Below are 109,462 nucleotides of genomic sequence, written 5' to 3'. Positions count from 1 at the left end.
GGTGAATTGCACCTTTGGAGGAATTTATCCATGCCATCGAAATCGTCAAGGTGGTGACATTTTAGTGGAGAGGTCAATGTGCAAGGTCAGGACCCTCAGCAGGCCAGAAAAGAGAACCCTAGACCAAGGTCTTTGCCTGGGCTCTTTCAGCACACTACGGAGAATACACAGATAAAGCTGGCCTGGTGATCATTGTGCCATCTGTGAAGGAAGAACAGGTGAAACATTCTTGGTAGTTTATTCACCACTGGAAAATTCTCATAAGGGAGCAATGATGTGCACGTAAGTTTGGCTTAACGTTGTAAGAGCTTGGACCCGTCCCCCCTCAAAAAATTTTTATCTTCTTAGATCAGTAGTTCTCGAAGTGTGTTTTGGGGACCCCTGGGCACCCCAACAACTTTTTCTGAGAATTTGGAGGTCAAAGCTATTTTTCTAATAATATTAAGATATTATTTGCCTTTTTCAATCTCATTCTCTCATGAGAATACAGTGGAGTAATTGAGAAGTTACACGACATGTGCTATCATAACAGATCGGAAACAGAAGAAAATAGAATCCAGCTCTCTTCTGTTAAGCTAGATATTAAAGATATTTCCAAAAATGTAAAGTGGCTCCACTATTCTTATGATTTGTTTTGCTTTGGAAAATACAGTTTTAAAAAATAAAAATGTTATTATATTAACATGTAATAGGTTTATACTGTTATTTTTGTACGACTTAATAAATATCCCATATATGTATCAGTTTCAATTGTCAATATGTTAAATATCATTATATGTATTTCCCCTGTAAACAAAAGATCTTTAGGCTCCTTGATGTTTTCAAGAGTTTAAAGGGGCCCCGAGCCTAAAAAATTTGAGAACTGCTGCTTCAGATAGTTTTTTTGGGGGGCGGTGGTGAGTACATCTTATTGAAATGTAACATATACACAGAAATATCCTAAAGTTATAAGCGTGCAGCTCAGTGAATGTTTACAAAACAAAACAAAATATTCACACACATGTAACTAGCACCCAGATCAAGCAACAGAGCATCCGCATCCCCCTTTGTCGCCACTCCTGACCCAAGAGCAAACAGTATCCCCATTTCCTACCCAGTGAGGAGCTTTGCCTATTTTTAAAAATTTCATCTGCAGGAATCTCACGGTGTGTACTGTTTCCTGTCCGGCATCCTTAACATCATGATTGTGAGGGTCGTCTTGGCTGAGGGTCCTGAGGGCTGGTTCGATCTCAAGTGCGTGGTGTTTTGCTGTGCCCCCCGGTGTGCGTATCCAGTCTGCGGTTCCTAGGCACTTGGGCTGTTTCCAGTTTGGGGCTCTTACGAACAGTGTTTCGTTCTTCCACGCGTCCTCAGCAAATGTGCCCCCCATTCCTGCTGGGCACCTGCTGGGGACTGGGTTTCCTTTTCAGTGTGTCCTTTTCACTTCACAGACGAGAAGGCGAGGCTTTCTCAGCAGCGAGCTTGTGTCTCACAAGCACCACCCTGACGAAGGTGTGGAAGACAGAGCTCTTTGTTTTCCACTCAGAACCTTCCACCAGTCCTTTCAATTAGCCTCTTGCTGCACACGTGGTCTTAGGCATGACCCTCAAAGCTGGATTCCTGCTGTGAAAATCTTCTGATGGCAAGTGTTTCTTTGGAGAGAGGTGGTATAGTGTCTGGACTGTGGCATACACCCCTTGGGACTGAATCTCCTTCCCCACCACCTCCCAACTCCAGGACCTCCTCCAATGAGCTTCTCACACTGTCCCAGTATTGGGACTGCTGGGAGCCGAGACTGGCCTGCAGTGGCCCCACTAAAAGGCTTTCCGCACAGCGTCACACCAGCCCAGCCGCTATGACGCAGGCCATCAGCAAGATCATGGAGAAGACATTCCCTTCAAGAGAGCAACTCCAGAGGTAACATTCCTGGGAATAAACTTTATGACCTGTGGAAAGAAAGGCACAATATTTTATGGAAGGCATAAAGCTTACGTAAAATGGAGAGACAAGCCATCTTCTTGGACAGGAAGATGACGAAATGTGGGTTCTCCAAATCAAGGCAAAGCCAATTAAAATCCTGATAGGTTTTCGCAGGCAAGCAGGAATGCGATCCTAAACTTTGTCACTGCAATTGCCAAGAACTTTAAAAGAAAAAAAGAATGATGAGTATGGTTTTCAGCATAACAAACACCATATTGAAATTTAGCCGACGAAGATACCAGGGACTATAGCGTGGAGACTTTCTTTTTTTTTTTCCTTTTTATTTATTTATTTATTTATTTATTTTTTTATTAATAATGATTTTTTATTATATTATGTTAGTCACCATACAGTACATCCCCGGTTTTCGATGTAAGGCTCGATGATTCATTAGTTGTGTATAACACCCAGTGCACCATGCAATATGTGCCCTCCTTACTACCCATCACCAGCCTATCCCATTCCCCCAACCCTCTCCCCTCTGAAGCCCTCAGTTTGTTTCTCATAGTCCATAGTCTCTCATGTTTCATTCCCCCTTCTGATTACCCCCCCTTTCTTTATCCCTTTCTTCCCCTACTGATCATTCTAGTTCTTATGTTCCATAGATGAGAGAAATCATATGCGTGGAGACTTTCTAAATGTACCAGGCAAGAAGTCATGATGGAAAATTTGAAACGTTTACATATCTGAAAAGACCATGTATGAAATAAAGAGGCAGCTGTCAACTAGGAAAAATCCTAGTTATTCCTGATAGAAGTAAGGCTGAGAAATGTAGTCCTTTTAACTCGGCAGCAATGAGCTCAGGAAATTTCTACCACTAAAGTAGTAGGAGCGAGAGAAGCAGGGAGTCAGTCATTCCTACAGAAAGAATTCATCACAAAACACTAAGAGTCCATAGTATTAAAAAAAAGAATTCAGGGGCGCCTGGCAGTCAGAGGAGCACGTGACTCTAGATCTCGGGGTTGTGAGTTTGAGCCCCACGTTGGGTGTAGACATGGCTAAAAAAATAAATAAAACTTAAAAAGAAAAGAACTCATAACATAAAAAATAAAAATAATGTAAATGACTTGAGGATTGACACCACGCACCTAGGGAGGGAACGACAAAACACACCTGAAGAAAAGAGAAGGAAGTAAATTAATGGAAAAATGGAAAAATGGGAGAACTGATAAGTATGTATATTTTGCTCTTTTTTCTAAAACATCTTTTTTCTCCTCCCCAGCTTTACTGAGGTACAATTGACTAACGAAAATTGTCTGTGCTGCAGGTGTACAAGGTGATGATTTGATATATGTGTGCATTGTGAAAGGCTCACCACAACCAGGCTGATGAACGCACCCACCGCTTTACGTTGTTGCCATTTTGTGTCTGTGTGATGAGAACATTTAAAACCTACTATATTAGCAAACTTACTGTATACCGCACAGTATTAGTAACTAGTCACCATGCAGCACGTTAGAGCCCTAGGACTTACTCATCTTAGAACTGAAAGCTTGTACCTTTGACCAGCATCTCACCACTTCCCCAGCCCCCAACCTGTGGTCACCATCATTCTACTCTTTGGTTCTATGAGTCTGACTGTTTCAGATTCCAGATGTAAATGAGATCATACAGTCTTTGTCTTTCTCTGTCTGCTTTATTTCGCTAAGCGTGATGTCCTCCAGGTTCATCGATGTCACAAATGTCAAGGTTTTCTTCATTTTATGGCTGAACAGTATTCCACGCTATACAGAGTTTTCTTTATCCATTAATCCACCGATGGACACCTAGCTTGTTTCCATGTCTTGGCTATTGTGAATGACGCTGTGCTGAACATGGCCTTGCAGATTATCTTTTTGAGACACCGATTTCATTTCCTTAGGATACTTACCCATAGTGGGATTGTTCAGTCATATGATAGTTCTATTTTTTATTTTCTGAGGAACCTCCATAAGGTTTTCCATAATTGCTATACCTGCAAAGTATATGAAAAGATAGTTCTTCTGAAAAAAATCGGTAGAAAGAGACAAATCTATAGAAAATCTAATTAATAAATAAGAGATAATAATATTAATTCAGTGAGAAAATATAATTATAGATAAAGTGGATATTATAAATTATTTTATATACAGTCATATCTAATAAATATAAATATTTTGAAGTGGATGAGTTTATAGGAAAGTGTAAATGGCCAACACGAACCAAAGAAGAAGTAGAATATCGTAATACCCTATCATCAGGGAAACTACTGAAGAAAGTTCTCAAAGCAATTGTCTCAAAAAATGGTCTGAACAGCCAGAACACTTAACTAGATCGTTCTCTCATAATGAAGAAACAGCTAATCCTATGGATGCTTCCATTAATTTTAGGCCTCGATGATATATTCTGACACCAAAGTCTGACAAATAAATGAGAAAAATATAATTTCAGTTACAAGTAGAGAGACAAATATTCGACAGGACACAAGAACAGTGAAGTGCCATCAGGTAGACTGGCTCCCAAGAATAGAGACAGACTTCCTGTCTGAAAATCCATTCGAGGAGAAATTGCTTTGTCAAATAATGCTTAGAAGCGATAGCTATTCACACTTCAAAAGCATAGAAATGAATAAGAAAATAAAACAACTATTATGACAAAACCCCAATAACAATGTCAATACTTTGTTATTTTTTATCCAGTGTTTTTTTGCTCTGTCTTGGTATGTGCGGGTGCTGTGTTTTCTACAGAACCAGGACCCCATTTGGTGTGTATTTGTGTGTGTAGAGTATGTGGGTGTTCTTTTATATTATATTTTATTTTATTTTTAAAAAGATTTTATTATTTTGTTTTAAGATTCATTTTATTTATTTGAGAGACAGAGAGTGCAAGCCAGGGGAGAGGGCGAGGGAGAGAAAAAATCCTCAAGTACCCTCAGCTCGGAGCCCAGCACGGGGCTGGATCTCACAACTCTGAGATCATGACCTGAGCTGAAATCAAGAGTCAGATGCTTAACTGACTCAGCTACCCAGGCACCCCAAAGTCTTATTTTTTAAGTAGTCTCTTCACCTAATACGGGGCTCAAACTTACAACCCTGAGATCAGGGACCTCATGCCCCACTGGCTCAGCCAGCCAGGCGTCCCCAGTATGGGAGTGTTCTTCACTGGGGGCAATTTTGACCTTCAGGGAACATCTGGCAACATTTGCAGACATTTTTGGTTGTCACAGCTTGTGTGGGGGAGGGGCTGTTGGCCTCTGGTGGGTAGAGGCTGGGGTTGCTGCTGAATCTATAAGGCACAGGACAGTCCCCGCAACAAAGAGTTATCCAGACTAAAATGTCAATAGCGCCAACGTTGAGGAACCCTGATGAATACGTCGCCTTTTTTTTCTTAAAATAAGTGCAGCGTTTTCTCACGAGGTAGGTAGAATCCACCCCTACCACCTTGCCCACCTTCCGCATGGGATGTTGTCACCTTACGTGCTGCAGGAAACTTTGCAGAGATAACTAAGGTACTGCACCCACCCTGGATTATCTGCAGGGTCCCAGTCTCACCGCATGAGCCCTTAGAAGCAGAGAACCTTCTCTGGCTGGAGTGAGACAGGTGTGGCAGAAGGAGAACTCAGATTCGAAGCATGGAAGGACAGGAGTGGTGTTGCTGGGCGAAGATGAGGCAAATGCATCGTGACAAGAAAGGAGGAGAGGCTCCCAGCTGAGGGCAAGAGGACAGAGACCTCGGTCCAACCACCACACACAGAACTGAATTCTGCCAACAACCTGAACGAGCCTGGAAGTGCCTTCCCCTGCCCTCACCCCCGCCCCCCCAGGTTTGTAGCTCGAGCTGGCCTGCACGTTGCTTTTGACCTTGTGGGCCCAGGAGCAGAGGAAAGAGCAGAGCCCACCTAGACTGTTGACTGACAGAGCTCTGAGATGATGAATTGTATTGCCACTAAATTTACGATAATGTTCCCGCAGCAATATAAAACAAATATACATGGTACGATTAACAGTTCTCTCATATTCACGAACGTCCGTGTGTGCAGATCTTTGTCCCCCTCTCATTTTTATACATGTCACCTGGTTCCTCTCTGGAAATGTTTTTCTCAATTTATCATCAGCCATACTTGAGAAAAGTAGCTACTCCTTGCTCTTACTAACATTTAGTGAAGTCATGGAAAATGTAACCTTAATTTGATAAGTAAAAACATATACCTTGATATTATAATATCTTGTCAATTTTTTCATTAAAATAATTAAAAGTGTGAGATAATTGCTAATTATGTATTTTTAAAAAGAACTACCTGTTGGGTTTATGAATTCTGCTTTTTTCCTGTTTGCTAATTACTTTATTCGGCCTTTATTTTTTATTTTTTTAAGGTTTTTTTTTTTTTTAGAGAGAGAGAGAAAGGGAGAGAGAGAGGCAGAGAGTGTGCAAGTGGAGGGAGGGTCGGAGGGAGAGAGAGTCTTAAGCAGACTCCCTGCTAAGCATGGAGCCTGGCACAGGACTCAACCTCACAACCCACAAACCATGACCTGAGCCGAAACCAAGAGTCAGACGCTTAACCGACTGAGCCACCCAGGTGCCCCTATTTCTGCCTTTAAAAATAAAATTAATTTCCTTCTCTTTTCTTCATGTGTATTCTGTTCTTCTTTTCCCAACTATTTTTTTTTTTTATTCCGACTGAAGATGAACTTTCTTTTTCTCGTGTTCAAATTAGGGAAGACAGGTCAAACTATTTCATAGGTAATGATGATTAAATCCTAATATTAAGGCTTCGACAAGATAACAAACAGCACAGAACCTGGAGGTACTTATTGGAACTCAAATACTTGCTGCTGCTGGCTGTTTGGGTGGCTTCCAGTTTTTCCCTAGTATAAACAACGCCGAACCGGACATCCTCGTTACTCTTCACAAGGGCGTCCTGCTTCCCACCCACCAGCGCTGCTACTACTGCTGCTTTCTTCCTACCTTCCTACAGCCTCGGCAGCAGGGGGACTCTTTTCTTTAATTTAAATCATTAAAAAAAAAAGAGTAACCTTATTTTATTTGAATTTTCCAGAATACAGCTCAGAAAATAAAAATATCAACAGGAATACAGATTTGAAATAGATTTAGGAGCAAGTTGTTTTTACCCATTATATCACACTATATCAGAGACTTAATTTTTAATACAAATTCATTTAAAATGGAAATACTTTGTTTTTCTGAGGATAAATTAAATAAGCGCATATTGCAGAAATTTCAGACAGTAAGAAAGTCAGCTGTGTTGGGGCACCCGGTGGCTCTCAGTTGGTTAAGTGATTAACTCTTTTTTTTTTTTCAAGATTTTATTTATTTATTCGACAGAGATAGAGACAGCCAGTGAGAGAGGGAACACAAGCAGGGGGAGTGGGAGAGGAAGAAGCAGGCTCATAGCGGAGGAGCCTGATGTGGGGCTCGATCCCAGAACGCCGGGATCACGCCCTGAGCCGAAGGCAGACGCTTATCGACTGAGCCACCCAGGCGCCCCATAAGTGATTAACTCTTGATTTTGGCTCAGGTCATGATCTCAGGATGGTGAGACTGAGTCCGCCTGGTGCTCCCCGCTGGGCAGGAGTCTGCTTGATTCTCTCCGGCCCCCCGCCCCTCCCCCACCACGCACGCACACGGAAGCGCGCCCTCTCTCTAAATAAATAAATAAATAAACAAACAAATAAATAAATAAATAATAATAATAGTAATAAAGGAAAGGAAAGAAAGGCAGCTGTATTGGTTAGCTAGGGCTGCCATAGCGGAGCCCCACACGCCGAGTAGCTCGAACAGCTGAAACGCACAGTCTCACAATTCTGGGGGTTAGAAGTTCAGATCTCGGTGTTGCCATAAATAGCTCCTTCTGAGGCTGCGAGGCGCAGTCTCTCCCAGGCCTGTCCCCTGGCTTCTGCCGGGTTTACGGGTCATCTTTGGTGCTCTTTGGTGTGTAGAAGCATCACCCTGATCCCGGCCTTCATCTTCACATGGTGGTCTCCGTGTGTGTCTGTGTCCGAATTTCCCCTTTCCCCTTTTTATAAGGACACCTATTATCCCGCCCTAATGACCTCATCTTAACTAAATACATCAGCAATGGCTGTATTTTCAAATAAGGTCAAAGTCTTAGGTACTGTAAGGCTTAGGACTTCAACATATGAATTGTGGGGGACACGATTTGACCCGCAACAGCAACCTTGTTCATAATTACACTTCAGCTGTGATATGCAATGGGTGTGTACTCCCCCAGGTTTGATCTACGTGCATATGTACACTCACAAAGTTTATTTTGTCACGAATGGAATTATACAGTTTTCTAATCTGCTATTTTTCCCTTAACTAAATGTCCTGCACCTTTCCACGTCACCAAATGCAGATGATATTTTTAAGGGTGTGTAGAATTCTGTTCTTCCATGTGCCATGTTTTATTGATTGACGAATATTTGTTTTCCCAAACGTTTGCTCTTACGAGCAGAGCAGCCAAGAGGATACTTGTCTGCAATACGCTCTCTTGATTCCTAGCTTGCTATTTTCCCAAGATACATTGCTGCAGTGGGTCTGCTGGCTTAAAATGGTCTGTGTCTTCCAAAATATTTTGACACACGTTGACAACCTTCCCTCCAGAAACGCTGTGACTCTTCACACTCCCGCCACCAAAGCACTTTCTCTTCCAAACCTGCTTCTCCCCAGCTTTCCGCACCTCAGCGAGGACAGCTCCCTTCTAGCAGCTGAGGTCAAAGCTTGAAGTCATCCTTCCTGCCTTGTGGCCTCCCACCTCGCACTGAATCTATCGGTACGATCCCTGGGCTCTGTCTCCAAAGTCTATCCAGTAAGACGGCTTCTCCCGCCTTGGTCCCCGCCGTCTTCTCACCTGGAGCATCTCCCTGGTTTCTCACCTGGACCTTGGCAGGGTTTCCCCCCGGGGCCCCGCGAGGGCTGTTCTCCCCACAGCCGCCAGAGGGCGCACTTTCAACCGTAAATCAGACCCCGCCCGGCCTCTGCTTGGAATTCCAGGTTCATTCGGAATAAACCGCACAGCCCTAGCCAGGGGGCCACAGACCCCACTCTGTGAGGCCCTGCCTGTGTCCTTTCCCCGTTTTTCCATTCCTGCGTTTATCTCATAAAAAACAGAGAAGACCCCTTTGTACATTCAGAATATCAGTTCTGTCCACCAGAAGTCGCTGGTATTTTTCCATTTGACATCTGCCTCTTTATTGGATTCATGGACTGTTTTGATATGTAAATCCATCACATTCCCCATTATGCTTTCTTCCCTGCCTGTGCACTTAGAAAGACTCCTCCTTAAACTTATATATTCACCAATATTTCCTTCTAGCACTGTTATATATAGAGAACATCAAAATCATTAGTCGGTACTTTTTTTTTGTTAAGTTCGTGACATTTGTAATGTATTGGCTTCTCAAGACAAATTTTAGAATGCATTTTCTAGTTGTCTGCCAAAACCTAAGGGGATTTTTGTTGCTGTTGCTTTAATTTGGGGGAGACTCCGTATTCCGATGCAAGAATACAGTTTCTCCCTCCATTTACTGGAAGCTTTATGGCCCCCAGTAAAATTTTGTGCCTTTCTTTACATAGGTCATAGAGGGAATTCCCAGGAATTGTGTGTTCGCGGGTGCTCTCGTGAAGGGAGTACCTTGGCCGCAAGCCCTTTTCCTGGGGGCACTGTCCCCCGGTAGGGAGCTGCCGCCTCCGCCGCCTGCTGCGCCGATTCGGTGGCGCCCCCTGGTGGTCGCTCCCAGAGTGGCGCTTCTGCCACCTTCCAATTCCATCCGAACGTCGCCTCGCGGGATTTACTTTCCTTGCCAGACTTTTGAGTCACCTCCCGCGAAGGCAGGCAAACGATTTTCAACATTTTGGATTCAGCAAAAATACACTTTGGAAGAGGAGCATGAAAAAGTCACTCTAAAGCCAAATCGACTCTTGAAAATGTGGCAGCTATTTATTTATTCACCCAAAACCTGCTGATGCAAGCTGTCTTAGGGGCCAGGCTGTGGAGTTCAAACGGAAACCGAGATAGAGACAGACAAACGCCCTACTGTTCCCTTGCATTGTGTGTTCTAGTGAAAGGAGACAAAAATAATCAAGTAAATAAATGTAATTATCTCCAAGGGAAATAAATAATTTGAAGAAAATAAAGCAGGAACAGAGAGGGGGGTGGGGGTGGCCAGCAGGGGCTAGGGTTCAGGGCGGGCTTCTCGGAGGAGGTGCCGGGGAGGGGCAGGCGAAGGAGGAGTCAGCGCGGAAGATGGGTATGCTAGTTATTACCCACTCTTGTCAAATCCTGTATTTTTTATACAGGAGAATATTGAATTAGGAGCAAAATGGAATATATGCGTCCTCGTTGCCTTGCGCGTCCCGTACCCGTGCTTCACAACGCGGTTGTTTGACCCCCAAGAACGAGTGAAGTCCTGTTTGTCATGTGAGGAAGTGGGGTCTGCAGGCCCAGAAACTGGTACTTGTTTGGGGAATGTGGATGTTGGAGCTTTGGCCCCCGTGTGGGCGGCATTTCTCTTTTGGCCTGGAGCTGTCTTTCCGGCGGGCTTCCTGACAACTTTTTTTTGGCTGTAATTATTGCTGTCGATATAAAAGAGCCAGTCTAGGAATTAATAACACATAGTGTTCTGGGCAACATGGTGCCCCCCTTCATAAGTTGAAGTCCGAATGCCCAGTACCTCAGGATGTGATGGTGTTCGGGAACAGGACCTTTGAAGAGGTAATTAAGTTGATGTGGTCATTGGGGTGGGTCCTAATCCCATAGGGCCGAAGTCCTCATAAGCAGAGGACCATAGGACCCAGGCACACAGAGGGAAGACCAGGCGAAGACACGGGGAGAAGAGGGCCCCCTACCAGCCAAGGTGAGAGGCCTCCATTGGAACCAACCCTGACAAGACTTGATCTTGGATTTCTGGCCTGCCGCATTGTGAGAAAGTAGTTTTCTGTGGTCTAAGGGACACAATCTTCGGTACTTGCTAGGGCAGCCCTAGCGGACTCCTGCATGTGGATTAATGTTATCTTTAGAATGAAATGTGAAAGAATCCAAGTATGGCGGTTGACACAAATGACTTACTGTAAGAAATGTTCGTAAAGACGGGCTTTCTATTCTGGGAGAGGGACAGAAGTGGGGGGATTCAAGCTGGGTTGGAAGTAGAGTCAGAAGAATGTGGAGAGAGACTGGACACGTGAGGAGGTGGGGAGGAAAGAGAATTCCCAAGGATGATTCCTGGGTGTGGGGCCTAAGGAAAGGGATGGATGGTGGGGGATGGGAGGAGTATCTATTTCTTAGCTATCTGGGTTTGAGATGCTCCTGGAGCATGCCGGAGTCATCCAGTAACAGCCGGATACGGAGCCCAGCAAGCGGGTTGGGCTGGAGATAAATATGTGGGACTCAACAGCTCACAGACAGAATTTAAAGTCATGGGACTAGATCAAGTTACTTGGATGAAGAGGTTGGGATGACGTCTGATATGTTTAGGTTTTTATTTTCATTTATATTAAAATACTTTCTTATTTCCCTTGTGATTTCTTTCTTCCTTCCTTTCTTTTTTTCTTTTTTTCTTTTTCTTTCTTTCTTTCTTTCTTTCTTTCTTTCTTTCTTTCTTTCTTTCTTTCTTTCTCTTTCGACATAGGATTATTGTGAAAAGTGTTCTTTAATTCCCACGTATTTGGGGATGTGAGGGCTTTCTTTATGTAACTGATTTCTAATTTATTTCCATTGTGTTCAGAGAACGTACTTTAAATAATTTAAATCCCTTTTCTTTCAGATGTGTTGAGCCTTACTCGGTGGTCCTGTCTATAGTTGATCTGGACAAAAAATGCGGTGTTTTGTGCATTTTGGGTTTTTACGTCCAACGAATGTCAATTACTGCAGGTTCGTTGGTAACGTTATTCGCATCTCCTGTACCCTCAGTAACTATAAAAAAGAATTAACTTCAGGGGCGCCTGGGTGGCGCAGTCGTTAAGCGTCTGCCTTCAGCTCAGGGCGTGATCCCGGCGTTCTGGGATTGAGTCCCGCATCGGGCTCCTCCGCTGGGAGCCTGCTTCTCCCTCTCCCACTCCCCCTGCTTGTGTTCCCTCTCTCGCTGGCTGTCTCTCTGTCAAATAAATAAATAAATAATCTTAAAAAAATTAACTTCATTGTTTTAGAACAATTTTAGATTTACAAAAAACTGCAAATATAGGACAGAGGGGTTCCCATATGCCCCACACCCAATTTCCCTCAAAATTAACATCTCATATGCGGATGATACTTTTATTACCATCACGAATCCGTATGGATATATTATTATTAGCTACGGCTCATGCTTTATTCAGATTTCCCTAGTTTTTACCTAACGTGCCTTTTCTGTTCCAGGATGTCACCCACGATCCCACATGACATTTAGTCATTCCATTTCCTTAGGCTCCCCTTGGCTGTGACAGTTTCTCAGACTTCCCTTGTTTTTGATGACCTTGACGGTTTTGAGACAGTCTGTAGAGCGTCCCGCTAAGGAATTTGTCTGATGTGCTTGTTATGATCAGATGGGGGTTAGGGGTTTGGGGGAGGAAGACCAGAGGTCAAGTGCCATTCTTTACCACATCATGTCAGAGACACGCGGTCAACATGACTCACCCCGTCGAGGCTCATGGTCAATCACCAGGCTGAGGAGATAGTCGGTTTAAGGGGCTTCCTGCATTTTATTGGGCAGCGCTCTCCAGCCGTCCTCCTGGCCCCTGCCAAATGTCCGCGTGCAACATCAGGGGTGTGAGGGTACTCCTTAAAGTGCGTACATCCTTCCCAATAATTTTTGTCTGGTGTATGAATGTTCTTTCCTTAAGCGTTCAAGGGATTTTTTTCCCAGCCACCAGAGCTCTCAGCCATCGACACGAGTCTTCGTTCATGGGAAGTACGCTGGCTTCAGTAACGGCCCAGGATCCTTGGGAATTTGCCTGATGGAATCTTGGCTTGTGCTCTGGAACAGTCCAGCGCGGCTGGTCCTGCCATCTGCTTTGGAGAGAGTCTCCTCTCACGTTAAAGGGCCAATTCCCTTAGCTTGGAGCTTCGGTGAGCCTTCATCTGTCTGGCTGTAAATCAGGAGGGACTTGAAATATCTGCTGGTGCTATTGTCTCTCCCTTTCTGTGTTTTCCTAACATCAGTGAAGCTTTCGAAGTTTGAAGACTTTACTAGGAGGATTATTTCATCTTCCTCAGCCGATGTTGCGTACATCTGATTTCCTTTAAAGTGTTTTGAAATAACGTTTTGACGGGAGGGGGGGCACTGATCAGTTTCCTTAGGAGTCCTTTCGATTCGTCTAGGAGTGTCCGTTTTTTGCTGTGTTCCTTGTACCTGGTCCCCAGGCCCACCCTCCAGGCTGTCTCCTCCGAGACCACCACCCCCTTACTCCTCCTTAGCAAGCGGTCGCCTGGAGGCGTGATCTGATTTCCTTCAGAGTTTTCTAACATTTCCCTTTGTTTAATCTGTTCACTTACTCCCCCATTCCCTTCTTTGGCTTCTCGCGAAAGCAACTTCGTGCCTCCCTGAAGATCATCATCTTCACCCAAAGCATCTGTAGTATCGTCCAAAGCTGTTCTTTTTTCTTTCTGATGTATTTTGAAGGTTGTCCTGGTTGCAGGTACGTGGCTGTGTTTTCATGCATCTTCTAAAGACTCAAAGGTTCTCATAAATGCTGGCCGGTGGCTCCACTTGATCTGAACGTTTAGATTTCCCTTTGATACGTCCTTTTCTGTTTTTAAGTCCTATTTTAAGTCCAAGAGTTGGTGGTTTCCAGCTCTTTATTAATGGTCCTCGGGTTTTTAAAAAGACTTTCTTTTCTTTTATGATTTATTTATTCATTTGAGAGACACAGAGAGAGAGACAGCATGTGCATGAGCGGGGGAGGGGTGCGGGGAGGGGCAGAGAGAGAAAACCTCAAGCAGGCTGTCTGCTGAGTGCAGAGCCTGACTAAGCCACCCAGGCACCCCAAGACTTTTTTTTTTTAAGCTCTTACGTACTTATTTGCCAGAGAGAAAGAGAGAGCACAAGCAGGGGGAGCAGCAGGCAGAGGCAGAAGCCAAATCCCAGCTGAGCAAGGAGCCCGACACAGGACTCGATCCCACAACCCTGGGATCATGACCTGAGCCAAAGGCAGACGCTTAACTGATTGAGCCACCCAGGTATTCTGACTTTCTTGTTTTTTTAGAGCCATCTTGGAGTCACAGTAAAATTGAGAGGAAAGTACAGAGATTTCCCATATACCATCTGCTCCCACTCATGCACAGCGTCCCCCACCATCAACACCCCCAACAGAGAGAGACATTTGTTACAGGTGACAAACTGACGGTGATGTGTCATCATCATCCAAAGCCCGTAGTTTACGCCAGGCTTCCCTCCTGGGGGTGTACCTTCTATGGGTTTGGGCAAATGTATAATGATAGGTAAACATCAGTTTTTTTCACTGCCCTAAAAATCTTGGCCGTTTTAATAGGTATGCAGTGGTATTGCATTGCTGTTTTAATGTGTATTTCTCTGATGATAGACGATGTGGGGCATCTTCTCATATGCGTCTTTGCCATTGGAATATCTTCTTTGGTGAAGAGTCTTAATAAAGTTTTGGCCCATTTTAAATTGGGCTGTTTTCCTATTGTTGAGTCTTAAGAGTTCTGTGTGAAGTTCAGATAATAGTACTTTGTCAGATGTGTCTTTTGCAAATACTTTCTCCTAGTCTGTGCCTTGCTTCTTTTTCTCTTGATAATGTCTTTGCAGAGCAGAAGTTTTTAGTTTTAATGAAGTTCTGGTTATCAGTCATGTCTTTCGTGGGTTGTGCCTTTGGTTGTATTGAAAAGGTCATCACCATATCCAAGGTCAATTCTCCTATGTTATCCTCTGGGAGTTTCATAATTTTGCTTTTTACAGTTGGGTCTATATCCAATTTGAGTAAATTTTTAGGAAGGGTGAAAGGTCTGTGTTTAGATTCTGGAAGAGTCCCAGAATCCGACCACCCCACGAGTGATTGGGATTATCCTCTTTCCTTCTACTTACCGTCCTCTACCCTATTTTCTTGGCCAAACTCAGGGAATTTCTGGGCCAAGTGAACTGTTCTTCTGTTTGGGGCTCTTCCGGACTCCAGTCTGTCCCACGAACCCTCTCCACTTTCCGGGATCTGCCTGATTTCCCCTTGTCCTTGCAAAGTCTCCCCATCCATGGCAGGACTGCTCTTACCCGGACCAGGCAGCACCCCTGGGCTCTGGAGGCTGCCTCAGCTCCCCACAGAAGCTCCCCTCAGCTCGCCCACCAGAACCTCAGTCATCTTAGCACCTAGTTCATCCAGGCTCCCAGGTCCCCCAGCCTGCACCTAGCATTGCCATGAGTTGGAGAGGAACTCCTGAAAGCTGCCAGATGTCCCCAGCCCTCTTGGGACGCCACCGTTAGCCAGCAGCCTGCTCTCCTAGAAACACCTCCAGGGCTTTCCCAGGCTCCCCGAGGGCCTCAGCTGTTGGCGTCCCCTCCGCACGGCCCCCAAACAGGCTGCTATGGGATGAGGATGAATAGACCTCCAGGATCACCACCAGGCCTGGAGGAACCCAGGCTCCTGCCTCACGCCTCGTCTGCCTGCATTTAGGACTAGGACCCAGAGATCACTGCCACCGTGTGAGCCCGTGAGGCCTCTGCCAGCCACACTCAGAGCACCCCAGTGGCAGCTTGGGAATGCCCCCCCCCCCCGCCTTGTTCCTGGGCAGTGACAGGCCTTCGGGGCAGAGGCCCTCTGGGAAGGTCCCATGGGAGGCCGAACGCCCAGCGGTCCTCAGAACTTGGCCATGTCTAAGGGCGTCAGGGCCTCAACAGCACAGGGGTTGTGGCTGCTCCGCTCCCAGCAAGCGGGGGGGGTGGGGGGGTGGGGGGGTGGGGGGTGGGGTTGGGGGTGGGGTGAGGAGTGCAGCACCTCCCTCTTCAGCACATCTGAGCACCTGTCCTGCCTCCGGGAAGGACCGAAGCGACCAGCCCATGCGGGTTCTGCTTTTTCATTGGATCGCTGAGCAGCAGCCCTGCTGGTGTTTTGTGGGCACCGGTCCCCAGGATGCTTCCCTGCCATCCGCTAGAAACGGGTCAGATTAAATACGCCAACCCGGATATGACGGGAATGATGGTGCCCCTAGAGGGGTGCGGCGGGCTCCCCTGTTGGGGTGCTGCTCTCAGCTGAGCTTGCTTGATGCCCAGCCTCTGATCTACCCGATCGGCAGAAGCTCAAGCTCAGGGGGGACAGGGACAGACCCAGAAACATAAGGTGTGCTCTACGGGAGAGGGACGAACAGCGAACTGGGAGCCCAGCTTAGACCCACACCCTCTCTGGGAGGCCTCTGGGTGCTGGGTCCAGGCCTGACCCCGTCCTCTGGTCTCCAGACTGGTCCACACTACGCCCCGCCCCCCAGGTCTCTCCGGTGGCCCTGGCCATCGTGGGTGTCCTCACAGAGCGCTCTGAGACCTGACATCACAGCCGCACCCTCCCGGGCCGGCAGCTGCTGTCATCCCGGAGGATAAGCTTGCCTGGGGCGGCTCCTTATTCACCTGCACGGAAGCCGGATGACACGGGGCTGAGTCCGGGCTACCTGCACCCGACGTCACCTGCCCTCTCTGGCTTCTCCAGGTGTGGCCCTTTGGCCGCAGCACCCTGGGAGCTGGTTAGAAAAGCAGAATCTCAGGCCCCATCCCACACCCTCTGGGTCAGGACCAGCTTTTTATCAACCCTCCTGGGTGAGCGGCAAGGACATCACCGTTTGATACCAGACAGCACCTGGGGGCTGGGAGCCCCTCGGGCCGCACAGGGCTCCAGCCTCTGAGGATGGTGGGTGCTAGACCAATAGCCGCCCCTCTCGCGCATTTCGTGTAAACAGCTGAACAGACAGAACGGGTGCGATTCAGAGACCCCCCCCCCCCCCTTTGCCGCTGTTCCCTGAGTGACCGAACCACCTTGAGTTTGCTCTTTGGTGAGTCACGGGTAGAAACTGACTTTAAAGAAACTTTATTCGCAGCGGATAAAGAGATCCAGGGGAATCATGCAGCAAGAGTGAATGGGTTTCTCTTGTTTAGGGTTAGGACGAGTATTTAGAAAGGGGGGCGGTATCTTCATGTACGCAGGAGGCTTCAGGTGGCCCGGGAGCCTTAAGCAAACACACCGGGTTCATACACTTGTGCTCCTCCCCCTGGGGCGGGGAGTTTAGTATTATAATGAGACAAAGGTAATGGGTCAGTCCGCGAGTCAGTCCGCCGTCCCTCTGATCAGGCGTCAGGCAGCGGTGGAGCTCGGACTGGCGGGCAGTCGGGGAGCCCCAGCTCTTCTGGGCTGTTACAGCTTGAAGGGTAGCTTCGGTTCCCATCGTGCGATGCTATGCCTGTCGGGTGTTTTGCCCGCGTGAAGAGAGAAGCTGGACAGAAGAGCTTAAGGAAAAATGTGGGAGAAAGAAGGATGGGTACGAACAAGCAGGTGAGCTTAGGTTAGGTTTTGGGATCTAGCTGGTGACAACTGGGCCTCCACTATCTGCTTGTTGATGAGTTTTGGAAGAAGACAGGCAGTTGGAAGAGGGTGTGGAGGGTCAGACTAAAGGAAAGAGATCCTGCCTGCGGAGTCCCCTTCCGGCTTTGCTGCCCTACGGCTCTGTGGCCGCGGCCAAGTGGCTGACTCTCCCTGGGCCTCTGTTTCCGCATCTGGAAAGTCGGGATCCTAGAGGACCTACCCACCTGAGTGTCATGAGGATTGAGTTCATCCTTGTAAAGCACTTGGTAATCACTCAGCCAATATTATGGGGATTGTTGGCAATTAACCAAGAAACTTGAAAGAATGGGGATCCGTTGACGTGGGTGCTTTAGGAGGACTTAGATGGAGAAGGTCAGCAAATATTTACCTGCCAGTTACCACAAAATACACATGAAATCAAGACTGATTCTCTATTGCATCATCACACAACTGAATTTCTAAGTCTGTTTCCTAAGAGGGGAAAAGAGCTCTCAGGATTTTAGAAGGCTTGTTATAATCGTTGCAAGGACGTCGCATTTGCAGCCTTGCGACCAACGCACTTCAAGGCAGAACACGCAGGATTTGCCCTGGACAGGATGGGAGGAGGGGGTGGGAGATGAGGCAGGAACTCGGAAACTGGGGGGCCCTGGCAGGTGAGTTCCGGCTTGGGCCCGCACATCGGGGATTGCTACCCCACATCCATGAGGCAGTGGGAGAGCGAACTCCGGAGAAGGTGCTCTGCGTGCTGTCTGGGCTCCTCAGAAACTCGGGGCCCTTCACCTGGGGCTCAGCAGTGTCTGCGGGCCTATGTCCCCCTCCCCCCTGCCATGTTTTGGATCATTTAATTTTGTTTCCACCATTTTCTAACGAAACATTTCAAGCAGACAGAAAATTCTGCAAGGGAAGTTGACAGGGGGAAAGGATATCATGGGGAGAAGAGACAGATCTCTCATGCAGAAAAATTCCAAATAATCCATGTAGATACTTGCTACTTGCTTCCAAGGAAGGGGAGCCTGACCCCCACTCCGGGAGGGTGGGCTGACATCGCAACTTCTTCCTGAGGACGGAATTGAAAGAGGGAAAACGAAAGAGCAGCTCTAGGGCAGAGAAGCCTGACAACACCGTTTCTGCCAGATGATCAAGGGCAACATCGAGGGATGATAAGTCGGGGGGCTGCGTGCACCTGGATAAGCTGTAATGAGGACGGCACTCTATCTGGGTGGTCTTCCTCCCCAAACCCAGAGTCTCATTCTCATCAGCTGAAAACATTCAGATTCCACCTGCGGGAGATTCTCCAAAATGCCCCTCGTGGCAAACAAGGGGAGTCTGAGGAGCTGAAGGAGACGCAATGACCAAGTCAATGTCACGTAGGGTCCTGGGAGATATCAGGCCCGGGGGAAGGACATCGAGGAAAAACGAAGGAAAGCTGAGTAAAATGTGGACTTGAAGTACTAATAATACTTTCGAGTATTAATAATAACACATCAGTATTGGTCCATGAATTATGACAAATATACCGTATTAATTTAGGATGTTAGTAATAGGAGAAACCAGGTGTGGGGAATATGGAAACTCTCTTTACTATCTTTGCATTTTTTTCTGTAAACCTAAAATTCTTCTAAATGGTAAAGCTGCTTCAAAACGAAGCAACCATATACCCACCCGCTAAATTCTACCCTTCATACTTCTCTCTGTCACACATGGCATCTGTATCGAGCATCTATCCCTCCCTCTGGCTCCTTGCTTTCCTCTCTTGACTGCCCTCTTCTTCTTTTGCTTCAAAGGGCACTCGGGAAGCTGGGGCAGGGGGACACTCAGCACCACGGGGTCTCCAGGTGCAGCTCTGCTCTGCTCCTGCAATGCCCGTTCACCCCCCCACCCCCCCACCCCCCAGGTCCCTGGCTGCTGGAAACGAGGAGCTCTGCTGCCACCCAGTGGATTTTTTAAAAATTAAAATTGAGTGCAGGGGCGGGGGAGGCTGCAGGAGGCCCTGCAGGCAGGAGGTCCTCTGGCTGGGAGGGTCTCTGAGCCCAGCTGCACACGACCCTGGCCCCGTCGTGAATTTCTAGCTAGACCCAGACATTGGCTAATTCTGGCCCGGGTTCCCAACTGTGCAGTCATTTCGTAGGGTTATACATACTACACTTTTCAAAAAAGTCTTTGGGAAGGAGATAGAGCATGAGGAAATCAGGAGCTTTCGAAAGTTTTGCTAGAACTTCTGACGACTGTGAAGAATCATTCTGGAGCATCGGCATGGCCTGTCTAGCTGTTTTTGAAAGACAAGTGTCTGGAGGCTTCAGCTGACTGGGGCCTGCGGGCCGGCAGGCCTGGGTCTGCGGCCTGTCCTGCGCCACAGGTACCCGGTGTCAGGCTTTGACACACACGCTGTGGCCGGAGCCTCTCCTAAATACCGAGGCAGAGGGACAGGAGGTGTGTGTCTGAAGGGCAGGCAGCAAGCGTGGCCGCCTCTTCTGCGAGAGGCCCCGTGTGTGACACGGCCGACCACAGGTGTGGCTGTTCAGGCCTCTCGATTAGGAGAAGGAACAGAACAAGCATGTCTTAGTTTGGGTCTCCCCAGAAGCAGAGCCTGGGACAAGGGTTCAAGCGCTAGTCATTTATTTGGGACTCGAGCCCAGGAAGCCCTGGTACAGAGTGGGACGGGAGCCAGGGGATGGAAAGAATCTGATAAAAGATATGTCAGGAAACCATTAGCTTCATGGTTTTGGAGCTCAGTTCTGCTGGGAAGCACCCATCCCAGCTGGGGTCAGGTGAGGGCTGCTTCTGGGGACATTTAACTGCCACCTTTCTGGTGCCCTGGGCTACAATAAACAGCTTCGAGAGGCAGAAGTGGGTGCTAAGAGATGGGCTGGGGCCCTGCCGGGTCCTCTTAATGTCTTCGTGTTGGGGGTGGTGGGCACCAATTCTACTCCACCCACCTCGTCCTCACTGGGGAGAGGTCGGAGCTGGGGCTGCCTGAAGGCTGGGCGAGAGCTCGGGACCACACGGAGAATTCAGTTGAGCACGAGAAGGTACTATCTGGGTTAGGAGTAGGGCTGGCAGGAGGGGGCCCTCGCTGCCTTCTCCACACAGGTGAGACTTTGTAAGGTGGGGAGACGCAAATGTCTCTCAAGTGTGGAGTATGTGGCTGCCCACCAGGGAGGAAGGAGAGGGAGCCAGCTGGCGGTGCGGCCTCATGTGGAAGCTTCCCGAGGGAAGGAGCCCTGAGGCTCCTCCCACAGCGTTGTCCACTGTCCCTGCTGAATCTCCACCAAACAGAAGACCCAGGTGCTGAAAAACACAACGGGACCATGTTATCTCCACAGAACACCAAGTACTTAGGTGGTAAAAATTTATTACCAAGGAGCTAAAGCTCATCTTGTAGAGAATGTTGAGAAATATAAATCTTCCCCCCAAATCTCTGGTGTCTATCCTTCCTGAAGTGCGACCTAGAAAATAGTATTCCACAAATTACAGAGGACACGACCTCCTGCCTAGAAACCTGGTGGTCGCTGTACTTGGGGACCTAGATCCCCAGGGACGCGCCAGGCACAAGGTCTCGGGGCAGGCGCTCCACCTTCTCGTCAGTTCCCACCCGGTCACACGGGCAACCAAACACCAGCGGGGCCTTAGAGGTCACCGAGGAACACACACAACACAAAGGCCTCACGCCAGCTGGGAAGCGATATGGCTTGGCGCAAAGGTCACCACGGCTTCGGTCAGCGTGCACTCGGGCAGGCAGAATCTCTGTGAGAGCGGGCTTGAAGGCTCCTGTCCCTGTTGACTATGTCGTGGGTCCTCAGGGCCTGCGAGGAATGCGGCTTGACCAGAAGCACTGACGGGCGGAAGCTGACGGTCCTGTCACGACAGAGATGTGCTCAGACGGCTCCTGAGGGAGGGGTTTCCGTGGGGTCGGCTTCTGCGAGCTCTGAGATTGTAGTGTGGGGCGTCTTACCTTGTCCTTCACACCTTCTAGAAACAGGATGGTCAGAGAGAGAGGGTATCAGGCTCTGAAAGTTGCCGTAAGGACACAAACAGCTGGGGGGAGAATACTCCTTGTAAACCAAGCAGTAGCTGAAGTGAAGTGTATCTGGGGGCATTTCTGGCAAATTCTCAGGAGGGGATTACTCATTCATTATCTCAGAGTGGCTCTAGTCTCCTGAACGAACAAGGTATTGAGCACTGAGTCCCCCAAAAGCTTTTATAGTCACGATTGTCTATAGTCCTTACAAATAAAATATATAAATAGAGGAGGCAGGTAAGAGCTACACATTAACTCTGAGCAGCCCGACACTCAGTCTTTCTTGCCATGGGGAGGGGACACCTGGGTGGTGACTGGTAGGAAGTGGAATGTGTGCTAACCCATGAGGCCAAACCCTCAGCGTGGCCACTTCTTCCGTCTCATCAGAGGACAAAGTCACGAGTTCTGACCTTATGGGACCCTGTCACCTTTGGAGATGACAGACTGAACTACCTGGAAGAAATAAATAGGATGTTGTTCACGTGAAGTGCCTGGGCAAGAACACGTCCCATGCCATCCCCACAGAGAACGGCGGTCCCATTCACCGACCAAGGTTAAAATGAGAAGCAAGCACAGGGACCGTGCGCCCCACAGCCCAGGTGGCCCGGGGGCAGACGGTCGCTCTGGCGCTTCTGCGGCTCCCTTGCCTTCACTGTAATCTCACCCTGTCCTTTATAACCCTCCTGCCCAGTGGTCGAGTTTTACCCTCGAACGTTCACAATAAAGGGTCACAGAGCCATGGCTGAAGGATCCGCTCCCAAATGCTGGGGTCTAAAAAAGCCATCAAACAACAGGTGACAATACTGAACTGTGAGAGGCAGGGCCAGGGAGCTGGGAGCCCCAGCACGTAAGGGAAAGTCGCATTTCACTCCAAAAATAAAACCTTGAATAGGAAAAAAGACTCGGAGAAGTGTGTGTGCTGTTTCCGGTTAGTCTGCGACAAGATTTGTGCTGGTGCGTCTCCTGAGAGCGCCGTTCACGGAGACACAGATGCAACAATCTGTAAGACACCATAAAAACAGACAATGCTGTTTCTCCAAAATTTTATTTTAATTTAAATTACAGGGCCAGCCAGATAGTCTGATAAGAAATTTACGTTTCCTCAGGAGAAAAGAAATGCTTTCATGGCATTGTTAACAATTGTATACATCTCCACCTTTTTTTTTAAGGGTTAAAAATCACATTGAGTAACTGTAACTGACTTAAGTAAAATTAAGCCTTTATAACACAAAAAGAAACCACTTCCAGTATAATAGTTTTGGTAATATGGATATATTAAATGATCATAACTTCAAATGCAACTTTTCAACTTTGAATGTTTTCACATTTTTGTTAAAAAACAAAAACAAAACAAGTCTTAACTGCCCAGATCCCAGTGCATCCGTGGCATAAGGGTTTTGACAGGCTGCACCCCCACTGCCTCCACACGAGGCGCTAGTGCTGCGAGGCCACCGCCCAAGTGGAAGCGCTTGGTTGTTCGAAGTTCGAAGAACCAGCTTGGCAAGGAAACCTTTCTTCCACTTGGTGTTAACTAATGTTTTCACGCTAAACCCAGATACCAAGCACGAGACCACAAGAACCAGAACGCTTCACACGGTCAAGTCTGCCGTTCCCTTCCTAAACATCGTGGGTATTTTCATTTTGAGGAGCTTGGATTGCTTTCCTTACTTCCGATAGAAAAAACATGAATTATTTTACACGGATTTTGGAAAAGACAGCCTCAGAAAAACCAATTATAACGTAGGCTGCCTTTTTAATGAGATGGAATAAAAACACATCTATGTTTCCTGGAGCTGTTTTTCCCACTGGTATTCCTAGGAGGTCTGAAAACCTCATGCTTAAAACATCCATTGGGAGTCTCATTTTGCTGGCTGATAAATAATTCAATTAGTGAGAGAGGCTAGCAAAGAGTAATTATATAAATTTCTTAATCAGCTACGGCCATGCTGAATTTGAACTGGCAAACTGATTTGTTGTTAGTTGTGATCTCTGTATCACTAAGATGAACAGATACCATTCTAGTAACTTTACACAGATATGTTCTAGGAGACGTTGTTCTGCCGTGGTCACAGTAACAAAAAGTGGTGCAAAATCAGTGACTTCATAAATACTGATCATCTGCAGCATTAAGGAACAGGACATTAAAAAAAATAAATTTCCCCATAGGACACCTAGACTAGGGACTCTTCTTTTCCTAAGAGAAGCCAAAGTTTTAATTATTCAGTTTCACAACTATGGTACTGGATTACTTACTCTAAGAAGGAAAAGGTGCTCTAAGAGGTTTCCCCCACAAGGAGAATCAGCAGTAATTTAGCATAATCGGGATCATCCGTATCTGGCAAACTCATGACTCATTTAAATGAATAAGGCCAACATCGCGCAGGAAAGCGAAGCCGACTGACGGCTCCCCAGTAGGTAACTGAATACAAAGGATTGGTTTCCATTTTTTCTTTTAATGCTGTGATACTTAAATGTTAAATCAGCATTTTCATGTGATCGGAAGTATTTCAATTACATATGAGCATTCATTTTTTTTTTTTTGCAAAAACTCAATATTAGGTAATAGTTACATACTAATACAGTAACATTCCTCTGCTGTACAAATTAAATCATTTAAAAGAAATGAGCATTCTAAGAATTATATACAAAAGAAACCTGTAAGCATTGTTGAAATCAAACGCAAGGTGTCACCGTTAGCTCTACTGGTTTAAAATACCTTCCAAAAAGTAAAATTAACAAATACCCTTCAACATATCCAGGTTTACAAGTCTCAAGAAAATCAAATGTCAAAAAATTCTAGAAAGCTGTGAAAAGCATATTTACATTTTCCTTATGACCTTATGAAGCTTCACACCTTTGAGAAGTCGCTATCAATTTATTCGCACGTCAACTTTATCCACCCAAAAAGCTCACATCTTGGATACAGTTGCCCTCTGATTTCAAATACAGCTCTGCTCCATCTTCCTTTAGTGAAGGCGTACGCCCTTACCACGAATCCACGCTCAGATCTTGCACAGAGATCAATGCAAACACGCAGGTTTAATCTGATAACTGCAATCCCCTTCTCCCCTAAACCACACCACCATCTACACATCTGCCTTCGGGAACTAGCCACGTTCAGAACTCCTACAGCAAACAGAGTCCTCGAACTCTGAAACGACACAAAGATCAAGAGAAAGTCCACGTGTGCTCTAGTGTGCAAGAAAGCAGCAGCTACGTTCTCCAACTTGGACTAAAAAAAACAAAAAAGGTAAAATGAAAAACCGTTCACTTAACAGCAGGTTAGCAGTAAAGTTCCTCATGAACCGATAAGAGCGCCTGATGCTGAATAGCTAACAGCAAATGCTGAATTTGGATTTACTATTTTAGATGTTGATTGGAAATTAGGCTTCTTGCTGAGCTGGTCTCTTCAAATCCCTGATCTGTTTAACTAAATAGGTCTTCTCATCGTTAAATTGTTCGTCCTCGGTCCTGTCATTCTGAAACTTGCTGAGGAACTCTATGAGTTTGGTCTGGTTCTTGAGGAGGATGTCTAGGATGGGCTGCGTCTTGTTGGGATTGGCTACAAACACCTGCAGGGAGAGAAACCGGCGTCAGTCACAGGGAAGAACGAGACCCCGGCGGCCGCGCTGCAGTCAGCAGAGCCGGGCGGCACATGGTCAAGTCACACTGCAGGGGCATCTGCTTTGGAAGATCTCATTTGACAACAGCTCTGTGTGTGTGTGTGTGTGTGTGTGTGTGTCCGTGTGTGCGTGTGTCTGCGCGTGCGCGCGCGCAAGAGAGGGGGGAGAATTATATGTTTCAGTCAAGAGGACTGACACATTCACTCATGCTCTGGAATTCAGTAGCCGGTATTAAATATAGACTGATTTTAGAATAATATGGGCAGAAATTATTTCTGGGCACAGAAAGCCAGAATGGATTTTAAGTACTAAACCCTCCAAGAAAAGCATCAAGAAATGGATTTACTTTGTGATTAATAATATTCTGTGCCAAAGATAAATGGCGCTCCTCTATAATACACACTTTTCTTGTCTCCAGTCCAGATGATATACCCTGTTTCTGGGTCCATTTTTATTTAAATGTTATACTACACAAAGATGAATACTGACTGTTGGGTCGCTTAGATCACCAAATGAGGTGCATAATATTTCAACCACCGGTAAACGAAATGAGGTAACAACTCTGGAGGGAAATACTGTCTATGGCTCTAATACTCTACCTTAAAGACGTGGAAGGCCTCAAACTGGATGTTACGACTCTTGTCCCGTAGGAGATTCATCATTAACTTGAGGTTCTCTGGTTTACTGATGTACTTTGTCATAATTGTGAAGTTGTGTCTGTCTAAGAGTAGTTCACCGAGAAGCTGAGAAGACATTTAAACAATTAACTCATCAAGATTTCAAGTAAAACCAAAGTTTAAAAAAATAATTCACTTTAAAATCATCATTGTTAAGCAAAGAATATTAGCAGGTACTCAAAAGACTGATGAGCTGAACTGAAATTCTAATTGAAACATTACTGAGTGTCCACTACTTGCCACTTAAACACTTAGGCCTTTCTTTTGGGGGAAGCCTATGGGCAGTCCAACACTGCTCTCGCTCTTGACATATTCCAAGGCACATGGGCCCCGAATCTGAAACTGTCAGAGCCTACTCTTTAAATATGCATTTACCAGATCTCATTAAAAAAAAAAAAAAAAAAAAAAAACTATCAAAGAAAATGGTCAGAAGGTAAGTTACTGATTATTCTTGTTTAACTACAAATCTTAGCTTAATTGAAAAATTATTTATCTGGACTTCCCAGGACAGAAGGTTCCAGGTCCAAAGCTTGCATACACTTACCCTTTAGCCTTCGAGTTATGCTTTCATCCTGATTCAGGAAGGTTTACAAGAATGAATATTTCTCTGTTCTTTCTTCTGCAAAGTATCCTGAAGACACTCCAATTTTTTCTTAATGACTCCTCATCAACACTAATGATATCAATTAAGCTAGAAAAAGCCTGTCTCCAGGGCTCACTGAGTTCTAAGGAGTCCGTCATACCACATCAGTCCTTGGTTTTCAAATGGTCACTGCCTGCTCTCATCTTTTTCCGAAACCAGCAGTCACCCCTTCGTGTTGTCTGACAGTGGGCCGATTCCTAGTGCGGGCCTAGCATGCCTGCTGTGGGCTAGGGGTCGAGCTGCAGTCCTTGTGGATAGAGGCAGAAGCAGTGTGGTAGAGAGCCCGGCCCTGGCACCAGCCTGCCTGGGTTCAAATGCTGCCCCCCCGCTCCCTGTGAGCTATGCAACCTTGAACACATTATTTAATTTGCCCTGTGCCCCAGTTCCAACATCTCACGAGAGTGCAGTGAGGAGTAAAAGCATGGATATGTATGTGCAAAGCACGTCAGACTTGAGTCTGAACAGAGACATGGGGTGAGGTCTGAGGGAAGCAAAATGCATGAATACAGTTATTCTGGATTAACTGCTTTCGTTAATTCCTTTCTGGATTCCTGGCTATGTTCTAGATACTTGGAACTTGCCAGACAACTGATCTCTAGATAAGCAACATGTCATCATATGAAATCAAAAATAACCTGATGTGCAGGAGAATAAATCTATTCTACTTAGGATTGATAAAGAAATTATAGGAAGAATTCAGAAGCTCAAGCTCGGCTTCACATCAATCTGCATCACAAAATATACAACTTTCAAGATAAGCAGCAGCAAGTCTTTACTCTTATGAAGACTCAAAGTTACTATTAAGTATGTGAAGGTTTATAGCTTTACTGGTGTTCATTTTCTCTCACAGAAACCAAAGAAATACTGAACATGGCTCATTTGGTTATCTGGAGGTTATCAGTCTAGTTATCTGCAGGAGGGTAACTGGTAATTCGTTAAATTTCTTTAGACATAAAAGTCTGAGGTCTTGCACAGGGAATATACATTTGCTGATAAAATGACTATAAGAATAATAAATGCCAATGTAGCTGCAAAAAAAAGGAGTACAAATTAAAACCCATTTTTAAAGTACTACCGGTCCTCAAGACTGCTCCATGCGTTCATGAGGTGTTATGAAACTGCAGGAGCCGAAGACTGGCCCAAGACGTGTCCATGACTAAGGGCTTGCAAATGGCAGTCTTAACCTTCCTTCTCATGTTGGCAATTTGTAAGTGGCAGAAAGGTCTTGAAAGCCCTTCTTATCTAAGCAGCCCCAAAATTCAGAATTTGGTCAAAGTCTACTGGTTTGCCAATAAACTACCCTGCTCTCTCTCCTATGAAGAGGTCTTGACCCTGGAAGCTACTACCCTAGGTAATCCTGCCTGGCATCTTTGGCCTTGGAAGACGCTGGCTCCATCCAGCTGCTCACGTCTGTGTGATGCTGGCAGGACAGGGTGTCCTTGGCCCTCGGGCAGAAAGGGGCTGCTGGTGTGGGGCCACTTTACAGTGTTGAGATCCACAGGGGAGCCTACACTACATCATGAATCTTACAAATACATATGACATCACACTGATGTGCAGGGAAGAAAATGCCCTTAAACAGCCGCCAGAGGTACCACCCGCTCCCCCCCACCCCCCACGCAAAGATGAAAAGACTGGTCTGATCAGTGGCCATCGCCAGCCAGCACCCCTGGAGAAGGGAGGAGGTTCAGGATCCCGGATGCTGGACTACGGGCCAGGCTGGGAGGCGAGGCCTGAACAGCAGCAATGAGTGGGAAGTGCCCCGGGCTGATCGGACCTTTCGGCAGCGACACATTTCCAAACTGTGGCTATGACTGGTCCCCCACTGCATGAGTTACAGTCTGCCAAACCCTGTTCCAGAGTTTTAAATCTTAAATGTAAATTTCAAATGGAACCATTCATATCCCAGGTTGAGACAAAGCAGCCAGAACTGCCTGTGGTTCGAGGTTTCACTGCGCACATCCCCTTCACACCCCCCCGCGCCAAAAAGCCTGCGCTGTGCTGGGGGGCACAACAGCTACTGGGCCTTCTTCTGGTTGAGATAATTCTAAGTTTCAAAAATAGGCTTCCAAATGTAAAATATAGCAATGCTAAGAGCATTGCTAATAGCATACAGACTTTTTCACAATTCTGTATATTCCATTTTGGTATCCCTACCTCCAGGCAGGTGGGCAGTGCCCTGTGTGGACCACTGCTGAACTCCTTCTTTTCCACAACAATCTGGACCATGGACAAATGTATTTTCCTCTCAAAGGTCTAAGACCCACACCAGCATATCTCCTTTTCCCCAAATACAAGTTTCAAACACAGGGTGAAGAGAAGTAAACCATATAAAATAATCAGTCATACCTTGAGTGACTGTCTTTTTGTCACATAATTTTCTGAATGAAGTAACTTCTCATATTCACTGAAGAACTAAAAGATAAGAAAACATGTTTCAGATATTATATTTTAAATATTGGTAGAGAACATTAAAAAGCTTGAACACAAACTTTTTTTTTTTTTTTTTTAAGATTTTACTTACTGGAGAGAGAGTGAGAGAGCATGAGCAGGGAGGGGGGCAGTGGGAGAGGGAGAGTGATAAGCAGACTCCCTGCTGAGCAGGAAGCCAGTCATGGGGCTCGATCCCAGGACACTGAGACCATGACCTGAGCCAAAGTCAGATGCTTACCGACTACCCACCCAGGCGCCCTTGAGCACGAACTTCTACCACCACAAAGACCACCTGCTGCCCTTCTGTCTCACACAGCCTTCCTCAGTGGTGCTCAGAGATCCTTAGGAGTGCCCGAGGATGACCTCCAGGAGGAGGGCTCCTGGGACCGACCCTCACCCAGGCTAGCCAGGCCCATTTGGCTTAAATCTGGTCCTCTTCTGTCATCCAAACTCCATATGCACAAAACACAGTGAGAAACACTGTTTCTCAAAGTGGAGTCAGCTCTCATTCTTGGTGTTAGAAAATTCTTATTTTTTACAATTCAGTGAGCCTAAGGAACAACCACAAACAGAAAAGTTACCTGTTCTTTCAATGCATCAAGCAAGGGAGAAAATCATTAAAATTAAAATAGGTGGGGAGAAATTCAGCACTGTCAAATAGGTAGGTGTCCTAGAGAAGTTGGGACCTGGGCTCAATCTTGAATAACGGCAGCAATTTCCTTTAGAAAAGGGGAGGAGCAAAATTCTTCAGAGATAAAGAGGGAAGAACACAGCATGGGTGAAGACTGGAGAATGCACAATGTGACACACTTAGGAAGTGACACGTGTCCACCGGATTTACACACCGGTGCTCACTACCGAGCGCCGCGTCACTGGCATGGGAAGAAGCCCATCAAAAGCAGGAGGTAGGAAATGGAAACGAGGGACGCACAGGGGCCGAGGCCACACCTGCTGAAACTGTTTGTGCCTGTGCTTCACCACGGTGCTTACCAGCCATTCATCTGTGATGCAGAGCAGGCGTTAGCCAAGTGCAGCCCGTGGGCCCAGTCGAGCCTGCCACCCGCTTTTAGAAATAAAGCTTTGCGGGAACACAGCCACGCTCATTTATGTACTGTAAGTAAGTCTGTTTATGTATTGTTTATGGCTGCTTTCTCAGCACAAGACAGGAGAGTCGAGAGAGACTGCATGGCCAGGAAGCCTCGAGTATTTACTACCTGGCCTGTTACAGAGAAGGTTTTCTGACTCTTGCTTTAGAGCTAACCCCGAACATACGCGTATCTCTAGCCAGAGGTGGGATGGCAGACTACTTCTTCTTCAGAGAAGGATGTTAACCCAACCTTCTCCTCAAAGGATCATCAAACCAACGATCCGAACAACTGGACCCGCCTTTAATCGGTAACACGAACAGGTACCCCCCCCAAGTTCTTGACAGAAGACGCAGGTTAAGATTTTCTGCTGCCTACTTCTTAGGCTGAGCTTAGGTGCAAGAGATTATCCTGACGGAGGACTGGCTGAAGAGCGCGCGTGCAGTCCATGTGCTCCCCCGCGGATGTCGGATCTCCTCCCTGGGTTAGGAATATCGCGTGAGGACAGGCACCGCCGGGGCTCCTCGAAGATCTGCTCTCGGGGAACTAACTACACTTCAGTTCGGCATTTCAGTCACCTCAAGGGCTGCGTCCACTACCTGCCACTCTGACTGAATTCCCCTGAGAACGCCAACGGGAGAAATGTGTTTTGTTTTACAGATGTTGTGATTTTTTAACAGATTCTGTTTCCCTCTATGCGTCTGGTTATTATTAGAAAGCTCAGGGCCCAAGTGGACAGGACTTCAGATGACATAGTTTTGTGTCATCGCATCCCTAAGCTCCTTGCTCGCCTTCTCGCTCGCTCAGATCTGACCACACGGCCTACACACTTCTGTTAGCTGCCTCACATAGATTTTCCTGAAATTCTGCTAACCAATGACACCCATTAATAACATGTAGGAAAATATTTTACTACAAAACTAAACTGATGTCACTGTTAGTTTGTATCTTCAGTGGGCTTTAAACTAAGATACTGGTATGTTCAGTTAGAGAATCTCGGAGACCAGGCAGTAGCACAAACAACGTGCCGATGTTTACTAGCTGCATACGGTGTTCTAGGCGCTGCTGTCATGCGAGCGACACACACCTTCTCAGTAATCCTCACAACAACCCATGACAACCGTTGACAGTGCTATTATGAGGCTTCTTTTAGGGCTGAGGATTCTGAAGGCAGAGGGTGAATGGAGGCAGCGGCCCAAGGTGGGGCCAGGACTTGAAGCCAGACTCCGGGCAGCCTGGTGTGGAAGCCCATGCTTCTAACTGCTATGGAAAGGCACCCCTGAGATGACCGTGCTCCCATTTTAAACCAACGCACACACAAAGAAACGTACCACATCCACACGGAAAATTTAAAACAAGCGATGCCCAGCAGTGTCATGAGGCTTTCTATGCGGGCCTTCCTATGTGAGCAACACTGCATGATAGAGGTTACCGAGTGGGAGGGAGAGAGGAGCACAAAAGAGTTCGAAAGCACAGATTTTGCCTCTGAGAATCTTACAATTTAGTTGAACAGCAAAGTGAATGACAAGTATTAACAGTGTGTGCCTAGGATTTCAAAAATTCAAATGACCAGTGAAGAATGAAAACCTACGCCAAATCTCATGGGTTAGACAGGAATTTTAAGTGGGCTGCTATTTTTTTTTTAAGATTTTATTTATTTATTTGACAGAGAGAGACAGCCAGAAAGAGAGGGAACACAAGCAGGGGGAGTGGGAGAGGAAGAAGCAGGCTCCCAGCGGAGGAGCCTGATGTGGGGCTCGATCCCATAACGCCAGGATCACGCCCTGAGCCGAAGGCAGACGCTTAATGACTGAGCCACCCAGGTACCCCTTAAGTGGGCTGTTATTATCCTAACTTCTCTAAGCACACCCATAGGGTGTGGACAGCAGGGTAGTTAAACTAGTCTGGCATAAGGAAGTGCTCAGGGGCACGGTGGGGAGCAGAGCCCCTGACACTGTGGCCTGAGGGCTGCTGTGCCGATCCAGGGCACTCAGAATTGTTTACGCACTTCTGGGAGTTTAGTACCAGGAAGTGTGACACGGGCTCAACCTGGAAGGGACCTTATTGCTGGGCTAGTCCACTGTCCTCACTTTATAAGGAGGACCGATGTCTGAGTCCCCCGGGGTAACAGCCTTGGTCATGGCCACCAGGAGGCAGGCACAGGGCAGGAGCAGAGCCCCCCTCCATCCCAGTCTAGTGCTCTTCTCACCCTCAAGGTCACTGCCCCACCTTCCCTCTCCTGGAAGCAGCAGGAATGTCAGCGACTGATGGAAAGGGAGGAAGAGTTAAGTCTGATGATAATTTTCTTTTTATCTTAACTGTATATTGTCATTCAGCAACAAAACACTTTTATTTCCTCCCCTAAAGCAAGAAAAAATGCAAAGGGTAGTGTGTCAGTCAAAAAGATAAAATTCTGCTGCTGACCACGTTAACACTCTATACCTCATATCAGTAAAGAAATGTTTAGAGCACCATTTAAAACCATTACGTATACAAAATAAGTATCTGGTATAAAAATCTAACTTAAATATTTCATTTCTGGTACAAAACTTATGATTTTATTATTTATGTATATATTTGAGAGAGAGAAAGAAGGCACATGCATGAACAGGGCAGAGGGAGAGAGGGAGAGGGAGAGAGGGAGAGAGGGAGAGGGAGACAGGGAGAGAGGGAGAGAGGGAGAGAGGGAGAGAGAGAATCTTAAGCAGGCTCCACACAGAGCACGGACAGAGCCTGACTCGGGGCTCGATCCCATGACCCTGAGATCGTGACCTGAGCTGAAATGAAGAGTCGGATGCTTAACTAACTGGGCCACCCAGGTGTCCCCAAACTTAAAATTTTAAGGTAGTATTTCATATACTTACTTTATCATAATGTTGTTCCAAAAATTCTGCACTGAGCAATTTATGTCTCGTAAGTAAATCCTAAAGAAAGAAAATACACTATTTTACAGTTGTTCTGCATTCAAGTTCTTTTAGAAAAGAGAATCCTAAAACATGCCACGCCATTTTACCTGATAAAGACTGTTAAAAATCACTATACTTAAAAACATCTGAACATGAATTATATTGAAAATGCTGATTCTAGGTAAGAGCGAATCAAATCATTAATAATTTGAAACTGTGATTGTAATGATTGTGATTAGTCACAGATCTACAGATCTTAGACGGAAAAATTTAAAAACCAACATATAAATTCAAAGAAATATAAAATCAAAGAAAGGGAATAAAGCAATAAAGTGAAATAAAAGTAAACCACTGTAGTAAAATGTCAAATAGAATACTGCTCCTGGTGGAGAAAGAGGGAATTTCTTTCATTAGAAAAAGTGCTGGAGGTTCCATTTTCTTCCTCCTAAATTCTGTTACATTCAGTTTCATATCTAATGCAATCTTTTTTTCAGGAACAGAATGTTTTTTAAAAAACCCACGTTATAAACATTAGCTCCTAAGTAAGCAGACTAATGCTGCAAAAATGTAGACTCCAACACAGAATGTCCTAGAGTCCAGTTCCGCATGATTACACACGAGAGCTTATGCTTCACCATATGGCTCTCCCAGGATACAACTCAAGGGTCATTCATTCAGAAAATATCTACTATGTGCCAGGTAAAGTTCTAGGTGCTGGGGCTACAAAGACAAAAGATGTGATCCCTGCCTTTAAGGACCTGGAAGTTAGCAACAAACTAGCCTTTGTCTCACCAGGTAGGAAAGAGAATGGGAACCCGTGACAACGAAACGGTCAGCTGCTACTTGGTGACTTAGTGAATACAATTCCTTTAGAGCCGCCCACTGGAGAGTGTCGTGCCAATAATCCCCATTCTCTGAACAACTCTCCTTGTTTTCTTAGCTGTTTATGTTTGAGTGGCCCAGGGCATGATGACCTAGTGTTTCCTGAAGTACGTCCAAGTGTAATGCTGGTCCTGAGAAATGCTCTAGGAAACGTTCCACGGTCAAACGCACATGGAAAGTGCTACAGCTCCAGTTTCCGCGTGGGGATCTCGCAGGTCTCGAGAGATCCTGCAGGGAGCTATTCTGTTGCCTCCTGTGTAACTGCCCTTCCCTGAGAGGCCTTCCTCACACAGGCTTTCTCCTCGGCCTAGCTAACTACCACCTTCAAACCTTGCTCCCACATCACTGCTATAGAGAAGCCTTCCAGACTGATCACTAGCACTGAAGCATGGACAAAGTCATCTTTATGTCTGTGGGATTATCTGATTACCGTCTCTCTCATGCTAGACTGTAAGTTCTATAAATATAATGGCCATGTCTGTTTTTACTAATCTTTGAATCCCCAGCACCCACGCAGTGCCCAGCACATAGTAAGAGCTTAATATTTAATAAATAAATGAATGAACCAACAAAATCAGGGAACAGGTTTGGGAAAACATCACATCAAGCAATCTTCAAAGTATGGTTTTAAGAAGGCTTCTAACCACCCCAAAGATTTACAGGTGTTCAAACTGCTGGATAGGGTATGCACTGTATGCCCAGGAAAGACCTACCTAATTTTTTCCCAAATACCACCCCCCTCCCCCGGGGATTAAATTGACAAAATGAGAAAACCTGAACTTTGAGCACCCTTAAGAAGCTGGAAAAGAAATGCTACGAAGCTTCCCCATATGGGGCAGGAGATGGCGGGGGAGGGAAAGGAGAATTTATATTATCTTAGCATACTGGCCACGGGGGTCAGCTATTAGGGAGAGAGGTACACAGACCTTGAAAGGAATATATGAAGGATGCTACCGTCATCTGTTTATGGCGGTGTCCCCCCTCCCTCCCCCCACAGGAGCCTCAAGGGTGGGGGTTTGTCTGGCTCACTGCTGAGCCTCAGCGCCTACAGAGCCGTGCCTGGCACAGGGCTGGCACTCAGGCTTGTGGAGTGAGCTGAATGGACAAATGAATAAGCGAATTAAGGGATTCGTGTCAGGATCCATGCAAAACTAAGTGTCATTTCTACTTTTTTTTTTTTTTTGTGGCTAAGTCATTCTGGAGACCAATGTAAGGAAGTACAGTGAAAGGAACCCAGTGTTCACTGCTCTGCCATAATCTGACAGAGAGAATGCCGATGGCGGGGGTCCTAAAGACAATGGCTCTCAACTGGGGTTGCTATTAGGGACGGGTAGGTAGAAAATGCTGCTCTAGAAAGCAAGTCCTAAATATGTGGTGCAACAGATTTTTACTGAAGTTTTGAGTGAGGAAAGCACTCTGAAGGACAGATCTCAAATAGGAGCAAGAGCCTCACAGCTGGGCCACACAGGAGAAGGGGGACCTCTAACATCTCCCCGTCTAGGAAAGATTCTATTACCATTTGGTTTTAAGAGACAAGGAAACTGAGGAAACCACTGTCAATGGTCTTGGGGTTGGAGAGACTGAAGGGGCGCTCTGAGACTGCTGGAGTAGGAGCTGGACCCCAGTGCACCGCAGGACGAAAGCTCCTTGTCAAGACGGGCCACACCAGGGCCTGGAGAGGAGTGACACGTTGGCAGGAAAGGAGCAACTGCTGAGCGCGCACTGAAAAAGGCATACTCTAAAGCAGGGAAAAGAGGAGGTGGGGACTTGGGCAGAGCCTCTTCCTACTGAGCGATGAGAAGGAACCTCAGCCTAGGGGCTAGAGCCAAGAGCTCCGGAGAGTTCAAGCCACGGTGGGGGACAGAAATCAACAGAGAAGACAAAGGGAAAAGGTCATGCAGTCAGTGGTCAGCAACCAGCAAAATTTCCAGGGTGCCACTGGTCCCAGAGCACAAGGTGCTGGGTCAGCTAGCAGTGGGGAGAAGGAGAGGGATCTCTGATTTCCTCCCTATCTAAATTCTAGTATATCCAAGGCCCTGGCAGGACTGGGAGAAAGGCAGGGGTCATCTCCCAAGCCCAGCAGATTGAGCAGCCAACTTTTAGGGTATGCTGAATTTAAAAAGATTCCTAAAAGTCAGTAAGGTGGGGCCTCAAACACCATGTGGCAAAGATGGCCCTGGGGTCCCTGAAGAAATGCCACAGACCCCAGGGCTCGATTTCACAGAGCCTTGGCAAGTTGTGTGGCTCATTTTCCTCCTTAATGCTTGACCGTGTCCCAGGACAAGACTCAATTCTTCCAAATGTGTGTTTGGAGCTCTTGAGGGTTAGAAAGTTCTCCCTGTGCTAGAGTCAAACCTATCCCCAGGTGATTTCCAGAAACTGTCAGAGCCAACAGAAATACGTTCAACCCACTTTCTACAGGACCCACTTCACATACATGTAGTGCTCTCACGGCAAGTCCCTACCGAGTCTTCTCTTCTCCAGGCTAAATACGTCCAAGTTCCTTTAACCACTCCTCGCATGACAGGTTCTGAGTCCCCCTCACCATCTACTGTCTTCTGAAAGTCATCTATTTGTCTATGTGCCTCTTAAAGTGTAGCGCCTGGAACGGAACACATTTATGTGTTGTTACCTTAATGGCTTATAGTGGGTGAGACCATCATCAGCTCCTTAGGTCACACACTGTGTGGTCACATGTGGCTCTGGGGCAGCAGCATCACACTGTTTAATGTTACAGGATGTATTCAGAATTTTGCTTCCTCAGAGTGGGCTCTGGAGGCAGACTGCCTGGGTTCAAATTCTGGCTTCCCCATTTATAGCCTCACTTCACCCAACATTTCTAGACTCCAGTTTCCTTTTCTGTAAAGGAGATGGTTGAGTCGGATGTGAAACTGCCTACATTTTAGTAACTATTACACTTAGTAATTGTTATATTTAGTATTAACTATATTGTTATGCCTTATTCCCACATCCCTTAATTACAGAGTTGGGTCCTCAAGTGGAAGACTTCAGTCATCGTCCTGTTCCATTCTGGCCTCTCCGGATCTCTACGAAGCCTTATATTAGGATCACCATTGTCTGCTATCTTTCCCTTCACAGCTATCACCCACACATTTGATAAGTAGGCCTTGTCACCCTTTATCTATCTAAGTCATTAACAATGTTCAGCTGGGCTGAGAAAAAGCCCAGTGGATATCCACTAGAAATTTCTCTCCAGGGTGATGGCAATCCATTCTCTAGCACCTTATGGATATGGCATTCAATTAGCTGTAGATCACTACACTGAGACTCGAGCTCCTATCTTTTCACTGATTCCGTGAAAACAGATCTGTATGATTATTCAACATCGAGTATATCCTCACGGTCATAAAGGAACAGCTATGTATGTCACCCTGACACACTAGTGTTATTACCTCCATCCTAACAGATGAAGAGCTTAAGATGAAATCCACAGCAGAGGTGGGAAATGAACCCAGGCAGCCACACACTCTTAGTCCCCTCATCTACTGGCATCTATGAGATTAATATGACTGAACTTACTCTTCGTGAATCCATGCTGGCTGTGGGTACACGGTTTCCTTTCCAAAATGCTCAGAAATCATCTCTTTAGAAATACTTTCTAGAACCTTACACAGGTATAACATCGAGCTCCAAGCTCCACCAGCCTCTCTGGGGAATCTACCTTCTTTTACTCTGGAAAAATTGGAAATATATTTGTTGGCCTTCTGATGCCCCTCCCCATCTCCTTAAGTCCTCAAAAATGAAAACACGAACAACACTGGGCTACTAATTTACTATCTTAGTACACGTTCATTCAAGCTACAAATCTTGCACACATTTAGAGCAGGTAGATTTTTAAAAAATATTTATTTATTTAAGTAATCTCTACACCCAACGTGGGCCCTGAACTCACGACCCCAAAATCAAGAGTCACACACTCTTCCGACTGAGCCAGTCAGGTGCCCCTGGAGCAGGTAGTTTTAATTTCCTTTTAAGACTCAGCACCCATTCCACAGACTTTAAATTCAGGTTTATGGATGAGCTGCATTTGTTTGAAAGTTTTTATGTGCAGAGTGCATTTTGTGGAGAGAAAACTCTTCTCTCACATTCTTCAAGGACAGCGCAAGCCACGGATCTATCCTCCTTTTTCTATGACACAAATAGTCTCTCAAAGAGGACACCAGCAAACCACGAGAGGAGAGGTCTCCGTCCCAGTCAGCACGTCTGGCGTGAAGCTATGAGACTGTCACCACTCTGACCCGGGTTCCTCCTGGGACAGGTGGGGAGGAAAGGTCTGCCTGATAGGTCTGTGTCTCTCTCTCTCCCCCACGCTGTCTTGGTTTTGGGCCCTACTTGGTTTTGTTTCTTGGAGAGCTCTCTGTTCAGGGGCCTCTTTAAAGAGCGCCTCCCTTTCCGTGTGATCGGGAGCGGCTGAGACACACAAGCCAGGGCAGCTTCTCAGCGCGGTCTCTTCCAGAGTCCACCCTTCACATTCTGCACGGTGCTGGAAAGTTTCCCTTCCTCAGGTAGACCTACCTGCCAGGCGCTGCCCAGTCTCTCCCTCTCCGGCTAACGTGACCTGACAGGGTTGCTTTACCCAGTGATTCCATCACTGCTGCTTTCTCCTTAGTGAGAATGTAACTCAAAGCAGCAGCCCTAACTGAGGGCTGATAATGGAATTATCAGCAGGGTCAATCCAGACTGTCAGATACTGCGAATCACATTTCTGGCACAGTGTTCACACATCTCTCTCGCCTACTGGCCAGCTGTGCCGCCTGTGCCAGAAGCATGGCAGCGAGCGCCCTCCTGGGTCGGGCTCCCCGTCTGCCGCCGCTCCCCTCCTCTTCCCCCACCTGCCTCTCCTGCCGTGGCTGCTCTCAGCTCATGGCCTGCTTTCCACACAGGCTCTCTCCCCAACGCGTGGAGCTACCGCACCTCCCTCCATCACAAGCCTGCTGCTTCTGAACGGGGCACCCCCTTCCACCAACAGATCCTAAGTATGAGTCCTACCCCAAAACTGCAGTGACACAAAAGACATCACGTTTGTTGCTCTGTTATAACCCCAAATTCGATTCATTTTGCTTGGTACGTTGACACAAAAATATGAGAGCTTACCTAAGGCTTCTGATAATCTCTTTAATGGTTTTAGGGAAATAAATCCTTGGGCACCTCTCACACTATTACCTTATTCTCGTTCTATGTGAAACCCTAATGGCCAGGTCCTCAGGTTTTCATCCTGTTTTAAGGGTGTTCCTTCACTGTGAGGGACATTAGTTTACCCAGAGACCAAGGCGTGTACTCATTATCTCAAGGGCTCTTTAACTTCATAAAACCGAACCCTCATGAGAAAAGTGGCTACTTCTCACTAAAACAGTGTTCATAGTTTCTGAGCAAAGTAGCCTGCAGGTTAGTATATTAAATTCCAATTACATTAAAGTAGCAATATATATATTCACTTATGAGGTCAGACATTTTATATAAGGGAATGTAACATCTAAAAGCTTACTTTCATTGTGAAGAACACTAAAAAATATTACTGCTTTATATACCATAAACAGCACAGAACCTTGCAATTCAAAACAAAAGTGCGCATGTGGTACAGTGGTACCATATCACATGTGTATTTAATTTACACAAATACACAACAGGGAGATACGGTATACAGGGAAGGGAGGCTACATAATAATTTGGATAGTGCAGGTGATTCTGCTCCCCTTCCACCAAGCATCTGATAAATAAGCTTTGGCATGAAAATGAGGTAGGAGAATTAAGTCCATTGCTCCCTTGGGCCTGCCCACAACGTGGAAATCTCTGTCCTGATTGTGGTTCTAGTATTTAAAGACATGCCTATTCCAAATCAGCATGGCCCTTTACAGAAGACAACTACTTTGTCTGGTGTTTAACCAAAGAAACTGCTATAGTATGTTCCAACACAGGAGAAAACCCTGTTTCTTAGTTGTACTGTATATCAATATACCACACCTGATGGGTAATTTAATAGAAAAGTGTACTTTTGACCATACTGACCAGACTTTTACATAGAGATTATAATCTAACTATTCCACACTTTTAAACCACGACTCTACTGCATCCACTAAGTCACACCGACACACGTAAAACATATCTTCTCTCTTCCCGCTAGAGGGCAGCCGTGTATAGACTTGGAGCTCAGAGATTCAGGAAGAAACAGCGAACCAGTTAATCAGACTTACAAATGTATTTAGAATTCTATAGTTTTATGTTACCTTGAATGTGGCAAATGCATCTGAAGCTATGTCAAATGTTGACATTTCGACATATCTGAAGAAATCGTAAAATTGTTCTGACCACAAAATGATTTTTGCAAGTGGCTCATGTCTGATGCATTCTCTCAACATTATTCCACAATTTAGAGCTATTTCTGGAGACTCATACCTACAAAAAGAAAAGACAAACAAACCATGATTGCTGTTTTAAAACTCCTCTAACACCAAACGGTTCAAATTTTTAGAATAGGAAGTTTCAGATGTGTCCTAATGACCAGAGCTGGTTACAAAAGGCATCTGTCTCAGAGGAGGGTATGGGCTCAGGTGAATTTACTCTAGAGGGCGCACACACATTAGCTCGTGACAACTGCTTCAAACCAAAGAAAAATAACAATAAATAAATAAATAACATTCGTTATTTAAGCTAAAAGATTTGAGGAGAGTATTCAGGGTCACACCTCCAAATAGGGGTTAGATTTACGTGTGGTGCTCTCAAGACTTCAGAAAAACCAAAAGCTGAATCAAAAGCCATTATGAAACAAAATGGTTTCCTAAACTTACAGTATCTAAACAGGTCTATCAAATACACAGCATTTAACGTCATTGTTCAATTCAATACTCAAAACAGAACCTTCAAGACTCTTGGCAATGTGTACCCTACAAAGTTGAAAGCCTGATCCTGAGAGTGCTTGTCAGGAGAGCCTGGAGGACTCGCAGTGGGTGCTGGGGAAGCCCTGGCATTAGTCACGCACACATGCTGTGTCCCATCTCAGTCAGAAAGGAGCCCCATTTTCCTCTCAGCCCTGCTGCCCGCTCCCTTCTGACGGGTGCCTCGCCTCGGAGACTGGCCTCGGCCCCTCCACCGCCTTCCGGGCCGCATGCACCGGCCTCGTGTCTTTCCCACGTACCGGCTCGTCGGCCCTCCTGCATTCGTCGCATTTCCCAACATTCTACTTGCAAAAGGCCTCTTCCTGGCTAAAAGAAACTTCTCTCACAACATAAATTCCACTCCTTAGTGTCCCAACAGTGCCGACCTTTGCATCTTTGTCTTTGAAAAAGGAAAGAAAAAGCTCTCTCAGTTCTCTTTTCTACCCCTCGGACTGTTCCTATTTCTTGCCTGGCCGAGGGCGTTCCTCCGTGGCTGCCGGCCTGCTAGTGATCGCCCGTACAATTCATGGCTCCCACCATGACTTCACAATTCCCCTACTCAGGTCTGCTCCTGAACTCTAGTTAGGCATTTTCTGTTGCCTCTGGACAACTTCAGTTAAAGGTCTACCATAAGCACTACATATCTAAATTCAGATCTCATCTCCTTCTGCAAAATAGGCACCCTCCCCTGCTTCCTCATTTCTGTAATTTGGCGCCACGATTTTGTTTCAGATACCCGGGTCTAAAACAGGTCTTCCAGAACTTTCTCATCTGATAACTTAAGTGTTCTATACCTGTGCTGTCCACTGTGGTAGTTACTACTAGCCACACGTGGCTACTGAGCACTTGAAATTTGGCTAGCATGACTGAGGGATTGAATTCTAAATGTTATTTAATTTAAATTGATTTAAAACAAAATGCTGGACTGTGGTTAGTAGGTACTGCATTGGACAGAACAGTTTATATCTCCCCCCCCCCTTCAGCACATCCCAACCGTCCCATCTTTGGTGTCACCACCCATTCTTTTTAAGACTTCTCTGAAATATTTTAGTTTCATTTCCTTTCAGCCATCCCCACTGTTGCACTAACTCACACCTAGAAAAGGGCAAGCGCTCCCTAACCAGCATCTTTGTTTAAGCTATGTCTTAACCAACTGACCCAACAGAAAAGGGTATCAATAGAATTTCCAGCTTTGGAGTTAAAATTATTTCTAGTTGCCAATCAAATAAACACAAACTTCTGGGCTTAATGTCCAGGCTTCCCCTCATGAGATCTTTTCCTACGGTACGTCATCTCTCACTCTGCCATTAAGCACTCACTCTATCTCCTTATTGGTGCCCATTGTTATGTTCATTCCTGTCCCTGGACCCACTCTCCTTTTTTCTAACTATGCAAATTCCAAACCCTCTGGAACACCAATCATTAGTCTCACCTCTTCTACTAACGCTTGCCTCATTGACTAAACCCACATTTTATCCCCTGAAATCCTACAGTAGTAATTGTTCTCTAGCAGTGGTATCCCTCTGTTGTACACGGGTGCATCACAGAGCCTCAAGAAAATCCAAATGACTCCTCTGTATCACGTGTGGCCCAGCAACTAGAATGCTGACTGGTGCTTCGGTGATGACAATGTCTGCTCACAAAATGGCTGATCGTACAATTCACCTTCACTCTATTTAATAAGTAGGAGACTAGAAAGACAAGAGTAAGACACAGTTTGGTACAACAAGTTGGGCAGGTTTTGATGGTGGTTTGTCAAGCTTGTCTTAAATGATTAAGCCGTAAACCATTGAGTACAGGGCAAACAGTTATGCTGTACAACCTGCTAGCACTAGAGTGGAAAACACATTAACATTCAAGTCACCAGAGAAAGAACTACTGCCTCCAGATGCAGTTGAACACTAGCAATGAGATTATGTTCCAATGCACACTGACACCAGCAGCGTAAGTCCCCCTGGTGTCTAACACCAAAGTACTTCCAGCCTATGCAGGTGGTCACGTTGTAGGAGAGTTGTCTAAACTCATGAACTAAGGTACAGAAATCTTAAAAGGTAGCTCACAAGGCTCCTTGCAGAAATGACTGTTTCCAGGTCTGGGGCAGGAACCCGTACGAAATGAGTGAGGGACATCTTGTGCCAGAAAGCAAGGAAGCTATCAAAGACTAATGGGGTCTTGCCAAAAGGACATGGGCACCAACTTGAAGGAGTTTCCCAATGGCCCAATGATGACACAATGTGGATATAAAAATCTGGACATAATGACTGCAATGGACTGAAACACATCAAATGTATTTTAAAAAACCCCCAGACTTGAGTTCATAATGACTTACTCACCAATTTAAAAGAACAGAGGACAAAGGAACACACTAAATGAAATCACAGGGATGCAAAATTCATAATACGTAACTTTCTATAGAACAAATGCCAGTTGCTTCAACAAGTAAATGGTATTAAAAAAAAAAAAAAAAAGAAGGCATAAGAATCATATTGACCAAATTCAGTTTGTGGACCCTGCTTGGAACTGGATTTAAACAAAGTAACTGAAAAATGGCATTTTGTGTGTGAAAGGTCAAAGTCCAGGGCATCTGAAGACTGAGTATAAGATAATGTTGGGTTTGTAAATGATATCATGACTATGGTAAAAACAAATCCTTGGATGTATTATGTAAAAGATCCCAGGGATGCATACTGAAACAGCGCTGTGTGTAACGAGGGAAAGGAGGTGGCAAGGGCTATGAAGTATGAGTGACAGAAGGTTAGTGACGGTTAGAGCTGGGGGAGGGGTAGGAAAAGGCTGGTTATTTTCTTCCTTCCAGCTTTCTGCACATTTTCTACTCTAAGGGCTAAAAAGGATGGGGAGATGGGCACTGGTGGAGACTAATACCAGCTGCATTCTCCAGGCTTCTGTTCTTCTCCTCCCTGAGTTTTCTGCTCTGGCCCGCTCACGTGCGAGCTTTCAATTTTTCCTTGAACTCTACCTTAAATTTCTGACTTTCAAATTTAGACATGATGTCTAACAATGTTTATATCATACCTCTGGCTACTTTCAAGCAAAAAAGCAGGCAAACTAATTTATGGATTGTAATAACCACTGCTTTCTATGGAAAAGGAAATACTCCGTTTAAAAATACACAAAGGCATCTGGAAAGTGCTCTAAGAACACCAAAATTTCAGACTACTCACTCATGTTTACACACGCAACTCTGGGTTGGTAACAACAAAAAATTAGATGCCAAAAGTTCTGTATGGCAACATCTGAAGCAGCAACATAGATATTTAGAAATAGAAAGAAGGAAACAGAATGCTGGCATCAAACACATGCACTGACTCATGCTTTGTCTAAACAAGTTTGAACTTGGGGGAAGTGTTAAACCACAGAGATATGAATCAGAGGGAGGGAGGCTATAAAGCGAGGGGTAGGAGAGCAAGCTGATTCACGCCAACAGGCATGCCAGTAAAACGCCTGTCCGCCAATTTAACAGAACAGCACCAATGCTGGGACAAACAGATGCACCCCAGACCCAGGGCTGGCAAACACCTCTTGTGTGAAATGACAGGAGGTGATCTTGCCGATCAGGGAGGCTCACTACTGAGGGAGACGAAGATTTTTCTTTTGTTTTGAAGTTTTTAGGCTTTTTTGGTTTTTGTTTGTTTTTTGATACTAACAAACTACCATAAATGCCTTATTAGTCCAGTCGTTAATCCCAGGAAGATGCGCAGTGAATTACCAACTAAATGGGTTAGTGAGCGGACACACACAGGTGAAAAGCAAAGGGCAGACTTCATAACCATGTTCTTTGTTGACGGATCCAGCTCCGCTTCCTCGGCAGCTTCTACTGCCTCATGGTGTGCATGTCTGTCCAAAGAAGACGTCTCTAAACACATCTTTTAAGTAAGAGTTCATTTAAACTTTTAAAATTTCTAGAGACTAGAAGTAAGACCACAGATGACTTTTTTCCTTCAGTAGTGCAGGATTTGAGAATTTAAGGGCTCATGATTCACCCACCTTTAAACTCCCATGGGTATTTTCAAATTCAGTTTAGCTCACTGGCTGAATTTTAAGGAGGGAAATGTGTTTAAGATGTATGGAAAAACGAGCTGACTGAACTACAGAGAAAATACTTTCCCACATTTACCATCCTGTCTTTGCCCAAGACCATCTTTCCTTTTTATTTTTCAACTGAGAATATAAATTTTGTTACATTGTACATACCCTTTCAATAACATGAACAAAATATTCTGTTGAGTGCAGATGTATTCAACAGTAGGAGTTCTTGTACCAATTTGTCTTCTGAGAATATTGTTGAAAATTTGAGCCACGTCTTTTTTGCCCTATTAGGAATACAATCATTAAAATGTTTACCCGACTAACCACCAAAAAGCCCATCCACCCTCCCGAGTAAACTCAAATTAAGGCATTGTATATCTGTAATTATGACTGATTATCTGACTTTGAAATGTTCACAGATATTAAATTTTCTTATTTATAATCCCAAATTCTAAGTTTCAATAGTATACTATTTTTAACATGAGCAATATGTCTACAAAGTGAAATCTTACTACATATAATTTCAACCATTTCTAACCCTTAGTATCATGTGGACTCAGACATGAGAACTAAAACCTTGCTATATGCTTACAAGGTTCAGGGATCTGATTCCCAGCCATATGGAACGAAACAAATAAAATGCTCGTGTTGTAAACAATACATATAATTTCCTTTTATACTGACGGAAGGAAGAGAAGCTGCATTCTGCTAGTATAATAAAACTGAAAGAGTCCTGTAAACGGCTGAGCTTTCATTGCAAGTAGACATTTCCCCCTATTAAGCTAGGTCTACTTCAGAGAGATTTTTATATAGATTAATAATGAAGGCTCTAAGTACCACATGATGTAGCAGTTCAGAGACCAGAATTCTACACCTGTACTTTACTAAACAAAACAGAAGGACATGACTGCTGTACAGCGAACCTTATAACTGGAAAACTGCACGAGAAATTAGCACATGGAAAACAGGCCCACGAGATTTTTCAGAATGGCCACCCGGTATGAGGCTGACAAGCCTGAAGGGAAGTAAGTGAAATGCTAGCCTTCCAGCGCCAGAGATCGTCCCGGGGCCTGCAGTAGGCCAGGAGGAGCACTGGCAATCTCTAAGAACACATCTCAAAGGCACACACTGCTCTTAAATTTAAGTTTCAAATGAATATTAAATTCAGTGTCCAGGTCGGGGAATGAGATGGGTGGACAAAGCAGAAGGAACTGGACATTCCAGTGCATTCCCAACTTCGCAGAGGAAACAGAAATTGCTGTTGGTGGAATTGGATATGTTATTAAAAATACATGAAATCATCTCTATAAATGGAAATATCATTTTTATCTGTTCTACAGGAGAGAAGTAAATTTTTATTGTCCATTATTATCAATATTATATTCAAGTAACCTATGAACCACACCCTCCCATCATTCTCCAAAATTGAATGTGATTATCCGTCTGCCATTCTCTCCCCTGATTTTTCAAGCACCTGCGAAGGCATCTAATTGATCACTCAGGGTGATGAACACTGGGCTTAAAACAAAGCAAACCCATGACAAAGACTCAGAGAAACCTACTCATAACTCCTCTAGAGCCCTTCATTACCATATATGCTTTCCAGACTACCTTTCCGACTGGTATCAAGGACCATTATGCTCACTGTTAAATTCACCAAATATCTAACATGGCACGATTCAGCTGTATAAGCTTGGGCAATAATATCAAATGCTTACCAGGGCCAGGCAGGAGACACAGTTGGGTAAGGGAGGCCCTGAGACAGAAAAGCAAGCTGATGTCTGCAGCGTGCCATGGCATGGCGGCTGCTCTGTGCCAGCTGAGGGGCCATGTAGGCCTACAGGCTCAATGTTACCAGAGTCAAAGTTTTCACGGGAAGCCAGAAATTCAAAACTGCATATAAAGTCTCCTGCTATTTAACTGTTTTCCTAATTTCAGCATTTAAAAGTAGTGCCAAGCAAACAGAACTTATGATCTCTGCTGCAATGAGTTCTCGGCAGGTTAAAAAAATAAAAACAAAAAAACCCAAAACCAAAACACAACTGGATATCCCCTAAGATCTCCCTACCTCTAACATTCTATGGTCTTCTTTAGATTGTTGACTCCTTGAGAACCCAAGGCCAGTGAATTATGTAAAATAGCAGCTATTTATTAAATATAATGTAAACAAAAGGGCACAACGGATACCTAAGACACTTCATATACAGTGTGGTGAAACAGGAGGAGACCTGGCCTAAGCCTGGGGCAGCCCTGAGCTCCTGCCCGGCTCCGCTAATGAGGCAGGCAGCCCGGGCACGCTTACATGTCAGGAACCCCTGAGCCAAGAGCCTGATGGGACTCTTAGGATCTTTCAAAGGAGAGAACACATGGAAAAGGACCATGAAGGAGGTACTGTTTTTGAAAAATACGAAATTGCTTTCTTACCTCAAAGTCAATGAGCTGTAAGTCAGCCACCAGGGTGCTGAGGAGCCCGCTGTTGTACAGCTCCTGGGCGAGCTGCGCCACTGCCTCTGTCTGTGGCTCTTTTTCATTCGTGCCATACAGGATTTCTTTCATGGCAACCAGGTTTTTGGAAACTTCTTCTGTGGCCTGATTTTGGGGGAGAGTAGAAAAACAACTTCTTTAAAAAAACCTGTGACATATGTCCATGGTTACATACCTTCTCTCTATATTATATATCCATAAAGCTACGTAAAAGACACGCAGGTGGGTGAGCCCCGTCCCTGCCCTCGGGAGCCGAGCACTGGGAGTGTATGCACACGTGTGAGGACTGACACACGCGTTCCAGAGGGAAGGCCAGCAGATTCGCGACATGTACGCTTGAATGCTTAAAACAATGTTATTAGGTAGAAACAGAACAGGGAGAGAAGGTTCAATTCTGCCTTCCACAGGAGGGAAACGACATGGAAGAGGCCCCCTTGAGCCGACCCCGAGAACGGAGAGCCACTGACAAGCAAGAACGAGGGAAAAGGAGACTGAGGGAAAGGAATGGCATGAGGTGGGGATGAGAGGGGGGAGAAGCACAGAGTCTGTATGAGGAAAGGTGTGGAGGGAACAAGGGAATGACAGCAGAAGGCAGCTTTGAATGTCGAGCTAAAATGTTAGCAATAAATAATCACCAAAGAGCTTCCACTTCCGGCTAAGACAGAGGAACAAGAGCCAGATCTACCCTCCCCATGAAAAAGATGAAAAAATAGGAGAAATTATATGAAACAATAAGTTTTAAACACTGAACTTCAGACAGCACAGGACGGTGACCCTTGCGAGAAGGGGAACAAATGAAGCGAAACTCACAACTGCCCCAGCTGATGGCCTGGAGTTTCCAGGCCACAGCGCAGGGAGGGGGGAAAGGCAGGCACAACAAGCAGTCTCCAGGAGTTGAGGAGAGAGAGCTGGGAATCCGCAGGGCACCAGAGAGGAGAGGTGTGTGCAAAGACACACTGCTTCTCAGCGGAGTACTGCTAAGCCCATGCACGTGAGGAACACACCCCAAGTCAGGGAGCAGCCGTGGGGCTCTTTCCACGTAGGCTGCCCATCTCTTGTCTTCTCCAGAGAACCTCCTGTCAGCTTCTTTATTCTTTTAAGAAAGGTAGAGCTAATGTTCCAATCCCATCTAGGATGGAATGATGCAGAAGACACGAGACCATGACTTCCCTATAAATGTCACAAATGTTAACGAAGCCGGAGGCTATACCATTAAGAATTCCTGCAATTAAATCACATAATTCATTTGAAGCCAGGTCTTTGAGTGACACTGCAATGAAGGGTTTAACTCTTCTCACTATTCAATTTAACCTCATTAACAGCCCATCATTGGACACTGTGGAGGTATTTCTGAATTCTGAAGGACATCCAAAAGACCAGCTATCACGCTCACATCTGCATCATCTGCAAATCTGATAGGTATACCTCCCACGGCCTCAGTCATTAACCAAAACACCGAAAAGGAAAGAACTCTGAACAGAACCATTATGCCTTTGAATCATCATTCTCTTTTCATTAATGATCTACTAATAATCTTTGGGCATGGTAGCTCAGCCTCGGACATATAAACTTATTTCCAAATCATATTCAAAGGGCTTTATCGTTAAATACTTGGATAAAATAAGATAACATTTGACCCTTGAACAACAAGGGTCTGAACTGTGCTAGTTCACTTATACACGTGTTTTTTTATAGGACAGTACTATAAACGTATTTGCTCTTCCTTATGATTTTCTTAATAACATTTTCTTTCCTCTAGCTGACTTTATTGTAAGAATACGGTATACAATATATATAACATACAAAATGTGTTAACTGTTTATGTTATCAGCAAGGCTACGGTCAGCAGTAGGCTACTAGTAGTTAAGTTCTGGGGGAGTCAAAAGTTTTATGGGGATTTTTGACTGTGTGGGGGGTCGGCGCCCCTTACCCCTGTGTTGTTCAAGGGTCAGCTGTATACTATTTCTTTCACATTTCCTGAATATAAGACAATGAAATTAATTTGGTATAACTTTTTCCTAAGCCTATGCTGATTTCTACTGACTATGACTTTCTTTTCCATTAAATGTTTAAAATCATCCTAATAATCCTATGAAGAACTTCTTCAGTATCAGCAGTCGGCAGAATCTTTACCTTCTCCAGTCAGCTTTACTGCCCTATTCTGTGAATGCCTTAGATTTCTGACATGAGCTCATCATCCCACATACCATGTTTAAGTACCCCAAAATGTACTTTTTGGGGGCCAGTACATAAAATCATTTATCAACAGAAAATGTTCTCTTACAAACTAATTATATGTGTTATTTCTGTAATTTTATTTTATGAATCTTTATTCTTAAGATGATTTTCTCTGACAGGGAAGAGCCTGGCACTGTGTGCATTTCCTGAGTGTATTATCTGTTGATTTTACACCAGTGACCCTAAGTAGCAGGCTCAGCCCCCTGTGTGACTCTGGCCACATCATAGTGCTGAGGCTCTTGGCAACCTTTATATGCCTCAGCTTTACATATGCTCTTCTTTGAAATCATGGTATCATTCTAGATTTGAATTCAGACCATATTCTATGCTTTCTCTGACAGCAAAAGATGAATAAGAAGGGAGGGGGGTGATAGCTAAAAGGTATGAGGTTTCTTTGGAAGTGATGACATGTTCTAAAACGGACTGTGGTTACAGTTGCACATTATCTGTGAATCAACTAAAAACCACCGAAATGTACACTTTAAATGGGTGAACAGTATGTGTGAGTTATCTCAATAAAGCTATTAAAAAAAAAAACAGGGAGGAGAGAAGGAAATAGAAAGCAATTAATGGTATTTCTTAGATGAAAGGCAACCTGGACCCACATGTAAAGCCCTCTTCTTCCCTCTCAGAAGACGACACTGTCACCTTTATTATGGGTTGGAGGGGGAGGACACCAGTGGCATCCCATAACTGCTAACCACTGTACTGGTCTGCTTATGCGGATCCTCCTGGTTTCCACTCACCCTCTGGCTTTCTGAGGAACTCACTCGTCTGTTTTCTCACCTCCTTCTCATACAGCCAACCCCCTCTCCCTTGATTTGTTCCCCCAATCGGTTTTAAATATGATCAAGACTCCCATTAACAAAATCAAATAAGCTCTCCCTTGGCCAACCCCACAGCCCCTCCCAGCTACTGCCCACCAGTAAGCAAGCGTCTAAAAAGCGTCCACCTGTGTGCGCTACAGTCCACATCTCCTTCCTGGTCCCTCCCAGCCCAATCCCATGGGGCTTCTCCACCTAGTACTTTACAGCTTTTAGCCAGTCACCAAAGACCTGCCTGCCAGGAAATACAATTCTCTGTCTTTAGTACATGTTAGCTCTTGGCAGCATCTGAAGGTGTTGATTACACCCTTCTTTTAAAACTGCTCCTCCCTTGTCCTCTGTGACTCATCACCACCCTAATTTTTCCTGCCTGTCTCTCTGGTTGCTCCTTTGCCTCCTTCTTGGCTCATTCCTCTTGCCGAGGCCATTTAAATATTGGGAATTCCTCAAGACAGGCTACAAGGCCTATTCTTCTCATTCTATCATCTCTCCCAAAGTGATGTCATCCACACCCACAGCTTTAATTAACACCTCAATGCAGATACCTCACAGATTCCTATCTCTAATCCAGTTCTCTTACTAGTACAGTCAGCAGCCTATTTGAAATGTCTCCACTTGAATGTCTCAAGGTACCTCAAACCTAACACAACTGAAAACAGAATTCATGATCTTGCCTGATATTCTTCGCCTTGTTCTCTATTTCAGGGACTGATACCACTACTGATGCTCTTATACATGTTGGAAACTCGGAAGCCATCCTCAACCCTTCCCTCTTTCTCACCCTGCCCCAATATCTAATTCATCACCCTGTCTCCCAAATCCATCCATTTATCCCCACACCCCCACCCCCGCCCAAGTCAGAGTCCCCACAATTCTTGCCTGGACTACTATAAGTAGCCCACTGACTGATTTCCTTGAATTCCCTACAATCCATTCTCCATATCACAACTAGAATGATCCTTTCTTAACACAAATACAATTGTCATGACTTCTGCTTCAAAAATGCTCCCATTACCTATTGCTCTTGGGATGGAGAAAATTTCTTAACATGGCCCGTAAGACCCTGCACGGTCTGACCGTCCCTGTCTGACCTTACTCTACAGTTCCTCCCTCAGCATCTATACGCCCCTCCTCTGGTCACACTGGTATCCTTTCGGGATCCCTGCACATGTGGTTTCCTAGGCCCAGGCCCTGCCCCCACCTCTTGGCCAACTCACATTCTCTCCTCGTCTCTCAGCTCAATGATCACTTCCTCAGGAGTCTTTCTTGCTAAGCTCTACCATACATTTACCACCAGCAGCAGCTTCTTTTCTCACAGTTGTATGGAATTCTGCTTTTCCTTGTGATTTCTTTCCTTTTTTTTAAAGATTTTATTTATTTATTTGACAGAGAGAGAGACAGCCAGCGAGAGAGGGAGCACAAGCAGGGGGAATGGGAGAGGAAGAAGCAGGCTCCCAGCAGAGCAGGGAGCCCGATGCGGGGCTTGATCCCAGGACCCCGGGATCAGGCCCTGAGCCGGAGGCAGATGCTTAACGACTGAGCCACCCAGGCGCCCCTTCCTTGTGATTTCCAATTAATGTGTTCCCTTCTGCTCCACCAGGAACCCAGCACTGGCAGGTGTGCCATACATGCTTGATGAATGGCTAAAAATTGGTACTCTTGATCACCAGGATACCGGAAAAAAAAATCCCAATGAAAACTGGATGTAGGGAAATACGATGTTATCACACCAGGAAGGCAAGGAATTCCTAAAAAGTGTAGTGCATCCAAGAAAGGCAATCTACCTGACAGAGCTACAGCAGTGAGCAATGAACACAAATCCCTGTGTTCTCACAGACAACAGTCTGGAAGAAGACACCCCAAGCCAAGCGTAGTCTGCCTAGGAGGACAGGGAAGAGGAATACTTTTGTTTTTCACTCGCTCTACTTCAGATGTGTATGTTTTACAATTTACATTTTACTTTTACATCCATGGTTAGTTTCCATCTACAGAGGATAACCAGCAGCAGGATATAAAAAAAACAAAACTCATCAACCTTCTTATTTGTTAGCAGTCCTGATACATGAGAGAGATTAAGTTCATATTTCAATTGATGACTTTTAATTTTATGCATATTTCAACTATTTCTGTGATTTCTGTTCCCCATTACATGGATTAATTGCAAGCTGATTAAACAAACCTTAAAAAAAAAAAAAGAAAGATGTCCAAATTTTACTAAAAGATGATCAGAAAACCTTGGGCACCCGGGTTGCTCAGTTGGTTAAGCGTTCGCCTTTGGCTCAGGTCATGATCCCAGGGTCCTGGGATGGAGTCCTACACTGGGCTCCCTGCTCAGCGGGGAGTCTTGCTTCTCCCTCTCCTTCTCCCTCTGCCCCTTCCCCTGCTCGTGATCTCTCTCTCTCTCTCTCAAAATCTTAAAAAAAAAAATGATCAGAAAACCTTAAGAAGTATTTCACCAGAAAAGGTGATGCGGCACACGCTTACTGAATGAAGATAGTAGACAGAATAAACTTGTCCGTTCTTGTGTCGGTTTGGCTTGGCGTCCTTCATCAGCGTTCACATCAGGGAGCCCGCCTAGTCCCCCATCTTTGGCCTGCTGGCATTAAGTCAACATGTTCTCTGCCTCTCTGACCACATCCTCCTTACTGCACCTCCCTGTCTGTCCCTTCACACCTACCGAGTAAGCGAGTCACACTTAACCACCTCTCCAAGCACTATATACCCTTTCAAGCTGCGGAGACCATCGTGTCACCTAACCCACTGGGCTCCTTAATGACCATGTTACCTGTCCCGCTAAGACTGCATGTTTCAGCGCTGCGCGTGCCCACAGCAACAAGTCTCTTGTTCCCCTAAACAATGTTGGATGTCCTTCACTGAAACTTTCTCTACTTCCGCTCCCAGGGTTCTGAGCACTCTGTGCAGAGAAAGTGCTGGAAACCTATGTACACTTAGTTTGCTAAAATTCATGCTGTTCGACGGCCTTCAATCCGGTCAGAAACATTTCTTCAAACTGGATTATTTCTAACCAGTCACTCTCAGTAGCAGATGGTTCAAAATTGCTCCACTTTCCTCAAGAGACTTCAGTGTCTCTCTCTCTCTGCTCCCTATCTGAACATCTAGCTTCACTCCTTCCATGCTGAGATAAGACTTCATAATGAAAACATCCTCAACTTCTCCATCCACCTTGACGCACTTTCGCCATCCTCCAACTCAACCCTGGACACACATGAGAAGCACTTGGGGGACTTTTTAAAAAGGTGCCAATCCCCGCAAGAGACTTATTAATGACAAAAGGAAAAATAGTACTTTCACATGCAGACACCATCATAACCATGTGACAGAAGTAAGTGAATAGTAACGGGACCATTGACCTCACATGCCTCCTGGCACCGCCAACGGTACAGTGTTACTTCTGTGATTTTCTTGCCAAAAAGGCATCACCTGCATTGAATCATGAGGAAACATCAGCCAAACCCAAACTAAGGAACAGTCTACAAAATAACTGGCCAGTACTTTTCAAAAAGTGTCAAGGTCATGGGAGTCAATGGAAGACTGGGACACTGTTCCAGATTAAAGGAGAGTAAGGAGATGTGACAATTTAATGCAATGTGTCATCCTGAACTGGATCCTGGGCCAGAAAAAGGACATGAGTAGGACAACTGATGAAATCTGAAAAAGACCCATGGATTAGTTAATATTATCATATAAATGTCAGTTTCCTGATTCTGATCATTAGACTGGTTATGAAAAATGTTAACGTTAGGGGAAGCTGGGGGAAAGGTACTCTTTTTGCAACCATCTTATAAGTCTAAAAAGTTCACCCACTCTCTTATTTTGCTTTTTCTTCACAGGTGAGAGGCATCCCTCCCGAGCTCCAAGGCTGATGGCTCTATGTATGTGTGCTGGAGAAAGGGTCCCTTGCCTCCAGTCCCCCATGTGCAATTTTGCCAGTTGTGTGGCCTCGTGGAAGGTGCACATTCCATACCTTAAGATCTCAAATTCCAAATACAGGCTCTCCCAATTATCTACTGCCCCATCCTCTCTCTTCACTCTCTTGCCCTGACATCTTTGTCTCTCCTCAAGCGACCCTGAGTGCTCACATTACCCCTCTCCACTCTTGGAGCCCCCACACCCACAAAGCCCTCCCTCACTTCCCCCGCTGTCTTCCCTCTGATGCCACAGCAGTTGCTACCCTGTTTCAGCCCCCAGCCTTGTAGGGTCAGATCTTCTCATCTCTACCTCTCATTTCCCTAACTTATTACAGGGCTTTGGAAAAGGCTTGCTTATACTTTTTTAGTCCCTCCCCGCTCCAATGTCTATGATGGTGACTTACACATCGTCTGACTTCATGATTTTGCTAATTGACTCAATTGTCTAAGACATTTCATCAGTTGAACACAGTGTTCTGGGACACAGATGCTACCCTTGGGTGGCCAGTGAGTGTCATATTAAGTTTCATGGGCACGGACTACTAAGAGCAGCCGATTGTTTTACAAATACATGGTCATGAAGAGAAGCACGTGCAAGAATGAGCCCCCTCATGAGCAGCCACTCCCTTGACTGGAAAACGATGTGGCTCATGCCTCACTCGTCATGCTGCCGTGGATCGTGCTGGTGCTCTGTCTAGGTAAGAAGCACACAACTCTAAGTTCTTAGTTGTTTTCTTGAGGCTTTCTGAGCCACACACGATGGGAATCTGGGGATACTCAGCGGAGCAGAGTCACAGAGGGAAGAATTTGGGGCCTGACAGAGCTTCTCAGGGTGAGGGCTCCAAGGTGAGAAGCACTCTTGCTAACTGCTGGGGGCCAGGCATATTAATCCTATGCCAGAAGCCTCACTGACTTCCACGTACAACTGACTGGTAACAAACTTTATTTTTAATTAATATCTCCAAGAGATATTTTTAAATTACATGATTTAAGTTACAGGATCAACTTAAGTAGTAACCAATATTCCAAAGTTCCTATCTCACACTCACTTCACTAGTCACACTATCAGAACTATATCTCTTTCCCTTCCAGCGTGAGGACATAGGAGTGACTTCAAATTTTTAAGTGTATATCCATATAATAACTTCTTCAATTAGAACTATGGCTGGGAGCCTTTCCACTGCTAGTTTTCTCATTAAAAAATACAGCAAAGTGGGAAAATAAGAAATTAGTAAGCCAAACACTAGTAAAAATCGCTTATATCAAGATCTCCAAAAACTCAGAAGGTTCTGAGTTAAATCTCTTGCCTTAAGCCCAATGCTCCCTCAGTATCCATCACTGTACTATTTTACCATCCTTAGTGGCAACCACTCAGACACAAAGTAGAGATTCGAAAATACAATTTTAGAAGACGAAAGGAGATACTCACTTACCCATTAGTGCTTCTAGACCATGTTCCTGACGTACTCATAGTCCTTTCCACCCACTCCTCCTCTGGACCCAACAAGGCCTATCTACTCGGCAGATCTCAAAGTGGCCTCATAGTAGGAGTGAAAGGTGATAAGGTGGTTCCTCACAGATGCAGGCACAGGGTTGTGGGGTAGAAGACTGGGTCTGCCCACTCTCTCACCTTCAGTTTTTAGTACAGTTACTAGCTAAGCCTAACTTTAAATATAAAGTACACTTAAAGATAAACACAGCAAAAGTAATACGTTTAAAGTAATACTGATTTAGAAATTAAAGGGCAAAAAAACCCTTTAAAAAAGATATTCTACTTCATAATAATAATTAAGTCAAAGTAGTACAATATTTTTTCCCTCCCACCAGAGGTAAAGACTTCTTCTTTTTTTTTTTTATTTTTTTTTTAAAGGTTTTTTTTTTTTTATTTATTTATTCGACAGAGATAGAGACAGCCAGCGAGAGAGGGAACACAAGTAGGGGGAGTGGGAGAGGAAGAAGCAGGCTCATCGCGGAGCAGCCTGATGTGGGGCTCGATCCCATAACACCAGGATCACGCCCTGAGCCGAAGGCAGACGCTTAACCGCTGTGCCACCCAGGCGCCCCAGAGGTAAAGACTTCTAAAAGAAGTCTGGTGGGTGAAAAAGAAATTGGTACAACAAACTGGATGGCAATTTGACAAAATGTATCAAAAAGCTTTAAAAGATGCACTCTCTGTAAATCACACATTATACTTCTAGGAATTTACCCTAGGGAAATAGATAATTACACAAAGATTTAAGTATAAGCAGTGTGATTTATAATAGCAAAGAATTAGATGAGAAGTTATCCCACTGAACTGATTAAATTACAATGTGCCCATAAAATGGAAGACCACGGCAAGCTTTAAAGATAACGAAGTAGATCTATACTGACATGGCAAGATGTTAACATTAAAAGGAAAGATAAACCAGGTTACAGAATAGTATGATCCCACATTCATTTACTTACTTGCCCAGGAGAGAGAGGGAGGGGGAACATATGAATGAGACTCTGTAAGGATATCCTACCATGTCAACAGGAGTCACTTCATATGGTAGTGGAATGAGGAGGAGCTTTAAATATAAAGATATATATATAGAAATCAATCACAACTATTAGGCATAATGAAAGGAGCACAGCTCTCTCACATACCTCCCCCAGATGCCTTGCATCCCCTTGTTACCTACAGAGTGTTTAGGAAAAGAGAGAGGAGTTGCAGATGTCAGCCTCCTCTTCCCCCACCAAATGACTTCAAATGAACAGGGCTTTGGCCAATAGATGCTGAAGTAAGGAGGAAGAATCTGATGACGAAGGTTGTGAGCCAGGAACATGAAGGAAACATTTCTTTCTTTTTAAAGAAGATTTTATTTTTAATTAATCTCTACATCCAACATTGGGCTCAAACTTACAACCCCAAGATCAAGAGTCCCACGCTCAGGGCGCCTGGGTGGCTAAGTCTGTTAAGCCTCTGCCTTAGGCTCAGGTCATGATCTCAGGGTCCTGGGATCAAGCCCCGCGTTGGGCTCCCTGCTCTAGGGGAGTCTACTTCTCCCTCTCCCTTTGCCCCTCCCCCTGCTCATGCTCCTTGTCTCTCTCCCACATAAATAAAATATTAAAAAAACAAAAAACAAAAAACAAAACAGTCGCATGCTCTCCTGACTTGAGCCAGCCAGGTGCCCCAAGGCAACATTTCTTAAATCAGTCAGGAGGAGAGAGACCAACCCATTTTCTCAGAGAAAATGAATTATGAATTGAAATGTTAGATGTGAAGCGACACTGCAAGTATGGAATCAGAGCATCTTAAATGTTGAAAGGAACATCAGAGATCATCCAAATAAGTGTGTGTGTTTTTAAAGATTTATTTATTTATTTGAGAGAGAGAGAGAGCACGTGTGAGTGTGGTCGGTTGGGGGAGGCGGAGCAGACTCTTTGTGGAGCCCAACACAGGGCTCGATCTCACAACTCTGAGATGTAGACCTGAGCCGAAACCAAGAGTCAGGTGCTTAACCAACTGTACCACCCAGATGCCCCAAGTGGTTTTTAAATCCTTTTGGGGCCACTGATATCCTGCTCCCTACTTCCATCCATCACCGTTTTTCAAAATAAAAATCTTATATAGAATCCCAACATACAAATGAGGATAAAGTAAAACTAAAAAAACGGACAAATGAAGAAGGAGCACCTGAAACCATGGTTGGCTTTGCTATCTAGAGCACGCCTTTGGAACATTAAGTTTAAAAGCAAAAAACCACATATACCAACATACGCTTTCCCTGGCCCCCATTTCTAACCAAAATAAGAATCCCTGCTTTAATCTATCCCATCGGAAATATCAAAGTTTCTCTAAATAAGTAGGCAGCAAACTTTTTGTGGGTCATATAGTCTCTGTCACAACTAGTCAACTCTGCCACTGTAGCAGGAAAGCAGCCACAGACCATATGTCAACGAATGGACATGGCTGTGTTCCAATAAAACTTTATTTATTAAAGCAGATAATGGGTGGTCCTGGGCTGTAGTTTACTGACTTGTGCACTGGAAAATATGTGGTGGGCAGAAAATAGGCCAAAGGGTATGTGACCCTAGAGTTAGCTGTATACAACTATCAAATCCTCTCAATTCTCCTTCAGAAATCTAGTCACATGTCTTGCTTCTCCTCATCCTTCAGCTTTCTTTGGCACCAGCATTCTCTCACGAAGTTCATCTTCTACCATTACGTCCATCTTCACCAACACATTTCCAATCTCACCCCATCTCTGACTTGAAACATTGCTAGTGGGAATGAAAAGTGGCACGGCAACTCTGGAAGACTCTGGTGGTTTCTTGCAAACTAAACATGCGGTTATCTTATGACCCAAGAATTGTACTCTTGGGCATTTATCCCAGAGGAATGAAAGCCTACGCTCAGACAAAACCTGTACAAAAATGTCCACAGTAGCTTTATTTGTAATAGCCAAAAACCGGAAACAGCCTAGATGTCCTTCAACAGGTGACTGATTAAACACACTGGGGTACGTCCACAGAATGGACTAGTAAAACTCAGCAATCAAAAGGAATTATCACTACTCACAACTACTTGCATTGATCTTATGGGAATTAAGCTGAGTGAAAAAAAGCCAGTCTCAAAAGGTTATACACTGTTTGATTCTATTTATAAGATATTCTTTAAATAACAAAATTATAGATTTGGAGAACAGATATGTGGTTGCCAGCAAGGGTTAGGGAAAGGGGGAGAGGAGATGGGTGTGGCTATAAAGAGATAGCAAGGGGGGCCTTGTGGTGATGGAACAGTTCTGTCTTAATTGTGGTGGTGGTTACAAAGAAACCACACAGCGACACACGCGCATGAGCACACATATAAAACTGATGAAATGTGAACAAGGGCTGTGGACCATATCAATGTCAATTTCCTAGTCTTGATACTGGATACAGTTATATGCCATTTTACCACTGTATACCCTGTATACTTTTTTGCGACTTCCTAGGAATGAATAATTATTTAAAAATAGATTTAAAACAAAGCAAAACTACCACCACAAAGATTTCTGCAGCTCCCTCAGTCCATCTTTAGAGTGTACGTAAGGCCTTTTTCAATCTACCACAATCTCCCCCTGTGGCCTCACTTCCCACCATTCCCCTCTATCCAGTCACCCCTACAATGTCACCCTGAACTTGTCACCATGTTCTGGACATACCATAAACAGTTTCACATTCCATTCCCTCTCATTCTTTGCCTGGAAACACCTTAAAATCCAGTTCAAATGTCACTTCAAACTTACTGCTGTATCTGTACCTGTCTCTGACACAGGTAGTACTGTTTTATTCTGCTGGCTCCCATAGAATTTCATTCATATCTCCAAGTCTCTCTATATCACATTATATTATTTATATATCTTTCTTTTAGTAGATTATAAACTCCTTAAGAACAGACAAAATTTGATCCATGTGCCCGTCTGTCTGCCCACAGAGATGAGGGCACTAAAATGTCTGTGGATTCAATCAAGTTGGGAATCTTTTGCAAAAGATGACAACGGAGGTAACAAAGTCATCTTTTGCAAGAGCCTGTCCTTCCAACCACCATGCACATGAAACTTGGCATAAGGAAACAATTCACATGGGAATCATTGTTTATAAAGCCATCTTTTTCAGGAACAATTTTGAAATGATCTATTAAGCAGAATTTTCCATGCTTCTGTTCACCATTAGTTTATATAATCAAATTTATTATAATTTACATGTGACTAGTTATTATTATTGAGAAATACCTCAAAGAGCTCAGATTTTTTGGTGGGGGGAGGAGGGAGGCTTAAATCATTTATTATTTTGTTTTATATTTTTCTTTAAAGATTTATTTATTTTAGAGCTAGAGAGTGCACACATGCACAAATACGAGCAAGGGGAGGGGCAGAGAGAGAGAGAGAGAGAGAGGGAGGAAGCAGACTCCCCACTGAGCACAGAGCCCAATGTGGGGCTCAATCTCAGGACCCTGAGATCATGACCCGAACCAAAACCAAGAGTCAGACACTTAACTGACTGAGCCACTCAGGCACCCACTGTCTTATATTTTTCTTTTTTTAATTTCCTTATACCCCCCTCTGGTTTACAAAAGAATCATTGTAAACACTTGTCCTCTACATATGGACCAATCTATATTTAATGCCTTAAATATCAATTCATTCTCAAAAAGGTATCTATTACATGACCTCATTGAAAAAATAAAGTTTTTTTTTATTTTTTTTATTTTTTTAAAGATTTTATTTATTTATTTGACAGAGATAGAGACAGCCAGCGAGAGAGGGAACACGAGCAGGGGGAGTGGGAGAGGAAGAAGCAGGCTCATAGCAGAGGAGCCTGATGTGGGGCTCGATCCCATAACGCCGGGATCACGCCCTGAGCCGAAGGCAGACGCTTAACCACTGTGCCACCCAGGCGCCCCGAAAAAATAAAGTTTTTAAATCAAAGTAAATTAAGATATAAGATGTGAGATGCAATCTAAAAGTAAACAGAAAAATATTGTTGGTGCCAAATATCTGACAAAAGCAATTCTATTTTCACATAATTTTTGTGTTAATTAAAAAAACAAAACTCCTATACACACACACGCACGCACCTCTCTACTAAAGAAAATGTCTGAGTAGTCTAAGCTGAAAGATCATGGACTAAGAACAACCTATTAATAACCTTCTGGTGTCAAAGACTACTCTAAACAAGTTGAGTAACCATGAGTCACTGTTAAATGGCCATGCTAGGAAAGGCTACTCCCTTCGCCCCTCTTAAATATGCCAACATAGAGCAAACTTATTCCTCTCATGAAACGAGTGAATATAGCCATTCAACACTGGAAAACAAGCATTCACAGCAATGAAGGGACCCAAGTATAAGCTGAACAAGGCAGTCGAACCTTCTTTATACAGCATGCAGTGGGCAAAGAGTGTGTAAATAGTCATTACATATACAGATTCATGTGGCTGTTAGCAATGAAAGAACAAATTCCATCCCATCCCACTCCACCCCCATGCCCCAGTTACCTAAAAATAAGGATGGTGAGATAAACCATTTTTCCCCCTAAAAGTATAGGGAAAGTAGTTTTTAAATTCTTTTAAAAAGGTGTGGCATGGTTCCTAAGGGACTAATCTATTTGTATTATATACAATTCTTAATATGGCAGCTGTGTACCATGTAAAACAAGTAAAAATACCAATATTACAAACAAGGGAATAAACATTCAAATGTTTTATTTATCATTTCGTCTACAAGATCACAAGAAATGAACGAGAAAATGCCCGTGGATATAATGAGTAAAGCAGAAACAGGCACAGATTCACCATGAGTTTGGCAGAGCTGGGAGTGAATTCCACCTCTGACTCCAATACATGGGTTAATGGGTTATATTAGAAACAATAGCTTTCTTTATATGGATCATGAGAATAATAACAGGCAACTATTATACCTCAAAATAAGATAGATGCCTATTTTCTATGAAGGCACCTTGCAAAATACGGTGTTGTTTCAACATAAGGATGTGTCAACCATGCAAAGTTTGTATTCCTTCTACAAGACCTAAGTGGGCTCTCAGCGGTGCCAAATATATATCCAGAGACAGAAATCTCCTCTCTCTCAGAGAAGCCAATTTCCACCTATTATTTTTCCTAATAGCAAGATGAAATTGGACTCCTGTTTTACTTCCACTTACAGGTTTTAATTCTATCTTCCGCCACCATCTGGAACCTTCCCTTTCCTCATATAAGATGATCCCCTAAAAACATTTTACTAGGAGCCTAGGGCTCACATTTTATTCTTTCTCTACTTCAGATCTCCAGTTCATTCAATTATTCCTCATGGCAGAGTTCTCCATTTCTGTGACAGCTGGTCACTCCTCTCTCAACGCATTCAAGTATGGACTGGTCTATATACAGCAAAAGACGATCACTTTGAATTTAAATACTGTATTTCTATTATTGCCACCTAGGCTTTCAGTAGTCCTTTTGGGTGCTTCTATTGGGTGCTACGATCTATTCTCAGGGCAAATGTATGTGGCTTGTAAGCCACCTCTATCCCAGCTGACCCATGGATAGTCTTTTCTTACTCTCTTTATTGAATTATAATTGACATACAAGAAACCACAGATTTTAAAGTGTACAATTTGGTAAGTCTGGACTTATGTATACACCCATGAACCCATCAAGACATTAAACATATCCATCACCACTAAGAGTCCTCCGAAGTCCCCTACTTTGCCAACCCCACTCTAACCCTCCACATTCCTGCCAATCCCAAAGCAACCACCGACCTGCTTTCTGTCATTATGGGTATCCATAGAGTTTTGCAGAAATAGAACCATACATTATGTACTCTTTATAGGCTGGTTTCTTTCACTCAACATAATTATTTTGAGATTCAATCATGTTGTTGTGTACAGCAACAATTCCTTCTTTTTTATTGCTGAGTAGTATTCCTTTCTATCGATGTACTGAAACTGGTTTATTCACACACTTGGACTATTTCCTATTTTACACTATTACAGATAATGTTGCTATGAATAGTTATGTACAAGTCTTGGTGTGGACATATACTTCTTGTTCTCTTGGGTAAATACCCAGGAATGGGATGCTAGATACAAAATTAGTTTTTAAGAAATGGTTAAACTGTTTTTGGTAGTGGTTTCTCATCTTACAGTCCCACCAGCAGTTCCAGATGTTTTGCATAATCGTCAACATTTGGTCTAGCCTGAGTTTTCAATTTTTGCCATTCTAATGGTGTTCAATCTCCTCATAGTTTTACTTTGCAATTCCCTAATGATTAATATCTTTTCAAGTGCTTATCTGACTGTGTATTTTCTTTGGTGAGTATATTCGGACTTCTTGCCCATGTTTTACTGGATTGTTTGTTTTCATATTGTTAGGTTTTCAGAGTTCTTTGTATATTCTGGATGCAATCTTTTATCAGATATACGCTTTGCAAAGATTTTCCCTCATTCTGTGGCTTTTTCATTCTTTTAAGTGTCTTTTGATGAGCAGAAAGTTTTAGTGTTGATGAATTCCAATTTATTAATTTTTTCTTTTAATACAGTATGCTTTTGGTATCATATCTAAGAATTCTTTGCCTAGCCCAAGGTCACAAAGATTTTCTATTTTCTTTTAGAAGCTTTATAATTTTAGGTTTTACATTTAGTTGTATGATCCATTTTGAGATAAATTTTGTACCCGGCATGAGTTGTGGGCTCAACATTTTTTCTTTTGCATATGCGGCTATCAAATTGTTTCAGCACCAATTGTTGAAACAACTACCCTTTCGAATTGCATTTGCTTCTTTGTTAGAAATTTTCCATAGACATGTAGGTTTATTTCTAATTCTGTTCTATTCCACTGGCCTATGTGTACTTCTTTATGCCGATGCCACACTGTTTTGATTATTGTAACTTTAGAATTCTTGAAATCAGGTGGTGTGAACCCTCCAACTTTGTTTTTGTTCCAATTTGTTTTGATTGTAGGTCCTTTGCATTTCCATATAAATTTCAGAGCCAGTTTGTTAATTTCTACAAAAAAGTCTGCTAGAATTGCAATGAATCTACAAATCAGAATTTCAGGAACCGACATTTTAATAATGTTGCATCTTCCAACCCATGAACAGGTATATCTCTCACTTATTTAGGTCTTTCAACTTAGCAAGATTTCGTAGTTTTCAGAAAGATTATCCCTAAATATCTCATATTTTTTTGATACTATCCCAAATAATTTTTTTTCAATTTCAATTTTGGGCTTTTCATTGCTACTATACAGAAATACAACTGTTCTTTGTATACTGATGTTGTAACCTGTGACCTTGCTGAACTTATGTAATATTCTAATAGGTTTTTTGTAAATTCCTTCAGCTTTTGTACGTAGATGATCATGTCATCCACAAACAAAGACAGTTTTACTTCTTCCTTTTCATGCCTTTTATTTTTTTCTTGCCTGCCTGCGCAGGCTAGAAACTCCAAGAACAAGGTTGAATAGAAGTGGTAAAAAGTGAACATCCCCTTTTCTTTTGTTTTTCCCCCTTTCTTATTCTTGATCTTGGAGATATATGATTCAGCCTTTCATCATTATGTATATAGTGCTAGCTGTAGGGTTCTTGTAGATGCCCCTTGTTAGGTTGTTCTATTTCTAATTTGCTTAGAGTTTTATCAGGATCGGTTTTTTTTCTTCTTTCTTTTCATCTACTGACGTGTAGTTTGTGAATACAACGAATTACATTGATTGATTTTTGAATGTTAAACTAGCCATGGGTTCTAGAAATAATACATGACTTGGTCATGACGTATGGCCCTATTAGTTTATAACCTGTGCATCTATGTTCATAAGGGATATTAGTCTATAGTTTTCTTGTAATGTCTTTGGTTTGGTATCAGGATAATCCTGGCCTCACAGGATGCGTTAAGAACTATTTTTTTTCTTAAATTTTCTGGAAAAGTTTATGTAGAAATTGTGTTATTTCTTCCTTAAATGTTTGGTAGAAATCTTTAGTGAAACCATCTATGCCTACATTTTTCTGTGGGAGAAAATTACTAACTAAATTTCAAATTACTTTAATGGATATAGGACCATTAAAGTTATCCATTTTTTTTCTTGAGTGAGACTGGGCAAATTATGTCTTTCAAAGAATCTGCCCATTTCATCTAAGTTGTCAAATTCATTGGCATGAAGTTGTTCACAATATTCCCCCCCCCAACTTATTACTTTTTTAATATCTGTAGAATCTGTAGTGATGTCAACTCCTTCAATGATGATACTGGTGATTTGTGTTTTCTCCTCATCAGTCCTAGCTAGAGTTTATCAATTTTATTCAACTTCTCAAAGAACAAGTTTTTGATTTTTTTCCTGATTTTTATTTAACAGATTTCTGCTTTGATCTTTGTTTCTTCTTACTCCGTTTGATTTGCTCTTCTTTTTCTGGTTTCTTAAGGTGGGCACTAAGACCTTTCTTCTAATATTTGCATTTAGTGCCATAAAATTTCCCCAACTAATGTTTTAGCAACATCACACTAATTCCAATGTTGTGTTTTTGTTTTTATTCCACTCAAATAACTTTCTAATTTATTTGATCCATGAATTATTCAGAAGTATGTTTAGTTTCCAAATATTTTGGAATTTTTCCAATGCTATTACTGATGTCTAATTTAATTCTACTGTAGCCACAGAACATATGTTATATAAATTTATCCATTTAAAGGTACTGGAACTTCTTTTAAGGCCCAAAATATGGTCCACATTTACTAAAAATGTGCCGTATGTCAAAAGGAGGTAGGAGTGTTCTGCTCTGCTGTGGTTGGATAGAGGGTTCTATAAATATCAGTAAGGTCAAGTTGGTTGATCGTATCTTTCTGGTCTACTAGAAAATCCTTGGTGATTTTCTACTTAATTGTTCTATCAAGTATTGAGATTGGGGTACTGAAATCTCCAACTATAACTGTGTATTTGACTGACTCACCTTGCAATTTTATGTTTTTGCTTTACTTTGCTTTAAGGCTCTGTTACTAGATGCATAAATATTTAGGATTGTTATGTTCCTTGGATTAACTGACCTATATTTTATCATGAAATGATTTATCCCTGGTAATATTCTTTGCTCTGAAATCTACTTTTGCCTGATATTAATAAAGGTACTCCAGCTTTTTTTTTTTTTGACAAGTATTACTATGGTATATCTTTTTCCATCCCTGTAACCTAATTGTGCCATTATCTTTATTTATTTATTTTTGAAATATTTATTTATTTAGAGAGCAGGAGCATGGGGGGGGGCAGAGGGAAAGAGAGAGAGAGAGCGTGCATCCCAAGCAGACTCCACACTGAGCATGGAGCCTGATGTGGGGCTCGATCCCATGACCCTAAGATCATGACCTGAGCCGAAATCAAGAGTCGGAGGCTCAAGTGACTGAGCCACCCAGGCACCCCTCTGTCATTATCTTTAAAGTTCATTTCTTATAGGCACATAAAGTTAGGACTTTTTCATTCAATCTACGGATCTCTGCCTTTTAATTGAGGTATTCAGACCATTTATATTTAATGTGATTACTGATATGGTATATTTGAGTCTATCATCTTGCTGTTTGTTTTCCATTTATCCCATCTGTTCTTTAATATCCCCCCTTTTCCTCTTTTTCTGCCTTCTTTTGGTTTAATCAAGTATTTTTAGTGATTCTGTTTTATTTTTTCCTTTGGCATCTAGCTCTGGTTTTTTAAAAAAATTTTTTTAAAGATTCTAATACAAAGCTATATTTTTTTCTGTATTACATTTTATCAGTTAAGAACATGCCCTTCCTTCAACCTCTGCTCCACCACCCCTGGCTAATAAACCCTCCTCTGGTGCCTGATTTAGTTACATACAGAGTGTACTACCCTTCTACAATATTTGTCATTCACAAACTCTGCTAATAAGCCCTTTAATTCTCTTCATATAAATCAATAACAACAAATCAACAGCTTAGAGTTGAGGGCAGTATCTTACAACAGATCACTACAACCCTGCCTAGAAGCTCTGAGTGATCCACTAATCATGTCCACTGGGTATAATTATTCATCCAATCATTAAAAATGTCCTCTGAGCATCCTGAACTACAGGGGAAGATAATTAATAAACATAAAACTATATGGAAGACACTAAAGACCAATAGGGTAGATCTCTTGAGAAAGGTCATTTATCTCACTGCTTCTATGTGTGGTAGCACAGAAAGGCAATGTGATACTTGGCCAACATCATAAAAATCTAGAAGATATCTGGCTATTACACACCCTTATTAGTCACAAATTCAAAATACAAATTGTTATATATTCTCAGTAACACCTGTTTTATCCTATTCAGTAGGAATTAAGAGTTCAGAAGAGCCACAAGGTAACAGCATTTCAAGTTAACTGTGCTTTCAATAAATGCAAATAGTTATTGAGCTCTGTCTTTGGAAGGTTTATAGTCTAACAGGGGGAAGAAAGAATAAACAAACATCATTAGTATATTAAAAATGTTAAGTGCTACAAAGGAAAATAGAGCAAGATCAAAAGGAAGAGGAATGCCAGACAGAAGAGTTGTATTTTGAATAGGGGGTTGGGTGAAAAGTGACATTTGAGCAAAGACGTGAAGGTGATAAGGGAGTAAGCCAAGCAGAGAGCTGAGGTAGAACATTCTAGGCAAAAGAAACAGCCAAATGCAAAGGCTTAAAGGCAAAAGCATGACTGGAGTGTATGAAGAAAGGAAGCCAAGGAAGCCAATGTGTGTGTGGGGGGGAGCACCTGGAAAAGGGACCACTGAAACCACAGGCCTGACTGTCCAGGGCAAGGGTCATCATATATTTTTCTGCTAAAGGGTAGACAGTAAGTATTTTAAGCTTCGCAGGCCACATTAAGATCTCTGTTGCATATTCTTCTTTGCTTTTTAAACCACTCCTTTGAAAATGTAAAAACCATTCTTAGTTCACGAGCCTTACAAAAACAGGCCTAAGGCAAGGATTTGGCCTGTAGAACTTAGTTCAGACCCTTGTAAGGACTGTGACTTTAAGGGAAATATTATTTGACTCCTGTTTGGAAGAACCACTATAGAGGAAGGAAAGAGAGAGAGAGTTAAAAGGATACTGTAGTAATCCACAGCAGAGATAACGGTAGCTCAGACCGGAGGGGTAACTAGCAAAATGGGAGACATGGTTAGATTCTGGCTTTTAAATATTTCCCCCCCCAGATAAAGTGAATGGATTTGCTCATGAAATGAATTTAGGAAATGTGAAAGGACTCATTGATGACGCAAGACTTTTGGCCTGAAAAGCCGGAAGGACCGAGTTTCATTAACTATGGTTGGAAAGACTGTGAGTGGATGTGTGAAGTGTGTGTTCTGCTTCAAAATAAAGTAGAATTTATATTCTTTCAAACCCGCCACAACTCTGTAGCTATTTTATTTTTCTAGAACTTCAGAATAATTTTTTAGGTTACAAAAAGATCCTACTGTGATCTGAATTGCTGTAAGTTTAAAAATTAATTTGATAAGAAATGGCATCTTAACTATTTGCCAGCTGAAAACATGGACCAGGCAGGTATTCTTTGGTGCCTCTGAACAAGGTTTTATGGTTTTCTTCAAACAGGTTCTTTATACTGCCTGATGAAAGTATTCCCAGACATCTTATATTTTTTTTTGTTGCTATTGTAAATGAAATACTTTCTTTAAAAATTACAATTTCTAGATAGTTCTGATTCGTATTTAGGGATGCTAAAATTTTCTACTGATTTAGCTGCCCTTGTGAACTCCCATTTTCACATTGGTTTACTTGTGTTTTATACAGATATATGAATATCCCAACAATGTAATTTTCCTTATTTATTTGCAGTAGCTGTATTTTTTATTTCTAAATCATTTCTTTATGCACTGGCTAAATTTCCAGAACAATGCTAAGTAAGTCATAGCAAGCACTCTGGTTTTAATGGGACTACCCTCAAGTTTTCAGTCTTAAGTATGAGGTCAAAGTTGTTTTTCATGGTTTTTAATTGAGTGATCAGATTTTCATCTTTCCATTGTTTTTTAGGTCTCAGTTCCCTCTTTACCATCTGCATCAGTTGCTACTTCCTTTTGCATCTTGATAACAAGGTGAGTCAGAAATTTCAGGGTCCTCCTCCCTCTTCTTAATTTATTTTAGAACAAGTAATTTGCATGGATTGCCTTTTGGAGTTGTCCCTTTCCTTTGGGAAATTTATTTTTCATAAATTCAACTATTTTTCTTTGCTTTGTTTATTCTAATAACAGGAAGTCTATTCTTGCTAAGGTTTAAAGCATGAGTTCTCATGCTTACTGACATTTTGGGCCAGGTAATTCCTTGCTGTGGGGGGCTGTCCCATGTTTAGCAGCATCTCTGGCCTTTACTAACTAGATGCCAGTTGCAGCCCTCCCTCCAGCGTTAAAACCAATGATGTCTCTAGACACTGCCAAATGTCCCATAAATGGGAAATTGCCCCTGGTTGAAAACCACTGATTTAGTAAAATAGATGATATGGATTCCAACAGAGACTAAACTTGCTTTCTAAAGATTTATATATTTATTTATTTGGGGGAGAGAGAGAGAGAGAGCATGAGAGAGTGGGGCTTGATCCCACAACCCTGAGATCATGACCTGAGCCGAAACCAAGAGTCTAACGTTTAACCAACTGAGCCACACGGGCAACCTTAAACTTGGCTTTCTGTAATTATAAAACTCATCTCCAATGCCACCTCCTCAATGAGGCTTCCTCATATAACCCATCTAAATTAGGATACTCTCCTTACCCAACGCAACCCACCTATACACACATACACCTTCTGTTAACTACCATAGATTTCAAAGCGTGGACCTCTGGGGACCTTTAAGACCCTTTCAAGGGAATCATGAGGTCAAAACTATTTTCAATCAATACCAACACATTATTTGCCTTTTTCTGCTATACTGCCATTTGCACTGATGGCACTGACCCCCTAGACTGAGTCAAGACACGGACAGGAAACTGTACTAGCCATCATTGTCATCTTCATTATCATGCACTCAGTTAAGAACAACAAAAAAGTCAGTTTCACTTAAGAATGTCATGAGGAAGCAGGAACAAAATATTCATTTTATTATAAATTTTGATCTTTGAGTACACATACGTCTTTTTAACATTTGGTGTGATAAATGGGGAGTGTGCATAAAACACTTTCTGCCCCTTACTGAAATATAACTGGCTGTCTTAAGGAAAGTACTTGTATGATTGTTTGAGCTATGAGCTGAACAAGCCACTTTTTTAATGGCAAATCATTTTTACTTGAAAGAAAACTGACAAATCATTCAGGCTTGGATATCTGGCAGACATATTCTTGAAAATGAATGAAGTAAATCCGTCAGTTTTAGGGAAAACACCCAACAGTATTTGTTACCAAATTTCAATTTTGAATGTAACATGCATAAGTCCGACCACTTTCCAATACTTAGACTTTTCTGATGGGATTAGCGGTAATACTTAAAAATGTGAATTTTTTATATCGTATAAAGTGTCAGCATTTGGAAGATGTGTATATGCCAGGGATCCAATACTGTGTAAATGATCAATGAATGTTACAAAATCATGCATGGATAAAAGATCTTTTAAAAATGCAGAGTATGAAAAGCTTATTCACATACTTTCAGATTCTGTTACAACCAAGGAACTATCAATTGTTGAATTTTGGTTTGGTATAAAAAAATATGCAAAATTATCTGAAAGGCTTTTCTTAAAATACACTTCCCTTTCCCACCTATACATCTGTATGAGGCCAGATTTTCTTTATATACTTCAACCAAAATAACATATGACAGCAGACTGAATGCAAACACAAAGATGGGAATCTAGTTATTATCTGTTACATCAGACTTTTTAAAAAAAAGTTTTATCATATCATTGACATTTACCTATATCTTACTATGGGACTTCGAGAAACTATCTAGAATTTCCATGCAAGATCTACTAACTGAATAGCCTTTCACAAAGCTTAATCCCATGAATATGAATTTCTTTTCTTCACAGGAACACAGGTAAACCACAGAGTCTTAGACTTAAAAAGATGTTAAGCAGTCTAATATTCAATAACCCAAGACAGGAAACAACCTTCTAAAATAAACCAGGGTGGAAAATGTCATTCCAATGAGTGCTCATTCAAACAATAGTAGGTATCCAGCCCATGGGAGTCAGGTACTGTGGAGGACACAAGTGGACCAGAAATAATACATGGGTCAAAGAGCTCATGTTCTAAGGGAGACAAAAACCTGACACAAATAAAATCATGTTCAAGATGGTGGCAGTGCTGGCATTTCCAAAGGAGGTGGCCAAAAGGTAGAGATTTGTTTTAGGGGGCAAGGGTGAAGTAGGAAAGGGAGTACTCTGGGAAGCGATCTAGGAAAAAGAAAGGTATAAAGTGGTTCTGAAAGATGAATGGGGCTGAGGTAGAAACGGAGGGGGTGAATAAGACAAAGGCATTAAAAACAGTATAGGTGATTATTTGCTTTAGCTGCTCTAACAGAGGCCAGCTGAGATTGTTAGAGCACACAGAACTAAGGGGAAGAAGGGCTGAAAATCACCTAGAGAAGCAGAGACCAGGTCATGAAGGGTCTTGTGTGCCATGGCAGGAGTCTGCACGGAAGGTTTAAAGAAGGGGAGGTATTTTAGAAAGAGTATTAAGGACCAAGCTACTGCTAAGGTCCTTAAGAAAGGTCATGGGGGTCTTCATCAAGTGGGAACGGAAGTCAGGATCAATTCATAAATCCCTTAGGAAGTAGGGGTTGATACTATTTCATGAAAGATCACAACTTAAAGAAGGAGACAGATTGGGATGAAAGCCAAGTTTTAGACTATGGTGACTGCGTAGAGGGAGATACTCGTCATGGATAAAGGGAACACGGAAAGGAGGAAAGGAAACCGGGAGAGATGCCTCTCCAAGAAGACCACCAGTGGCAACAGTGATTTCAGGAATCAGATAAACCACATCAACGATGAAAACAAAACAAAAACAAAAACAAAAACAAAAACAAACCCCAAATTTAAATAAACTTGAAAACCTAAAATGAAAAACCGAGGAAAAAGTTGGAAATCGATTTGCTAGATGGCAGTACAGAAGAAAGCATGTGGCGTTTAAGCAGCAGCAAATACCACTTTAGGATTCTATTTTAAAAATCCCAAATTGGGATTTATTGATCTTTTAAAATCACCTCATACTCTGCCTTACATTTGCTCCTAATCAAAAGATTGAAAATATAAAATAAAGCCAAATGCATACCTTTTCTGCTTTTTTGTCAGAAATGTCTTGCTTTTCCAGAACGGCCATGCTCTCCTTCAGGTTCTTCACAATGTCTGCTGGCGATTTGTGAGACTTCCCGAACGGGAACGGCATGGCGGCAGCGACAGACGCCTCGCTGCGCTCTGCCTACTTTACCTGCGGACACAGCACAACACAGAAGTGAGAAAAGTGGGGTCAACAGAAGACATACTTTTTAAATCCTAATGTGGGAAGAAAATCAGTGTTTGAGAAAGTCATTTTATGACAAGACTTTCAAAATGAGCATGAACTGGGAAACCCACAAATATACAAGGGAAATGATAATGCAGAGATATCTTAGAATGACAGAACACTTTGTACTTTTCAAGATACCTTTTTTATCACCTGCTCTCCTAACCACCCATTTAAGGAGGAACATGCTGGTGCTGATGAGCAGGGCAACTAGTACTGCCAGGCCCACACTAAGCACTTTAATTCCTCATCTTATGGGATCTTTTTAAACAATTCTCTGAGGGACATTATTACTCCCATTTACAAGCAAACTTTAATGAGGTCAAGAAACTGACTCAAGGTACTAAGCAATAAAACCAGCTCAGGTCTGTCTTGATCCAAAGTGTCCTTAATCACCACACTATAACCTCTAATTAAGAGATACCTGTATTTTACAGTTGAGGAAACTGAGGCAAAAAGCGAGGTAAGGAGCTCAGCCAAACAGCACTAGCAACAGGCTCACTCTCTAGGTCTCTCCAGATGCACCTTGGCCAGTGTTTACACTGTTTCCTCCCAAGCGCCCATTGGGCACACACCCCCTTCTCTTCAGTCTGTTAGGGTCTCAGAGTTGGAGGGAATCTTGGACCGAGCCTTGGGCAAATCTCCCAGCAGATCCTCAAGTTCCTTAAGTGACAGTTTCAATGTGTACTCTTTCTGCCTGGGTAAGACTATCTCCTACGAAGGAACTCATTGAATAAGACCCTGGGGATAATGAGCTTCTGGAAGTTCTTAATTTTTTGTGGGTAGCAGAAAACAATATTTCAACCATATAAACCACAATATTACATCATGTAAAAGGAGGACATCAACTATTCCAAGAAGTCACCATGAAAAAACAAAGTTACAAACAAGACAAACAATGGAAGTAACTTGGGAACGTGTCAGAACTTATAATTACTTTTACTAAATAAACTGAAAGAAGTTATGTTCACAGACATTAAACAACCTCATGTAAGATACCAAAAGATAACATTTTTGAGAAGAATCTTACAGATCACTTAGGTCAGTGGTTTTCAAACCGTGACTTCCAAACTCCTATATTTAACTGTCCCTGGGGCCCACTGCCCACCTCCGCCAAAGTTTTTTCCCCATGTCAACATAAAATATCTCCACTGCACAGCATCATTAACAGTTCTTTTGAACTTTGCCTAAGACTTCACTTGAATGAAGTATTTGAAAGTTTTTTCTCTTAAGTTTGAGATACAGTGACCTGCATATCTGTTTATAAACACACAGGGGGAAATAGCATGCAAATTAACACTAATGTTAAGCCTACAATTAAATCATGAACAAGTGTGTTATTTCTTGACATGTTTTGATATGATATGTTCTGACCAATCTTTACACCCAAAGATCATCTTTCTATCAGCTTGTAAATCTGCTTGATCACAGGACCAAGGAAAAATGTCCTCAAACACAGGTTCTCAAAATCCAAAGATGCATAAAATTATATCTAAATATGTTTTCTATGACGAGAAGTTCAGATCAATTATAGCTGAGTTATCCCAAGGCTATTACATTATCTGATTACCTGGCTAGGTACACAAGCTATGTTCACAGACATAGACATCCACAAATTCTGGATCATTCTTTCCCATTACTTTTTATTTTTGAGGGGGTAACGCAGGTTGCTTTTCCATAAACACAGTGAATTCACAATCACGATAAATCCTCTGAAAATACAATCTTTCCTATTTGTACTCTGCAAATAATTGCAACGATGCTACAAATCAATGCTGGGTGGAGGGTGGGAATGTTTAATGGTATTTTGCAGGAAGTGTTATGGTGCTATGCAACAGAGATATTTTCAGCTCTGGCTCAATGGTGGAAGAAGTGACTTTCCAGGGCAAAGGGGGTTTTAAAAGGTTCTACCATAAACCAAATACTCGTCATAGCAGAAAGTACAGCTGTCAAAGAGAACCCATATAAAGTGCTTCTGTGAGGGAAAGAGGAAGCATGACACAATCATTCCTTTTAATTAGTATACTATGGAGCCAAAATTTTGCAGAACATATAAACTAGTAAGACTGTATTTTGAGGAAACACAATTAGTAACAAGTACTCAAAACAAGAAGTGCACACTCCTCAGCAAGATCCTTGAAGGATGTGAAACATACTCAGGCATATGTCTGAGTTTTGGAACTGACAATCCCAAGGGTATGGAGATACCCAGGCTGAAGTAGCAATGGTAAACAAGGATTAAGATGTTAAAAGACACCTTTCACCGTAATGACCTGCCTGCCTTTCCCGGTTCCCCCTTTCCTTCTTTACCATCAGCAGTATTTCATTACAAGTATTCGACGGAGTTTTAGGGATTAGTAACAAAAGCCCACTAATGAAGGCCCTTCAATAATTCTGCACTGCCCTTATAATAAAATTCAAATTCCTACCATGGCCATCCTAAGGCTTTACCCATTTCCAAGTCATGGCCCAGTGCCCCGGCCTTTATCACAGAGATCCAGCCACACTGATGTCCTTTCTGTTCCCAGAATATGCCAACTCTTTCTAAGCCAGAGTACCATGTTTGCAGATATGGTAAAAGCCTTAATTTTTAAATCTAGATGGTGGGTATGTGGGTTTTCATTGTTACTCAACTTTTCCGTATATTCAAACTATTTCTTAATACTGTTTTAAAACTGCCTAAACTCTGTTTTGGACGTAACTGGAGTTCATGAAAGAAAGGACAAAAATATATATTATAATAAAAAAAATCCGTTTAGCTTTCAAATACAACCAATTTCCTCCATTCCATCAAAAAAAGTTTTTTTGGTTCATAATATACCTCAGCAGGATTCTTTGGGCTGAGCCAAAATTATTAATGCAATTGGGAGAAAACCAACCACTAGTTAGAATCCTAGTTAGGATTCTAGAGGGCTATGGAAACCCATACCTACAATTCTCAAACTAGAGGTACGCTTGCTACTGATGGTGAACCATGCTGTATGCTTGAACCCCAAAGATAAAGAAGCCTTGGACGGGAAATTTAACTTGAAAATTTGAGGGACTGGGTGGACGGTGGGGGTGACGAATAATTAAATATACTAGTTTCATATTAAAACCAACATTTATGGAAGTGCATGCTAAAGCTGCATGAAAGGAATCTGCGTGAATACTGAGCACTGCACACCCCTTAGCTGCCATGCACTGCTCTCCCTTAGCTGTTTTCCTTTCTCTCCAAATGCCCTTTCTTTCTGCATTCAATTCAATGACTCATCTTTGCTCCAACATTGATGTCCTTTCGGGTTCCACCCTTGGCTGTGTTCTTACTCTATATTCTAATTGACCTCATCTACCCATGGTTTCTTTCTTTTCTTTTTTTTTTAAAAGAATTTATATATCAGAGAGAGAGAGAGAGAGTGCGCGCACGTGTGCATAAGTGGGAGGCAGACTGAGAGAATATGTAAGAGACTCTGTGCTGAGCGCCGAGCCCAATGTGGGGCTCAATCCCACGACCGTGAGATCATGACCTAAGCCAAAACCAAGAGCCAGATGCTTGACTGACTCGGGTGAGCCACCCAGGCGCCCCTACCCATGGTTTCAATAATCTGAAATCCGTCTCCTGCCCCAACCAATTGGCCTACATCTCCAACTACTGCTCTCTATCAATGTCCTCCAGGCAACTCAAACCTCATCCCCAAGTCCTACTTCTTTTTTTAAGTTCTACTTCACAGAGAATGAATCCGTTGTTCATCCAGTCACAAAACCTGGTCATCATACCAGACTCTTTCCACTTCCACATATAATCAGTTCACAATTTCAGTCAATTCTATTTTCTCAATCTCTCTATGCTACAGACACCAAATGTAGACCTTCGCTACCCTCCACATAGGGCAGTGGTTGTAAAGGGGACCCGTATCACCCTTAAGGGATGTTTTGGGGAAATTTGGGTCACATGATCGGGACCACTGAAATCACCAAGAAACCCAAAAAAGCAAAAACACTTTTGTGCTATTGTTCACATAAGCAAGGCCTTCAGCAAGCTTCTATATCCTTGGGGGTGAGAGGGGGAAATTGGGCTGGGGGTCAGAATAATGAAAGTCCTTCTATCTACTTCTGCACCTGTATCTATCACTGAGAGTTAAACTTCTAGTTTTTAAGAAATGGTGTCATTATTCATTATGCAAAATTCGAACATTAAAGGATGACACAAGGTAGACAGTGAAAGTCACCGGCAAAGCCTACAGAGACAACAGGTATTAACAGTTTGGTATATATTCTCCTTTTCACTACTTGCTCTGTAACTGTGGTCTTTTGTACTGGGAGTCTACTCTCTTCTTCAAAACAGAAGGAGACCAGATGATACTAGAAATGGTCACTTAATATCTTACAAAAACAAAAACTGCAAATTACTGCTCTGTTATGTGAATACTCCTAAGAGCACAAGGCTCCACCCCAAAAGTCCTGGAGAACATACAGAACACCCATGGGGAAAATAAAAGTCTAACATCATTAGAGTGAGCACTGCTGGGCACTGCCCTTCCTAGGCAATCTGGCTGCTTCTGGCTTGTGCAACCCCCTCCTAACTGTAACTAATTCTACTCACCTATGTACTGATAAATACTGAAAAGTAGTCAAATGGTCCATAAGCCACTCATTAGGACATTCAACCATTCACATACTAACTACACACTCACTATATGCCAAAAACTAAAGGCCTTAAGGGTGCCTGCTCTAAGGAAGGCAACACTCTGGTGTGTATGGATGTGGGTGTAAGTATGTAGAGACAATAAGGAAAAGTGCTGAATGACAACACATTCCTAGACAGTTGAGTTCATAGGACTCTACACTAACATATCTGTTAGATCTGACTCATAAACTTCATGGTCAAAGCAAAAACTACAAACAACAAAACCCCTCACATACAATAATAAGACTGTTACACACAAAGACTATTAAAGTACTTAATTAAGCAGTCATGGAAAGTGTGAAATGTAGTACACACCTGAACCCATTTTTAGATAGCTGGCTCTGAGGCCTCATGTCCTGCTTCTAGGGCTGATGTTCTTGAATCCAAACAAATACCGAATATACACAATATGCCAGATATTGTGTGAGGTGCTAGACTATCCAAACAGCTGTGCAGGGCAATTACATAAAGCATAGTGGTTAATTACATGGCTTTAAAGATAACCTGAGTTCAAATCCTGATCTCACCATGTCTTAGCTTACTTAGACTTTTTTTTTTTTTTTTTTTAAGATTTATTTTATTTCTTTGACACAGAGAGAGGCGGTGAGAGAGGGAACACAAGCAGGGGGAGTGGGAAAGGGAGAAGCAGGCTTCCCGCTGAGCAGGGAGCCCAATGCAGGGCTCGATCCCAGAATGCTGGGATCGTGACCTGAGCCGAAGGCAGATACTTAACGACTGAGCCACCCAGGCGCCCCTACTTAGAATTTTCTAAGCCCCTTTTCCTCAACTCTAAAATGAGAACAACGACAGCTACCTCACAACTTAGCAGGAGAATTAAATTACACGTGCTGAAATGCGTTTAGTGCAGCATCTGCATAAGGTCAAATCTGAAAAAATAGTAATACAGGAGAGTTATGCGGGGTTTTTTCCTTCTCAAATCTGATTTGTGACTATTTCCAAAATGAAAAATGGGTAAAAAAAAAAAGAAAAAAGGCATTTACACAGACTGAATGGCAATATAAAATGAGTGATCTTGTTTTTCTTTTTAAACCTGCATCTTAAAAGTTTTGATTCGCCTTTTGGATGGAAAGGATACACGCCCTTCTTAGCTGTAAATAAGATGCAGTGACTTAGCTCCATTAAAATAAAGCATGAATAGCTTGAAGAAGCAACTGAACCTTTGGTTAATTACCAAAGCCACCAAATACATAGCGCATCATTAACTATGTCAAAACCAAAATTAAGTGCCCAAGAGATACAAGACTTTGGAGTGACTTTTGCAATTAATATACCTTGACTAGACTTCCGGGGCCAAGGATGTTCAACGCTGGATACTATGCAGGAGCCAAACTGACACTCTTGTACAGCCTAGATGGTAAACCAGAAGGCTGTAGTAGTGGTTAACAGTGGCAGTAATTAAAATAAGATCGCTCATATGACACTTCACAGATTACAAAGCACTGTTCACTTCTCTGTTCGATACCTCTCCTGATGACTTCCCATTTCATTCAGAATAAAATCCAAACTCCTGACCAAGGCACTTAAGGCTCCTCGGGATCCGCTCCTCTCTGTTTTCATCTCTTACATGCTAGACTTTAGGCACACTCTCTGGCTTGAATTCCTGGGCCAGGCCTAAGTAAATTCCCCATACTGTTTATGGAGAGCTCTTAGCTCAAACCACCATGGCTCTCTCCCTCATTTTACTCACACTTCCATTCACATGACACCCTATCAATAGGGCCTTTCCCGACCACTGTGTCCAAAATAGCACCTCTCCCCCACTCTCATCTCCTTATCTTGCTTCAAGGCTCTCCCAGCACTTATCACCATAAACTGACATATGTCTATCTGCTCCTTTCGGTTAAAAAAGTCCTATGAAAACAAGGACTCACTGGTTTCACTCATTCATTATTGCAGACCCAAAAACTGGAAGAGTACCTGGTACATACTTGTAGAATATCTGTAGAATGAATGAACTATTTCTTTTGATCCTCAAGGAAAGAGTGGAACTCTCTTGATCCTTCATTCCTAAGAGAAGTTTTATTTTTTTTCTGTTCTATAGACGAGTAAACTAAGACTCAAAAATACTGGATAATTTGTTCAAATATCATGAAGCTAGTTAGTAAAGTGGAAGAGCTGGGACTTCAAACAACTCCTATGCACTATTAGGTTATCCAGTATCTTTCGTATTATAATGAATATGTTCATTACATATCAGTAGGCTTAAAAATGTTTCTCTCTGGTTCTTTGACCTGCTTCCTTAATTCTTTAAGATTTATGTGCCATGATGGCAACTAAATTATTATTTTCAAAAGTGGAAAATGGAGAAAACAACAAAAATCTTCAGCAAATATAAATGAACACTGTAAGGTCATCTAAAATAAATGCTTCTGAAGATTTCCACTGACATGAAAAAATGCCCACAATTCCTCTTAACTGAAGACACTTTAGACACAAAAGTGCAAATATACATACATACTGTGTGTGTGTGTATAAAGTAATCCCATGTGTGATCTACATGTGCAGATACATATGCTAAGAGAAAGAAATACCAAAGATTAGTAACAGGTAGTGAGAATATGAGTTGTATACTAAATTTTTAAGGTTAAGTATTTACAATGCGCTTGTAATACTGTTTTTTCTTGATAAAAGAGTTATTTTAAAAAATTAATACATGATCGTTTCTCATAAAAGGAACCAGGTCTCCAGGCAGGAGCACAAAATATACAAACAAGATGAGCCTGGGACATGTTAATTACTGGGACATGTTAATTACTTCAGGAAGCAAAGATGAACGGGTTCATGACAAAAAAGACACAGGAGTCATTCTGAAAGGCTCCCACAGGCCTAAGAGACACGATTTGGGCATAAAAAAGAAAAATAACCACACTGAATTGACACACAAATTAAATATTTGCATATACATAATATATAAATTAGTACATATTTAATAATAAGTATATTTAATATAGTTAATAAGTAAAACATTAAAATGCATGAAGTTTGGAGTTTATGAGAGCAACAACTCAATATTCCACAAATTGGTAAATAAAGGAAGGGAACAGCACATTTACCCTGTCTTTTCTATACAGCCTGTGTTTGAGGGTAACCAAATAGGTGACAAGGAAAAATTCTCTATAGTAAAGATTCACACAGCTAATAAACATAGGAAGAAAAGCAGAAAATTACCATTTTGTAATCCCTGATGAATCTAGGATCTAGGCAACAATCATCAATGGCCATTAAAATCCTAGGTAAAAGGGTGATGGAGAACTTCACAGTGGATACACTGGAACTGACAACTTGGAAGACACTGATCTATTGCTAAAAATAGGACAACCAGACATCAATCTGTTTCATGATATAATGCAATAGGAAATACAAAACTCCATCTATAAATATTTTGATCTCCTTTCCCCCACTATAAAACAAAAATTCTGAATCTAATCAAGTTTCTAGAGCCCCCAGTCTATAGGAAACCAGGGATAAAGAACAATTTAAACAACATCACTAGGAAGCAGTAAGTCAAGCCCAGAACAAGGGACAAGTCAAATAACTGGGTTTCTCCAACATATTAAATAGCACAAGGCAGGGTGGGGTGAGGAGCAGAGAATATTAAGTAAGAGACCCACAAGACATAGTCAAATGTATGGATCTTCTCTGGACCCTGATTCAAATAAACCAACTGTCTGGGGTGCCTGGGTGGCTCAGTCGTCAAGCGTCTGCCTTCGGCTCAGGGCATGATCCCTGCGTTCTGGGATCGAGCCCCGTGTCAGGCTCCTCCGCTGGGAGCCTGCTTCTTCCTCTCCCATGCCCCCTGCTTGTGTTCCCTCTCTCGCTGGCTGTCTCTCTGTCGAATGAATAAATAAAATCTTAAAAAACAAAACAAAACAAATAAACCAACTGTCAAAAAGATATCCCAGAAATCAGAAAAATTATACACTGGACAGATAATCAAGGAATCACTCTTAATTCTGTCAGGTATTACAATGGACTATAGTAGGAAAGAAAAAAATGCCCTTAGACATACAAGTAATTTGGGATTTGCTTTGAAATATCCTAATGCCCCTCAGAGTAAGGTGGGGAGGGGGGAATAGACAAAACAAGGCTAGCAAATTATTAACAACTGTTGAAGCTGGAAATTCATTATATTAGAGTCTCTTTGTATATGCTTGAACATTTTCATAATTAAAAAAATTAGTAATAAGGAAAAGTTCCTATTCTGAAGAATTGGTATGTTTCTTTTAACTGGTATGTCTTCTGCATTTGGCTTTGTCCCCTTATTTGCCAAAATGTCCAAAGTTAAATTTATGGGTAACTACAAAAGACTACCTTAATCCATGTTCCTGACATAAAAACAACCCATTCTCCTCTACCGAGCCTCACAGTGCTCTCTCTTCACTGTTCCAATCTACATGTGTTCATTTTGTCCACTGTAGGTATTCATAAACAAATTTTTCTGTTTACAGCAGATAGGAAGAGGAAGCACATCTACATAGGAATAAGTACATGGGCAAGTCCTTCAATAGCTGACTTCCAGTGCCCCTCCTGGAAATAATTCTTGGAAAACTACAGCAATACCACCATGGGTGGCCCCTCCTTGGGAGCACCCTTCTCTACTTGTCCAAAACCCAGCCCATCTCCACCCCATGTCTAAATGCCAGGCCCTCCAGGAAGACCCTACAGTGCAAGTCACCTCCCTCCTCACACTCCTAAGCTTTTAAAACCTTGATGATGCTGTGCTATTGTTATTTACATATGTATCACCCCCCACGACTCAGGGAGTCCTGTGGGGGGAAAACTGAGTATTAGCCATCATGTTATACGCTTTGTACAAGACTCCAGATACATTTATTGATGGGCACTGAAAAACACTTCTCAAAACAAAAACAAAGAAGGCCACAGAAATGACTGATACATAAACAAACAGGAGTTAACTAGAAAGTTTTAATTTGAAACCCAGCCAGAAAGGGGCTAAGGGCCACCACCTAAATGGTTTTGTAGGTGAACGGAGCAGGAAACCTGAGGAAAGCACCTATAATTTACCTGCTGCTATGCACAAAGCTGGACCCCTACTTGCTGAGTAGCTCCAATTTGTCCAAGAATATAAACATGGCAAAATTCTGATTAAAGTGCAATGGATTCAGGAAGTTAACCAACATGGAATTCTGCTGGGTTCCCAAGACCGAGGCACAATTTGTAGAACTATCCTCTATTGGATCTTCACAACTTCTTTCACATGGACTGCTTTTATTAATGTTAAACGAGAATGAACTTAACAGTACTGATCCCTTGTGCATTACACTATGATGTATATTCTCTAATCCAATGTCTACAGGCTTTTTTTTTTTTTTTTAGTTTAGTTAACACGCAGTGTTATGGTAGTTTCAGGTGTACAATACAGCGATTCAACAGTTTTGTGTATTTTTCAAAATAAGTGTCCCCTTAATCCCCTTCACCTATTTCACCCATTTCCCCACCCACCTCCCCTCTGGTAACCATCTGTTGGTTCTCTACAGTTAAGAGTCTATTTTTTGGTTTGTCTCTCTCTGTTTTTCTTTGTTCATTTGTTTTGTTTCTTAAATTCCACATATGAGTGAAATCATATGGTATTTGTCTTTCTCTGACTGGCTTATTTCACTTAGCATTATACTCTCTAGCTCCACCCATGTTGTTGCAAATGGAAGGATTTCATTCTTTTTTTACGGCCGAGTAATATTCCATTGTATATAGACGCCACATCTTCTTTATCCATTCATCTATTGAGGGACACTTGGGCTGCTTCCGTAATTTGGTTATTGTAAATAATGTTGCAATAAACATAGGGGGTGCTTATATTCCTTTAAACTAGTGTTTTTGTATTTTTACTATAAACACTTTCTATCCACGAAACTATCCCTTCCCACCTTCTCGAACTCCTGTGGTAAATACTTCCTATACATCTTTAGATTCACAGAAAAGGCTGGCCCTGAGGTCCCATAATGAGTGTGGATCAGGATTCAAGGCAAGTCTCTTACCTCCAAACTCTCTTTGTATTTATCTGTCTTTTCATCTTACATACAGATAAAGTATTACAAAAATATACAACATAACAGTATTAAATTATCAGAGTATCGAGAAATATTCACTAAGTGACTTTTGAAAAAATATCGATTTTTAAAATTTTGATCAATTTCTAAAATTACTGAGTTAAATAAATATGAAAAGAATACCCCTACCCGCCAAAAACACACAAAACAAAAAGTGGCCCATACCTCTGTTTCATACACTTTGGAAAGGATTTTTACTGCTCATTACTGACAATTGAAACTCCTTTTCTATTAAACATCAGAAATGCACTAAATAGAGAGCTAGACTATGAAAACTGTATACACCTTTCTAGTTTCCAGTAAGACTCCCAAACACACGTAGAGGTCTGAGCGACCCTGAGCCTCTCCACCCTTTTGTTTTAAGTGAATTACAGAATGAGTACTTACTGAAATGGGCTTAGTAAAAGTGATGCTTAGAAATAATTTCACTTTTGTGTTCTTCTAAAATTGGCTTTCTGTTAATCCTTGAGTTTCTTTTATTCACACTAAACAGGAGAATGTCAAATTATGAATGCTTATGAAATATCTCCAATGATAAAGTTTATTCCATATTTGAGTAACAAAGCAAGAGATGCATGCTTACAGGAGAGGCCTTTGCTTTAGTAAATGATTTATAGACAAGAGTAATTTTACAAGAACTTGTTTTAAAGTACCAGCTCGTATTAAAAAAAAAAAAAAGCTATGTGTTAATTTTACAAACAGGAACCTCATGTTAAATTTCAAACACTTACCGAGAGAATCGTATTACTAGTGTCAAGTTTTACTGTGGTAATTTAAGTGTGCCATGCAGTCATTATGGACTTTCAAGACTAAAGTTATGATAATTTGGTACAAGAGAATATTTCAAGCTACCTTAAATCCATTCTGGAGCAAGGTGCAACATATATAAACACCCACTCAAACAGTTCTACAATTTACTTTAAAGACAGAGTTGGAAGTACTTTAACTAAATTGAACACACAGCTAAGTAACTCTTAGGAGTTAAAAATGTATCATGGATCAGAGCTCCATTACTTCAATACACACACACACACAGGTACTAACTTCACTTCTGCAGAAAAAAGTGTGCTCTTTATATATATATTTGCTCTTTACCCCAGTTGAAGATTGGTCCCAGGAGCAGTTTTCAAATGTCATTTAAAAGGTGGCTTGCTCAGGACTAAAGCAAGAAGCCATGAACAGGAGTACTCTTAAAAATGTTTTTCTTCTAGTTGTGACTAAATGAATATCAAATTCTAAATCAGCTTAAAGTTGAATTTAAAAAATTAAGGTACATGTTTTCATGTTTCAACTTCTGTATGAACACAGTTTGGCAAAACTTAGTATTTTATATCAATAATTCCATGCAAAATACACCTTTGACAATGTCTTTTAAATACACGCTACATAGCTGAGATTGTTGGATCAACACAGTTCTTTTCTGAGTCAGCAGGGGGTCACTGCAGCATTTCTCTAAAGGACGGGCTGTTTTACAACTTCTTCAGCAGAAATAATCAGGTCACAGCTTTGGGTCTTATCTCTAATGGGTGACCGGATGTCCCTTCCCTTCTGTGCAGGATCTGCCCAGCTTTACTTTGTGTTAAGGTACCAGGCCAGTTGTCCCTGGAAGTCATAAAAATGAGTGAAGATAAACTCCTTGTCTTCTCTCTACCAGCCAGATGTATCTGACTCAGGACCGTCACTGAACGTGTCAGTTCTTCATCTTTAAAAACACCAAAGAAATGATCCCTGACCTGCCCACCTTACAGAGCAATTTCTCATGAAGAATGACCAATCAACGGGCTGCTCTGGCCACAAAAAGACCACAGATGTTCTGTGCAGTTCTGGATGCCAGACACCACAGTAAAAGAAGCCAAGGAGATTCTGAGTGACTCAGGTAAGGCAGCAGTCCGAGAGTCAAAACATGAAGATTCTTAACTTGTACCAAAAGTGTAAGCCAATTTACACTGCCATCAACAGTGCACCAGCTAACCAACAGTAGGCTCTAGAAATCCTTTTGATTTCTGCCTGTCAGATAAAAAAATGCTATTTTCTTGATCTCCTCCTCTCCCTACCCTTCTCATCCTTGCAATTCTTTTTTTTTATTTGAATTGCTGATCACTGGTAACAATGAACATATTTTCATGCCTATTTTCCACCTGCATTTCCTTAGTAAAATTGTACGTCTCTACTGCCCATTAGTCTACGGGGTTTGGAGTATGTCTTCTTACTGATTTGTAAGATACTGTATAATTATGAATATTATCTCTTTGGCTGTTGTTTTTTTGCAAATATGTTGTCCTACTTTGCCATTTGCATTTCAACTTCTTAAACTTAATGTACAGATCACTTTCTTATAGCTTTATCTGTAACCTTTTTCTTTATGAATTCCAGATTTTCTTTTTTTTTTTTTTAAAGATTTTATTTATTTATTCGACAGAGATAGAGACAGCCAGCGAGAGAGGGAACACAAGGAGGGGGAGTGGGAAAGGAAGAAGCAGGCTCATAGCGGAGGAGCCTGATGTGGGGCTCGATCCCATAACTCCGGGATCATGCCCTGAGCCGAAGGCAGACGCTTAACCACTGTGCCACCCAGGTGCCCCTGAATTCCAGATTTTTTACTGGGCTTGTAACTACATGCTGAATATGAATGCAAGATTTCATATTTATCGGTATCAGACATTATTTACAATTAAACAATGAATATCCTTTTCTGAAATAATGTTCTAGGAGAATCGAATTTAATAAACCTCACTATATTATCCAGTTTAACGCTGCTTAGTTGTGGGAAAGTCAATCAAGAAATCCACTATAACATGAATCCATGACCTTTCTCCAGTTAATCACTAACTAATTAAGTTATTTGGAAGGGGGGCAGCACAGAATACATTCTTCATATAGAGCTACTAAAATTTAACATGTTAAATAAGTACAATGTTAAATACTAAATTTGATACATTTTTCAAAATTATAGGTGTATGATTTGAGAATATTTTTAAGATGAATCTATAGACATGCCTTTTAGACATGGATTCCAACATGATATGACCAATTTCTTGTTCCTAGACTTTATCCCAATCTAAGCAAGCCAGAGGCAAACACTAGGATTAGAAGTAAACTGACAACATGCCATCAAACCGCGGTAGCAATTTCAGCGAGCATCAGGTAGGAATATTTTGCAGTAGACATGTCTCCTCATGTCCTAAGCACTGACGCATCCAGGACTAGGGTAAGAGGAAAGTGAGAGATTCGTGTAGAAGAAACTCAAAGCTTATGAGGAGCCTACTCAGTCATGTTGTTATGTAAATTACCATCACCACACAAGCCTGTGAGCTGTGAGTGTGCAAAAGCCATGGATCCCCCTTCAATCTGCACTACACTGAGCATAGTTGGTAACCAAATTCCTATACAATTTATTCAATTTGGGTTCTGTTCAGATAAAGTTGAACTGTGGGGGAGCTGACTCAGAGGACTCCCCGTTATTCTCCAGGCATTCCAGCTTGTCACTGTCCTTAAGAGTGTAGTGTTTCAAATTGAATCCTGTATTCCATATGTGATCTGACCAGCCAAGACTACTCATTTGTATATTTCATAAATGTAGTCTTAGACTCCATCAAGAACTTTGATAGTCACAAACATGGCTGCTTTTTACTGAGCAGTTTAATTGACGAAAGTCTTCTCCACGTGTGCTACAGGGAGCCACATCTTCACCTGTTGTTTACTTCTGCATTTTGGGACATAACTGCAGGACTGAACAACTATTCCTATTAAATTGTTTCTATTTTAGATTCAGTATACAGTAGGGCATTTCAAATTTTTTCTTGGATCTTTTGTCTATTATCCAGTGTCTTATTAGCTTTCCCTACCAGGTTCCTGTCAACTATGAATCTGATCAGCGAGTCACACAGGTCTTCCTTTACTCCCTGTTAACAGTACAATACTGAAGCTTTCCAATTAAAGCATGCCATCAATCTGTATTGTGTGTACAGCCATTTAAACGACTACAAAGCCACCAGGCCACCTAACTGCATTACCACTAGCAGTGACAGCTTACAGATTTCTGATCTTATGACACACATATATTCATACATAAAAATTAAGTATCTCACACACACACACACACACACACAACCACCAATCAGTACTTATCCTTCCCAACTAAAATTACAGTGATCTTTTCTATTCTATTTTATCCTAGGCCCCTATTCCCTTCCTCCCTCTTAAAATGCTAAGCTGATTTCACAAACAACTGATAGGATGGAACCTGCAGTTTGTAAAACAGACTTAGAATCAATCTGAGTAGCTCTTTTACTAATGACAGCTAACTTATTCACAATGTTGAACTTTTCCAATTATCATAAGGCAAAAAGATTTTATGACTTAGTTTAAGACTTGAAATTACAGTTACATACTATAAAGCCTTATTGAAAAACATCTGTAATACATGAATAATTAACTGATTTCATCAATATGTTAAAGGCCTTTTATCAATATGATGTGCCATCTTTAATTTTATCTACATGGATTCATTTACAGATGGCCTTAAGGAATTAAGAGCGACACTGTTATAGTTTAAGATTTAGTTCCAGAAAATGTGAACTTTACAACTACTTCTTTACAAATCAATACTGTATTTTAATAATACAAAAGGTTAATCAATGTCCACGTTTTAAAATGTGAAACCATCAGGCTTCAAGCATGAAATCATATATCCATTTTCCTTCTAGTTAAATTTACTGCTCACTTTGTGGCAGGGTTGTGTAAACACAGTCCATATGATCATGGGCAAACATCATGGTTTCACCCATGTTTTATAGTAAATAACAAAAGCAAATAGCCAATCCTTCTCTTTTAAAAAGATGGTAATTCCCTAAAAAGAATGTGTAATTCAAAACTGGAGCTGTAAGCAAGTGAGAAAATTGGAAACAAAGTTCAAATATGAAAAAAAAACCCTTTTAGAAAATTATTTTTGTGTCAAGATAGATTGAAAAAGTAAAAGAAATGCTGTGGTTCTAAAAGGGTACACCTGAGAGTGGTGAAATGATTTTTATTTTTTCTTTTTAGTTATTCTGATGAAGAACCATATATTTTTTTTTTTTAAGATTTTATTTATTTATTTGACAGAGATAGACACAGCCAGCGAGAGAGGGAACACAAGCAGGGGGAGTGGGAGAGGAAGAAGCAGGCTCATAGCGGAGGAGCCTGATGTGGGGCTCGATCCCATAACGCCAGGATCATGCCCTGAGCCGAAGGCAGACGCTTAACCGCTGTGCCACCCAGGCGCCCCAAGAACCATATTTTGAAAAAACAATTTCCTTTTGAAAATTTACAACCTTCAGGGGTGCCTGTGTGGCTCAGTTGTTTGACTGTCTGACTTTTGATTTTGGCTCAGGTCATGATCTCAGGGTCGTGGGATCGAGCTCCATGTTAGGCTCCATGCTCAGCGAGAAGTCTGCTTGGGATTGTCTCTCTCCCTCTCCTTCTGCCCCTCTCCCCCCAGGCATATGTGTGCACGCGGTCTCTCTCTCAATAAATAAAATCTTTAAAAAAAAAAAAAAAGAAAATTTACAACCTTCAAACTTATATCTAGAGGATCAGATATAAACCTGGAAAATCACTTTCTTTCAAGGTCCAGCACTGCTATTTCTGTTCTGGCTAAATGCCCATGAAAGCACAAACATGCCACAAAACCAGCCTGTGCTGAAGCACCATAGTTGGAGATTTGAAGGTCTGTTTCCTTTTTAAACTGCTCAGAGGCCACCGTATAGTGGTATTTAGTGTAAATAGGCTTTTCCAGCAGAAGTATTTAGAATCACAGCATACAAAGTTCCAGGGCCTTTTAGAGGATTGTGTAAAACATTTTACTCAAAGAGGATTTCTCCTAGCCAGTCAACACATCCTTTCCACCCCTCACCCTGTGGTACACATTCACTAGTTGTTATTCCAGGCCTTCGAATACAACTGGGGAGACAAGGCACACGCACAGAAAGACTGAAATCTATGGAGACTAATGCATGCCACAAGACCCTGTATGAAAAAACCCAAATAAGTGATATTAGGAGCAAGTTCAGAGGACAGACACAGCACAGTGTGCTGAGGACCTCGGACTTCAACTGAGGAGATGTTTCTTGAGCTGTGTTTTGTAGACAGGATAAATTTGGATTAACAGTCAGAAAATGTATTACAATTGACTGGAGAGCTTTATGCAACAACCTGAATTATGGTGAGAAAACAAAAATTATTTTGTAATTTTATCAAGCTCTGGTGGGTAATAAAGTATCAGGTGAAGAGGAAGGCAGAAGGTAAAAAAACTCACTGTAAACTCAAGGGCTGTTTACAGAATAATCACATGCCTTCTTTTATTGCCCAAAGAACATTCCACACTTGATGGAGTGGTGCTTTCCAGGTGAGTATTGACATCACAATATAGTCACAATGGAAAACTTGCTTTTTAATCTGAAAGCTGTATCTAAAATACACAACAAAAACATCTTATATCCAAAGAAGTCCAAAAAGTTAAGGTTTAGGTAGAGGCTCCAAAATAGTCAGAAAGAGCTACAACCGATGCAATTACTTAACACTGAAAACATATTTTCTTCTACAAAAGTTCTGAATATGGGATTCCATGTTTCCTTTACTATTTCAGCAAAAGAATCTACTAACTCAAGTGAATGTGGTGACTGTAGTATTTGTGAAAGTGCTCTATAATCTGCAAAAAAAAAAATACGAAGATTATTTCTACACAGGCCTCAAAAAGCTACCTTTTTGGATTTTTTGTTTGTTTGTTTGTTAAGATTTTATTTATTTATTCGACAGAGATAGAGACAGCCAGCGAGAGAGGGAACACAAGCAGGGGGAGTGGGAGAGGAAGAAGCAGGCTCATAGCGGAGGAGCCTGATGTGGGGCTCGATCCCATAACGCCGGGATCACGCCCTGAGCCGAAGGCAGACGCTTAACTGCTGTGCCACCCAGGCGCCCCTACCTTTTTGTTTTTTAACTTTGTTTCCTAAATGCCTGGATTACTGCTAACCATACTGCCAACCTGTCAGAATCTTAGTGGTTCAAATAGGAAGTTAATGTTAATGAAAACTAGGCTTCCCACAGGTGCTCCTGTGGGCCGGGGGGTGCAGAGGGCGAGCTTGTTCCAGTGGGAGATTGACGACGCAGGCTTTGAAATTTTTCCAGACTAAAGTGACATTAGCCATGAATCTGACAGCAGCTTTGAAACCTTGCTCTGAGGTCCAAGGAAAGCAGGGGAGGGTCCATCTCTTGAGCCCAAATACCTCATTCCTATCAGCTTTTTATACTGCACTTCGGTGTCGGAAATTCAACAAAAAATTTTAAACTACTACTTCATGACATTAAACATGTCTGCCATGTTAAACACAGAACTATTTTTTGAGGAAAATACTGACCTGGACTCCAAGTCAATTTATACAACTAGATTTGAAATCAAGTCCTGGCTAAGCTCTTTAATTTCCAAAGGCCGATACAGGTGCTGCTGGCCAGCTCAGCTAGCTGTTAAAGCAGAATGGTTACTAGAAAATTCTAACTTTGGACTTCTCTGGTACCCAATTTTAATAAAAAGTTCAGTGGTAGGAACAATTTACAGAGGGCCACTTCCAAAGCTCCAGAATATCAGAAAAGTAATGATTTAACTGAACTGCACTCAGGCCTAATATTATTCTCTATGTTTTTATACTAAGATAGCTTAAACTTGAACTCGGGTACTTAACTTTCACAGGTACTGTAGAGAATTGACAGAAATGTACTGAGGACTCAGAGCCTATATTAATAAAGGATCCACAGGATATCCAACAGAAAGATTACATTTCTCCTAAGTGGCTGAATTGTTTTTTATCTCATGAACAGTCTTGCGATTGTTCCTGTTTTCTTCTTCGTTCTGGCCACTACAACTCAGAGCCACAGGTATGGTCCCCAACTAGCTAGTGTCAAAGCAATGCACTTATTTGTGTCCTTACCCTGCCCTGGGAATCATTCTTTTTGCCTTTCCTTATTTTTCCTTTGCTCCTTATGTAATTCTTTGGGGTGAGGTGGGGAGAGGGGGAGGGGACATAAGGGGGAAGAAAAGAGAAGGAAACATAACCCTAACTTTTTCCATTTCCCTCAACCGGAAAGCAACGAACATGAAAGAATAGCTAATTTTAGCACGAGGGTATGGCTTTTAACCTTACCACCATGATATATTTGTTAAATACTGCATGATCAATTCTCCTGTTAGGTGAAAACAGGTGACCCTACTAAGGGGACATCTGTCTCGGAGAGATTACTAAATTAAGTCAAACAGGGAAAGTGGATCAAGGCAATCAACATGTATGGGGTACAGTAAAATAAGGCACTTCTATCATTTTTCTTCAGTCAAATAATTCCAAACTGTGGTAACAATGGCTCTGGCCTCCTCTGTAACGTGAGAGGTGGTCAGCACGACTCCGTCTCAAGCAGCTCCTACTCCAGTGCCCAAGGCCTAGTTAGTCCCTGAGCCGAAGGCAGATGCTTAACGACTGAGCCACCCAGGCGCCCCTAGAGAAAAATGCTTTTTAATCAGTTACATGAAATGTATTCCATTCAACTAGTGTAAAAAATACCATTCATAAATTAAAGTGGCTGAATTGTGCTTGAAAAATTCTATTCTATATTCTATTCCAATCTCTTCTCAGAAATTTGAAAAAACAGTAAGAATATGAGTTGGGGAAAGGGTGGGGTGGGAGGGTGACAGGCAAAGAGCACAAGGCAAATGTTAACAAACTACAAATGATGAGAAACCAAAGTGCCACCCAATCAAATACTGGTACTTTAGACTAAAAGCAGATTAACAAAGCAGAACACTCCACCCCTGGGTAGCAAACATTCCAATCCCTCCTTGCGAATCTCTGGGATTGCTGAGTGACTATCAGCCCAATAGCTTTTAGTCAGGGTGGAATTCCTTTGAGATTTCTGTGATCCAGTCCTTCAGAGTCCTCTGGGCCTTGAGGGATCTATGGGCAGAGGAGCTAAAAAGTAGCCTGCTTTTCAGGCCAAAGTGAGAGATAAAGGACAAAATGAAAATAGGAAGGAATATGTGGCCTCAGGGCAAATAACCCAGAGGTTCATCTGAACTTATTTTTGGACACCTAAACAAATCAGACAGGAGGAGAACCCCAACAATCCTCACAGTTGGGAAGGTTGTAGGGTTATTCTACGCTGCCCCCAGAACTGGCTCCTTCTGGCAACTGTTCCCACCCCCCCAACCATTAACATAGCTACAGTGGGAGGCGCCACAGTCCTGTAAGAACCACACTCCTGCTGGCCCTAGCAAAGTAACCTAGAGGGGAAGGTAGATCTCTCCTTAAAGTCACTATTGTAGGACTGAAGCTCCAGGAAAGCACATTTACGGGATGCAGGTGGCCAGGCTTTCTATCAGGTGGAAAAGGCTGGTGTGCACGGAGAGTGTGAGTAAGCAGAGAAATGCAGTAGCACATGGATAATTATAATGGAGTCTGTGGTTCTGGTTCCGACTGTTGGGGAAGACCCAGGCGCACTGCTGCCCTTTCCCACACTTTCAGTGTTTGACTCCTCCAGAGATAAGCTTTCACTAAATCCCCACCTTGTTGGAAAAAACAAGAGTTCCAAGTAACACGGGGGCTACCTGCAAGCTATCCCTGCTCCAGTCCCGTGTCCCAGAAAGGCAGCTCTAACAATGGCAGAACTCAGACATTTTTCCGCTTAACCTTTTAAAGGGTCAAACCTGCCTCGTGGACGCTGACACTGGCACTGTCTTTTATTCTTGTATGTACCCTGCATACCTGCATTTGGAGCTGAAGATCTGAAATGTGTCATTAAATCAGAGGAAGAAACAGGAAAAAAATAACAATGTGAAAATAGGCGTGTCTGTTTACTTTTACAAATTGAGAATAAAGTTAGAGATTATTCAAGCAAACGCAAATTAAATGCCATTTTCTCCCTAGCCATCCTACACTGAACTCTCAAGATGATCTTGTGAAACTCCTGACTTTTCCCTTTGGATACCATTGCTCTAAAACTTGGAAGAAATATGGAAAAGAAAGTATAAAGATTAAAAAATTACATAAATACAAGTGTACGAATAGTGGTGTATCACCTCCCTGAAGTTTTATGGCACCCAAGAACAACCACTTAACAACTGGCACGCCATACCTTCTCTTCTTCTTTAGTAGTTCCTGAGAAGTGGAGGGAGGGTGGAAGAGGGAATCTGGGCAAAAACAAGGTGTTTACATTTAGAGAGTCTCGGCGTCCGACTTGAAGCAAAGCAGAACATTTCAGAGTTAGAACATCACAGCTCTCATTCAGAGAGAAAAGTCAAGGCAATCCAGTGAAAAATCCTCTTGGTTCCAGAGGGACCAGGCAGCTGCTAGGGCTCTAGAACTAGTGCCTCAAAACCAAGCTACTTGAGGATCTGACAGACAGCCTTGTGCCTGAAAAGATCAATAACTGAGGGGAGAGGGTCAAGAAACAGCTAGTTTCACAATGGCTAATGTTAGATGACATAATTTATCATCCTAACCAGGACAATTTGGGGAATGGCCGGGGGATGCAATGAATTATTATGCAGGGACAAGAGGCATAAACTGGGACTTTCCCTGGCAAACAGGGCTTTAGGTCACTCATACTAAACTGTGGCTATCCCCCCCCCCCACCATGACAAGCCAACTTTGCTATTTCATTTCCTCTGATTAAGGACAAAGCACCCTCCACTTAGAGCAGAGCCTAGCAGAGTCACCTGTACATAAATATTTATTAGTGGTGATGAAAATAAGTCTCTCCTGGCAATATTTGATATTTCAAATCATTTAACATCTACAATTCACTGGGTTTATAGAGGAATATGCCTGTGTCACAGAGTAACTGTAACTCTTCACTTCATACCAAATACTCTTTGCTCCAGGCCAGGTTGTCAACAAGTTGCCAATACCCCTACAAGGCGAAATACTATTCTGATTCATCCCACCGCGCTCTCACGGCTGAAGGGATCAGAACAGGCTGATAAAACTTCCGCAAGAGCCCAGTATATCTCAGCGTGAGCTCCCCCCACCTCACCGTACTCCCGCCCCTCTGTTTCCCTGCCTCAACCTCTGAGCTGTTTAACCCTAACTTACGTATCCTTGTATTTGAAAATTACAAAAAGCACATTTCGTGTATGCCCCTAGAAAACAAGAGTGATCTTCATATAGTTGCCACAAGGTAGGATACTAAAGGAAAATCAACAGTGAGAGAGTGTGTTTGTGTGCACACAAGAGTTTTATTTTTTAATTTTTATTTTTTAAAGATTTTATTTATTTATTTGACAGAGAGAGACAGCGAGAGAGGGAACACAAGTGATGGAGTGTGAAAGGGAGAAGCAAGCCTCCCGCCGAGCAGGGAGCCCAATGCGGAGCTTGATCCCAGGACCCTGGGATCACGACCTGAGCCGAAGGCAGACACTTAATGGCTGAGCCACCCAGGCACCCCTACACAAGAGTTTTAAATAAAGATGAGGTGTAAGGTGTCTCCTAAAATCCAAGCACATGATCTTAAGAATGACTTTGATAAACCTGAAGCTCTGAAACTTCTGAGTTCCCTGCTAAGAGACGACTTCACTGGGCTACCAGCTCTCTCTGCTCTGACGACTAGGATACCCTGAGCACTACTTTCACCTTCAGGTTCACGATGCAGCATCAAACAGCACTGCAACAGTCAGTGGAGCACCAACTGGAAGAATCGAATTTGTCTGAACATCTTTCACAGTTCAATGATTCAGAGAAGCAAACTCCCATTTTCTTCTTCCACTCAATAGCTAAAACAGCTAATTTAAAAATCACAGCTTTATTGACATATAATTTACATACCATACCATTCCCTTACTTAACGTATACAATTCAGTAGTTTCAATAGTTCACAGAATTGTGCAGCCATCACCACAACCAATAAAATAGCTGGATTTTTTTTTTTTTTAAGACATTGGAGATCACTTGTAGTAAGGATGAAAAATAAATACATGTCATTTTATTTTCCCCTGGCTTACATGAAACGAACATCTTAAGAACCTGGATATATACTGAGCCAAAATATTTTCCAGAAAGGCCAAATGGGCAGTAAATGGAATTGCCTTATCCCCCTCTCAATGCATCCCTACTAACATAAGCATTACCACCTAAAAAAAAAAAACACACACCCAAAAAACCTCTATTTAACATCCCCATTGTTATTTGTATTTTATTTAGCAACTACCTGAATTCACTGTTCATTTATCCAGTGTTTTCGCCTTTGACATGTTTGAAAAACAGCATGCTTCAAGGGCTAAGAGGATAAGCTCTTATCAGACCCAGGTTTGAACTCCAGTTTTGCCATTTAGAAGAGGTATATACCAAAACCCTTCGGCAAAACATTTACCTTCTTTATTATAAAATTACAGTGTGACTTAAAAATCTAACGTAATAAACATCCAGGTTAGCATTTACTAATAAATAGTAGTTGCCAGTTTGTATGAGCTTTGGCTATACTGAACTAAATATTAACCCTCTGTTTATCATCATGCACAATTTTTTCCATCTATTTATCTCAGGTTTTTTTTTTTCCTTTTGATCACTTGATAGCAATGGAAATAAGCCTGCTTCCTCATCCAAAGGTCTGACAAATATTCATATAAACGTTCTTCTAATTTATGTTTTAAAACTCATTCTTTCATCAAATTAATTTTTATAAAGAGTAACTTACTTATCAAAACTGATTTTCCCAAAGAATAGATAACCAATTATCTAAAAATCTGCTAAATAATCCTTCCTCTTTTCCCAGTGATGTGTGATCTCACTCATGTAGTAGGCACATACATACTTTTTACTGAGCTTCCTAAGTTAACTTTTAAAAAATCTGCCTTTACTCTCTGGCCAACAGTACGCTAACTTAGGAAATTTTCTTGCTTCCTAACATTCACTCAGTCTTCACATTCAAGAGCACAGTAACTCTACGGGGCGCCTGGGTGGCTTAGTCGTTAAGCTTCCGCCTTTGGCTCAGTGTGTGATCCCAGGGTCCTGGGACCGAGCCCCGCATCAGGCTCCCTGTTCTGCTGGGAGCCTGCTTCTTCCTCTCCCACACCCCTGCTTGTGTTCCCTCTCTCGCTGGCTGTCTCTCTGTCAAATAAATAAATAAAATCTTAAAAAAAAAAAAAAAGTACATGGTAACTCTCCATTCTTACTAGGTCTTTTTTCCACTAAGTTTCTAGTTTTCTTCATAGAGATCCCAAACCATTTCATATAGATCCCCCCCCACCTGAGGTTTCATTTTTTGTATAATGAGATTTTTCTTCTAATATTTTTATAACTGAATATTGCTAGAAAGAAAAAAATGCTACCAATTTTTAAATATCTATATGTGGTATATGGCTATCTTAGTGAACTCTTACTTTCAGTTTTTTAGCTGACTCCTGGTTTTCCTAGGTTTAAGATTGTAACATCTGCACATATTGCTATTTTCCCCCATTTCCCCCCTAACAATTACACATTTTATTTGATGTTTTCTTGTACCGGCCAGGATGGTATCGAATATCAGAAGTGTTACCGGGCATGCCTATGTCACTTTCTTATTTCAAGGGGGAATTCTACCAGAGTTTTCCCATTGGTAGGCTGTTGCTGTTGGTTTAAGGCACATACTCTTATCTCCTACCAGCTTTTAAAGAGCTCATTAATCAAGAACTGGTAAATCAGCATTGTCATCTTGGCACATACTGAGATGGTACAGCACAAGGGGACCATATGCACTGCTGCCAGACCCCAAGGGTCTGAAACCCCAGGCTCTGTGACTTACCACCAATTTATCCTGGGGTAGATTATTTTACCTCTTGATCTAAATTCTATCAGCTGTAAAATGAGGGTAATAATAATTCTAATAACACCTTTTTGTTGGGAGGATTGAGATAATTAGAACAACGCCAGGCACACAGTAAATACCAAGTGTTACGTGTTATTTGCCCTCTTTAATTAAGAGAATTTCCTATTTAATTATTTGCTGATGTTTTACTTAGAATTTTCATGACTGCCTCCATAAATGAAGCTGAAACATAGTATTCTTCCTCTGTAATGTCTTATCAGGTTGCTGTTCTTATATTCTATCAGGTTTCTAAGGGTGTTCGCTAGTTTTGAAACATGACTTTGTTATCTTTTGGTATTCTAGGATCTAGAATAAATGAAGTCATTTACTGAAAAAGTCTCTTTAAATTTTTAAAGAGAACTTGTAATTTCTATATCATCCAGGTCCAGAGCTCCACTCACTTTTTTGGTTGGTAGGCCATGGCCTATAATCTGTATCCAATACATTCCATGATTAATAATCTATTCAAGTGCCCCACTTCTTTTTTTAAAAATTTATTAGAGAGAGAGAGAGAGAAGCAGACGCTATGCTGAGCTTGGAGCCCCACACGGGGTTCAATCTCACAACCCTGAGATCACAACCTGAGCTGAAACCAAGAGCCAGATGCTTAATCCACTGAGCCACCCAGGTGCCCCACAAGTGCTCCACTTCTTAAGACAGTTCTGAAAAGCAACCAGTTTTTTATCATTAGATCTTTCAAAGTTGTACATAACACGCTCATTTAGATTCAGTTTTCTCTGGTCAATTCTTTCTGGATGTACTCCTCTGTCTTGCTCCTTCTATTTCTTTTTTTTTTTTAAAGATTTTATTTATTTATATGACAGAGAGACAGCCAGCGAAAGAGGGAACACAGCAGGGGGAGAGGGAGAGGAAGAAGCAGGCTCCCAGCTGAGGAGCCTGATGTGGGACTCGATCCCAGAACGCCGGGATCACACCCTGAGCCGAAGGCAGACGCTTAATGACTGCGCTACCCAGGTGCCCCGCTCCTTCTATTTCTTATTCCTTCCTCCTTTCAACAACAACAAAGCCTCTGTAGAAGACAGTTTGGCCCTTTCCATATACCTATGGGGTGTTTGTATACAGTATATACTATGCTAAGCAGACTCCTCTGTCTTCCTTGCCTCACCCTCACCCCCCCCCCCCCCGTGAGGTTTTACCTTGTGTGCAGAACGAATGCACTCTATTGTCCAGCCCTCTTCCCATCAACATAGCTTTCAATCACACACTATGTAGTGTTGAGGAATAAGAGCAAGACTAGCTGTTGAGTAAACAAATGGGTTATGACCAATTGTAAAGAACAGGGATGAATAATTTTAACAATACAAAGCTAGAAAGTATTTACTGTGCTGTGTGCACATACCAGGAAGAGGTTACCAGTTCTACTTCCTTCTTGCCTACTTGAGAAGGCAAGGCACAGGGATGTGGGCCATTGAATCTGTGACTAATTTGCTATATAGCACTTAGGAAAAGCATATAATACAGCTTATATTCTAGTGCAATGAACATAAGTAAAATAATCTTGTAAAAACATCAAAATGACTTCAAGTCCTAGAAAATATTCCGACTTACACACTTGAACATTTTTCAGATAATCTCAAGTATGAATGAAATTATGAATCTTTACAGATACTTGTATCCTGCCTACATCCTTATCTAAGACATGTAGAATTCTATTACAAAAGGAAATAGTTAATAAACTATATTTAGGAGCTTCTAGAAATCAACACTTTGCTAAGGACTCACTCCCTTCTGGAATATGTCTCAGCAATCCACATCAATTTCAGTCTCTATGATTTGTGGATTCCACCTTTCCCTTCTTTGGAAAAACAGTCCATTAGCACCTCTAATCTTCCTGCACAGCTCCCTCTCTTCACAGCTGCTCAAAGGTCACTGACAGCAAATCAGTAATGTGAACATTCTCTCAGTGTCCTAGGATCTCACACATCCTACCAGAAAACTTGACCTCATGTTTCTGTAATAGAAATCTCCTATGTTCCAGGATGATTCTACATTCCAGTACCTTATGGTGGAGTGGAAGCAACAGAGTTTGGTGGGTTACACTCCGGGACCAGGGTTTCAAATCTAGGTGTCTGACTTCAGGCCAATTACCTAGCTGCTTTTTTCTCCATCTACTCACCTGAAAATATGGGAATGAAGATAGGGTTATTACAAGATTAAATGAAATTAAGATAGAGAGGGGTCTTCAACTTTATACCAGCAAATAACATATATATGCTATGTTAGCGATTTTTTATTCTTTTTACTTCATGTTTCTTGCTTACACAAGTAGAGAATCTTTATGCTCCCTTCACACTGAACTGGTATACCTCCACAATGACGATCGGAACCTTTCATTTCAGCAACCCCAGGCCCCACTGAGGAAAATGGGCAATAAAAGAGACAAACAGAGAAACATTTAATCAGGGATAGACAATGCCAATGCCTCAGTAGGTGACATAAACGTAGGACGTGGCTAGCTACGCTCAGGACAACAGTGAACAGTCTACAAACTAGATCTGGCCCCCACCGTGGTTAATCCCCTCTAAATGTCCCTTTTCTTAGATCAGGATATAAAATTAAACTCCCAATAGCAAAATAAAACACTGAGGATGGGGTAATTTAAAAACTGCTGAAATGAGCATAAAACAATAGCAACTTTTGCCTTGCCTTGTTCTTCTTTTAGTGAATTAAAACTATCAGAATGCTAAATTAATCACTGATGAAGGTATGTAAATACTTGCATTTGATGACGTTATTAAAGCAAGATTATTCTAAATTTAAGATATTGTTAAAAGAGAATGGTTTAAAAATATACAATAATATGGCATAAAGCTCAGCAATTGTGAGTCCATTTGCAACCATGAGGCAAAACAATGTTAAGTGGGTCCTTTTGACTATTTTAAAACTATTCCAGAAGGCTGATATCACAACAAGTGATACATCTAGCTACAGATCAAAAGAGTCCAGGTTCACTGAAGGCCGCTTCAACACTTTCAAAGGCTTAAAATATTTTTGAAAACGTGTATGGTACAGCAGAGAGTCTTAGAGCTCCAGTTATCACAAAAGCTAAAATGGACTGGGCACTTAGAGCGTATCAGTTGTGTTACGTAAAACAGTTCTCACCGAATTCTCTCCACCACTTTATGTGCCGGTTCTACCCTAGTTATTTGACAGATGAGAAAGCTGAGGCAGAATGGGCATTAAACAACCGCCCAACAAAACACCACCAGAATCTAAATGCAGGAATTCCAACGCTAGGGCCCCTCTTCTTATCTCTATGCTGAGCTTTAGTTTTCTAACAATCTCTCCAGGGCTTCTCCCAATAGCATCTTAGGCATTTATAAATTCATGTACTCTCTCAATGTTTCTCAAATTACAAGGTACATTGTTTTAGTCGCTCATAACATACATTAAAAAATAAAGCAGGACGAAAAGTATTCAAATGCATCGTATACAGGAAGGCCTAAGTATTGTTTCGTGAAACTTCTTTCTCAGTTTTGAGTGTGTTTATGTATGGTGCTGGGTCACTGATCAAAAATGTAACTTCTCACCGTGGGTTGAATTTAAAAAAAGAAAAAAAAAAAGGCCTGAAAAGTCACTTATCTAAAGTGTGCATTCTTTTCCTTAACAAAACTGAAAATAAATTATTCCAACCTTAGTTGGATTCCAAAGTAATCATCCCAATCAAAAAGTAAATGCTTTGAATTCCATACTATGTATGGATATGTAAAAAGTATGTAAATAAGGTTTCTCAAACTGTATTCTAGTAGAACCCTCCTTTAAGACTTTGTGTATTTCCTGGGGGGAGGGGGTGTTCAAATGAACTTGGCAAATTGAGAAATACTGCACATTATATTTCCTTCCTGGACAGCCACAATGTACATTATTAAAAACTCTGACAAACTCTGAAGAAAAACAATAACACAATCACTACCAAAAATTAAAATCTGATTAACAGTTTTTAACCCAGTGTTTTCCCAAACTTAAATTTCATTCTGAAACTTCTCTCATCAACAACTAATCTCTCATAAGACTAATGTTCTACAAAACAGAATTTGTGAAACATGTTTTAAGTGAGCTTATCTGGAAAAGGGAGATCCTAATAAACTTCAGTTATTATAGTATGTAAACCTTCAAATAAACACAAATATAGGAGAGATAAATAAAATACACAGAAAATGGTATTTTGGTTAATATTTCATCTCTGCTGAGCAGTTTTATCAGAATATTACACAGCTCTATCATTTAATAAGCATTTACAGAAACAACGTATTATAATCGGAAAACACAAGATGGGGGAAGAGGGAAGAGAAGATATATCAAAAAAGATTTTAAAAATCTGCAATTCAAATAAATTACAATCTATTGTACAAAACTTACATACATAAGAAAAACCTAAAACTCACACATAAGCACAGGATGAATAGAGAATAAAACTATACTATAAACAGCCAAAAGATCTGCAAAGGTCATGTTAGTGACCTGAGTTCCATCCCCCTGCCTGGAGAATTCAGAAGTAAATGAACTGGCTGGTAACATGCCAGCAGAGAGGGGAAGAGTTGTTTACCTAGACTAGGACCTCTTTGCAACTGGCATATAGAACAGGACTCCACATAATGGGCTATAAAAACTGCTTGTGGAACAAATTAATCCATAATAGATATTTAGGAGTTATGAACACTCAGGGGTGGCAAATAGCTGCCATCTCTTATCGGTGATAGAACCCTGGGCTGGGGGGCGCCTGGGTGGCACAGCGGTTAAGCGTCTGCCTTCGGCTCAGGGCGTGATCCCGGCGTTATGGGATCGAGCCCCACATCAGGCTCCTCCGCTATGAGCCTGCTTCTTCCTCTCCTACTCCCCCTGCTTGTGTTCCCCCTCTCGCTGGCTGTCTCTATCTCTGTCAGATAAATAAATAAAATCTTTAAAAAAAAAAAAAAAAGAACCCCGGGCTGGAAACGATCCTATAATCCAAACCAGCATACCACCCTTATTAGACGATCAGTATCAATTACAGCCAAAGAATACTACCTGAAGCATGTTCTTCACATCCTCAAATCTGATTCTACATTTTGGTCCTTTTCACTTTTCTACTCTTGTTGCCTTTGGTACTATTTTTCCTTTTCCCAAAACATAGAGTTCTCAGAACTTCACAGCATATATACTTAGAAGCTGACAATGAAATTTGATGTAAAGCTTGACGATTTGTTAATCATTAACTTGACTTCCTAAGCTTGTACTTTGCAAGCAGATAACATTTAGTTCTTAACCATTTATTACTAAGTACAAAAGTAGAAAATTTGAAAATACATATTGTGCTGTTACATTACCTGAAGCAGAGAGCTACCACACTGTGAACTAAGACCAGGCACCTGGCCAACCAGAAGAGAACAGTTGTTAAAGCATGGTTACATGCCATAAAGCCCTCATAAAGAAATGGACTTAAAGGCCACCGGCAAAAGGAGAGATACCTAGTACAAGGGGAAAAAAGACAAGTCAGAAAGTCTACACACAGGATCACTGAAAATAAGAGCAAAAAAGGCCAGGGATTTTCAGTCTGGTCCCCTTAGCATAAAAATGGCATGACTGAAGCCCAAAGAGGTGGAGTGACTTGCCTAGAGTGAAATGATTAGTCACTGAGTCAGGACCCAGCCTAGGCCTTCCAATTCCCAGGCTTCTGTGTTGCCCACTGTAACAAAGGCCTCCCATCTTCTCTACAAGACTACTATGAAAAATAAACACTACCCACTGGGCTAACTAAAACTAGAAACTACTAATCAAATTACGACTCTAAACCACCAGGCGTGTAGAACAAACCATCTCATTTTGTCCTATAACGTGGTTACTGTCTGGAAATCTATTAAAATCCTCATTAAGCTTTATTTACAAAGCTTAGTTCTGAAGTACTGAATCAAAAATGGTCAGCAAAAAATCAAGACCCTATAAAGCAAAATAAAACTTAATGCCGTAATCCAGGGAGAACACATTTTGAAGTGAGGCAAATCTGGGTTCAAATCTCAGCTCAACTGTGCAATGCCTGTGTGACCTTGGGACAAGGCCCTTCACTTTCATTTCCCATCTGGAATGATGCTAGAGGACAATACTACCTAACTTAGAGGTCTGTCCAACACTCCATGGTACTCAAATGGTAATTTTCCCTTTCAGTCTATTTTGGTTCTTTGTCTATTTCAACCTTTAACTTCATACCACAACCCCTAAGAAACTTGCCGGCTACATCACAATAATAAAGATGAATAAACACCTTTAAAAAAGGATTATGCGCCAAAGAGCATTTAATATGTGAAAACAATCTTTGTAAATGTTAGTGTAAAGGTTCAAAAAAGAATTACTGCATAAAGTATAAAACTTAATTTCTTTCAAGCAAACTAGATAAAGAATGAAGAGGGGCAGGCTCTAGGATCAGTCCCATGGCTAATAAGTCATACGACCCTGAGCAGGTGACTCTACTTCGAAGAAAGCCCCACCAGTTACAGCTCAAGGTTCCTCACTCACTGCTCTAGTAATGGTGGGTCTGTGCAGAAAGAACCATTCCAACCAGAGGGTCTCTAGAATTCTCACCTTTTTTCTCCCTTGAAACAGTCTGGCATCAGCACCATCACAAAACTTACTACGTCCAGCACTTGGTATGTGCCAGGCCCTGCTCTGAGCACTTTAGATGTAGTAACTAATTTAATCCCCTACAGTTTTCTCAGATACGGTGTATGTCACAGTGAAGTGGAGGAACTTGCCTAAAGTTATAGCGCCCACAGGACAAGTGAGGGTGCACCAACCCAGGGAGTCTGGCTGCAGGGAGTCTGCTAGTGCTTTTAAGCACTAGTAATACTACCTCTCAGAATTCAATAAATCCCAGAGTGGGCCTTAACTACAGACATGTAAAAAGAAATGTATTCATGCTATTTCTTCTTTGTGCCCAAATACAGCTGATACATAATCCACTGTGGAGGGAAAGAACCATGAGTAACATGTTCACAGTACCTTGTATGAGACCAAGCTACAGTTCATTAGACAAAGTTATAAAGTAGCAACTTAAGAGGAAGCTACAAAAGGTATATTTTGTTTCTTGAACTTTTTTTTTTTAAAGATTTTATTTATTTATTCGACAGAGATAGAGACAGCCAGCGAGAGAGGGAACACAGGCAGGGGCAGTGGGAGAGGAAGAAGCAGGCTCATAGCGGAGGAGCCCGATGTGGGGCTCGATCCCATAACGCTGGGATCACGCCCTGAGCCGAAGGCAGACGCTTAACCGCTGTGCCACCCAGGCGCCCCTGTTTCTTGAACATTTTATCAAAATAATCAAAGTGTTGTGATGTTTTAACATTATCATACTTCCTTAGTCATCAACAAGTGATCTGCTGGATAATGTTCACAAGGAATAATTATCATATAAAACCAGACTGCTACTAAATATTGGTTAAGTAGATTTTTCTCAGTCTTTGTAACCATGCATATGAAAATGTGGCTATACGTATAAACAAGCAACCCCAAACCTACAACACTGTACTCTGAGTATCAAAATCTCAAGTTAGACACATTGTATCATGTGAACAGGTATGTGCTGGACACTGCCTACATAAATGGCCAGGACAGTCTTTACCTCCCTCCTTTGGGGCCACTTCACACCTGACTGACCTCTTGCAATTTTCTGCATGCCATTCTTCCTTCCTCTGCCAGCTTACCATCACAGTTGCTAACAAACCACAATTCTACCACCCCCTCACCCCTTCTAAAAGCACAGTGGAGCCAGGAGGCTCAGTAAGGTAGAGAATGATACCTGCACATACACGCACACATGCACACACACAAATCCCAAAACAAAATGCTAATGGCAACAACCTGTTAACCTTCATTTCATCACTATCAGTCTAGCATCTGTCACCCATCCTGTAATAACTCTTCTCACAATCAAAGAAAGGCCTGAGAAACAGAAGCGGGACAAACATTTAACATTTACTGCCAGACTGGTCTACTCCACAATTGCTGGTAGTAGAAATGTTTGCCTCACTTTGCTCTGCCATCATACTCTGGACTGATAAAGGCAATGACTAGGGTCCAGTTGCATTAGAATGATGAGACAACAGAGGAAGAACTCTCATACAGCTCAGTTCCTTCTGTAATTAAGGGTGGCCCCAACACCATTCTTCTTTCCAGTAAAAACCAAACTACAAACTGATGACTAAATTGTTAATGCAATTTTTAGACTACTTGGCTTGATCTGAATTCATACAAATACAAGATCTTTACACCTTTAGAAATAATAAAACAAGTCTCAAGCAATCAAACCTAGAGGTTTAGAGATTTGATCTTCTTTCCCACAATTTTATAACACAGCAAAGTTTTACCAACATTTTGCTGTTATCCTCACCAATCCACCTATCACATTCCTATTTCTAGAACACCAGACAACATCCATAAAATAAAATTCCTAATTAAAAGGAGCAATGGAAAAGGAGAAAGTGGATTTGTAAAATAGAAACACCACCAAAAAGGTAACCAAAAGACACTACCCGAAGTGAAATTCTACCCTATACTGGATTTTATATTTTGTGTGCTGCAGGTGGACGTGGATTCATGTCTGTATTTTTATGACAGACAGCAACACTGTGAATGATCGATAATCAATCCCTCCTGGAAAAGACTCTAGGGAAAGCAAGGCAGTAATTACAGAAATCTGTAAACTACAAGAGTTGATCAAAGAAAAAACTTTAGTAAATATTCAAAAGTAATAAAGGATGCTTTGTGGTATATACATTTGCAATATAAAGATTCAAATAAAACCAAATTATAAAGCCAAAGCCCATATCTACATTAGACTTTCCTAACTATTCTTTTATACTAACTTTATGAAAATGTATGCAATCTAACTCAGCATCTCACTTTATATGCCATTAGAAACAGAAACAGAGACCTCCTTAATACATTTTAGAACGTAAAGCCAAAGGGGAAAAAAACTGGTTTAAGCAAGAACTTGTAGTCTGAAATGCTAATGAACTAAAGTCAACTGTCTTGAAATGGAAAAAAAAAAAAAGGTCCCTTTTGTTATAGCAGCAAATCATTTCACCAAATTCTATATTTTACTAAAGAAATACCAACAGAAAAACTACACATAGCCTGAAACTTTGTGATGTCAAGATCAAAAAGTAGTTAACCTATATAGATAGCCCTAGTATAAAGACTATTTTTGAGTTGGGGACAAGTGAGGGTAAGGTGGGATGGGAAGGTATATTACCGTGTATGGGAGGTATTACACCAGATAAGAAAATCTTTTTAAAAAGTACATCCACTCATTCAGCAGAGATGTGTGACATCTTCCCTATCTGATGATAACACACACCCCAAATAATAAAGCCTTTCTTCAATAAGCAATAGGATCTAAATCCTACAAATAATAAATATACTTCAAACAAGACACCTTTAGAAAAAGTTCTGCCCACAGTAGCAGTTATTAAGCATGACTACTGCATGTTATCTGAGATTAATATTGTAACCTTATCAGAAAAAAAGAATACATTTAAGACTTCCCTTACTTGGGTAAAAATATTTTTACATAAAGATACTTAATGAAAAAAATTTTAATAAAATTTACAGATATATGCAATTTTTATCTCATCATGCAAGGAAAAAATAAGCATAAAAAGACTGAAAAGGAAATATGGCAAAAATGTTAACAGCAACCAAATCTAAGTGGTAAAATTACAGAAGATAATTTAAAAAAAGTTTCCAGTACCTCTTGCATTTTACAAGTTCTTTTAACTGAAAGAAGTTGACATTCACTTGTCATATAAACAAACAAGTGTTTATGAAACATGGGTTCTAAGCTGCTTCCACAAATCACATACTCTAGACTTTAAATAAAGCTAATTATCCGCTAGTAATTTGGGGAAAAAATGTACAGAATCAAGCTAGATTTTCACTTCTCACTCTATATTTTCATAACTAAAAATAATGTTTACCTTTCTATAAAAAGGTTCCATGGCCAACTTGCCATCCTAGAACATTAGTAGCAATCTGATTTTAAAAATCATCAAATTAGATTGCTTTACAAAATGCCATTTCAAAGACGTTATGATCAGCTCAGTAATTCCAAAGTATAGCTACCTACCTAAGACACCGTGGAAGAAGTTCTGATGCATTTTAGTGAAACGCACCAACAGAATTACCTTATGTGCAGAAGAGCTTATTTTACACACATCTTTCCATTACCTCTTAAGAGCATGATATCTAAATGAAGCTTTTTGCAAAAGGTACTCTGCTTAGCCTGGACATGAATTTATTTGTAGCTGTCAAAATCGGTCTCAAACTGCATTATATTCAAGGCACAGAATATCAACTCTTTACTGGGCCTCCTTCTCTTTCTTTCACAAGACCGCCTTTAATATCTCCTAGCTTACATTTCCGGGCTCATGAGTCACTGAGCAATGAGCTCTAAGTTTACCTTAGAATGCCACTCAAACAGCTCCTCTACAGTATTCAAGGATCTGGCCCCCAATACCTCTTTAGCCTACCCTTTAACTCCCCAACATGGCTACAGGCAACTGAATTATCCACTATTTCTAGACTATGCCTTTTTATCTTTGTCCTCTAGTTTGCTGCCCCTCCACATAACGTCTCTTCCCCATCCGTCCTCTCCCAAACCCCATCTGGCCTTCAAGACCCAGCTAGCCATCGCCTCGCCCAGGAAGCCTTCCAGATTTCTGCTAGGCGGAAGTGATCGATCAGTCCGGTCATCCCTGGGTGCCTTTCTAGCACTTTGTAGTTCTTTCACAGGACTTATCACCTCTTTCCTGGTATCGAGGTTATTTGTGTACTGGTCTTATCTCCCATACCAGAGCGTAAGCTCCCCGGGGGAGGGGACCGTGGGCCCCGTTCACCTTTGAATCCCTCCGGCGCGGACCGACCACGGCGCCTGCACGCAGTGCAGCGCTGCTAGGCTTGGTTCAACCGAACTCGGGAACGCTCCGGCCGCACAATTCCTAACCAGAAATCAGTTAGGCATTTTCCCCAAATGAAGATCACAAAAGATGCTGCCTGCCTCCCCATAACAGGAAGTTTACCAGGGGCCAGGAGCGAGGTGGCCAGAGCCCGTGTGCGGTGGGAGTGACAGCTGTCCCGGCCCGCACCTCCCTGCCCACCCGACTCCGGCCGCGGACGCCCCCACCCGCCAGCCCTGCCAGACAACCGCGGAAGGGTGGCAGGGGAGCACCGGGCTCCCAGAGACCGGGCCGCAGGCCGCTGGCCGCTGCGCCGGCGGGGGCAAGGAAGGGAAGGCTCCGCGAGGGGCCCAGGCCGGGCCGAGGCGAGCCGAGCGGGGAGGGCGGGCCACGGGGGCCCGCCGCCTCCGCCACCCGAGAAAATGGAGGCAGCCCAGGGCCGGTGACGAGCGGGGGCAGGCGGAAGCCGGGCGGGCGTCCGCGCCGGGAGCAAGGCCGGGTCGGGGGTCACTCACGGGGCTGGGCCGGGCGGCTCCCTCTCCGCCTCCGCGTCGTCGCCGTCCCCGTCCTCGGCCGCCGCCGCCTCGGGCTGCTCGCTCGGTCCCTGCGGCGCGGCTCGGGCACTCGGCCCCTCCGTTGTCTTCCGCCCGCTCCTGCTCCCGGCGACGGGCTCCCGCGGCGGCGGCGGCGGCTGCGCGGGCGGACGGCGGCCCAGGGGCTCCCGCGGCGGCCGCCGCACTGCTGCGCTCACTCGCTCGGGCTGCGGCTGCGGCTGCTGCTGCGGGACCAGGCGCCGCCTTCGCCTTCGCCGGCTCCTGGTGGATCAGTCTCTCCCAGGCCGCGCCGCTCCCCGCTCCCGGCCCGAGCCCGGCTTTGACGTACGCACTGCGCAGCCGCCGAGGGCGCGACGTCGGGCGGTGCCGCAACGCCCCCTTCGGCCTCGGGCGCGCCCCAGCGGCCGGGCGGACTCGGGACACCGGAGTCCGCACCTAGGCCGAGGCAGGAGGGGACGCTGAGAAAGGCTTAGCTGCAGGGGACCGAGGACGGGGCTCCTTTCACCTGCCACTTAAATGCTGGTGCTCAGCCTTTCTCGGCTGTCTCAGCACTCTTCCTGGAGGAATTCCACACCCGCTTCCTACTACGACTTCCTCAACTGTTTACAGAGCTTTATTTTTTCTAAAAGCCAGAGGCCGACTTTGTGGAGATCGATTCTTTGATACTTGCGAGGGACAGATAACTCATTTAGCATCCTCTGAGAGAGAGTGCAGAAAGTGATGGAATGATCCAGATTAATACGATTCAACAGCCTGGATTTAAACTCCAGCTCTACTATGTGTTCTCCATGGATTATTTCCCGTCCCTATGCCTGGGTTCCTTTACACACGCATATGCGGTATGATAATACAGTACCCCCGGCTTGTGAGGATGAACGACATAATGCATCGCAAAGCTCTGACAGCAGAGTCCGCTACGTAGAAATGCCATGCGTGTATATTCTTGTTTCGCTCTGTTGCTTTGTTTTTAATTTGTAATCTAACGGGTGTTTTTGAGCATCTACTGTGTGCCGCTATTCTAGGCGGCGGGGCAGTGAACAAAACAAAACAGTCCCTGCTCTGAGACAAACCACCAAATAAACCAACACATATATGTCATTGGATGGTTTCCGGTGCTATGGAGACAAGCAACACAAGCTAAGGAGGGGAGAGAAGGGAAGATACTGTTATTTATAGCGCTCCTACACAGAGCCGCTGCATGAGAAAAGCACGCTGTGAGCTTTGTGTATGGAAAGGCAGAGGGAACAGCAAGGATGAAGGCCCTGAGA

The 109,462-nt window shown here is 42.5% G+C and overlaps 1 protein-coding gene across 2 annotated transcripts; it reads right to left on the bottom strand.

Annotated features, from left to right (window-relative positions):
- Positions 1–22,471: 22,471 nt before the first annotated feature.
- On the bottom strand, positions 22,472–108,520 carry CAB39 (calcium binding protein 39). 2 transcript variants are annotated; one of them, XM_026491726.4, is made up of 9 exons: positions 108,156–108,520; positions 71,852–72,007; positions 47,056–47,220; positions 44,797–44,915; positions 39,937–40,105; positions 32,768–32,827; positions 28,735–28,800; positions 25,665–25,808; positions 22,472–25,014 (listed from the first exon to the last, which is right to left on the bottom strand). In XM_026491726.4, the coding sequence occupies exons 2-9, from the start codon at positions 71,963–71,965 to the stop codon at positions 24,826–24,828; spliced, it is 1,026 nt and encodes a 341-aa protein (XP_026347511.1). In that variant the 5' UTR covers positions 71,966–72,007; positions 108,156–108,520; the 3' UTR covers positions 22,472–24,825. The 2 variants fall into 2 exon arrangements, with proteins under 2 accessions (XP_026347511.1, XP_057161502.1); XM_057305519.1 differs by lacking the exon at positions 108,156–108,520 and adding an exon at positions 78,282–78,665.
- Between the last annotated feature and the right edge of the window lie 942 nt (positions 108,521–109,462).

This window comes from Ursus arctos, unplaced genomic scaffold (assembly GCF_023065955.2).
Source record: "Ursus arctos isolate Adak ecotype North America unplaced genomic scaffold, UrsArc2.0 scaffold_1, whole genome shotgun sequence".
In the NCBI taxonomy this organism is placed as follows: Eukaryota; Metazoa; Chordata; class Mammalia; order Carnivora; family Ursidae; genus Ursus; species Ursus arctos.
This window is presented reverse-complemented; position numbering and strand designations above follow the sequence as displayed.

Coding starts and splice junctions, on each gene's coding strand:
- CAB39 (XM_026491726.4), bottom strand. CDS start 71,965: ATGCCGTTCCCGTTCGGGAAGTCTCACAAATCGCCAGCAGACATTGTG. Junction 40,106..44,796: donor TTGTTCATGTTATTGAAAGG/GTATGTACAATG, acceptor TTCTTTTTGTAG/GTATGAGTCTCCAGAAATAG. Junction 32,828..39,936: donor ATGCATTTGCCACATTCAAG/GTAACATAAAAC, acceptor TTCTTTCTTTAG/GATTTACTTACGAGACATAA.